At 39.6% G+C, this 127,289-nt stretch overlaps 3 protein-coding genes, 1 long non-coding RNA gene and 1 other non-coding gene across 15 annotated transcripts; 1 reads left to right on the top strand and 4 right to left on the bottom strand.

The window, feature by feature from the left end:
* Positions 1–6,883: 6,883 nt before the first annotated feature.
* On the bottom strand, positions 6,884–43,876 carry GOLPH3 (golgi phosphoprotein 3). 4 transcript variants are annotated; one of them, XM_085528262.1, is made up of 5 exons: positions 43,410–43,876; positions 23,968–24,099; positions 13,536–13,650; positions 11,486–11,535; positions 6,884–10,702 (listed from the first exon to the last, which is right to left on the bottom strand). In XM_085528262.1, exons 1-4 carry the CDS (start codon positions 43,620–43,622, stop codon positions 11,501–11,503), a joined length of 495 nt encoding a protein of 164 aa, XP_085384388.1. In that variant the 5' UTR covers positions 43,623–43,876; the 3' UTR covers positions 6,884–10,702; positions 11,486–11,500. The 4 variants fall into 4 exon arrangements, 3 of the variants coding, with proteins under 3 accessions (XP_085384388.1, XP_015703832.1, XP_085384389.1); XR_014939160.1 differs by having other exon boundaries at positions 10,623–10,702; positions 11,486–11,594; XM_085528263.1 differs by having other exon boundaries at positions 10,623–10,702; positions 11,486–11,530.
* LOC146754153 (uncharacterized) lies at positions 16,166–25,820 on the top strand. The gene is made up of 2 exons (XR_014939161.1): positions 16,166–21,312; positions 21,355–25,820. It is a non-coding gene; the product is annotated as an uncharacterized LOC146754153 (long non-coding RNA).
* Positions 43,877–52,269: 8,393 nt separating the features above from the next.
* Positions 52,270–81,021, bottom strand: MTMR12 (myotubularin related protein 12). Of its 3 annotated transcripts, none has more exons than XM_015848319.3 (16): positions 80,925–81,021; positions 75,000–75,054; positions 73,916–74,055; positions 72,339–72,411; positions 70,995–71,125; positions 70,257–70,350; positions 68,289–68,412; positions 67,130–67,205; positions 65,654–65,760; positions 63,811–63,935; positions 61,072–61,150; positions 59,374–59,444; positions 58,020–58,192; positions 57,171–57,338; positions 56,353–56,514; positions 52,270–55,333 (listed from the first exon to the last, which is right to left on the bottom strand). In XM_015848319.3, the coding sequence occupies exons 1-16, from the start codon at positions 80,982–80,984 to the stop codon at positions 54,758–54,760; spliced, it is 2,214 nt and encodes a 737-aa protein (XP_015703805.1). In that variant the 5' UTR covers positions 80,985–81,021; the 3' UTR covers positions 52,270–54,757. The 3 variants fall into 3 exon arrangements, with proteins under 3 accessions (XP_015703805.1, XP_085384386.1, XP_085384387.1); XM_085528260.1 differs by having other exon boundaries at positions 70,257–70,274; XM_085528261.1 differs by lacking the exons at positions 70,257–70,350; positions 72,339–72,411; positions 73,916–74,055; positions 75,000–75,054; positions 80,925–81,021 and having other exon boundaries at positions 70,995–71,130.
* Positions 81,022–86,207: 5,186 nt separating this feature from the next.
* Positions 86,208–121,113, bottom strand: ZFR (zinc finger RNA binding protein). Of its 6 annotated transcripts, none has more exons than XM_015848314.2 (20): positions 120,970–121,113; positions 120,636–120,720; positions 111,708–111,990; positions 110,577–110,721; positions 109,728–109,946; positions 107,966–108,213; positions 106,837–107,028; positions 104,374–104,674; positions 103,259–103,452; positions 102,656–102,775; positions 101,543–101,688; positions 101,020–101,182; positions 99,900–100,105; positions 99,501–99,651; positions 97,994–98,135; positions 93,063–93,160; positions 92,144–92,239; positions 89,136–89,247; positions 88,930–89,027; positions 86,208–88,591 (listed from the first exon to the last, which is right to left on the bottom strand). In XM_015848314.2, the coding sequence occupies exons 1-20, from the start codon at positions 121,004–121,006 to the stop codon at positions 88,412–88,414; spliced, it is 3,216 nt and encodes a 1,071-aa protein (XP_015703800.1). In that variant the 5' UTR covers positions 121,007–121,113; the 3' UTR covers positions 86,208–88,411. The 6 variants fall into 6 exon arrangements, 4 of the variants coding, with proteins under 4 accessions (XP_015703800.1, XP_015703801.1, XP_015703802.1 ...); XM_015848315.2 differs by having other exon boundaries at positions 104,386–104,674; XR_014939158.1 differs by lacking the exon at positions 93,063–93,160.
* On the bottom strand, positions 114,374–114,511 carry LOC116652569 (small nucleolar RNA SNORA66). Its single transcript, XR_004305729.2, has one exon. It is a non-coding gene; the product is annotated as a small nucleolar RNA SNORA66 (small nucleolar RNA).
* Positions 121,114–127,289: the final 6,176 nt, after the last annotated feature.

The raw sequence follows: 127,289 nt of genomic DNA, 5'->3' as shown, positions 1-127,289 counted from the left end.
CCTGGTGCAGGAGGCTGAGTGCATCTGGCAGATAAACCCCCTGTGTGAGGCAGCCTGCCCTGGGGCACGGCCCTGGGAGCAGCTCCATCCATGCTCAGCCCACAGCCTCTTAGCAGTTGGACTCAGCCACCAAAACATCCAAAACCTCCTCTAGGAACCCTGTAGGGCCACAGTAATTACAGACACACTGCAGCGCTGGTGGGGTTGTGCTGTAATTACCATGAACTAAGATAAAACCCACCAGCAGGCTCCCAAGCTACTGAGACCATGGCTCCGCTCTGCTCAGCATCACTTTACACAGCTGTATCCCTCTATAGCCAGTGTCAGCACCGTGTAGGGTTTATCCCACCTTACTTGCTCTCTAGTTCTTCTCTTACTTCTCTTCTATCTTTTTCCCTTTTCCTTTTATAACTGCGGGCTCCTGTATGAGACATTTTTTGTTGAGATTTTCCCCTCTAAAGCCTTCACTAGATACCACTTCCAGGGTTCACACTTACAGATTTCATTATTTCCCAGTAAAATTGCACACACCCCTCTCCCTTGAGCATAAAGGGAAGGTGATTTACCTGCTAATGTCAGCCTGATAATTCTGTGCTTAGGCTTGAGGCATCCTCTGCGGCCGTTTCTCCACTAAGTGCTCGCTCTCTTGAATTTTTCATGCCTAAGACATCTATGACTAAGGCACCCAGAAAGATTATTCTTTTTTAAATACAGGTTAGTTACTCTTTTATTTGATTTGTGTGGGTGTTATTTCACTCAGCGCTTCGGCGTCTTGTGACCCACTTACAGGCTGAAACAGGCTCCCATGAACTTTCATGTCTTTATATTCATGTTGCTCTGAACTTACAGAAAAACCTCCAAGGCAACCCTATCCGTGAGCTTTAGATCCGAAATGGCTCTTCTCAGCAAATGACTGCAAATATACTACAGCAGCTCAATCCACCATTCGTGTGAGCCATGAGGGCCAAGTTGGATCTCAGCAGTGTTTATGGTGCAAGAGGGATGGGAAGCACCAGGGGCTGTCTTAAGCATTTTTAGCTTCATGAAATCTCACATCCTACATCCAAAGGGGTGATGGAAGCAGCACGGAACCTATCTGGGATTCTCCCACTCTCCAAAGCCCAAGTGCTCCTTGCCCACCCCAAAATCTTGCCCCAGGCAGGAGAGAGCAATGGGTGACCACCTCACACTAATACACCTTTGGAAGAAGTTCAGAAGAAAAGTACTTCTACCCCAAAACAAATGTCATTGTGTGGAGCTCTGCTGGAGCCTGGCAGTTTTATTTTCCTGGTATAATCATGTCAGTGTGACTTGTCTACTCTTCTGTACTGATATGCCCTTAAGGAATTGAAGCTGTTCAGTCTGGTTTTGAAAACATTGTGAAGTGACTTAATTACAATATAAATGCATCTTCATAGGGAAAATAGCACAATGTAACAGCTGGGAGTTACACTTGGAAGACCAGCCTTAGAAATGTAGGACAATTGCACGATATCAGCACTGATTTAACCCTGTACAAACAAAACTACCCAAGCATGAAACAGGAGATATGCAAGGCTCCCAGTCTCTTGGTATGCTCACATCGAGGCAGGACGTCTCAGCAGAACACCTGATTTAAACAAAACACAGGACACAGAGGGGGAAACATATACAGGATTTGCTTAGGAGACTGGATGAGACTCGGTTCCCCTCATCTTTCAAGATGCCTTTCATTAGCAGCCACTACACAAGCAGCTGTGACCTCAGGAAGGAACCCAACTATTTCAGATAGCAATGCAAGGGAAGCTGTGGCTAAGCAGAAATATCCCAGTAACTCTCCACAAATAGGACATGGACTTGTGTGTTCTACTGTGCATTTCAGTGCTGAGTGCTGCAGTGTGACAGGCCACAGAATAAGCTAACGAGTCACTTATTGAGAGAAAACACAGGAAGGAGACCAAAATTTGCCTCTTCCATCCTAGAAGTAATGAGCGCCAAAAGGTGTATTGGAAGCAGAACTTAAAAAGTCCAGGTCACGTATTAGAACAGTGAGCAATCTAAATATGAGGACCTTACTGAAACATGCACTAGGTCAGCAGTGAAATAAAAGATAGCTGATTATAAATGACCTCATGTCCAGATAGAAAAAGCCATTAAAAGAATCACTGTCATTGCCTCACATTAGCTGTGACTCAATGCAGACAGAAAGCAAGAATGAAAGTGCCTGTTAGTTCCTAAAAAAACCTAGAACACCTACATGCTTTTTAATTACAGAGCTACGTGTGCATTTAATTAAATTAAAAAACAATTACCACAATTTACAGTATGAATCAACACTTCAGCCAACTGTGATTACAGCCGAGTTTGCTTTTTGACCCCTTTTTTGTTGATACTCCTGGCTGTTAACTGGTCCTAGCTGATGTTTCTCATTATAGCAGAACTCCAAAGGGGAGCAATTTCATGGGTGCTCTGGCTGTTTATTTCTGGAGTGACACGAGCCTTTTCCTCAGGGAGGTTGGATGGAGGTGGCAATTTGATTTTCGGCTCTAGTAAAGTTGATCTGAAAATGATGAGATGCCAAGAGCCAGCAGTGAAAACCACAGTGTGAATGAGAGCCTTGTGATACGTGGACTGGTACATGAAGAGAGACCCCCACATGAGATCGTGCTGCAGCACTAAGTTCTATGATGTCCATTCATAAGTATGGATGGGTATTTAATAGGGAAGGCAAGTTCTTCGCTGGTGTGGATGCATGATTCTGTATTTGAAGGAAGTGACAGATGCATATATCTGCTGAAAATATCCTAGAAATTCACACGTTTGCAAAACAGTTTCTCACTTTCTTTTGTTTAGCAGCAGTATCTACAATAGGAATCCTTTCCACACAGGAGACAAATGCCTAAAGTAAATAACTACATAAATGACACCCATGGACTTGAATGGCTTTTCATGTCTTGGCTTAAGCTATTCCAGCAGCCATGGCTGGAGGTGCAGAACCTTTCTCCCCAACAGACACCTAGGGAAGTTCAGCAAGGATAAGTGGAGCCCTGTATGGGCAGTGGAAAAAAACTATCACAGCTGTCTGTTGGCCATGTTTTAAGATTCTCCTTGTCCCTCTAAATGGAAGCTCTTCCATTTGATGTGTTGACAGCTCTTCCCTAACTTGACATCATCCACAAGTCTTCCAGAGCTGCATGTTGCCTCTTCATGAGGCAAATGAAGCTATAGAGAAATACTAGCCCCAGTCTACTACAGGAGCCTGGTGGCCAAGCCAATTCTCACCTCACCTCACAGTCTGGCCTTCCAGCTCGTGCTTTCATAGAGTCCTTATGAGTGTGCTGTGGAGGTGGTGCTGAAAGCCTCACTGAATCCAGGTGGTCTTATATTCACTGCCCTCTCAGCCAGATATTTCATCACAGGAGGTAACTGAGGTGGTCAGGCACAATTTGCACTTAGTAAATCTTTGACCAGCCCCAGGCACCTTCGACTCTGTTGCACATTTGAAATAGGACTCAGGAGGACATACTTCCTGTGCTTGCCCAGCACTGGAGACAAGGCTGACTGTGCTACGTTCCCTGTCCCACAGACAGGCATAATATTTATCTTTTCTCTGACCCGAGGTCCTCCTTGAGCCGCTGTGATTTCTCCTGGCTGGAGGTCAGCATCACTCGCAGCCCCCTGGGTTAAACCCATAGTTTTACCTCAAGGATCTCCACGCTTCCAAGTTGTGTTTTCCTCTTGCTGCTCCCTCCACCCCAAACTGTCAGGACTTTAATTTAAGATCTTCTGTCAATTTACATCAGCATTTTCCATATTTGATATTTATTGTCTCCCTCATTTTGTTGATGGACCCATGGCATTCACCCATGCAACTTGCATACAGACCTGCAGGCTGAGGTTGCATGTTCATGGGAGAGGAGACGAGCCTGGAGGAGAGCAGCCTGAGGGGCAGCCTGGGCAGTTGGCTGCTCATCTGAGACCGGCCAGCATTGCCCCAGGGAGCCCAGAGAGAGGTGGAAGAGCTGGGAGTTGTCTGACTGTACAGCCAAGGGGCTGAGCAGCCTTGAATCCCACCATTACCATAACCCCTGGGGGTGAGTGCTTGGGTTTCTCAACTCTTTTCAATGCAGCTGATAAAAATTGCCCACAAGACATGCTAAGAGCAGGATAGTCACCAGCCTGCTCATTCCTTTAGTTACCATCTGAGTGATTGCTTCTGAAGATACAGTTCAATTAAAGACTGAGCAATGGGTGCTTCTTTCCATCACTGTGAAGGACAAACAAAAATACACCATGCATTTCTGCAGCTTGCAGCTTACTTCAGCCTTACACTGATAGTCAGACATACGTGAACCTGGCAGCGTATTCTGTATGAAAGAAGGGGAAAAAAAGAGGTTGCTTTAGCAACATCAAAAGAAGACTGCCTTCTCTCACAAACAAATGTAAGAAGTTAGCTTAAATGCCTATCTGTAAACGCTGTGTACAAATTCCCCTGCAGATCAGCCCACAGAAAGGGGATCCGGTATCCCCTTGGCAGTGTGTGTCAGGTTTGGATATACTAAAACAAGCATAAATCTTCATCTAGATCACTCTTAGTACTGGTGCCTAACATCAGGCAACGTATCTGCAGCAAGCAATTTATTAGTGCAGCAATTTCAGCTCCATTTCCTGCTTGCAACACATCCAACAGTCAGCCCTCAGCTGTTATTCCCAATGTGTTTATAATTCCATTTTATCCCAGCCTGTTTTATTTGTATGTATTCCAGCTCATGGAAGGTCACACGCACTCCCCATGTCAAGCACAACCGCTCGCTCCCCAGACGCAGTGCTTTCCTGGATGACTGGAACTTCTGTGAGCAGCCTCTGTTCCTCTCCCACGCAGCCAGGAGCACACCCCAGACATCTGCAGGGTGCTGACCAGCGGTGCTTCACCCAGATCCCTTTATGCACAGCTTTCAGCTTCCACCGCTGTGCTCACAGAAATGCTTCAGCCCTAAACCTCTCCCTGGTGCACACAGGACAGGATCCCAGTAAGCTCCAGTGGAAGGTGCCTGGGTCTGTCTTGGCTCACAGTTCACCTGGCCCAGCAGCAGCACTGCACCACCAGAGGCAGCAGTGCTTCTTCACCAATGGCCCACGGCCAAATCCACTTTCACAAGGGTGTGGGCAAAGAGCAGTAAGGCATGCATCCATAGGAGATCTTTTCGAAACGCCACTAAGAACATTGCATAAACTGCCTCAGGAACTTTGGGCCTTTGCAGGAAGGGGAAGACCTTTTTGACCCATTTTTTGTTCAGGGTACCCCTGTGACTTCTCCATCAAGGTGACTTCCCTGTGGTTGAGGTAGGTTAGTGTGAGCTGCTGCCTGGTTAAAGGACCTGGGTGGCTAAATTCCTTCCCCAAGTCCTCTGAACACAGAGCTTTTAATGGTGAGTAGGCGTTGTTCTGCTTAGCATTGCAAAATGTACCACATGGCTTAGGCAAACCTTTCAGAAGTGACTGAGGTCCGCAGGAAATTAAGGAGTTAGAACAGATTCTTAAAAGCTGGTTCTAACATGATTCCATTTGAAAAGGCAGAGAACAAAGAAGGACCCATACAGACACTCTGATAGTGGCAAAGCAAGGTTACAAACCCTCTGCCATCTGAATTCACAATAAGCCACTGAAGGCTTCTCCTGGCATCCATCGAGGGAAAAAGGAAAAAAGGGAAATGTACAATAGGAAGGAATCTCATCTGCATCCTCACTACAAGATAGATTTAATAAGGAGACGGCATGTCCTCAGAACACTGACTCAGAAACAAGATCTGCTTACATGACAGAAGTGGCAAAAGTCACATTAGTCACCTGCAAGCCCTCCCTCTGCTGCATGGACAGTAGCTTGCTGTTGAAGTGAGCAAAGAGCAGCATCAAGGTAAATTAAATCATTTTTTTTTGTTCATCCTATGAAATCATTCCTTATGAGCTATACCAGAAAGCATCAGTTCAGCCATGGAGCCAGCTAGCTCAGACAAAGCTATTTGTTGGAGGGAGGCTGCTCAAACCATCAGCCAGGAGGTAAAAGCAATTCTGAGGACAAGGTGATGGAAAGCTGAGCTCAAGGTGGCTCTCAATCCAAAAGCAATAATAAAAGGTTAAAATGAAAAGGCAAGACTGACAACATGAGGCTGGAAGTCAGTACAGATTGTTTGTGAGCACAAAAGAGGAAGTCACCAGGATACAGAGAAAAGGAACAGAAGACCAGGTGCCAAAGTCAAAAGAGAAACAGCAAACTGCCTGAAAGTTCAGGTAGGTTGTGGGGAGGAAAAAAGGAAAAGAAAAGCTACGATGCAACAGCTTTTCTTTCCCTGCTTTCCCCACTGTTGTTTAAACCAGCTTTTAACACAAGCTTCTCCTCCTTCCGAGTCAGAAGGCATTTCTTCAGCTCCTTACAGGCTTCGTGTTGCTGCTCTCTAGAAAGGAGAAAACAAGAACTGATGGGAGGAAACTCCAGATGTTGTCCAGAGCACAGGCAGCAGTTCTGCCCTTGCTTCCTCCCCACCCAAAGACCCTGCCTTTCTACACAAGGCCTCCTGAAACCTCACTTCAATATTTAACACTTAGAAAGTGCTTGGCTGCAGATCTTGAGTAAAAACACCACTGAGCACATTAAGCATTGATACAGCACAAATAAGCTGTTCGCAAGAAACGCGTCCTTCTCTATAGGACAGACACAACAGGCCCTGATACTTTCAGTGCTGAAAGCTCAGTTTACATGGAATTGATGCTTTAATGGAAGCCTGAAAAGTTCTATTTCCCAAACTGTTTTAGACCAAAACCTTAACACTTGTGAACTACCCAACAAACGAGTAAAAAATCCTTTGGGTACGACGTGCATGTGATACACATTAACCATTTGCAGCTGATAACTTGAAAGGGTGCTTTATTTTGATTGAGTACAGATTCAGTTCACAGAGAACACATCAGTTAATACATATCTTCACTTTGGAGGAGAAATGGGCATGAACACAAGCACTCAGTCACCAGTGTTTGATAGCCAAATTATGCGACTTGTACCTTGAAAGCATCATGCATGAAAGTTTTCACTAAAGCCCCATAGAGGAGCACTGTTGTCATCTCTAGAAACATAGAGGAGGTAAATCTCATACATCACTTGTGAATTTACCCTTCCTTTTGACGTTAATGTGGAAGTGCGTTCTAAAAGAACGAGTCCCTGAATAACATCTTTCCCCTTGAGGTTCAGGTTCTTCAGCCTACAGCTCGCAGCCTTCACACCAAGCGGCCTGTGAGAGCTGGAACCCAAGCAGCCAAAACTCCCTTTAAAACCACCTTTGTGGTAGGAAGAGGGGTACCTGGATCTCAACAGAACAAAGCAGACTCCTTTTTGTTAGAACCTGATGCAGTAATGAAGGCAAGGCTGTTTGCTAAATCAGCCCCTATTAACCTGCTGTCGCTGTTAGCCTCAAGGTTTGGAGGCACTTGGACTTGAAGACTCCAAAGCTCTTCTATCTCCCCCACATACCCAGCTTCATACCAAGCAATCTAGTGGAAGATGCTGTCACTCTTCACAAACCACTCAGCACTGACACCAAGTCCCCTTATCACACAGGTTCTACCTTGAAGGAAAAGCGAGGTGCTAAGCACTGTCGGGAGTTCACATCTGTGTGTGTGTGTGGGGACAGTTAAAGAGGAGTGACATATTTAGACACGTTGGCTGAAAGGCAGACAAAAGCCCTGAATGGGGGGGAACCTAACGTGAAACACGGCAGGAACGTAACAAGTACAGAACGAAGATGAATTGATGAGAGGGAACGATGGAAGATGTTGCCAGGCCAAAACATTTTGCTCCAACTTTTCAAAGCTGCTTTAGAAGCTTTATGCACTCAACCTGTTTCTGAGTGCTTGACTGCTCCTCTGACTTCTCCAACTAATATATATAGTTCTCTATATGAACTAATATACAAATATATCCTCTCAAAGAGCTCTGATATACAAGAAGACATCACCAGTGACGCAATGAACGCAGTGGAACAGCAAACACTACCGAGCACAGAATGTGTCCTGTAAGCTGTCAAATATAAGAGCAAAACAGTAATCTTCATTTTTCCTCCACTTACAACAATCAAGGCTGGAAAATGTTTAAAATAATTGCCTAAGCTGCAAGTTCATGCCCAAGCTCCTCAAAGTTTTAAACAGCATTTTGCAACTGAGAAAACACTGTTTATCTTTTTATTTGTAAACCAGAGTTTGAAATACTTTATAATATAATTTCATCTTTTCTTTCTTTCTTTCTTTTTGTTTTCCGCAAAGAAACAGCGTTTAAGTACTGAATGAACAGAGTGGTGTTAAAAGTTGAGGACCGTGTCTTCAAAATCTTTACTAAGAGATGCAGTAACGACGAATTCAGTTTCTGTTTTAAACTAAGCTACGTGAGCATCTGAATGATTTGAAATGAAGTGCAAAATCGTAAGTCCAGTCACAGATGAGGCTGCAGAGCCTGTTGTGCCATGACAGAAGAGGCCGACCTGGGCAGGCACAGCTGCACACTCACCAACTACCCCTGCCTGCCTTGGTCATGAATGCTGCAGCTCTGAGCAACACCACTCATCAGGTCAGTTTGATCTACGCAATATAAACTCACCCTTTCTAATAAGAAGGATATGAACTAAAGCTTTCAGTTAAGCAATAAAACCTTTCTAATTAGCAACAGAAAATAAAAATGACATGCTTGCTCTGTTTCAGGCACTTTCAAGATCATAGTTTATTTACTGTAGGTAAAAAGCTAGTATACAGATTAAGAGATCCCTTAAATTTCAACTCTACAGTTATACACCATCTAGTATTCTTGCTCTGAATATTAACCAATAACGTTTCTAGACACCTGTTAGCCCCGCTATAAATCTGCATTATGAGGAAAAAAATATATAAATCAATGCTTATTTGTTCAATGCATAATATTTACATTGTAAAACCACTGGGAGATGTAACATGGAGTGGTAAAGAGGCAATAAACTTGAAAAAGCCTAAGTTGTATATATTTGTTGTCGTTGTTTTTCCCCCCACAATAGTGTGCTAATCAGCATAATCGTATATGAAAATTAAAATGAGTGTCCCATTACAGAAATCTTAATCATCCGAACTGCAGCCATTACTTGCAAACCACTTACATGCAACACCTGCTAGGGCTGACTTCATTTTCAAATGTAAAACAGGTGATGACATTGAGACAAACATTAACTTGCGTACAAACAGAATTAATAACTGCACTCGAGAACTGTGCTGGTCACAAGCCTCTTCCACACAGGAGGGGAAAGAAAAACAAACACCTATCCATGACAGAAAGTGGTCTCTTTCTGTACACTAGTAATCAAAGGCAATGTACAGACTGAGAGTATCTGGATGGCAAACTCTGTAGACACCAGAAACAAAACGCTTTCACATACATGCTCTTTATAAGAGGCCTTTCTTTCCAACAGATGGCAACGATTGACAGCAAGTAAGGGGCACCAGGCATACAACTAAACGGGTCTTGCAAAATACTAAGATGGGGCAGTTGTTAATATACAACTTGAACTATATATACAAGATAATGGAATGTATTCCATCCTAAAACTGGCTTATGAAACAACTGGACCTTTCTACACTAGCCTTGTGACTCGCCTATCATCCTAATGAAAGTATAAGTACACAAGAGACTTACATGAAAAGTAAAACTTATCGGGTATCCCCACAAAAACTACTGACGAAGCTGCTTAATGCAATTTCTGCTTTTAAAGTAATTTTGTTAGACATAACTGAAATAAAGGTCTGTGTGTAAAATGCCCTGACAGACACTTCAACATAGAGCTTTGGTGATTTAAAAAGGCCCTTTTTGATCTGTTATGAGTTGTACAGTAGAAGTACTGATGCATGCACACATCTGTGTCATCTGAGACTAGTGATCCAATTGCATGCACATTTCCTCGAGGTGCTTTCCACGTTAAACCACTTCAGTAACAATAAAATGAAAAATAGAGTAACCAAAGTACTTCAGATAACTCCTACTTAACAGGAAATGGAATGCCAATATGGCAGTAAAACGTTTTTCTGTTGTTGTTTTAAACAGGAAGGTCTCTTGTACCAGCAGAATCCTGTATACAGATGCACAGAGAAGGAAGGAATACACCACTTATAATCCCCATTAAACAAGAGCTGATTCATCATGTGAGAAGGTACAAATTACAGAAAATATGAATAGTCAATAGAAGAGAAACAACTGGTTTACATGAAAGAAAAGAGAACACTTCAGTCTGATTGCAGTTATTTTGTGAAAGCTGCTACAACAGCCCACAGAACCTCATTTGTGTTGGCTTTCATACATTCAACCTCAGGGTCTAAATCCAGAAGCTGCCGCACTCTCTTTGTGGCTAAATCATACTGCTCATCCAAAAGAGGGGCAAAAGCGTTCTCCAGAACATCTGAAGCATGGGCTAAATAAACCAGTGCCAGCAAACGCTTGTCCATGCGGTGCGGGTCATTCACCCATTTGTCAAGAACTGCCTCCTGAACCTTCTTGATGAGGCGCTGTTTGATGTTGTTGTTGGTGAGAGGGTGGGTAGTCATGTCAAAAAGAAGGAAGTTCTGTTTCTCTGTTGTCAGTACACCTTTTTCCACTAGATTTTTAGCTAACCGTTCGCGGACATTTCGTAACTGGTAGTGCAACTTTAACGGGTTCCATGTTTCACCTAAAAAAACAAACAAAAAAGCTAGTCAGGCAAAAACTAAGCTGAACTACACAGTGATTTTTTTCCCCTGTGGTGCAGAGTGAGCTGTCAAATTCATATAGCTGACTACTACCGTAAGATAGTGTGGGCATGTCAGCATTTCTCTGATCTCTGACCTATCCAGACACATGAATAAGGACAGAAACCATGAGAACAAATTTGAAGAGTTTCAGGGTATGTTTAAAGTTGGGATTAAATGCTAGCTAAGTCATGCCTTGACTGAGAATACGATAAATAAGCACTCTTGTACTGATGGAGAACAGTCACAAAGAGTTTTAATAGTAATAACAAAAACATTTATTATATAGAATTTAAAAAGCACTTCCTCCATCCTTGTCCATTTAGAACAGAGTAGGTGAGTTGGAAGGAACCTTCCAAGTTTGTCTAGACCAGCTGCCTGACTTCTTCAGGGCAAACCAAAAGTTAAAACATATTTGTCTGCTTCCAGTATTTATCAATTCAGAGACTGGAAGAACTGTCACCACCATTCTTTCTGCCATAAAGTTAAGTTTATGTATAACTACCCTACATAACTGTTTATTCTGTATCCTCGAGTTTATGCTCTTTCCCCCATTTCCGCTCCTCTCAAGGGCACTTCAGAGCACATGTATGCACTTAAGAGAAGGGAATTTTTAAAGCACAAAGTATGCCAACAGCTACATATGCAGCTGAAGTTGTTAAGCACTGAGAAATCCATCTTTGTTTAAAAGTTTACTTTGCCTAAAATTTTTAGGTATAGCTTACCTTGGTGTTTCAGCATTAAGATCTCCTCCTGATATTAAAAAGCCACTGCACTTTTACAGGTGAGGAAAGATAAACAGCATTGAACATTTCTCATGTAGAAACAGTTTTTCTGTAAACAATATAACAACTTCTACAGCAGTGTGTTTCTATTTTTCTGTTACTTTTCAGTAATAATAAATAAAAACACAGAAGAATTTAAGTCTTTCCCACTTAGTTCAAGGTGACAAGCTTTATGCAAGTAACAGCCAAGTCAAGTAAACAAATGGGGTGACACCAACTGCATCGTAAAAGTCCTGTAGGTCCCACTCTTTACTGCCATGGGATTTTACAGCTTGACCATGAATGAAACTATCACACACCATCACCCCCCAAATGGCAGTGTCCTTTCAGCTCTTCACAGAGCAAACAATTCTTCTTAGATGCTTCTAAATCTGGTATGTGGATGCGCCTGTGATAATAAAAACTAGCACTGTGGTGACACCTTGTGACCAATCTCTACCACTACACATTTATTCCAATACAGATGGATGGATGTTTTTAATACAGGGAGACTTGGCTTTTTGACCCAACATTCTGTATTCCCTGTACTTGCCTCTCTTTGAGGTTATCTTATAAGCAACACCGGCCTAGCAAATGTAGCTTCAAACATCCATATAAAGATTTCCACAATGGTTTTGAACTCATACACATTGGAACAGAAGGAGTATTCTTGCACTTCTGATAACGACAGCTGGAACAACTGTTTTCCCAGGATCAGGTCCCAGATTAAAGAGCTCATTTAAAACATTCGCAGTTCTCAACCATGAGAAATGCAAACTACCCTAGCACCATAGAAGAACCAGTAATTAAATACTTGTACAAGCAAAAAGGATTGATCTAAGTCTCAGCCACTGCACTAATGGTAATAATTTTTCTTAGAGCCAAAGTTTATCAGGCTCATGCCCCAAGGAAAACCTACATTATATTTCAGTTATTGCATAAACTTCTTTGAATCAGTACAAACTTGATGTTGTTAAAGCGAAATGTCTGTATTTATGAAGAGGAAAAGAACTGCCTTTACAAGCTGCAGAAGTGAAGGAGGGCTGGGCAAGAACAGACTAAATCGTGAGGATGTGCTGCAGCCCTGCCCCCTACTGACAAGAACTCTTTCATTCTCTCTACCTACTGACCAACACTCACAGAACGAGAAAGAAGGAATGGAAAGGACAAAGTATGAACTGTGCAGGAGAACATGAGAGAGCAAGGAAGGCTTATTGAGGTAGTACAGGAAAAACAGAAATACAAAGAAGCAGAGAACTGGACAAAAAAGCCAGTACATGCTATTAAATGTGGCTGTTGATCAGCTTAAATTATACAGCCCACGACTACAGCTGTTGGAGAGTTATATTAAGAGTTTTAACTGCAATTGTAAAAATGAAATCAAACTGATGTCTTTCCTTTTTTTTTTTTTTTTTTTTCCCCAAAAAATGTTTAGCTTCATATGAAGATCTGCACACAAACCACACAGATCAACTAAAAGTGATATGCAGTATTTGAAAATATTTGTTACATTTCCCCAGGTATTAAAAAAAAAGAACTCGTCTTTATTATTTCCTTATGACTGATGGCTGAATCTTCACTCTCAACTGTGACAACCATAAGGGTAGCCTCTTAACTTACCCAAAGTTCTGAGTGCTGAATCCATATGGCTAAACTCCAGGCTCCCACTGGCTCTCATTTCCAGTTATAAAGAAAGACAGTAAAGACAGTCACAGCTCCAGGGCACAGTCCTGACTCACTTCAGATTACCAGAAGACACATTTTACCGCAGGGCTGAGACGTTCTCTGACACTTCCACCCAGATCCTTTCCGTACCAACTTAAGTTGAAAGCAACAGTTACTTACACTTGATTAAAGGCTACATACAATCAGAAACAACTCTGGAAGGCAGACTAATTAAATTTTTGCATAATTTCTTCTCCAAAATCTAACAGTATAATCTCCAGTGACTCCAAGCATCCTGCTTCATTGAGGGGAGAAAAAAAGCAAATACTTTATGTCCAAGGCTTACCACTAAGCAGTTCAATCCAATTTTGTACTGTTTCAGGAGGCTGGGTCTCTTTTATGTGCTTCAGAGCTTCATCAAGCAGAACATCCCCTGTAGGAGCATCAGACTTGCAAATCACCTAAGACAGAATAAAACACAATATTTTCACTTAATTCAGACACCACAAACATCCAAAAACAAAAAAACTCTGAAAATCCACTAGTAATGAGAACAAAGGGAAAAAAAAAAGCGACAAATCTTTTTGTTAAGAATATGCAGGTTTTTAAAATATCTCATTAATAAAAAACTATTCAACATTTTAATTACAAAAACATCTGTGTTAAGTCAGTTATCCAGTATCAAAAGTTAATTAACTAAAACTACAGCTATAAAGCGTGAGTTAACACTAACTTTTATTTACTTAAGGAAGATAAACTACTAAGGTAGTCCTTCCCTTCCTCCTCGAAACGAAGGACACTACAGTTTTAAACTGTTCTCTGCTGGCAATGTTTCAAACCAACTGACTCAAAACACTGCAGTTAAGCACCTGGGCAATATGAAATTGAGAAATCAATTACAAAAATTTAAAAGGCAGGTTTTCTTCTCCCAAAGATCAATGGGAAACTATGAGCTCAATTCAACGTCTGTAATTTTTACAGCTCTGCAGAACAGAATGATGAGAAATGTTACTTTCCATTTGCTAATGGTTAAGCAAACTATACGCATATAAAAACTGATGTCACTCAATTCTAAAATGATTTAATTGAATTATTTCCCCCAGAGAGCACTGGCAAAAAAAAATCACAGTAACATAACTGAGCACAAGAATTTGAATAACTGCTTATTTAAAAGTACATGCCTATAAACCATGTGCAAATACCACCTTTTCTGGCTAAAAAGACAACAGCATGAAACTAAAAAGATACAGATTTAAGTAGTTCAATTCAATGCATTTAATAAGGAAGACATTCCTCTTTCCCACAATGCTATTTCTTTAGGAAAAGATGAATTGCCAGATACAAAGCTGCGTATGCAAACTATTAAACCTGGCAATTGTCTCACAAGCTGGCACTTTATATGCAGGTAAAGAAATAACAGGAAACAAAGAAAAACTCAGCCACATCAAAACAATTCCACATCTACAGGAGAAGCAGCAGGTAAGAGATCTTACTTTCAAGCAAAGTCAAAAGGTGCCGGCTGTCAGACAGTAAAAGCTTAAAGTATTCCAATGAAATACAGCCCAAGTTTAGCTCTGTCACTCAACCCACATTATAAACAACAAAGGAATTAAGATGTGTTTTCATAGAGTCTATAGATGAGCAGAACAGAAGTGAGTTGCAACAGTGAGAAAGCTTTGTAATGACAAGATTATCCTTAACCAGAGATGTGTCCAAAGACAACAAAGTGAAATTAGAAAGAAATGCAAAGTATTTTAGCCAGGATGAGAAACAGGGAGCACATATAGAAGATCCAATACACCACTATGTAATTTAGAATGGAAAAAAACCCCAAACCCTCCATCAACAGGCAGCAAGTCAACGGAAACAACAAAAAAGCAGCCTTTTAGCAAAGTGAAAATTTCATTCTAGGCCGTGTTAACAGAAAAAATGTAGGAAAGATCTCTAAACAGCTATCAGATCATTGCTGGAATGTCATTTCCATTTTAGATGGCGTGCATAAAGCAATCAATTTGAAATTTGAATAAAATTAACAAGACTGGAAGAGTGGCAGACTACAAAGAATAAGATTCACTTAGATACAAAAACAAAGCATGCAAAATATTTTTGCAAAGTAGGCATCAATCAGGAGTTCAGGGTTTAATTTTAGTCCAGACAACCCCTATTTGAAACAGAACACAACACGTGTGTCTTTCTGATTTACAAGCCTGAAGCACAGCTTAGCTCAAAAACCTCATCAACCACATACCAAGTTATTACATCTCTTCCAGTTTCATACCATGTTTTTCTTAACTTCTCTTAGTTTCTGTTCCTTAAATACACCAGGGCAAGTTTCAAGTGTTTTTAGTTGCTACGTTGTGTTCAATTAATAGCAACCTTCTACACCTTTCTTTAAAGATCAGGAAAAAAAGAAAAAAAAAGAAAAGAAAAAAGAAAAAACAACCACGAGCTATTTACCTTATTGAAAAGTTATCATTTTGGCAGCAGATAGTTTATTTGAAGTCTCCCATCTGATTAATTTCGCAGCAACTTCAGTTACAGCCGGCAGCTCCAGCCTCCTGCAGAGAGCAGCCTACTGCTACTAACCATCCTGCTTAACTGGTGAGGTGTGAAGTTACTGACCTGCTTTAGAGGAAACTAATTCCAAACACAACATCCTCACCACCGCCACACGGACACTCACTAAAGATCTCTTAAGAAGTTTAGGAAACAGCTTCCCTTGATTATGTAGAGTTAAGATACCTTTTATTACCACTGCAAGGAGGTTCAAGAAGGTAGTCAGCATATGATCTGTGATGACAGAATGAGCCTCAACATAAAGGCACTTAGAGGAAAGCTACAAGGAGTCTTCTCTTCCAAACTGAACCACCACTAAACACATTATTCCAATTACCCTTCCCCTCAAAAAAAAAAAATAATAATAATAATAAATAAAAACAAAAAATTATTTTGCTTTACAATTCCATGGTATTTTTTCTTCCTTTCTCTCCCTCTCAGCACATGGACACATGCAATAAGGGGAGCTCAGACATCTTTTTCCTCTCTTCACAGATCTGCCTTTCTTGGACAAGGATTTATTGACTAAAATCTCTTAGTTAATTCTTTCCAGAGTCACTGAAGCACAATAAGAGTGGAAACTGAGTTGGGCATGTTGTGAATTGAACCATCATAGAAGACAAAGTATCCACACAAGGGAACATTTTTTCCTCTTTTTAATAGATGAACTAAGGTTAAGAAGCTACAAACCTGATTAGAGATTATGATCCTCAGCCTCATTGCAGAAATCTTTCTTTACTCCAATTCTCCAGGAATTTATCACATACTAGATTTACCTCATAACCAGCCACTAAGAATATTTCAATCATATAAAGTATTTAATTTGCATTTTCCACATCATTCTGCAATTAAGCAGCACTGAAGATTAAGCACCTCATGCACTCATTTTTTGAGTGAACTCTTCATTACTTAGTTTTAATAATAATAAAAAAATCACTCATGCATGAACTGCTCAGAATTGTCAGTTATAAAACAGAGGTAAATCCAAGGAATTGCTGAGATTTATTTAAACAATAAAAAAAGCTGTAATTACTAGTTTTGCTTTCTGAGACAGTAAAAGGCAGCACAGAATTCCATTTTCCACCTTCAACAACCACTAGTCTCAGAAACTATTTTATTTACATACAAACCTCAACTTTCATTTCTTTGCTTCCAGTAGCGGCACCAGCAAATACAACTCTGAAACAATGCAGTGATTTTACACTCTCCAGACAACACAAAGACCAGTCATACTGCTATTGGAAGACTCTCTAAAGTTCATCACCAATCTGCCTGTTTTCTTAGTTTCATCTGTATCTGACATTTAAGCACAGTTAAATGCCTGCACTACTGCCCAAAAAACTTGTCCCACCGTTCCTCTTCTTCTCAGCTTATTGCTTCTGTCCCATGTCCCACATCAGACAACAAGATCAAGACAATGATTCGAGTAAAGATTTAACTGAGCAGAGAAGTGAATGAGTTTTAAGTCGTAGTGATTACCTGATATAGCTCCACAAACACTATTAACAGCTGAAGGGAAACTCGAAAAAAAAACCGAACAAGTAATAGAAAGTTAAACTTTCCCCTTCAGAACATGGCTGTAATGATAATATGGGTTTGTGTTACAAATCAGAGCACCTAGTTTTCAAAAAAGCAATACAGTATTAAACACTGCTAGACTTGAAATAAGAGTGGAAGCAATACAAGAATTATTTCCATACTGAGAGGTGAAGTAGAAGAAGCATCAGATTATGAATCAGTACTTGCATGAAGTTCCTTAGACAGAAATCAACTGCATTTGAATTTTATATTAGATCATTTCCAAAGAACTCTCCTGCCTGCAAAACAAGCTCTAGATTTTCTTTCAACAACAAAAAGAATGAAGCATTAAAATGCTACATAGCTTAAAAAAAGAAAAAAATAAATAAAAAATAAAAAATCAAAGTCAAAAACCAGACAGACCAACCCCCAAAATCTGATTTTTAACAAAAGGAGGAATACATGAATTTGGTTCATATGCTGCAGTAAGGGCATGGCACAGGTTATTTTTCCTATTTTCCTAAAAAGCACAGTTAAAACTTCTGTTAGACAGACCTGACAAAGTCTGCATAGAAAGAAAATAACTGCTAAAGAACATTCCTGAATGCCTAAGGAGCCAAAAGCTTTGTGGGGGAAAAAAAAAAGATTGTGCAAACTAATCAGTGCTGAATATGTTTACATAAAGCTAAAAGTAGGAGCTGTTTGCCTCGACAGAGGTTCAATTCTTCAGAAAAGAAGGAAGCTGGGAGATGTTTGAGGAACTTGGGAGCTCTCCTTTAAAAAAAAAAAAAACATTAAAAAAAATTAATGAAGCATAATATTGATAAGGAAATAGCCCACAAAAGAGCATTTATTTGTGGTGAACAGAAATATTTGACCACGCATTCAGTAAAGCTATTTAACAAATATCCACTGAAGCTGATGAAGTAAAAATTCTTCAAAGAATTTTTATGCATTTGAAAAGGAAAAATCCAGCAGCAAAAGGAATAAATTAAAGCCTCTAATCCTCAGCTTAATTCAGTAAGGAACCTTAAAAACTCATCTTAAACATCAGTGAGAATAAAGGGGTAATCTGTTATATTGTTAAAATGTAAGCTTTGTAATACTTCAGAAAGATCATAGCTACAAAAGTGTGTCCCATCCCTGGTTTCCGTCCTCCTGAGAGGGAGGTGGCTGGAAGTGTTAATTTCCCGTTAATGGAAGTGTTTAAAGTGACTGGTCAAGGGGAGTGAGGGGGAGGACAAAAGCCCCAGCTGATTTTCTTTCTTTTCGTGACAGGAACTGTTTGTCATCGTTGTTATCTTTGCAATTGTTCAGTGTTTCTGTTACAACAATATTGTTTGTGGAATTCCATTTATAATATAAGTGCTATTGTTGCTGGGGACATTGGTTATAGCTCTTATCCAGGGAATTCCTACACCATGGGCAAGTAGGCAGACTCCATTACCCAGCAACGGATAATTTATAAGTGGCTGCTATATAGTGTGAATGTTAAATGCTGGATCCAAGCTGTGAGTGGTATTATTGTGTGATCTGAAAGCAACTGGATGCTTGTTACACCGTGAAAGTAATTGCAACCCTGTATTTGTTGTTAGATGCTTAACCTGTAACGCTATCCAGGAATTACAGTGAACATAGGAGACCGGCATATTTCTGTTGGGGTTGTGAGCTGGGGTTTAAAGAGCAACACGTATCAGGTCTAGCTGATATACTAGCTATAAGGCGTGGACTCTGGGGAACAACAAAGAATTAATAAGATTTTATATGGGGGGAACACAGAGAAAGGAGGTTCCCATCTGAATCCCACTTGTATGCACCTTGGCTCATTGGCGAGATATTGCCTGGGAGCACCCTGAGCAAGAAAACTTTAATCAAGTTTTGTAATCAGTGGTGGTTGTTAGACAAGTTGGAAAGCAATGAATAATGGCCTGTAAATGGCACTTTGAATTACAACACCCTTTTACAGTTAACGTCGGTTTTGAGGAGGGAGGGCAAAGGGGAGGAAGCCACCAACGCTTATTCGTTCTTTACTCTCCATAATGACCCTGAATAGCAGTGGGATTGTGGCATGGTGCCACCCAAGGACGCGATGGTTTTAGCATTAGAAAGGGAGAAAAAGGGGTGGGGGAAATCCCATAAGTAACTTCCCTCTCTTCTATTTCTAAAGCAGCAAGTGACCTCCCCAGAGAAGGAGGGTGGCCGAGCTGCTGATCCCGTGCAAGGTCCTAGAGGGAGTAGTACGCACTCTCGATGACTGAGGGAATGGGAACAACATAAACGGGACCTGGCAAGTTTTCCTTTCCTCCTAGGGAAGTCTTCTTAGGTCAAGGTAACGCCGGCTGGTTTTACTAGTAGAAATGCTAGAGTCTCAGGAAGGAAATGAATCCCTTAATTGAGGATTCTGTAAGAGTAGCAGAACAATTAGATCAATTTCTAGGGCCTAATTTCTATGTTCATCATGGATATGTTGTTTACTGGAGAAGAAAGAGGTGTGATTAGGTGGGCAACTGTGCAAGCGTGGAAAAGGAATACAGAGGGAAGCCTGAGCTCTGGAGGGAGGCAGAGAGAGGAAGGATCCAGGGGACAGACTGTACTGATTATTGTCCCTGTCTTTATGGTTGTTGAATGTTTATGTTGTGAAAGTGCTACCTAAGAGGCTGCTATGGGACAAGAGGTGTCTAAAGAGATACTGAGGAGACCCCCTGGGTTGTATTTTGGCTCACTGGAGAAACTGCTGGTGAGCCAGAGGGAATACTGAATAATAAACCAGGAACATAAATGGAGTAATGGGATTTATAATTATATTTATAATTTATAAAGAGTCCCCTAATCAAGAGACCAAGTACTGGGTGTTTGTGGAAGGTGAAGTATTGTTTGATTTGTGGATTTTGAAGTTCGGAAAGTGACAAGAGTTTGGGAAAGACACAGGCTGAGGAAGGCAAAGTTGAGCAAGGTGTAACAGGCAAGTCGTTACAGAGAAGAGAGGTGAGGGATCTGGAAAAATTGATTGAGAAACAGAAATAGGAAGTAAGGAAACTGGGAACAATAGCAGCTGTCACTGTTGCTGCACCAGAACGGGACCTGAGGACCCAGAGATTCCCTCAGGGAAGAGGTTAAGGGGCAGCCTGGAAGGGCTCAGGGAGAGTTCCACCCCCATTGGGTGGGAAGCAGGGTGAAGAGGCTTACATTCTGATACAGGCATCTCTTATTCAGCAATACATCAAGAATTGTTACCTGTAGATTATTTCTGTAATTGTTGTAGAAGCTACCGGCAAAAGAAGCTTACTTTTTGGGGACCAAATAAATACAGGCTTGGAGGGCATGCAAGAATACATGAATTATTCTACACACCAGGCACTCCAAAACCATTACCTGGGCATGATGTATTAGAACAGCTGAATGTAGAGATTAAATTTAGTAAAGAAAACTGGAGTGTCAAGCAAGACCAACTGACTGAGAATTTTACATCCAGCTTTAACACAAACTGGTAAAAGCAATGTTGTACCCCCAGAAATCTTAAATCAGGTATACTCAGGAGCACGGGCATCAGGAAGAGCCAAAAATGCAGCCTAATAGAAGTTAAAGATGGGAGCCAGCCCAGTCAGGGTACGGCAACATCCTTTGAGGATGCAAGACTGTAGGAGGATAAAAGAAATAACAAATAACCTTATGGATTTTGGATTACTAACTGGATAGGGATCTGAATATAACACCCCAATTTTGCCAATGAAAACTGGATGGCAAAAACTACAGTTTGGTACAAGATTTGAGGGCAGTGAATAGAATTGCTGACAACCCATGGTGGCAAATCCACACATTTTAGTAGGTGTGGTTTGTCATTCTGGATTTGAAGGATGCTTTTTTCTGCCTGGTTTTGCTAAGGAAAGTCTAAAATTATTTGCCTTTGAATAGAAAAACACCAATACAGGGAGATAAAAATAAATAAATCAGTTAACCTGGACAGTGTTACCCAGGGTTGTGAGAACAGCCCTATGATTTCTGGGAACTGGTCAGCTCATGAGCCTGAGACTTGGTTCCTCCATCCCAAGGTGGAACTTTACTGCAGTACATGGATGCCACAGCAACTAAAGAGGACTGTGCAATGGACAGTGTGTTTGCTGAATGTCTTGGTTTCAGTGGTTATGAAGTTTCTCAACAGAAAGCTCAACTGATCAAAGGGAAGGAAGGAAGCAATTTGGCAAAAGCCCAGGACAGCAATGCAGAGCTACCTCCAAACCAGCAGTGTGTGACTGCATGGAGACTGTGCCAGTCAGCCAGACCTACAGGAAGAACCACGGGATGATGCAGAGGATTCCTGGATTCATCGACAGAAGCAGTTTTGTGAGACAAGGCTACCATAAGGCAGGATTATGCAGTAACTGCTACTGACAAGGTAACTGAGGGAAAACCACTACCCGTGAGGACTTCCACTCAGAAGGCTGAAATGACTGCCTTGACAAGAACCTTAAATATATGGACAGATGCTTTTGGGGTGGTACCCACTAATGGTACTATCTGGAAAGAGCAAGGATTGCTTACACACAAGGAAAACAAATTCAGCATGATGTAAATCCACCAAAGAGTGTGGATGCTCTACACTGTAAAGGACATCAGAAGAGTGACACTGTAGAGGAAACCAGAAATACGATGGTGGATCAGGTGGCAAAACAGGCAGCTAAAGGAGAAGAAACTGGTGAACTGACTTTAATTCCAGATGATATATTTAAAATATCAGAACCGGAGTCAGAACCTATAAGGTATTCTAAAGATGATAGGAATCTAATTAATGATTTAGAGAAGAGAGCAAGCTGACAGATGGGTGCATACCCAGATGGACACATTGTTGTGCCCGTTAGTAATTTATGGAAATTGGTTCTAAGGGATGAAGTAATTATATGATCCTAGTACCACGAACAGAGTACAAGAGGGGCCGTACTGGGAAAGGGAACCTTCCAGGGCAACAATGGCAAACTGATTTTTATGGTATTGCCAGGAAAAAGGAGGATTTTGTTATGTGCCAGTTGGTTCAGAGTAGCCAGAGGCTTTCTGTTGCGGAACCAACAAAGCTATTGTTACAGAAAATAATTCCAAGAATTGGCATTCCAGCAACTACTTCCTCTGATCGAGGGCCTCACTTTGTAGCTAAGGTAGTGGCACAAGTAAGCTAGTTGTTAGGGACTGACTGGCAATTACATACTCTCCATCAGCCACAGTCAAATGGTCAAGTAGAGAAAATAAACCATCTGAAAATTATTAAGTTAGGGCAGGAGTCTGTGGTGACTTGGCCCCCAGCATCACCAATGGCATTAAGAACCAAACCTTGAGTGAAGGAAGGACTAAGCCCATTCAAAATGCCATATAGTAGGCTGTATATGATTCAGAATTGTACCTCAAATCACGTAGGTGAAGAGACCTTGACAGGACACATAATAGGCCTGCAACAGCAGTTAAAAGAAACAGAAAAACCTGCTTTGGGCATAACAGCAAGAAGACTGGATGGATCTCTTCCTAATGTTAAATCTGGAGATTATGTATATGTCAAATCCCACTCAGATTCACTGCTCATGTGCAAATGGGAAGGACCATTTTTGGTAATATTAACATCATAAACAGCAATCTAGGTGAAAGAAAAGGTGTTGTGGATTCACCATCCTGAAGTCAAGAAGACAGCAAAACCACTGTGGACTGTTGAAGAACCCCTTAAGCTTAAGAAGGCAACACATATATTTACTTTTCCTGGGGACATCTGTATGCTATGTTGTTTTATGTGGATGTGTAAACAAACAGGTGATAGCTAATAACAGAATAATTTAGCAAAAGAATTTGCTAGGACATAGAAAAGGGGGGAAACGAATAAAAGGCTCATCTGTTATATTGTTAAAATTATAACAGATAAAAGTATAACAATGGAAATGATAGGGGGTCATTAGTTAGGGGTGGAGTCTGGGGCATAGAATGGGTGTGGAATATTGTAATGAATTTCTAGAATTAATTGCAATAACTACTCCTTGTACCATGAATATGCATGTATTCCCTCTAGAAATAGGGATGTTTACCTGCTTTCAGCGTGCAGGCTAGGAAGGAGTTACACCCCCTGCACCCAGCCAGACAAATAAAATCTATCTGCTCTACAACTACTGCGTGGTTACAGAGTTTGTTCCACAAGTCAAGTGACTAAAACCATTTTAACTAGACACATCTGTGTGTTGCCAGGGGCCCAAAGCACAGGAATGTCTCCTTCTACAGTGCAGGGATGGCAGCACTGTGGGCGCCTTGAGAATTGCAGGATGCATCCAGCACACTGACAGTCAGCTGTCCCTATCAGCTCCAGCCCACATCTAGCCCACGTTGCAAGAGCCAGTTCCTTCAGCAGATTACAGCTGGTGTTTGGTGGCTCCTAGTAGCAACTGCTGCCACAGCACCATGGCCACCACCACTGCCAACTGATTATGAAAGGTTCCCAAGTACAACAGGAACAGGTCAACAAGAACAAACAGGAGCTGTGAACAAACACAGAAGATTTTCCAGGGTACTTTAGCTCACTGTTTAAACTCCATGGATGCAGATTAAGCCACCACTCAATCTCTAACCACATTTAAAAAAAAAAAAAAAAAAGTGTTTTGTTACAACCATTTGTAATTTACAGCTACTGCACTGTCTGAAACGCAACACAAAAGTGAAAATGACCACATAACTCCACTTACTTTTCTTGTCAGCAGACTTTTACGCCTCATTCCACAAGCCTCTAGCTGAAGACGACCACGCAATGCAAGTTCAATTAACATGCAGCCACGCAATCCAGAGGAGATGCAATCATTCCAGAAGGATGTGTAACCCTGTGAAGAATGAAAGACAGTCAGATACTTCCACATGCACCTGAACACAAATAAAAAGAAGTATGCTGTGTTCTCTAAGCAGTTATCTTGCCTTCATACAGTTTAATGACAGAAAACCGTCATTTCTGTACTGTAAATGTTAAAGAGAAACAGATGAATTTTCTTACTTTTGAGGCTCTGTCAGTTCTTTGAAGAACTAGGAAACTTCAGGAAAGTGACGGAAAACAAAACAGCAAGATAGGCCAGAGAGCTCAAGCACATCAAAATAAACAATATATTTCTAAGACATCAACCACTTGGCATTACTAGAATCTCACAGGCTTATTTGAGTTCCATGATAAACAGAAACATGCCATAAACAATACGACACTGAAATAATGATTATATGGAGAAAAAAAAATAAAAAATCAACATTAAGTAAGATAGAAAACATCTTGTAAATGGAAAGATCAAACAAATGCTGCAATCAGCACAAACTGAAGACCAGATTTCCCAGTCTGAACATAGTACCAGTGACCCAAGGCAATGCTACATGCTTGGGGCAAAGTGGCTGGAAGACTGAGCAGAGGGAAAGAACCTGGGAGTGTTGGTCAGTGCTCGGTTGAACGAGCCAGCAGTGTGCCCAGGTGGCCATGAAAGCAAATGGCACCCTGGCTTGTATCAAAAATAGTGCAGACAGCAGGAACAGGAGGTGTTCGTCCCCCTGTACTCAGCTCTTGTCAGGCTGCACTTCAAGTACTGTGTTCAGTTCTGGGATGTGCACTGCAAGAAAGTCATTGATGACCTGGTGTGTGTCCAGAGAAGGGCAACAAAGCTGTAAGGGGTCTAGAGAACAGGGCTTATGGGGAATGGCTGAGGGAGCTGGGGTTGTTCAGCCTGGAGAAGAGGAGATTCAGGGGAGACCTCATTGCTCTCTTCAACTCAATGAAAGGAAGATCTGGCAAGGAGGAGGTTGGCCTCTTCTCCCATGTAACTAGTGACAGGACAAGGAGGAATGGCCTTAAGCTGCTCCAGGGGAGGTTCAACTTGTTAGGAAGAACTGTGAAAGAGTGAGTGGTCAGGCACTGGAATGGGCTGCCCAGGCAGGTAGTAAAGTCACCATCCCTGGAAACATTCAAGAAATGTGTAGATACTGTACTGACGAATGTGGATTAGTGGAAAATATTAAATACTGTGATTGGTGGGCAGTTGGACTGGGTGATCTTGAAGGTCTTTTCTAACGTTGGTGATTCTACAATAGTAAACCAAACCAAAACATTTTCCAACAAATTTTTTAACAGTAACTATTTTTTCACCTAAACCCCCTGAAAACATTAATATTTCTGAAACATGAGGCATACTTCTCCACAAACCACATTTATTTTATGAACCACATCACACGTTTCATGCTTCATCTATATTTCTGCATTGATAGCTGTCTGCAGAACAGAACACCTCACCCTGTAAATTTCCTTAACAGTTAGAAACGCTATTTATTGACTTTTGTACTCTCCTGTTCATGTATAGTGACAAAGACTTATAAAAAGGATTCCATTTTAATTACTAAATACTCAGCACTGTTCTTTAAGTTCTGTAATGTTAAGACAAAACAAAATCATTTCAAGAAATGATTTTCCTTCTGACAAATGACTGCAGAAACAATGGTATGACCCAGAAAGGCCTTCCAAAAATCCTGCAGCAATGCATCCTGTCCATGAAAACAGTCACTTTGGGATACAGGAAACAACAGAAAAAAAGGAGAGCGCTCATAAAATTTACCCTACCCAGCAACTAAGACCAGCCCAAATCATGAGCAACACAACCTTACAGTATTTGCAAATGACATCTGTCAGTGCACAGAGACACCAGACAGACATACCAGAGGTCCACGAAAGCAAACACAAATTAGGCCTAGCTAATGTGTTTTCATTTTGCATTTAGATGCTTTGAACAGCTGTAATATATAAACAAACAATAGTTGTAAAAATTCCACAGAATTTTTACGAAGTTGTTAATGAAATATCAGATGTTTACTTAAAAGGCCTTAATGTTGCAAAGGCATTCTGGAAGTTATCTAGCCAGTCTTTCTATCCAAAACTGATTTTTGTGAGAATCAGCTATTACCAAATGTCAGCCACTCCATAAATTTTTTGGTTGGCATCAGACCACTTCCTTCTCAAAAGAAAAACAAGCATGTAAGATAAGGTGCAGTACTTGCTTTATGAAATAAAACGATGACTCCTACGTCCTATTTCAAATCAATTATGCCCTTTAAGTAAAAAATAATTTCTGAAATCAGACAAGATATATATAAACCAAAAATCAAACAAACAGCTATGGGCTGATACATGAATATTTCTTTCTACTATGAAGTATTATACTATACTATACTAAAGAGTTTAAATTCTCGAAATTACTTCCTTGTTTTGTTAAGAGAAGACAGATTTATTTTTAAAGTATTTGTCAAGGAGGTGACAGTAATTACTCAGCATTAAACCCTTTGTTTCATCAATTATCCAACATGTACAACCACAGACTGCGTGATGTAGATAAATGAATAATCCTAGGATAATTCAGGTCAGAAGGGACTTCATGAAATCTCTATTCCAACTTTCAGCTCAAAGCAGGTTCAGTTACAAAGTCAGTCCAAATTATGCAGGGCTTTATCCAAGCAGGTCTTGAAAACCTGGGAGGATGGAGACTGCAAAACCATCTGATGATTTAATGAAGCAATTCCGAAAGGTAGTTCAAAGGGATCATGATCTTCAAAAAAGGAACTGCTTTGTCTAGTGAGTTCAATGACATTAAAGTCATGAGAAGGTCCATTGCCTCAACTTTTTTTCAGGCTCGAAGTTTGCAGGGTATCCACAAGATAAGGAACGTCTCATTAGACAGAGACTATATTAGCACAGTAAGGAACAAGGTATTTTATAACAGCCAGTGACATCCTAAACATTTTACAATCCACTAAATTGGTCTTTCTAGATAGTTCAATCAGACTGATTGACCAACCTTGTTCAGAACTTACTGCAATAATGTCAGTCAATTGAGGGAACCTTCTAAGAAGGTGAAGTTAGCACACAGCAGTCTAACTAAATCATCCTTAAATTAACTTGAGCTTTCTGGTGAAACAAAGCAGAAGCAGACATTTATCTTCCACTCTGAAAAGAGTTCCCTGACACCCACCTCAAATGATGCATGTAGTCAAAGAAACGGAAAAGAAAAACAATAATGTTGAGCACTATGGTACTACCTATTAAAGAGGTCATAAGTGAACAGCAAAGAAAAGAGGAATGAAAAGGGTGGAGAGAATATACAGAGAGGAAGCTTTGTAGAACAGTGTACTGTTTGCACAGGAAGCAACTACTCCTTCTGCCAGACAAGAACTAGAGGGTGGCAACTGAAACTATCTTTTTTTAACCTGTCAAAGACAAATTCCTTGTCTACGTAAGTACTAGACTGTTTTTATAGGAAGGTGAAAGTTTTCTTCAAATAACTTCTAAATGGATTCTGCAAGCAGTACACAATCTGGGAAATTACCACAGGAGTACAAAGTGTGCACTGAAAGTCCTTCTGTGCACGTCAGTTCCTGAACGCTGCCCGGACACTGCTGGTTATAGAGCAATGAAGACAATAAGGGTTCAGTTTGACATTTTATCCCTGTTTTTATGTTATGTTCCAAACGCCCAGCAGTCCCAAAATGCTTTCAGAACAAAGGTCACTATTGACAGGCACAGGACATTTCACTATTTGATGTTCCTGAACAGCACCAATATTCCCAGCAACACAAAGCCAAATATTTTTCACTTTTCCTACAAGCCTTTACTGATTTTATAAACATTCAAAGCTGGCAGACAATGGTGGTGGGGAAGACTTAGAAGGCAGTGAGTTGTAATTGTTTTTATCTGACAGCAATCACATCAGAATAGCACAAAGCTATGAATAGCTCACAAGACAGTTTTAAATCTACACCGATTCAATGATCCTTAGACTGTTTACAACTGTCATGTTTATTTACAGAAACACAGCAGAAAAGTTCTTTTGAGCTGACCTAGAAATTGCAATATAAAAAATAGTTTTGCTAGACAAGCATAAAGGGAAATAAATAATGTTTATAGTAGAATCTTGCAACTGTATTAACTTTGAAAGCTCAAACTTTCCACTAAATTACAGAAAAGCACAGAGCTAAGACTAACACCCTCTTTCTATTTAAAAAATAGGTTATCCAAAATTCACACTCATTAAAACATTTCTCTCCCATCACATGGTGAAGCACATACTCGCTTTGTTCTCTTGCCCATTTCCCAGCTCTTTACTTCTGTCCAGTAAACCACTGATCACCACAGCTGCTACTTACTGAACACCATCCATATCCTGACCACAGTTCTAACACCACTGTGTTACCTACCCTACTGCCTTATCCACCATTCCCTGCCTTTACTTTGCCTCTTCAGCTGTATGTCTACACCATTCACCCACAACACACTTCTCTTACAGCAGCTTGCTTCCCTGCTACATGCTTATGTGATATTAAGATATTAAACTCTCACACACACCTGCATTTATCAGAGACCGAGTTCCTATGATCCTCATGGATTTCACTGTTCAGGCATATGGTGCGTACCAGATAGCAGACAACATATTTACACCATCTATGGAGAGCAGCCATCTTATTTTTGTTTCCAGTTGAAGAGGGGGAAAAGCCACATGATTGTACTGGCACACATTCAAGCTACCCTTACCAATACATTGGGCTGAGCAATGCTGACCTAAGCAAAACTCCTGCAGCTTCCTCCTATGTGCGGTGGGAATCCAAAAGCTGTGGTCTGTATATAAAAAAGCAAAAAACACAAACATATACAGGAAGCCATGTCCTACAAATGCTGGCATGCAGAATGTAACAGGAGTCTGGGTTGATGCACATACCCCACAGAAAGGAAATGACCCCAACTGGAGAGGTCCTACCAGTGTACCCTGACACTTTCACTTGTTTCCCAACTTCTTTACCCTGCTTAATTCCAATATCTTTGACTATCAAACTTCACAAGACTATATTTAAAGAGGAGTAGGGCCCTGGGACATGCGCAGAAAGATCTGAAGATTGCTAGAAATTATGAGAAATCCTGCGCAAATAAACAAATGCCTTTCAGGAGCTCCAACATCGCCCTGGTTATGAAAAGCCTTGTAGCATCTGATTACACTGTAAAAAAAAAACAGAGCAAGAAAAGTAAACTTAGAATACACATACTGCACCAACAGCACCAAAGGATTCTATGTATACAATCTCTTTTAAATATTTTATTGAATCACTCAATACAACTAAGCACAATTACAGAAAGAGAGCTATTGCAAAGTATTAGAATACATTCCTAAGGATTTTCAATTTCTAAGGTATTCAGTATAGACTTGTTCACACTTAAAATCCATAAGTCTTATGCAAATTATGGAATCTGATTATTAAGAAAAACTTCAACCAACTGATAACACTTTCTCCATCTGAGACCCCCAAAGCTACTGCAGTAATGACCACTACAGTTGTACACAATCAGAATGAGGAAACATGACCAGAATAACCAGTGGTGTATGGCAACTATTACTGTCAAATGTGATTTATACACAATTGATGTTACTTTAAAAACCTGAACATAAATTCAAAAATATTTCACTTTAGTATTGAACAGCCAGTGAACAGTCATTCACCCACCTATCTCATTGCTCTATTCAGTTCCAAGAAACTGTGAGTCCTGTTCTGTTACAAAAGAAGTCCAGTATTCTCTGTCTCAAGCACAAATTAAAGTCAGCTAATAGCATGGCAAAGAAATACAACAGAATTGCAGATGCTATTTTATATTTATAGACATCACCTGAAAATACTGACCAAGAAAGTTTCTAACAGATAAGTTTAAAAATACATTTTATTACAAATGAGGACAAAGGACTTGAGTGGGGCCATGTAATATTCTACTTCAGAACATTCTGTTTTACCCTTAAGAGTTACTAAAAGCTTCTTCCCATTATAGAAAAAGACATCCTCTTTCCAATTCTTCAAATATCTCGTAATAGAAAACCAGAAGTTCTATTATACTCTGCAAAAACCAGAAACTGGCAGAGAACTCTGAAAAACATCACAGATTCATAAGAAAAGAGGATTAGTAGCTGCAGAGCTCCAAACCTGAGACTTTGAAGATACACGTGGTAACACAAAGCATGCTTAATGTAGTTGGTTAAGGCTATCTGTTTATAGAACCTTCTTCAGCACATGTTAGATTGTGACTTTCAGTGCATCTCCTTATCTAATGCAGCAAGTCTCAAGCTATTACAGATCACTCTAGAGACCACAGAACCATAGCAAATGAATGGAAGTTTTCTAAGTCTTAATTAAAAAACATCACAAAGCCACGCAGTAGTCCATGAAGGTTACTGAGAGTTAATATGACCCACTTGCTAAAAAAACAGAATTCATTTATTTAGAGAACAGGCTCATCAGGCTCAGCTTCAACTCTGCAGACTCAATAATATTCAGTATTAGAGGTCAGTGCTTGGCTGAAGGCTCAGCTCAGACTCAATTTACATGTATGAAAAGCCACAACAGCAAAGCTTCTGAGGGGAGTTAACTCTTTGCAAGGGTAGATAATGGCAGAATAAGGGGAAATGGCTTTAAGGTGAAGGAGGGAAGATTTCGGATGGATGTCACAGGGAAGTTCTTTACTATGAGAGTGGTGAGGTGTTGGAACAGGCTGCCCAAAGAGGTTGTGGATGCCCTGTCCCTGGAGGTGTTCAAGGCCAGGTTGGATGGGGCCCTGGGCAGCCTGGTCTAGTATTAAATGGAGAAGTTGCTGGCTCTGCATGCAGCAGGGAGGTTGGAATGATCAATAACATACCTTGCAATCCAAGCCATTCTATGACAGCACGTGAAGTAATGCTGCCCAATCTAAATTTCTCTCCATAAAGGCCTTTTCATTTCATATGCAGATCTCAGAGTACCTCTCACACCCTCACCCAACACCCTCTGTTAAAAAGAGGAACAGAAGATCCACTGTAACAAAACTGAAACAATTAAAGGGGAGCATTCTGAACAAAAAACATCAGTGGAGCTACCTAAAAATCATACATGCCTGTACTCAGGAAATTCCAAATTCTTCTCTTACAAAATACACAAACAGAAAGATTTCAAAAATTTAGTAAGGAAAGCAATCTTTGAAACTTATTACTTCTGCATGACTGGCATTCAAATGCTGTGTCAAAGGTAGCCATATAAAGCCTCTAAAGTACAAAACTACTATGTTTATATAAGATACCTAATTCTCCCAAGCAGTAGTTTCTTCGTTGCCTTCTGTTCTTCCTGATACGTGGCAGACCATGTTAAGTTCTCAGAAGTCATAGATGATAAACATACAGAAAAAAAAAACAGGCCTGGCAGCATTGTGGGGCATTACTGAGATCAATTAAACTAGGCCTCCTCAATCAGTTTCCTAAATTAACACACCAGTATAATAAAGACACAATGCTGGAAACGTCATGGTGAGCCACAGTTCTGGAAACACAAGAAATGCAAAGTGTCTCGTTTCTCCTTTGGAGATGAGGAAAAGGAAAAAGCGTTGCCAACAGATGCATAACCTGAGATGGACTAGATAAATCAAGTGTGGGTCGTGGAAGTACTCAGTCAGTTTGGGTTATTTGTAGGCCTAGGCAAAACAGTATGATATAATTTATAAGCTGCACTGCACAATTATGAAGGTCTACTAATGGCATTTACACAGCATGATGCATAATGAAGCAGGAAAACTCAAATGATCACTTTGAATAGCCATCCCAGTAATGAGAGAAAGACTCACATTTTTAATGTACTTAGAAGTACTTAACATGGTAACAAGAAACACCAGGGAGGGGGAAAAAAAAGAAAAAAAGAAAATCAGGGAAAGAAACAGAGGTCAAAATGATACCCTGGTGCATTATTACCTTGCCAGCCTAAGAACTGCTTTTGAATCACTACTTTCCATACATCATTTCAATTGCTCTTCCTCTCATTGCAGTTCTAGTGACTGGTAAAATCACTGCATTTCAAACCCTACCTTGCACAAAATTCCTTAAACTTGAGGAGGTAAGTCCTCCTCTGTGTTTTCATTTCCAGCCACCTGAGAGCCACACCAAAAAAGGCAGCTCAAAAGAGCCCAAACTTCTGCTGAGAAACAGTATCTGCTTTTGCACTTGGTGACAACTCACTGTTACTCTCACCCTTGAGTCCACAGCAGTATTTGCATAGAGAGCTGTATGAGAAAGCAGTCTCTCTGAAAGCCAATGGTAGTTCCTTCATCTGATTCACTGAGCAGCTGAAATGATTTCAATGGCAGCAAATAAGCAGGAAAAAAAGGAAAAAAAGAAAGAAAAAGGAAGATGGTTGGGACAGACAGCAAGAGGCAGGAGCACCCCCTTCAGTAACAACCCCACATTTGTCTTTTGGATAAAGAGCGTATTAAACACTACATTCAGCACTTAACATGAGCTCCCTGCTTTAGATGACCCTAATCATCATAAGTTTGAAGTTATAAAGTTATATTATTTAAATCTGACAGAACAGCAACAGCATCGTTTTATGATTCTCTGAAGCAATACCAAGCTCTTTCAAAGGTGTCTGCTAACCTATTATTAGCTAACACAAAGCACAGATAAAACATAATAATCCCAAATCATTATCCACTACACGCTGAAACCTACTGCAAAAGACAGGCAGAGATGATTTCTCTTGAAGTATAGGCTTGATGTTATGATGTACTTCACAATGGAGTTGACCACAGCAGTGAGAGAACTCTCACTTTTACAGTCAAGGAGTTCCTGACTGAAGCAACATCTTATGTTTGGATCTGCAGAATGAGAGCTGGGGAGGACAGAGGGCAATGAGTAACTGCATACACTGTCCAGGCACATTGCAATGGGTTAAAACTGTGTTTTTCTGCCACTGTTTCCACATCAAGAATGGTTGATGCCCTTCCTTTGCACCCTCTGCAAACACAATTCTAAAGCTGCTACAACAGATTTTATTTTCTGCTTCTGAACTATGATGTTTAATGGAGTACACTTGTTTTATTGTTTTGTTTTTAATGAAAAGTACCAGCAAATTAAGGAGCATGGGGCTATCGTAACTCTCACAAAGAAGAAAACCACCTTAATATACTGTTTATTTTACATAGGCCTCTGCATTTATTACTAACACTTTGAACGTTTAAAAGCAAGAATCACCTAAAAAACTGCAACATCTCCTTAATGCTGTTCTCATATTCAAAGAGGTAAAATACAAACTATAAGCAGTACGTATATAAAAAGGATAAAGCAGGCATCTGGTTTATTATAAACTGTGTTTTAACATAAAATTTCACTCCTTTACGTAGACCAAAAATGTTTGTTTTATGAATTCCTAATGCATCTACCATCACTACTCCTTATCAGACACACTACATCTCCTTGGGTATTCCCGTCACATCTTGCAACTAAATGGAGATCCCGGCCTAGAAGGGTAGAAGAGGACAATGAACAGAATGGAAACCTTGAATTCAGAACCTTTACATAACATTGCCGAAGGTAAAATTGATGCTTAGGAAATATTACCTGGTATTGTTGCAGGTAAGCAAACCTGTTCTCAGTGACAGTGCAACTTCACAAAATCTCATACAGACAAAAAGTCAATAACCGGGTTGCTGTAATACAGAGTTCTTAGATAAGGAAACTCCTTGAAAGACAGTGATTCATTATACAAAGAGGAACAAACACAGTTGCTGGATCTTGGGTGCAAGTCAAGATCGATGCAATGTATGCTTAACTCAGTGCTGAGCGTACTCATCAAGGTATTAGTCCAACAAAACAGCACCTGACTTTTCCAAGCAATCCTAAAAACTTGAACAACATTCTTTTTTTGAGCAGGAAGTGCTTATATTAGAATAAAACTCTTCTGAAAAAAAATTACCTATGTTTATTCTTGCAGAGAATTGTTGCAAGAAGCTTCTCAACATAAAAACAAGCAAACAAATTTGGTAAAAAAAAAAAAGAACACAAAGCACAAAAAAACCCAGAATTTTCCACATTCTCGGTGACACAAATAGGAAAAGCTGGTCACTCCTTGAAGAAATAATTGCATGGCCATTAGACAATTTGAATCCATCGTGTCAACACTTTCAAAACCACAGTCTGCATAACAAGGCTAAGTAGCATAACTTTAGGTAACACACAGCACCGCACTAGTAGGAATTGTTGGCAAACTGACATCTATGTTTAGAAACAAGAAAAGCAGCTGCAAAAGTTATAAAAACTACCAAAAGCACTGCAAAAATGCTACTTAAGTGTCTGACCTGTACAAATACCAAAATAACTGTTTGCTTTGTTGGCTGCTACAGAGGTTTCTTTTTTCCCCCCCCCCCAAAATTATTTATTGCGTAAAACTATACACTCAACAAATCCGCTAATTCCATTTTAATGTCTAAACAATTATTTCAAATACTACTTCTGTATATTTACTACAGATCATTACAAAAAAGCAATGGAATTTTTTGCAACCAGGAAAACTGGAAATTCAGCTTTATCAGTTCATAAGCTTCAAAGTGCTGACAGCTCACTGCAAGTAAAGGAGGAATGACAGGAATTCTATGCTCCTCTCCTGCACAGCCAGCATGCGTTTCTCCTCAACTAGGTCTTTACATGGACCTGTGTAAGGCCCTCAGTCAGCTCTTTAAGTAACTTTAGAGAGACTGTAAACATGCAAAGCACCTTAATTCCAAAGAGAACCAAAAGTCTTTTTACCAGCATATCTGATCACATTCATAAGGAGCTGGGGGAAAACGTGAACAACAGAAAATGATGACGAATCCTCTCTTACTTTCCAAAAATGTTCAAAGTTTGCATACCATTCCCTACATATAAAAGTTATAGATTTTTTATTTTTATATTTTTTTACCACTAAGAAAATCTCACTTTCCATAATTCTACAGTGTGCATGATGCCAAATGGGTTAAAACACAACACCAAGTTCATTTTCTGTGGCAGTATTCTCTGCCAAGACCCAAATCAATTTCTTTTGTCAGGGAACTGCACGGTCTCAGCCCAACCTATTCATGCTTGGCAGAAAACAAAACATTGAGGGTTAGAGTCTTGCTTAAAGAATTCTTCAATAATCATTTCCTTCCACTCACAGTTTATCCTTCTCTTCCCTGTATTATGGACCTGGAAGACAAGCAAATAACAAAAAACCTGTTCTGGAGAAGACACTCAAAGTTGTTTCATCACATTTAGATTATAAGACAAGAAGTTTAGCTGAAATGCAAAAAAAAATGATTTTTAGTTTTGGCAACAGTAACATCTGGCAGATCTCAATCTTAACTTCTTTCCTAACTAACTTGTTTTAAAGAAACACACAACCCAGTTTCAGCTAATGTGAATGCATTCAGAAGGACAATTTTGAGTTCTCTGTAAATCTGGTGAAGAAAACAGGGAGTCTCATTTTGCAAGTAGCTCTTAAATGGGTACAAAATAATTTCAGATTCAGCAAAAGAAACAGTTCTATGTAATTGGAAAAAATGAGAATGCTACAGAGACACTCATCATTCTTCAGTCATACCTCAGAAACAGTACCAAGGAAAAAAAAGAAATTTGAGAATATAGAAGACAAACTCCTCTACAAGAATATTCTGTATTTTCTGATGTGTCAGTGGAAAAACATTTCAGCTCTATATCTGGATATTTAATTTGTAATTATAAAAAGTGATTACTCTTTACTGTCCCTAAGAAACTGTACCAACCCACAACTAACCAACTCTTCATGGTTATTTTTATAATTCAGGCAAGACATTGCCTTCTCAGCACTGCAGAGGTTTAAGACAGAAAAGCAAACTTAAGTGAAGAACTGTACACTACCCAAGTACAATGATTTGAAGAACTTAGTGCCAGATTGCAGTCTATTTCCCAGTTTCAATGACATTTAAATCATTAGCCATTTTACTGGAATAAAAATTGTTGTCTAGTTATGAACACAAGGTGAGGTTGTAAACACAGTCTCAGAAGTGCTCTGACAGCCAAGCACTAGAAATACTTCAGGAAAGCAAGCAGGCATATTCTGGAAGGTGCAATTTTGTTGACAAGAAACTTGTCAGGTATTTGACTAACTCAAGACAGCACAACAAGAATAACAAATAGCAATTGCGGTTGACTACTGAAAGCATTAAAGCTAAATACTACCACCCAGCTTTGTAAGCATATGCACAGACATATATCTCTTCACCAAAAGGAAGATCTAAAAGACACAGCTTTACTGAAGAGGAAGCAACTTAAACATGCACTATGCTGAACCCTTAACAAAGCAACACTCAGAAGTCTGACTGCTCCTTTAGGAACGAAAAGACACAGAATCCTCTCTTTTGGCATGGCTAGGTGCACACATGCAGACAGCTACTTCAATTAATGTGCAGTTCATGCAATGCTGCCTTCCATCAGAGTCCAACTTCTATTCTCCATATGCTGTGCAAAATTTGCAGTAAGTATGTTCCATAACCTGCAACTTAATTTCTACACTACCAGCTACTGTTACTGAGCATAAAATCCAGCCCCACTTTGAAAGAAATGTTTGACTGGTGCTCGAATCCTCCAGATCAGTTATTTCACTCAAAAGGTAACTTCACCCTGCGGTAAGCAAACATGGCAGGAAAAGAAACAAAGAGATCACATCCTGCCCAGATGCAAATTTAACAAGCAGAATCTCTCAGCACAGCACTTGCACACAGTGAGGGCCTCTGGTGCTGGGCTGACCCTAGCAGGCAGCTGAGCCCCACAGCAGATTGCTCTCAGCAGGATAGGGGGAGAGAACAAAAAAACAAACAAACAACCAAAACCCACACTCCAGTCAAACACCTGTGGGTTGAAATATGAAAGCAGTTTAATAAGAATAAAGGAAAATAACTCACCACCTCCCACATATAAGACTGAGAACCACACAGTCCATGACCAACAACCCCCATCCCCTCCTTTTTTTGCTGAGCATGAGGCCATATGGCACACAATACCCGCGGGACAGCTATCCTGGCAGCCCCCACAGCTGCGGGTGATGCCTCCCTGCTGCACCCAAGGCGCAAACACAGAAGGCCTTAATGCTGCCAGGCAGCCTTCAGCAACAGCTCTAACAGGATCCTTTATCAGTGCTGCTTAGGTCACGAATGGAGGACTGCATACCAAACCAGCTGCTGCAGAGAAAATTAACGCCACCTACCAGACATGGCAGGCTCTACTCACAGAACGAGAAAAGCTGAAATCCTGTAAGTCCTTCTAATGCAGAGAAAGTGGGTCTAATGCTGGCTAAGTAATAGGTGGACGCTAAACTAATTTGGACTGACTAGGTAACACCACAACTACAACTCTCTCCTCTTGACTTACCAATATACCGGTATCAGCCCCTAAATACAACATCTACCTTTGTCTCCTGCTTTTTTCCCCACACAGTTGTGATAATTCATGTACAAAGTAAAGCAGTAGGTTAGCACAAACAGAGGAGCAGCAGAGTAATTCACTTTGAAGGAGGTGAACCATCCCTATTCATCAGTCACTGCAAAGATAATGAATTTCCAGAGCAATGTCTTAGATGTTTAAAAAAAGTGTACAAAATGAAACTGTCTGAACTTCCCTAAATCCTTTCAGCCCTTTGTTTTCAGAACAGCCTTTGTTTCACTTACCCAGGAGCAAAAAAATTTCAAGAAACAGACAATCTCCTAAGAATGCCACATCACAAAATGCTCACTGTGAGATAAGAAAAAAGCCACCCGCTGCACCGCTCTTGCACTAAAAGGAACAAGTTATTCCATTTAGTGTTTGAGATGTACAACTGCAAAGTCTTGTACACAGTCTGCAGATGCTGCTAAAGAAGAAACTGTATTTAAATAAGCTACATAAGCAAAGCAGTTGTAGTTGGTGCTTCAGACAGCGCTGGCACTCCTCCTGGCATATACCTCAATCCAACCAGAAAGTGCTGTACCTGCCTCCTCCACTAAGACACGCGAAAAATGTGCTGAAACTTAATAGGTAAGGAATGGTTCTCTCCTAGTTGAGAGTGTCAGATGGGGAAGAAACAAACCTCTACAGAAGTAAAAATTGGGAGGACTGTTTGCAAAGCAGAAAATCTGTGGTACAACCCTTGTCTGTATACAACAGACTGCAAGTCTGTAAGGTAAGGACTGGTTATAACCACATGATGCTATCCAAAAAACCATAAGAGGAGATTGTTAGAAATTGTACAGCAATAAGCAGCTTACACATGAGAAGAAAACTAGCAGCAGATACGCAAAAAACCCAAGAGTCTTCTAACTTCCTGGTGTGATGAACAGCAGCCTGCAACACCCACAAACAGCAATAGGTCCTGTAAATGTTTAATGCCTTTCCAATCACAACGATGTAGCTCACAAGGCATACCATTTATCAACTTAATGGTTCACCACAAACAAAATGAAACAAAAGGGCAGAAATACTGTAATTCAAAGTGAGTTAAGAGGTGGAGCTGACCTATGGGTCTGCACTAAGAGTCTTCGTCATACCAGCACACAACCTATGTGCTCCCACACACCCAGGTTTACAGGCAGTATCATTTAGAGGAACAGAACAGCTTTGTTCTATTTCATGCATACTTCTGACATAAAAATTATACATGTTAAATCTTTCTGCAGTAATATTTCATCAATACTTCATTCTGAAACTAAAGAAAACATTACTGAAATTGACATTTAACAAGCAGGTTAGCTACGGAAAAACAAGTAATCAGTAGCAGTACACAGTAAGACAACTGTTATTTTTACCTTTTTTTACTAAATGCTCAGTGCAAATGTGTCCACACAAAGGAAACTGACCCACGCTGTTACTGTGGCCTACCTTCCCCTTCCCCAGCTAGGGCAAAACAAGTGAACAGGTGCTGCAGTCACTTGCTCTGCGATGAATATTCATAGCTAACATACTGCCTACAATTCTTAAGCTGCATATTTAGCCTTGCAAAGAAGGCCCATTACACGCAGCTTAATTGAGATAAATACATCAGCACCTCAACTGCTCCACCATCATAATAAATAAATAAATAAAATAAAAGCTGGATATGACTACTTTTTTAAAATACAAAATATTGTTTTCCTGTTCCACAATTACTTACTCCACGATTAACCAGCAGTTCTTTCTCAGGTACACATCAAGAAAAAAAAAACTGCCAGAAAAACAGCTTGCTGCAAGAGAGGAAGAAGAGTTACAGCTTTGCTTTTTAAGAGCACTAAAAAATCGTGATGTATCATTAGAAAGGCTCTGGATAAGTTTTTGCCTGGTTTTCTTACACTAGACAGCTTGAGATGAAAGGAAGAATCACACTACACTTGAAGTTAGTTATACAGATCACAGTTTAGCTATGCTAGAGGAGCAGGGTTAACACACTGGCTGCATCCAAACTATGAAAAATAAACACCTTTTCAACACAAAAACTACTTATGGATATAACGCTGCTTCCAGATCAGCACGTTCTCCAAAGACTCAAGGCAGGGTTTACTGACAAGCACAGTAAAGGGGCACTTCGCTGTGTCTCAGAATCTGTATACTCCTCATCTTGTACCTCTCATCTTCTGCCAGCTCAGACCTTGTGTAGGGAGGTAAAAAAGAAGGGCAGAAAGAAAGGGAACTGTAGAATAACTACAATAACTGTAGAATAACATCAGAGGCATTCTGACAAAAAAGCTACACTGTAACTCTACCATAACACTGAAACTTCATCCATAAATGGAACTTCTGAAGGCCAGCATGAATGAAGATCCCAAAGAATTTCTGCAGATAATTAAGTGCATGAATATTGCTTCACTCTCACAAACAACATTTCAGACTTCACCAAAGGAACAAAAGAATAGAACCAGAAATATTCCCTGCTGGAGCAGGCAGTAGTACGACTTATTTCAGCATACTTCACACGAGCTTTCTTCCAACGTGCAATTAAAAAATTACAGATTGAATAAGAGTTTTACTTTATCACCATTATTATTTGAACTACAGACCTCTATAGCTGCTTTCATTCATTTAGCTGTGACATAGGATACACAGGAACTGCTGTAAACACTGCTGAATTTCAACAGATTCCCAACCACTGCCAAGAGAGAACTCCAACAAGGAAAAAAAAAACAACTCAAAATCTAAATGTAGAAAAACATAAAATGGAGGGATGGCTTCAAAGCACTTTATAGCCATCCAGCATCCTATGGGATAGAGCTGGACAGTATCTGGAAGAGCCACTGGCCTACACCAGCCCTTTAGCTGTCATTCACAAACAAGCCCTTAGTGTTTGTCACTCCATTCTTTTGGCAGTGATGACTTCAGATGCTTCAGAAATTCCCTTTCATCACAGCTTTGACCTATCACACCACATTACTGTTTTTAACTTAATACAGCAAAGTATTTTATTTTAGTATTTTTTATTCCTATAGCAACAGGCTACTGCTGCTCTGCTCTAGATGGATGAACACAACTCCCTTTCCCAGCCTCTTTTCCAAAGGGATTCTGAATACTTCTTGAAGGATGCTCCCTCTGGAACTGCAGTAATGCATTCTGTTCCACTGCATCATCTGTTCCTCCAAGGACACCACATTTGACACCTTATGCAAGCATGTGTGTACATCAGCATATACCCCTTGCTACCTTTCTTAGCCTTGGAATACAGAAATAGTTATGCATACTTAGAAGATACAAACAGAAAAGGAGCCATCAGTGAAAAATAGATCAGCCCATGTACATAAATTACATTTTAATAATATCAAATTTACAAAGAACGTAGAAAAAGTACGAAAAAAGACCATGCCCAAGGAGCCTGTGCAAAGGCTGTTAAATGTGTTCCAGCATTAAGAATGGGAATGAAGCGTTCTGCATGTGTTAGGGCAGCAGGACGTGCACAGTGCTCAACCAACACTGCAGGACAACAAGGCAACAACTCAGACTCTGCTGTGGTTGTTCCAGGCCGTGAAAGTGGGATTCTCACAACACACCTATAGGCATCTCCTAGGAACACTGAACGCAGCTATCCATCACTGTCTGAATCCTCCTGTAAAACTCCCTGAAGAGCAAAGGCTCTTCTACCTACACAAAGAAATCATAAACAGTGTCTACTGGCACGTGAGGCATTTCTGATAAAATTCACATATTATGCTATTTTCACTACTATTTAACATTGAAAAAGAACTCACCCCCCAAGGCTGTTGAAGCCATTATCGCTGCAGTTAGCAGTGACTTCTGTCAATTAACTGTTCTTAGGGAAATGCACTCTCACACAAGCACGGACTTGTAGCTTTTATTCTATTCCAAAAGCATGAAGTAATTCAGCATTCAGTTAAACAAGGACATTGTCAACTGTAGATTTACTGGCTTGCAGTTGTTGAGATTAAAGCTCACATACCTGCTTATGCCCGTCCCTTATACTTTGTGCAGTTTCACAGTTGTTCTTTATAGACCTTTGATTACTTTTCTCTACTTGCTGTCATGAGAAAGCCTCAAACAAATGTCACTGGGGACCAATTCTATTGGAAGTAAAAACTTCATAAAAAGCATTCCCAGCTGCATAAAGTAAATTTGCTTTGCTCACTAAAACAACAGAAAGCAAACCCCCAAACCTTCAAAGATGTATCTACAGTTTAAATTTAAAAAGCCCTAAAGATAAAGAGCTTTACTTTGCATTAAAGACAAAGGCATAAGGAGACACAGAAGTAAAACACAGGCTCAAGTGACTCATACCTAACAGCCTCAGAAACTGTGTGCTAATTGGTGCATATAAGCCCCCCACCCTACAAACGACGTTATCATTCTCATCATTCTTCTTGTCTGACGTTTAGACTGCAAAACCTCAAAGGAGTCACAAATACCCACACCACTGTAATCACTTCCCTATTTCATACAAAGGGACACGGCATTATCTGTAGCAAGCACCATTGATACTCATGGTAAAAGTCAGATGATTTAACAGTGCAAAGCTGTGTTTTTTGGGCCTGGTATGAATTACTAACTTTAAATATACATGCTGTATATTCTAAGCAGACAGAATACTCCCTAGTTTGAAATCTTTACTGCCCAGTGCCCACGGATTAAGGAGATTTACCACACATCTGAGGAAAAACAGGGCTGGAAATTCACCCAGTCTAACCCATCTTCCTCAGAGCAAGACCTCCTACCCTGACTTGTCTCGGCAAGCCTAACTATTCCCTGCAACTATTCAGGTGAGTTAGAAGAGCAACACACATAGGCACGTCTTCAGGATCAGCAGGCAGAAGCACACATCACTGTGAGTATCTGCTGACTTTACTGGGATGCCATGGCAAGGTCCGTCTGGGAAAAATGGGATTAGAAGAACGTGGCCTGAAGCACATAGACTGAGAGAGAAATAAAACAAGTTATTGCAACAGATATATGTATATGTAGACATAACCCCAACAACAATGTTAACATTATTTACGAAAACTACTTTCTAATCTACATATCATCAACCAATAGTTATTCTGGATGCAATGCAATGTCAGGGAACACACCGTTTGGCAGTTTCCTCTTGTTATTTTCTGTTTGTGAACAGTCAGGATACTTGCACCCAAATCAGTCTTTAGTTTACTTGCAACAACAACAAAGAATTAAGCTGGTCACTTAATTAAGTTCACACGACAGCTAGTAACTAAAATAAAAGCATATTGAGATTCACCACACAGCACATCAAACTGTTTTCCCTGATAGGGCTTTATGCAGCATGCACGTCTTTTGTATTGATTATCCTTTCAAAATGTTAAGTCAATACAAAACTGACCACCACATCTATAGAAATACATTTTGTTGTTCACAGCACCACGACAAACAAGCGTGTTATAAAGTCAGTGAAAACACTGAGTTACATAATAACGCTATTTCCTCATTTTGACCCACTTAGGATTCAAGGCCTGTTTTTATCACGTCTATCTCCATGAACTTTAAGGCCTTTTTTCTCAAGCATTAATCTGAGAAGTGTTTCCAGAAAGGGCTGATGTACATCCTATAAAGCCCTGTGGGTACAAGCAGCACAGAGACAAGCCTCCCACGTACCATCGGTGGGTGAGCCACCACAAAGCTCCCCAAGGCTCAAGCCAGCCGTGTTCCCACCTCCAGGACTCCCGAACCAAGGCTCCTCACCTCGTCTCCAGAGGCTGTTGGGCTCCACCTCCACCTCATCCCACCCAACACACGGCAGAAATGAATGTATAGCACAGTAATTCCCCTGATTCTCCCCTTGTACCCCCACACACACTCCCGATAATCGCCGCCCCCTCCCCCCGCCCGGTCGTCACCTCGCGGTCCTTGAGGCCCAGCAGCAGCACCTCCTCCATCAGGGTAAGCCGTGTTTCCTTGGAGTCCCCCTTCTCGTCGTCTCCCGGTTCTTCTCGTCTGCCTTCATCCTCCGGGCCTCCCCCTGCCCCCCTTTCCTTATCGGCGGCGGCGCTGCGGGACGCCTCGGTGCGGCGCTGCACCAGGCCCGAGCTGCGCTGAGTGAGGGACGTCATGGCTGCGGGAGGGCACAGGCCGGGCAGGGGGTTGAGCAGCAGCAAAGGGGGTTCGACGGCAATTAGGGAGCTCGGGGATGAAGGTGCGGGAGCCGCTCCCACTCGGCCCTACCCGCACCGCAACTGCGGCCGGCCGGGGGCGGTCATGGGGAGCGGGGCTGGGCTGCGGGAGGCGGAGGAAGCGGGGGACGAGCTGGCTGCAGGAGGAGGATTCGGGTGCAATATGGCGGAGCGGGCTGATGTCAGCGGAGGATGTGGCAGCGGAGAGAGGAAGGGGGGGAGAGCCGGAAAAGGCCGCGGGCGGGAGGAGCCCAGAGGGGAGGGAGGGGGAAGGACGGGATGGAGGCGGGAGGGGACGGACACCACAGCCACAGCGACAGGCGGGGACAGCGAAGGGACGGAGCCACGATCCGCTCCGCCCCGCAATGAGGGAGCGAGACAACAGGCCGCAGCGGGGCGGCCTCGGTGTGAGGAGGCGATGTGGAGGCAGGAGGATCCCACAGCGCTGATTTCATGGCCTTAATGATTCGGGGCCATAACAGCGATATTGCTCGTGTCCAACAGGCGTTTCCATAAGTAAAATATACCTGCCTTTCCTACCTGTGCCATTGCAGCTGATGTCAGATGGAGATGCTGCTGGAATTCATGAAAGGATGTGCTGTGACACACACACACAAAAGTTGGTGCTAACCTGTATAATGCCAGGAATTATATTATCAATATTATAAATTATTTATAATAAAATATTATAAATTATCAATTCCAGGATGAGGTTGCCTCACAGATAGGCACTGTACCACGACTGAAGGAGCTCTTACAACATGGAAAACAGTGGCCAGGAACAAAGGGATGCATGGATTTCCTAAGACCTGACAGTCCTTAAAACCATACTGATTACAGACATGTGCTTAAGTAAAATCTGCGGTAAGCATTAATAATAAAAAGCAGTTCAAAGGAAAAAAATACCTTGAGGTTTGTTCTATCCAATATTAGTGGTGGTCTCTGACAACAAGAGTTTGGCCTGCAGTAGGAACAAAGGCACAGAAAGACAAGAGAAGGAGCAATGATTTTGACTTGCCATTGGGCCAGAGAGGTGATCAGAATAACATGAGGTGTTTTGGGTGGGAAGAAACAAGAGTTGGTGGCCAAATGACTGTAAAAACCATATTTAGAGCACAGTGGCTGCATGCTGTTCTCGAGTGTTTTCTCTCTTGCAGTTTCAGCTGTACCTGTTATACTGCTGTCCTGGTACCAAATAAAACCATCAGCAGCCATTGCAGACCAACTGGCATTTTTTTGTTGGTTTTATCAATGAACTTCCCAACACTAACAGCATAGCAGCAAAATTTTGCTAAGTAAAAAGCTCCAACTGTTACAGTTCTTTTTGTTGATAGAACAAGCCCATGCTTTGACAGCAATCAGCACTCAGTAGTCAGATATCATTTAACCTATCTCTTCACAAAGATGGAACTTGACAATATATCTTTTCCAATAAGCCTCTCCTTAATTCTCCTTGTCAGATTTAAGAATGATATTGTCCCAAAATATGAAGGATAATTCCATATCTGACATAGATTGGATCGGGTTATGATGAGTGCACAGTTTACATCCAGTGGTGTAGTGCCAGGCATTAATACCTGGCTCATATAAAATATGATGTAGCCACAAAGTCAGTAAAATGATTTCTCTTAGCTCCACAGGGCTTTGAATTAATAATTTAGTACTGCCTTCCATATTTCTACAAATGAATCCAATAGGCCTTTTTCTTGCAGGATGACTGACAGACGTTTTAGGCAGGTGCAGAAAGGCATTCGCTTTTCAGAGATCTCCTTCGTTTCATGTATTTCCAGGTCCTCTCATTTCCCCCTCACCTGTGGAGCTCAGACGATTGCTTGTTGCTGAAATCTTTGTATTTTAGTGGCATCTTCTCCCTTTGTGTGAGCAGTATTGCTCAGTAGGAAGAGTCCGTACTGGTTATTTTAGTTCTGCAATCGTAGTACTGAAATGATAAAGACAAAGTATCGGTTAAAGTGCAGTTTGTGGGGAAGCTGCGCTTTCATTTCTACACAGTGATTCAATCCAACCATTATCACTAGGAATAATGTGTAGCTGCCTTAACTTGGCAAGTTCAATGAGGAAAATGGGGTGGAAATCCTGTGAAACCAACACCAAAACGGCCACTGGGATTCTGGCAAAACTTAAAGCACTTAATCCAATGGCTTTTATATGAAATCAGTTTTTAAAAACCTTTATTTCCCTTCCCATGTAACAAATCAGTATCTGCCTGTTCTCTGTAAAGCATGTAAATACTCATCAACTCATTGAAAAATACATAAAGCCAGATGGTGCGCAGAAGATGTTTCCATGGAGTCGTAATTTGTAAGCCTCTGTGCAGAGGGGTGAAGGAGAGGAATGGAGTTACGTTGTTCCTGAGGGCTCAGCCAAGCGCATCACAAGGTCTGTTCTACACCCGCCTGGTACAAGATGGTTTCACTCCCAACAGCAGCCAGGCTGTGATCGCAGCCCACAGAGCGTTTGGAAGTGATAGTACTTCCAGTAATACCATCCACCCAAAGCATGCTATAGGCGTTCATTGATGGAACACACAGATATCTCTGGGTTACGTTTCTCCCTGACTCATTCAGGACTCAAAGCAGCATGGAAGCACATCTAATTAGCTGGGTTTGTTACACTGGAAGCTGGCTCTGAAAACACAGACAAAGCCTCATGCTACTCAAGTGTTACAGAGTGCTGTACTGTACCTTACCTTCTTGCTGTGGGTGTGCTTGATCTCCACTGGGGGAGGAGCGCAGCAGCACAGCCCAATACCAGGCACTGACAGCTTTTACCATTTTGACCTGAATTTCAAGTGCCTCCATTGACAGCGAAGGAGAAGGCTGAGAAAATCACCCACAAATGTTTTCCCACAGGGTTAACGTCAGCCAAATGTGGATTGATTTTCTGTGGGTAAAACACACACACTATGTCTGTGCAACACCAGCTATCTTCAGTGTCATAAAATAGCATCATCGCTGGATCATTGCAATGGCTTTTAAAACGAGCTTCTCACCAGCTAACACTTTACCATCAATGCGAACACTTATTAATGTATTTGATGCTAAAGAGCTGCTGTCCGAACAAATCTCTTCGTAGGGGATTTGCAAGAAGTTTTTGAATGACATCAAAATCTACAGACCACATCTTTAGCTTAAACTAAATCATTCAGACTGGTGGGACAGAGACAACTGTACTGTGCCGCTCCCTGCACAATATTGATCGAAGAGCATTTGAGTGCAAAACACGACACAGTCTCTTATGCTAGCTTTATTTAAGCTAGGCCATGGGAGAGCATGCTGCTGTCCAGTCTAATAAATGGGTTTCTATAACTCCTGACTGCGTTGTTATGGGCTCGTTAATGACCAGCAGATGCATCAGAACTTCTGCTGTGCACTTGTGCAGCACTGGGCACAAGGCAACCTGCACGAGGCTAAATAAGATGATGTATAATATTCAAGTATGAGTCATGAGAGAGTGTGATTACAATGTCTCCCTTTTTTTTTCAATACTAGTATTTCTAGCAGTCACCATGGATTCAAACAGAGCAGAAACTTGACTAAGTAATCAGGAGCCCAGATGGCAAAGCAATTATGTTACAGTCAGCCTTGTAATTCCTGCTCACGCTTCTGCCTTCTAGTGGATTTTTATATTTTCTTGTAATTGAGAACTAGATTGGGAAAGAAGAGAGAGGATTTGGGGCTTCATTCTTGAAGACAAACAGAGCTGAAACAGCACCAGAAATAACTGATATAGCTGGAAAGATGGGAGTGGCATTTGTTTTATTCCTAAGGATCCTATATCCAGTTTTTAGGGACACCTAGAAGATGTGTGTAAAACACGCTTCACTCACTTGTTTAGTGAATGCTCCCCCTTGAGTCTGTTGGCTGCTGAGCCTCAGACTGGCTCTAATGCTCCCAGGGGTCACCAAAGACAGGATCAGACAGACAGTCGAGAGTCCAGTGACTTCCATGGGGAGGAGAGAGAAGAAGAAATTAGCATCTGAATTATTGCTCTTCACAATTTTTAGTTAGAAACATGGGTTCAGTGGAGAAACCCAGCCAATGACTGGAAAAATGAAATACATCCAGCAGTGTGAGGTAGTGGCCAGGGTCCTCTTGACAGCACCAGTGCATCTGCGTGGCTGTACAGGGAATGAGACACGCTGCACAGCACATCGGTGCTTTCACCTGCACGGAGATTTAGCTGGGATCACACCTGGTTTGTAAGTCATCTTCGAAAGATAAATTTCTTTTTGCTCTTGCTGAGAGATGACGTATGAGCTTTCCATATTTAACACAGAATATGTCGAACTGATGAGTCAGCCATCCTGATCAAGGTGTCCTACTTTGCCAAGTGAGATCTTTTCTTACTAAGTGTTTTCACTGATGCTTTCTTAGGCAGCTGCTTAATTCTCTGCGCCAAAGGATAAAGCAATGATTTAACAGCTATTTACTACACACTGAGCCCTTCAGAGAGAAATTAAAACAACCTTTAAAAATCCCCCAAGACCAAAATTACTCTCGCTGTTCACATTTTACCACACACAGCAGCACATGCAACCCTTGTGTTCCTGCAGAACAAACACACAAGAAGAAAACACTCAGGCCTTTGCTGAATGCACTTGTGGCTGCCGTCCAGTGAGGAGATGGCTCATACCCCAAAGAGCAGAAAGCATTCCCAGTCCTGGAAGCATGGTCCCACTCTGAAGACCGGCTCTAAAAGAGAACTTTAGGAGGTTCCCACTGTTTTGTCTCAAATGGACTCTGTTTTCCTAACTGCAAACTCAACGTGGATCTGGGGAACTGAGCTGGCATTTCATCATTGGTCATAAATGCCCTGCGGCCAAAATAAAAGCACAGCTTGAATCTGCACGACCCCAGAACATGATGTGCCCTCAGATATGGACATCATCTTTGAACATACAGCAGTACATGAAAGTCTAGGATTAATATGAAGTGCTAAAGCATTCCTAGCATCCTGTTCTCCAACAGGAGCTATATCTGAAGTGTGATATGAACACACTGCTCTTGGGTACGTGATTGCAGTTGAGCCACACACCTCAGCAAATGCCTTTTACAAAGGTGTTCTCAGAGCTCTTCTCCCTTCTCTGGAGTGCTGACAGTAGCAGGGACTTAGTTTTGACGCTGACATCAATAAACAGGGCATGGAAATGAGGGAGGACCACAACTGTTGGAGTGAGAAGATTCTGTTGCACACAAATGGTGTGTTCAGATTTGAGAACACATAGATAAGAACTTCAAAGAGGGCTGTTCTTTACTGTGTCTCTTCAGCACATCTGACACAAAAATTGAAAAGCTATATCAAAATTCCTGATTATGCTCCCTCCAATGACTTTCCTTTTGCAGGAAGAGATCTTTCTTGGTCTGGGCAGCTGTCCAGCTCAGAGCCCTGCAGGTTACTCCAGTTAGGAATAAAGCACCTTTCATACCATGTGGTTTATTTGCAAAAACACACAGCCCTGCTTCTTCAAGCACGGCTTAAATCAAACATCTGGAGGCAGCTTCTTTAAACACGGCTCCTTCAGCCAGAAGCCTGACCTCAAAGCCCTTCTGTGAGGCTTCTCCCTCCTGTTCTGCAGGCAGTGATGCATCTCGTGCTCTTCGTCGCTATCACACACACCTCAGAGTCTGACCTGACACACCAAAGCTGCCCATGTGCACTTAATTGCCCACCTCAACACAGATGTGATCTCATAGTTCAGCACCGAGGATTTGGTGATGACCGGGTGGAGATGACTTGCTTATCAATGCACAGCAAACCTCCCTACAGCTGACACAAGCAGATATCCAGGAGAGACAAGAAATCAGCATCAGTGTGTGACTGAGAATGAGAGGTAACAGACTCAACCTGCACCTGGGCAGCCTGAGCTGGTGGGGGCAACCAGCCCATGTCAGGAGGATGGAAATTAGTGATTTTTGAGGCCCCTTCCAACCAAAACCACACTTTGATTCTATGAATATAAACCTTCAAAGTAAATTTCTTGGTGGCAAGAGCAGCTGTACACGTTATTCTGACAAATGTAAAGGCATCAATCAGCACACGTTTCAGCTGGAGAATCATTTGCTTTGTGAGGGAAGTCCTGGCTGTCTTCAAAAGGGGAAGGACGTCTGCCAGTCTGGACAGAATAATAATGTTAGCAGCCAGCACCAAGAGGGGCACTAATGCTTTAATGAGGTACAAAGACTATGAAGAATCATTTATATTCAATCGTTTCCTGTTGCCCGAGTCCAGGCCCCTGGTAATTATATTTCAGCTCTTTCTAGCATCCTCCGTTACCTGCAGAGGCTTTGTGTATTCATGGAGCTTCCACTTAATACCAATACATTAAATAATGATTTTACTATTAATGCACTTCATTTCAGTAAGTAGCCCTTTTTATCATCATCTCTACCAGACAGCTATTCAGCTCCCATCTGAATCATAAGAATGGGCCACTACCTTTGGAACAGCACTGTGTGGATGAATAGCCTTGGAAAATTAGGGCCTTAGTCAGAAGGGAGAGACTTCCATGCTGCTCCTGGGATGGACAATGGGCTGCATGTGGACAAAGCACATCAAACACATTAAAACTAACAAGAGATGAGATGTGAGTGCGTAAAACATGCTGGGGGGAATAAAGAGTAACCCCTTAGTTATGTGTAACAGACGCTTAAGTGAGAAAAGCAGAAATGTATCAGGAATCCAAAGTCACCTTTGGAGAGATGATTGTTTTCACATTCCAAGTCAAAACATGAATTTTGCTTTTCAGCGGTCACAATCGCTGCTAAATCACAGCCCAGGCAGAATGAACGATGGTATTTAAATTGTGCCCCAGTCCAAACCAAAGCACAGCCTGAGGAACGTGCCCAGTGATGCCCAGTGACTGTCGATCAGGCTGGCTTATTCTGCCTATCGTAGCTTCTTCCTGTAACAACCAGCTCACATCCAATGCTCTCAGTTATGCTCTGGTCATCCTGGAAGGCTTTTTTCGGGCAATCTCAAACCAAAGCTTCTTTTGTTTGGTTGGTGGTTTATTTTGCCTGTTTTTGGTAATGGTTTTGCATGTCGTGTGTTTTCTTCTCAGAAGTGTTAACCAGCTGGGATTAGCCCTGCACATCCTTTATATCCTTTCACATAAATGCACGTTAGGTCTGGCTCCCAAAATTTCTCTTTTTCAACAACACAGCAGCTTCGGAGCTGTCTTTGCTGTGGTTGTGATTCCACCTTCCTCTCCTGCTCTAATTGGCAGTTGCCTATTGAGAAAGTCATCCTCAAGCAACCTGCTGCAGATGTTTCCCTTGCACAACCACGGGGTGATTTGCATCAACAGGCTGATGTAATAGAAAACTAATCCACAACAGCAAAATCAGTATTTCCATACAATCACCTGGCGGTCAAACTAACAGCTGGGCAGCAGAAGCTCATTGCTGGGACAGTGTTCAGCACGAGTCCTCCAGCAGCAGCCTGCAGATGCCCCACATCAGATGCAACCTAAACCCAATCAGGACCCCTGTAGGCAGGCAGCAGCCCAGCAAAGTACTGACTTCATCACTCTTAACAGGAATAGATCTCAGAAGCTCCTAGATACTAAGAAGCAGGCTGCAGACCACCTGGCCTGGCCAAGGCACCACGAGCCCATTTGTTTTGTCCCCCAGGAACAGTTGCTAAACTTGGCTTTTCAGCAGGTTATTAGCAATGATAGACTTCAAATGGCCCCATCCAAGGATCTTACACCTCACACCCTTCCAGCCACTGAACTCACCCTGGAAGAGCCCAAGCAGCTTTCAATATGAAATGCTTTTTAAGATTCAAAATATTTCATTACTCCACCTCCACTGTGTCATAGAAAAAGAAACAGACCTCAGGTAATTTATAAACCAAGTTTCATGCAAAACACGAATACCAGGCAGTAAGCACCGTACACGGGGTTTCCAGCTCAAGAACTGATGAAAGGGAATCTCTGTGTGACAAATAACCCATTGGTAAGACACTCAGCACACAGGGTGTCATACCACCTCCTTAGAGTTTTGCTCATACGCTCTGAACGTGAACGGGAAAAGGTTTAATGGCAGGGAGAGATCAGGAGGACGAGCCGGCTGTAAGCAGCTTTATAAAGCACTCACATCCCAGCACAGCACACGGCAATAGCTGAGCACATTCACTGCAGTGTATGCTGTCTCAAGGCCAAGTGGCCAAAGTACACACAGGGGTGTGAGATGTGGGTGAGGCTCTGGCACACCTTGTGTTACAGCGCAACCCAGCACCCCACTGCAGTTCCTGTTCCAACAGCAAATCCTTCTTCAACCTCACAGCAATTTCATACGCTCCCTTCAGGAAATGACTTCTGAGCCATTTGTGCTCGTGTTAGATTTTGGGGCAGGAACGAGTAATTTGTCATCTCTGGAAAAAAACAAACTGCATGTTTTTCATTTGTAGCTTACCGTGACCAGCAGCCAACCTGGGCTCAGAACACGCTCAGTTTGAGGAATAGTCTGCCACTGTAATTTCAGGAGGATGCTGTGCTAACACGGTAAGAAGGCGGCTGCCTCTCCGGATGGGGAAAGCACTGAATGAAACACAAGCACACCACTGTGAATGAAAAGTTTTAATAGATCCCCAAAACAGTTAAGATTGCAATATTTTAAAAGATCCCCAAAAAATGCCGTTTGGCAGACATGTTCCACATCAGCTCAGCAGCTCCCCATAGCCATCCTATGGCACTGCACCCAGTTGTGATCTGTCCTGAACTGATACACTCATCCTATATCACAGACAGGTCAAAACTGTACAGCGTCCTCTCCGTCAGCCTGCAAACACCCTGTGTACAACTCAGAAACAACTCAGTCACTGCGGATTGTCGAGTCCACTACAATTTAAAGTGTCATTTCGCAAAACAGAGATTAAACATACGTTGTCATTTCAAGGTAAATATGACACAGTATATTTTACTGACACTCTCTACACTGCCCACCAAAGAGGAAAAAAGAGTTCATTTATTTTTTAAAGCCAACTATAGAATTTCTAGTTTGCTTTCAGTGTAAAAACTCAGAGGTATAAACAGAAGTCGAGTGAAAATATTAAGTACATTTCCAATCCTGCAGTGCAGAAAATCAATAACAATGGTATCAACTCTACATCAGAAGTGTCCATATATTCAATTCCACATATATGTTTCTCATCTATATAAACTTTTGATAACTTATGTACAAATCAGATGTCCAACATCTGCTCTTTAATATAAATACGTAACCTTCAGGACTGAAACATAGCAATAGTTTGATCAAAAGTACATAAAAATTCATGTAATGGTTTCTTTTTCCAATGACAGTGTTTAAAAAACCCCTGAACCCAAATGACCTTAGAATGATGGATATTTTTCCTCTACAAAAACGCATTGCTCAAACACGCAAAAAAATCATTGGATAAATGGACTACTTGAGCTACTATAAGGTCTGGATGACATGTGCTGGACAGCCCATTCCAGTAAATGCTAGCTGTATGAACAACGAGATATGTATCAAAGCAGAAAGGATATGTAAGTACTAGCATATTTTTAAACACACTGCTACAAACTTGGGCTAAGATTAAGGCAATCAGGAGTTGAGAAGCTTCAGTTTGGCATAGAATTGCAGCAAGATCTCTCCCTTCCCCCACTTACACATTTCTTCTAACGTCACTGTATTTAAAGAGCTGCAGATGATCTTTTGTCACACGTATGAAGTGCAATTCACTGCGAAGTGACTGATCTGTAACTTAGTTTAAAAACCCTGATTACACTGAGCTGATTAAATTTTAAAGTGTTAGTTTCTCTGTTTAGATTTTCCAGCATGGATTTATAAATCATAGAAGAATACAGAGAACATTCAACTTCCACCATCTCAAATTAACCAATGCTATGATTTGCATCCATTCTTGGGGTACTCTACCATTTAAGGGTTCAAAATAGACTTGACAGTCAAATAACACTCAACTCTACAAAGGACAGTTATCTGCAGCAAAAATACTTTTTATATAAACATACACACAGTAGATCAAAAAGTCAACAGGCATTTCTTTATGGCTTTTCTCACTGAGGTACTGTTAGAACATCCAGAAACAGGATGCAAATGTTTGTAGGGTATGAAAGCCACATTCATAAGCTGTACCACTAACTCATGTCAAGTGGCAACAAGCTGCAAATTCAAGACTGTCTTCCCTTCCGTGTGGAGGTCTCAGTGCAAGCTTCAGAAAGCCTCAAAGGCAAACGGCATATGCAGGGAAATTAGAGTAAAAATCTCCTCATCTACATGAGAGGAAAAGAATATCCATAACAAACTAGAATCTCTGTCAGGCCATTTCCTACAATCAACAGCAAACATTTGGGACTTAATTTTCCAAGGCAGCAAAGGGAGTATGACAGCAGACACAACAGGTCCTGAAATGTTTAGTTTAGCTTAAAGATCAGGTGCAAGAGCTATGTGCAAGCAGAGTCTCAGAAAAGCCAAGCTGCTATTATACCACTACACAAGGTCAAGTTCTGCAAGCCAATGATGTACACCACTAGAAAGGATGAGGCTGACAAGCACATGACTTCATTTGATGCCACATCAGACAGAAATCCCCAGGTTTTGTCCTCAGTTGTAAAAACTTATGCTTGAAAGCACATTTAGTTTCACCTTCCCCTCTTCGTTTCACATGGTAAACAACTGCAGATGTATTAATAGGTCCTATTCATTTTTAGCACAAAAGGAAGAAGGTTTGATGTTCAGCAAGTCTGCAGATTCCTCATAACTGTTGCTGCACACATTTAAGTATTCTACCTTTGAATCAGAAAATGTTTTCACATAAAGCAGCCTCATGGCTGCATTTCATGGCAGCCTAGATGTGTATTTTTTAAAAACCTATTCTATAGATGCGTTTCTGCAATAAATACTGATAGAGTAAAATCAAAGTTCAAAATATACTCAGCCAAGTTTCCTATACCCTACAAACCCACTCAGCAGGCTGTAGGTACTCGAGTTCTTTAGATTAGGATACAGCAAAACATCTTAAACTCAGAGCTTAACCACATAGAATACGTACATAAATTTATACACACTTTATAACATATCACTACTTAGATCAACAAATTCATCATCTCTCTTGACCAAGTCATCCTCATCTTCCAAGTCTTTCCAGGTGCTCGTGGGTAAAGCGGGTTTGACAGACTGTCTCTGAAGTAAAGCAAAAGGAAACAAAGATGACAAACGAGCAGAATTCCTCAGCACTGGAACAGCGTGTATGTCTCCAGAAACAGCCTGACTATGTTCTTCATCCATTTTCACTTGCAAGTTTTGCACTTCCTCCATCAAGTCCAAAATCTTGGCGGCTGTGGCGATTGTACCACCGCCATGAAGCTGAGCTTCAGGAATCCATCGTAAATAGCGCTGAGCCCAGACTTTGATTTCAGGTCCATCGATGCGAGGCAACAGAAGACCATGATAATCAACAGGCTTACTATGCCAGCTATCATAAAACTCCCTGAAGCTGTTCGGAGGTTCATCTGAAGAATTAATGAACTTGCCAATTCTTTTACCCAGAATGTTTTTAATTAGATGATCTGTTTCCTCCCTGAAAAATCCCCTCTTTGGCGAAGATTTTGTTTGTGTCAGTGGCAAAGAAAGCTGCCGTTGATGCTTTAAGGGGAAAAAGAAAATAAAAATATACAGAGATAAATATTGATGACACTTTAAGAATCTTCAGTAAGAAAAACATTGAACCGTATTCAGAAATACAGTTATACCTCACTAAATACCTAAAAGCAATGAAGTGACTTAAACACAGCCTGGCCTTTGCTATAGTGTCTGACACTCTTGATGGCTAACATATCAAATAACTCACACAGTATTCTGTATTTGCATCTACTTCGCCTGCAACTATAGTAGCAAAGTAACACTGAACAAAGCATTCCTTGAAACATGAAAATGCCCTTCATACAAGTACCACAGATTTCCAAGTTTAAGATGGCCATACAAATCAAAGCGCATTTGACTTAGAAGTTTTTAATTCTACATTTCCTCATTACTTGCCACTTTATAGAAGCAAATTACACTGTGTGTCATAACAGTGTCACACCTGAGAATGCTTTAGTACAAAACAGACTTTAGACAACAGGGAAAGTTCAGAACAGCTACCCCAAATAAGTTCCTTTTTTTGAATTTATGTTATTTGCCAGTAATGAGGTGATCCACTCAATACTCTGAACCCTTGACGTTGTTTGATTCTGGGTTTGTTTTGTTTCTTAATGCATACACAGACTCCCATTACACTCAAGGCAAAAATCAGGGAGGCAATTACAAGCTTGCTATGCAATTCGATTAAGTACTTTTGGAACAAAACAATAAAATAACTTAAAATCATTACAACTCACCTGAACGTTAAGTTCCAGGAAGAAGTTAGTAGCTGTATGCAAGTGCAGTAGTAAGAAAAGCTGTGCTGTACACAGAAACCATGGAAGACTGATTGAAAAGCTGAGAGAGATGCAAGCAGCACTCAAGACCTAGATGAGTCTGAGCTGTACACGTTTTGTCAATTGATAGTTGACAGTAATACCGCTACTGTAAGCATGTTAGAAGTATAACCGAGTTGTGCTACTTTTTCTTATTTTTGAGCTATAGAAATAACAGGTTAAGCAAAAAATACATATATATCTTACTTTGAATCGTGCTGTTTTCCGTTGGCTTTTTTCTGGTTTTGGTTTCTCTGCATAAAGAGGGTTGTTCAGAAAAGCCTGGGCCTTGAGATCAAACTGCACAGACCAGTCCCACACAGTAAGGAATCTGAAAGGACTGCTTTGTGTCTTCTGGCTTTCACCAGTCTGCCAAAACAAACAGGTCACAACTAAGACAGTTAGAAAGGATTACTGACCAAGTCAAGGTGAACTTAAGAAACATTCTGAAAGCTGGGTGGGAAATGGATAATTGAATTCCAACACAGAGGGCATGTCAGGATTATGGAATAAACCTCTCTATTTCACTGCAGTCATGCAGTGATGCCAATTTAAATGTTATGCTCAGCACTTCGTATGCTAAACAGTTATCTTTAATTTCTTAGGCTCCTTACCGCCTACTTCCACCTGCTTAAGCTAAGGAAAAGCATTAATCAAATATAAATCAACAGCCAAAAACCACTGATTTTAGAACAAAGAGTATGTGACAGAAGAATTTTGTAGGTAACTTCTGCAGGACAGCCTGGGTTAAGCAGCTCAGTTTTCACTGGTAAGTAATGAACGTGGAACTACTGCCCCACACCAGAAGTAACAGATTTGAGTTATTTTCATCTTGTCATCATACACCCAGAGGTACTGGACATGACTCTCTAGATCCAAAGTTGCACTGATTCACCTCCAAAGCACCATTCTTCAATTAAATAGGAAAAACACGCTACTAGTGATTTTATTCTTTTTCTGAGTATTCCTTGCCTCTTGGTCAAACTTGGTACCCAACAGACTGCATTCACAAAACAAACCCTTACCATAGTAGTGTCTTTTTGATGTTGTGAGTTGAAGAAGAAAGTGCTGAATATAGGCACATAGAGGCTGTCTGACAAGACAGTTAAGTAAGTTTCTGTGAACTCAAATGCTGCAGGATACTGTTGTACCAGCTGCCAGACACAGTTCAGCAAGAGCAGAAACACAGGAGCCTGAAAGAAAACATCTCATCAATTTCACACACAAAAAAAAGTACATTCTATCATGCAGACCATTTATTTTACAGTATTTAGCATCTACAAACTCAAATCAAAGAACACAACCTGGGGAATTATGGAATTGCTGTATACAGCTTGGGCTGAACTCTGCAGTATCATCTGAGTGACCCCAAGCCAGCTGTTAACAGAAGAGAGCAACACTTTCTAAGCTGAATTTTACACATTAGCTCACTATACAAGGCTGCAAAGGAGCCACTTTCTAAGTTGCAAAACTAGCTCATAACAACTGTTAATTAGAATTGAACAGTTTGCATCAATGATTTCAATTCCTTACAGCAATCTGATTCATGCCCAAAATACAAACATGGAGCTGTGACAAAAAACGCATAATTCACGTTAAGTTGTTTCTATGGATGTTAACTATTTCACAGTTTAAAAGGACACAAGATGCAAGTCTTTTTTGAAAGGCTCACAGACTGAATTGAAATTTCATGTCTATTCTTTAGTTGTAAAGGCATTGATGAACTCTATATAGCAGAAACACTAATACTATATCAAATATTCACCCATGAAGCAGAAAAAAAAACAAAGGAGCTTCTGGATGGACAGCTAAGCCCCTCTTTAAACTAGATAAAATTTTAGATAACAGGTAAGGAAAATTAAAGAAAAATATACCTCTTCTTTGTCACTTTTATGTAAATGGTTACAACGATCCAAGAAGCCATGTCCTCCAATTACCCACTCCTTCTGAATAAGGCTCTGAAATCCCAGCTTTGTTCTGCTGTATGAATCCATCATCACTTGAACCAGACTGGAGATTACACAGCACATATCAGTGGCACTCTCTTCTACAGAAGAGAAAAAAAAGCTGCATTGTCTAAACCATTCCTTAAACTTTGGGTAACAAAGCAAAGAATTACTAACTGCATGTTACAAATCAAAACTGTATTTTAAAACACAGAAGCACACAATTCCTCACAAGTTATATCAGAGAAACATTAAATCTGTATTTCTAATACTGTTTTTTAAAATTATTATTTTTTTTTTCTGAAAACAAAGGTTTTTGGACATATATGCTAGACAAAATACAAAGCAAACTTTCAATACTCTGATTTTGATCCCTATGCCTTTCAGTCTCCTACAGGGCACATACTGCCCCCTCCTGCCTTAAGTTATTATACCAGCTACTCAATCCTCTCCCTATTGTTCTGCATGCACCTTTGCACAAGGTGTGGCTGTGATTTTAAGTATTCCTAAATGCACACAAGAGATGTAAGGAGTGTACAACAGTGCTGAAATTGCTCCCTTGTGCAATATCCATCCTTTGTCATTCACGTGCCTTTGAGAAACGTCTTCCAGAGCTAGGTTTCTCAAATGGTAACATGGTCAAAAAATCCCTCAAGTGTTGATAGAAAAATAGGGTGTTGGTTAACATTAAGTTTGGTTTTCTATGCGATTACTTTCATCAGTCTGGGCAGACACACTGCTTAAGATGTATACAGTAAGCATACACTTTTTAGTAAAGTGATTATATATGTTAGTGTGCATCTAGAGCAAAAATAACACTTTAAAAAGCTCTTATTCTCTATGCTCTGTGTGAAGCTCATCCTCTCTCTTCAGCCTCAAAACAGAGCAAAAGACCTTAAAAATAAGTTAGGAAATGAGAATGAATAAGAGACAGTACAATTTGCATAAAAGTTTATAAGCAGCTTTCTCCTTCATAATGTATTCCTCTTAGCTCTGAGCCATGCTTACTGAATGTTTCCTTATGTTTTTTTCCTGTTTGTTTGTCCTGTTGGTTGTCTTGTTTTTAAGCTACAGGAAGTATTTCCAAGAACATGTGATCTTAGCACACTTAAAGTAGCAGACACTTATCAATTGTACCAGTTTCTACCATATTTTTTATGAACCGAGAGCTTAAGCTACATTTTTAAAACTTCAAAAGAAAAATCAGAATTATTTCTACAAATAGGGTAATATATTGAAATTTGAAATAATATAAAATAGGATAATCTCATTAATTTCTTACCAATAAGGAGAACATTTGTATGCTGCCTTTCCAGACACTCAACAACTTCTATAGCTTTCTTCAAGACTCGCCTATTGTGGTACAGGAAGAGATTAGTTTAACCATTAAGATGTTAGCCAGTTAGCTATTAAAATGTTTTTTATTAAGAAAAAAAGATGCTCCCTAAAAAGGAGTTAAAATGCACTACTGAAACTTGCTGATTCTTTTAATATAAAACTTCACTCATCTTCTACAGATGAAGAAGCACTTCATTTCAACATCAAGCTTCCAGGAGGTATCCTTATTTAGCAATCAATCACACATTTCCAGTTGTTAGCTCTGTACATTCATCATACAGTACCTGATTCTGAATCAGTACAAATCATTACAAAGACGAAGCGTTACTATTGCTGAGATTCAGATCTTTTTCTTAGTACATAGCCTCACTTATTTTCCAACCTGCTACATGGTGTATTTCTCCCACAATCTGTTTTTGAGCAACAGAGGGGAAGACCAGCAATCAGATGTTGTAAGCATGCAGACAATGCTTATTCAGAGATTATCATTACACAGGGATGACTGAGTGGAGTTAAAGACCATGTAAAAACAGACTTACACTGCTGGTTTCTAGCCCTAACCCTTGATGAAGTTGGCACTTAGTGAAAATGTTTGCATGCAAATGATGATTCTTACAGCTGATCAGGCCACTGACAGATGTGAACGGTTTAGTCTCCAATTGTAAAGCTGTTGGATTCTTTAGTGTGGTTGAGAGGGCATTCCTACTGACTCCAAGAGCCAAGAATATACTGATTCAGAAAGTAACTGCATACAAGTATGGAATGACCAGTCTCAAAGCAACCTAAGGATAGGAGTTTGGGCTGGTATGTACTTTAGTTAATCATAATAAATGAGTTATGTCAATGGACTTCCCAACATATGACCTTCACAAGAACCTCTCATTCAATCAACATCAGTATTTGTTGACTATTACTCCACACAGAATGAACTTAAGCTGACTGCAAAAAACTGAAGAAGTACTTCATAGTAACAAGCTGATCACAGAATAAGCCAACAGATAATTCAGACAGCACAAAGTAACACTGAAAACAAAGAAAAGAACCTCAACATTCCACTACAACAAGCCTTATGCCAGCCAACACCATTCCAAGACTTACTCACTGTGGATTGCTGAGAGAAGAAAAAGAACTTGAGGAACAATCAGGAGAGGAAGGGGACAAAACTGAGAACAACTGTCATTTTATTAATCTGTGGTGGGCTAACATCTTGAATACTGCAGTTCATCCCATCCTAAAGGATATTATAGAAGTAGAGAGTACAAAGAATGGCAAGGCTAGTCAGACATGGAACAGGTTTCATGCAAGAAAGAAAGAAAGAATACTTCAGTTTGGAAAGAAGCTGACTAAGTACAGGAAGGAAATTCACAGACCCATAGTTTTAAGAGATTTCCTAACAGAACTGTAATTAGAATGATCTGTTGCTTCTCCCAATCTTTTAAAAGTGGGGTGGTTAACACAATTCTGCAATGTAGAAATGGTGAACTATGTTGTAGAAGTAAGATAAATAGGACCATAATATTGCCTTAGTTTCTTGAAATACAAGGATGTCCTTCACCTTTCCAGTAGGAAAGAAAATTCTTGAAAACTCTCAAGAAATTCAACTAGCAACAATCTGAAAACAAGAGTTATAGGTATAGCAAACCTGATGATCTCTAGCCAGTTTGTGCTCTCCAACAACGAAAACCACTTCACATCAGTTGCCCAGAAGTCCGTACTGTTATCTGAACAAAACAAAAAAAGCAGTTTACTCACATGTACCACCAAGTGATGGCCATCCATTATATTAGCTCTCAATTACAAAGTGTAGCATGCATTCCAAGCTGCAGAGTTTTTGCCAGTGCATAAAAGATTCAGCGATAGATTTGGCAGTGCGTCCAGTTGTTGATAATCACTTTGTGGTTTTATGACTTTTGTAACTGATATTCTATATCATAACATCATGTAGTACACTGGGAGTTTAATAGTTAGGCCACCAAGTCTGTGGATTGTCAGTAGTTCTGGGTATACCTTTCTTAGAGGAGAAAAAATAGAAATCCCATAAGACTTAACTATTCCATTTCCATTTTCCATTCAGAGGGAAAGATGAAACTGCTCTCAAGTCATGAGACTGCCCTTTCTGTTACTGCTCATCTCTGCACTGTGTGCTCCCTGACCACCTCGCCTTCAGCATTACAGTAGGGCCTTTGGTTTTGGACACTCTCTAATCTCACTTTATTTATTAACTTCGATTCCAATTGTATTGTGTCACCTTGCATCCTGCTATCACATTTAGCAAATTAGTCTTCTCCCTTAGCTCACTGCCACTGTTTTGTTTTTAGGCTCACCTCCCAATCTTTCCTCTATCCCCTCTCCTAAGGCATGGGTTTGTGGGTCCCTCCACCCCATCAGTTATGGAACCAGGCCAGAGCTTTGACACTGCATAGCACTGGAGAACATCCAAAGAAAACAGCAAAGTTAATTGCTTTGTACCAGAACAAAGAAAAGCCAATGTTATTTGGCTTGCTCAAGAGTAGTAATGCCACAGAAATGAACAGTCTTGGGAACTGACAGACTGTACTAACGCTTCAGAACATACATTATCAGATCAGAAGTTTGATGCCAAGTACATGAAAATTTGAGTACGAGTTTGCAAAGCTGTGGCAGGAGAATACTCATATCCTGTGACTCTGGAAACTAAGCGTTTATGTTCAATTTGCACAGCACTTCATCTCTTCTGAACTTGAGAGTTGAAGATTCTGATGTTGAATAGGAACCTACTGAAGGCAAATGCAAGAAGCTAAAAAGGACAGTGGTGCATCACCTCCGAAGAAGACATCTGTTAGTGCAAAGTCCTCAACACTGGGCAGGAGAGATTATTTTACATGCACTGCCAGGAGACAGTGCTACTGAGGCAGTAGCTACCAGGCAGCATTACTTTGAGGTGAGAGCCCAGATGGAAGCAGAGCATATTTTATAAGGCAAACTTAAAGGCACCATTATATACTTCCAGAATCAGGTTCACTCAACCATTATCACCAACCATCACAGTCTGGTGTAGTGGTCTTACAGTTAAGTACTTGTATGCTAGTGCAGGACGCATGGAGAACACTCCAGAAGATTGAAAATGGGATCAGAAGATCAACTAGCAGCCTAAACAGTGTTGCCCAATGATATTTATTAAATTGTGGAATGATTCTTTTTCTGTGCAGCTGTTACACGTAGAAGCTTGTGGGCTCAATTGAAAAGTGATTAATTCAGATTTGAAAACTAGACAGATAGACCAGAAGCTGCAGCTAAATACTGCTTAAAATTGCACTTATGTATTGTTATAGAATTGAATATTAATTTTATGCATTTTTTTTTCTTTGAAGAATATAACAAACTAACACTTTTCTCTCAGCTCTCCCAGAAAGAACTGGCTACACTGTTTATTACTACTGAGCTTCCCATTCAAATCTGAGATAACAAACATTATTTCAAAAGAACACTGTTTTATTTAAAAGATGATAGGCTAGCTATGAAGTTTGTAAGAGCAATCTGTGCTATTTTCTTGATTAAAAAAAAAAAGAAACAACCTTCTAATTTCCATAAGTAATTAATTTAAGTATCACATATTTAGAGTATGAGTTCAGCTCTTGTTTATCGCAAATCACAAAAAACATAAGAATGCAGAGACACTTAAAAGCATTGCTCTGGCCTCCATGCAGACTCAGTATGATATGTCAACTGTTTAGCTAGAACGTCTTTCAGGTAAGAGTTTCAGATAAAAAAAATCTAGTACTTTCAAAGCATACAGCACAGTACTGCTCTCAGAAGTAATGTACTTCGGGGTTGCTCTTGGTTTTCTAGTTTTGTGGCTTGATGCTGCTTGGATTCTGATAATTCTGATAGTAATTCACATTAATCGAAGTATTCATCAGACAAGAATGAGAGCTCGCTCTGGTCTGCAGGTAACAAGGCTGCAGTGCTGTCAAGTCTGAGATCAAGAATGCAAAAACTTTAAACACAGAGAAGGGGAGCTATTGCTTTGTTTGGCTTCTTTCAAGTCCACATTTTTCTGATTAAAAGATATATAGTATTTCCTGATATGTGTCTTAATCGTAAGCTGGTCTTTTTCTCGTAGGAGTATAAGACAGTAGTATCTAAACTGAAATTATAACCCATTGCTTTTAGCTCTTTAGTAGGAAGGATTTGCTGCAATTTTGACAGCATGTTCCAGAAAGAAGAAATCTCCACTCTGAATTCTGGTGAGTTATCTCATATCCTGCCTTTCTCTTCAATATCAAAAACAGCATCAGAAAATAAGGTACAAAGAGAAGGAATACCCTTATTAGACACAGAACAACACTATCATTCTTTTACAGATTTCAGAGACTGAGGATTACTCTTAAGTTCAACTTACCTATCAAAAACAGCTGCTTAAACCTTGTGTACGCAGTCTGGATTTCTTGCAGAGATGGAAGGCTGCTTGACAAGTCATCTGTCTTCAGGAGTTCATAGGGAGGTTTTCTAATTGTCCTATAGATTCTGTATCAAATCACCAAGAGATTAAAGTTTTCTGCTTCACCAGTCAAATAATGCACCAACTAAATACAAAGTTAATATGCATAAGCTTGGGAAATCACAGTAAGACTAAGAGACACAGATCCCCAAAAGCTAATGGACTCCATGAAATTCTACGTACTGGTTGAAAGCTTGCCTACAAGCTTACTAAAAGTTTTGCTGCTCTTACCTCTCACACTAAGCATCAACTTTGTAAATAGCTATTGTTACATTGACTTTTTGTTGTAAGGTTCTGGCAAAAGCTACTGCAGCTTGTAATTCAAAAGTTGCAGGCACTTTGTCAGCATGGGACAGTACTTTGTTTCCTAGTTGTTGTAAAACAGAAGTCTGCTTTAAGTAAGAATTACAGCACTACACTTCGGAAACGCAGGTCATCAGATCTACTACAGAATGCATCAGACCAGAAGAGCATCAAGCAAAAGCAATTACTTATCAATTATGACACTTCTTCCAAACTGAAATAAACAATTTGCGGCAGGATATTTGGCTCTAAAACCCTTTTTTAACTGTTGCTCTTAATTGTATGCATCTTCTGTGTGACTTAGTTAAGATTCCCATGGCACGTTAATGCATCCCTGTGGACATCCTTTGTATGTATTTTGAAATATTAGTTGTAAACTATCAGTACTCCATTCCATAGCAAAAATACATTCACACCAATACTGCCCACATATTCAGAAGTCCACAGATAAGGATCAGGATATCAGCTGATACTTTTCTACTGCTTACTGTTAGTTTTACTTCTGCATTATGAAGCAGCATTAAGAAGAGCCACAAGACATGAACTTCCACATTCCAGAAGGAAATGGTTGAGAATCTGTAGGAAGGGTCAAAAGCTTCTCCCACAGAAATAGAATTAAGAACCTCTTGTTTTTGAAAATAAAGAGTCAAATTAAGTTATGATCTGTTCTCTGATTAACAGGCTCTCATCTATGGCAAACAAGTTGCTAGTGGTGCAGCAGTACAGACAGTATATACTGACTTGACTTCACCTCTTAGGTGCAAATTATTAGGTAGTTCTGTCCAGGATGCCAAACAGGTTTAAAAAAAAAAAAAAGCTAGGTGTAGGGAAACAACAAGTCATCAACAGGCATCTATGTTCTTCTCTTTATCTTAGTTTTCACATCTTTCAAACTGCTGAGCTCGATCAACTCACTAATTCAGCTTAAAAAAAAAAAGCCTCACTGACACATCTGTAGTGAACTACCAAAAACCAGCTGAGAAGAAAGCTGATTTTACAAAGATTTGCCTCAACTAAAAAGAATTCATGTTTAGAGATGAAGAGTTCAGACTCATTCACTTGCAAGCAGCTGAGCCCATCAATTAATGATAGTGATCATTGATGATGAATGACCACTGCAGTTACAAACTACAGAGTTGGCACTGCTTTATGACAGAATCACAGAAGGGAACACCGGAGATTATTGAGTCCAACCTTACTTAAGTTTGTACAGAGATTAGTCTGGTATACATATGTATTTCTGAAAGTAAGTCTTCAATGACGCTACAGTCCTGCACAACTGACCAGGGATACTATTACACCAAGGGCTTAAACTTCACTACAGTAAACTACTTTTAGCTCTAGCCTGATGCGTGCAAGCTTAAAGATATAGCATATATGGAAAAAGAGAAGCAAGGTCCATACCAAGCAAAGTGTTGTGGACAGAATAGCTATTACTGACCCATCCAAGAAGGCTTTTTGCGTTTGCGAAGTGCTGTCATCCTGTTCTTTGGGAAATGCAGACATTTTGAGAAGAGCAGCACCATTATGGCAAGACCAACACCAAATCTGCAGAAAGACATTTACCGTGATAAAAGCTGATAAACACTTTCATACGAAGTAGTTGACTGAGTCATTACAAGGAATTCCCTTACACTGTGCTTTGTTGAATGTTTTATGTATACAGTGATTCAGTAATAGCAAACTTCACTATTTGCATCCCAACTACATGGCTGAGTATGCTATTTACATTGTTAAGATTTGCTAAAGATGGCTCTTGTAAATAACAGTCATCATTTTCTCTACAGAAGTAACAGTATTTTTCTAGTAGTTAAGCCACAAAATAACTCACAATAGATACACCCTCATATGTTTCAACATGAACTATATGTGAAGAGTCACTGAGTCTGTGAAACATTAAACATGAGCTCCACAGCTACATAGGTCGCTCGAAAAGTAATGCCTATTTATTTCCACAGAAATTGCAACAGTTACAAAGAGCACAATAACACTAATAGAACAAATTTTCAGGTACAAACACTATTTTTCTATGTAGACACCACCATTTAATTTACCTGTCTTCATTCAACCAGACAATATAAAAAAGAAGCTTCTTTATATTGTCTGGTTGAACGAAGACAGGTAAATTAAATTCTTTTGAATTTCACTATTGGAAATTAAAGATTAGACATGACAGTATGGAACTATCTTCATGAACTGGTTAAGAGTATGAAGTATACATCTTTTTAACTGGCAAATTTGATAGACACTCAGCAACTCAGGTTAAATGCCCTAAGTGAGGTTGCTCTGCTTCTTGCTTGTATTCCATCTTACCAGTTCTTCAAGAGTGGTGCAAAGTCAGGAAACCAAATCCAGCTACAGGTAGTAGAATATATTTAATTTCATTTCCTGCTGAGACTGGTAGAATTACTTGATTCCTCTTTTCCCCTACTGGCTTTCTATAAATGCTGTACTGTTACAGACATACTATTTACAGTACTTAAGCTGGCTATCTGGTGCTGTTCTACAGCATCTGCACATGCAGGTCCTCACCTCAATATCAATGCAATACAGAATACACTTCCAGACCCACATCCAGCTCCAGCTAGATAACAGCGCTCATTCTCATCAAACACAGGCTGATGGAAACTCAAAGGAGTAGTATGTGGAGAGTATAGGATGTTAGATATTTAATATAAGTAAACAGGTCTGTGAATCAGTAGATTACATACTTCGCTTTACTCCATTCAAGGGAATAAAGAACGCTTTGTGCACTTCAATTTCCAAAACCTATTTCCTTTACTATAGGCTATGTAATCTAAATGTGAACCATTAGAAATGTGTTTTGAAGCGGAATGCAGTAACATCTAGGGCACTATTTTAATTTTATCATCTCAATACAATTATTGAGCTCAGCCACACATGCATATATACTTACAGGAATGCCTCTGCCTTCATACTTCAAAATACTCTCTTCAGAAACACATATGGGAACAACAAAATACAAAGGCAACCTGAGATAACAAAAAAAGTTTCATGCACTTGGGAACAGTAAAAAGAACAATCTCCAAGCTCCTTTAATGATGGCAGGTGCTTTAGCCCACATGCTAATTATGTATTCACTCTTAGAGCTACAAAAATCTTTACAACTAGCTAATTTTGTCCTCAAGATTTTCAGGTAGTTAACATTTTCTTCCAATCCTAAGCTGTTCATTTTCATTGCAACACTACTTTGACTTTCTAAGGCTGCAATTAAGTCCCAAATCCAATTGTAATTAAGACAGTCTTTGCTCTCACACTACTAGTGGTTTAAACCACACTTATAATATAACTATTCAATTTCTGCATCTTGTAAGCCATGCGAGTCACAATTCAAGGATGCCATTTAATATATCATGAGTTTCCCGTATCAGATACCACTTAGGTTTAAGGCCCACACAAACCATGATAAGTATTTAATGTTGAGTCTCAACACAGATCCAGAATGAGTAATTAAGATTTAACTCTACTTTGAAAACTGGATGATCTTTCCAAGGTCTGTGGAACCTTCCAGTACTTGACTGTTGAACAGCAGTACACAATGTACTCTACAGATCTCAAACAGATACTCCTTAGTTCAACTGGAAGGTGTATACATCTCTAACCTTCCACTACTGGAGAGACAATTTCCACCAGCACATTTGCTGATATACGTTAAACCAGTTACTTCTTTTTTTCTCCCAAATTAAAAAAGAAAAAGTCTTAACTGCGTGCAATTTGAACTTTTAACAAGGTAAGTATCATCCAGGCTGGTTAAATGTGACAAAGCACAGATACTAGACGCACAAATTTCAGTTCCACTTTAACGTGGTATTCTTCCTCCTTGGAGATAATCAGAACTATTCTGATTAAGCTTGACCTAAATTTGAAGTTAATTTTGCTTGAGCAAGTATTGCATAAAACAACCTCCCAAATCAAAGCATACTATCACATTAAAAGTAAAACAGATGCTAAAAATCAGGCATAATGCCACCTAATGATGGCAACCATTATGGTTTTTTTGGCAGGAATTAATGAGATGTATATCTGAATTTCGTTATTACACACAACAAGCTTACTTTTCAGAGACTTTGTAGCCTTCATTGGTAGATACTGCTTTGTATTGCACATTCCCCTTTGTTCGCTCCAACTCATCGCGCCAGTCTTCAAGAGTATCAAACATTACAGTTTGGTTTCTTCCATCTATCAGACAAGTTATGTTAATTCAGATTTTGCATTTCATTTAATGCCCATTCTTTCATCACAAACAGGAGTTTTACACTGAATACAGAATCCAAGGAATTTAGTAAGAATGGAAAATTGATTACAGTAGTTGGCCACAATCATTTCAACTAAGATTTTCCCCAAATTTCCACTTAGACATCTCAGCAACAGTTACAAGAGCAGACTGATTTGTCCACAACTCCAATTCAACAGACACATAATTTAGGGAGTATTGTCAGTTGTTCTGTATGCTGGTCATAATTAAACATCCTGCAAAACTGAAATGATAAGCAGTGCTAGAACTTCCATGGAAGATACAACTGCAATGCCTAATAAAGACTAGTTTCTTCCACATTTACTTAGTTTCTACCTGAAAAATGCCCTCCTTTTCTGATGTTTGTAGTTGAAACTGAATGGTAGTTACAGCTAAATTACCTAAGCTGGCAATGTGCCCTTGCAGCAAAGAAAGCCAATGTACTTTTTATCTGTATTAGGAAAACCACTTCCCACAGATCTAATGAGCTGATTATTCCTCTCAGCTCAGAACTGGTGAGGCCATTGCTGGAACAACGTCACCAGTACTAGGGCCCCCAGTACAGGACAGGTGCAGCACAAATCCAGTGAAGATACACTCAGGGCTTGTTGAAACGAGAGGTAAGAGCCTAAATAATGGCATTATTCAGCTTGGAGAATAGAATAACCCACGGGCTTTCAACACACAAACTCCTGATGGGGTAGATGTGGGAAGAAGGGAATAAAGAATTTGTAGCTGGACTCTCATATATTATCTCAGTGAGATGATATATGGCAGCATGCACATGTTGAAATGCAGAAAATTCCATTTAAACATAAGAACAACAACGAGGGCAGTCAAATAATGAAATAGGTTGCCCCAGAATTGTGGATTCTGTCCTTAAACTCAAAACTCAACTGGATGCAACTCTGTGGAACTTGCTGTAGTTGAGACTACTCTGAGTGGGGCAGGGCAGAGTGGAGGAGATGGAAAGGCACATGGCTGGTTGATGTCCAAAGGTTTCACCTGACCCAATGATTTTTTAATTGCACGAAATACTTTGATAGGTGTCCATTTAACATCTTGGGTACAAGGAAAACTTTCTTCTGGAAAAAAAACTTGTATTTTTGGTGCATCAAGAACCACACTAGCTTGAAACAACAGTACAGCTTCAATTGAAGACAAAGCCACTGAATACTAGAAAGTGCACTCTCATCTTTTTATCTTAAGTTTTGAATATTACTATATCATTCAGCCAAGTTAGATTAAATGGAAAGTTATGTAAAAAAATCAGCAAAAAGGAAGTCAAATAATTACTGGAACCGCACTATATTAACGTATGGGATTTCTCTGTAGTTGCCTGGGAAAAGTAGATTGCTTGCAAATAAGAGAGAAAAGGGAAATCCTCTGTCATTGGCCATTGAAACTGTAATAATTTAGAAGTTAAGAGCAGGAAGTCTGGTTTGCTGCAATGCTACACAAAACAGTAATAAAATAAGCAAAATGTCTTCCAGATGAGAGCAGCCTGGGGAGATGCTTACAAAAAGTATTTACAAATACCGATAACAGTTTTCAGTACAAAAATTCTTGCAAAAATTCTGTACAACTTCACTGACATTCACAAGGATCAACTGTAGATGTAGAGATTTTTAGGACAAAATACAACAATGCATGACAAACAAATCTTCAGAGGCAGACTGCTAATCAGCTAGTCATAAACTAAGTACAGACTCAGCTACTAAGCATCCCGGATTGCTTTAGGAACTAACAGCATGCAACAGATACAATCTAAAAATGCAAGAACATTTACCTGTGTTGTTTGGGGCAGCTGATGCATAAGAAAACAAAAACAAGCGTTTAAGCAGCTTAGGAGTCTGGCTATGATGAATTATGCCACTGACAATCTAGGAAAGGACCAAAAATTAACACCCAGGCTAATTAAACAGTCAGTGTAAACAACATCACTTTTCAATCCCCTCTCCCAGCTTTAAAACAAAACTCCTCTATGGGTTTTATCTACAGCAACTGAAGAGTAACTTATGGAAGGCCTTTTCCCTTGTGCTCAAGGCAATGTACTTACTTGACTCCATAAGAAGCATTCTATGTGTTCAACTTATAGACTGACTCATTTAAATAAAGCTAGTAAGAGTTCCAGTTTTGCATCAAAAGAACTCAAATTACCAGGAAACTAAATGCTTTTCTATTAGCAAGACTGAGATGCACAATGTTGTAAAACAGCATCACATAAGCACAGAACAGCTTCACAAGTTCACTGGATCTGAAGCTAATTATACATATTACTCCCAAGCTCCACCTTTCCTCATGTGCAACCACATTTTGTCTTTCTAAATGCTGTATGTAAAAATGTTTAATGAATAAGGCTGGCTTAAAGAAATCTCTCTCTCTCAATTGGAAATACTTAAAAAACACTTCAATTTAAATGGATCTCTTAGAATTAAGTTCACCCTTCCCTCATCCCCAACAAAGAAATTAATACCCAAAACCAGGCTTAAAAACAACAAAACACAAATGAATTTCATATACTTACTCTTTTTACTTCCTCTTCTTTTGTATATCTGAGGCAGAAGTTAAATACTCTAAGGTCCTTGCAGTAGATAATTAGCTTCTCTGGGTATTTTCTCAGTTGTCCAGTTAGAAGTTTCTTTTTCTCGTCATAAACTGCAAAATCAACAGCATTAAAATATATATATATATATATCAAAAAGAACAGTACTATCAATTGATAAAATTAACCCCATTTGCCCATTCAAAATTTGAGAAACTAATACAATCCCATGTTTAAGCAACCTGAAACAAGAATGCTACAACAATACTGCAAGCTGTGGGTTGATGCACTTATCAACTTTAACATAAACCCACTCATGTTATTTGCTACAAGGTAGGAACTGGTCTTACAGCCAAACCATCTGCTCAGTTTACTTTTGTTCATTATGACAGAATAATAAGTTCAGTTTTGAAACACGTGAAGAACAATTTGGTAGTTTTGCCTGAGAGTCAGACAACTGTGTCCACTGACCTTTACAAATTATTTATTTTAAACCATTACAAATCCCTCGAGACAGGCCTTTGTTCACTTCCTTTTGAGAATATGTCTTTTTGCATCTTCAAGTATTATCAGCTAGGCCACTGGAAACAAAACCAAACTATCTCATAACAATGTTCCAATATTCTCCCTCACCTACTCCTTCACCAGTTCACACCACCATTCACAAATACTCTGAGCACTAATCCAAAGTCAGGCTGCTCAATAAAGTCTTTCTTACTGTTTACGAACTATTAATCCCATGCCTGCTTTTTTTTTTTTCTTTTTTTAAAGCAACATAGGCATACATATATGCTCTGCCGCAAAACACCATTTTGTTTGGCTTCTAAAGAAAAAGCTTGCTTCCTACCACCTTTGGTTTTTTGAAGAAATCACTAGTCTCATCAAACAAAGTTCCCTTAGACACAAACAGAAGGTATTCAGGAATTACTCATTTGCACTACTCTACAATGCAATTGCTTAAATGCAGTTTCTTACTTCATATTTATGGGAAATAGTTGACACATATTAGGATAAGATATCTGTACAATCTTAATCAGAGACTTTGTACAGTACATTTTTTTTTCCCCACCATGAATAAATGCATTTTGAAGAAATTGATCAATCTACATTTTGTTTAGGGCAGACAAGCGTGAGGGATGAAACTGGATTCTTGCAGACCTTTTATCCGTCATTTCATCATTAAAATAACCACAGTTGCCCTCCCCAGGTTACCCAGCCTGGTCTTGAAAGCAGGAACTCTATTCATTTTCCAAAAAGGATATGTACAGAACAAGAATTAGAAGGCATTTAGAAGTATGACACGCATTAAACCAAGAGCTGACCTACCTCCATAGATCTGATCTACACATTGCAGGGTTATGTCATTTTCTCCTATGATCTTATTCTTAAATTGTGTTTCCTAGAACACAGGAAAAAAAAAATCAGAAATCTTTCGCTACAAGGAACAAGACTCTCACAAGTCTGTACTTGGTACATACTGCAATACCAGTTTTACTCTTATTTTTGTAAGCTGTGTAAGACAAAACGTGAAAACAGCTCTTAAATCATAGACATAGGTTGCACAGGCATGATATATCAACTTAAGATTGAGTTCAGAGTTTTTACTGCATCTACAACCATTCTTACTTTTCAAGTAACTTTCAAGCATGCATTTCTACTGAAGGTCATATTTTAAACTACAGTCAGTTCAGTAAACAGGAAATACAGTAACTTCATGTCATCCAAGCCCTTTTATGAAAAGTTTCCTTGCTGTGGAAAACTGGCAGGAAACAGAAAGTGTCTTAAAAGAATGCATACCCCAAGTGTTCTCAAGACACTTATTCCAACATAAGAATTGCATTTATCATTAGGCAAAATAAGGTCACACAAGCCAATTCTATCAGGTTCCCTTTACCTTCAATGAATTCAGAGGATTAAAAAAGGAGTTGAGAGATGCCACAATTAAACACGTATTCTAAATACTAATGCCACTATATGAGCAAATAACATATAGTTGTGAACAAAGTCAGCCTCATTCAAACTATTTCTAGGCCTGCGCTACTCTGAAATAGGTGACTAACAGTGAACTTACACTGAGAAATGCTTGCTGACTCAGCTTGCTATAAGCCCCGTATTTAACAAGCTGAAGACAGAACAGAACAGAAATTAGCAAGGTCACTACCATGTTTAGAATACATCTCATGGGATCTGTGGGAAGGGCTGTGCAGCTTGGCTTCCTTTCAGAAGGTTTGAAAAACCCCGTATTTTGCTGTAGAAGCCTTAGTTTTCAATATTAAATTCCCTGAAACTTTGTCCCCCAAATATCTGACTGTAATCAACGCATCTCACTCACTTTCAAGTTTATCTTGCACTCCTAAGAGCCATATACTAGTTCTTCCTATACTTGCAACACCTAAATGGACCAGGTTCACGTGCTCCAGCACACCTGGAAAAGTGTGGTATTAACACTACTCTTTGAGGATTGAATTTGAATACCAAAGAAAAGAAAACTCAATAACTTATTTCTAAGAACTGGGAACATTTTAGGTTTTAAAACATTGGTCAGCTTGAAATCTTCGGAGTTAACACTTATCCCTAGAAGAACACAGAGCTTTTCTTTAACTTAAGAACTCAAGCTTAAACATAATTACTGATTCAAAAGGTAAATAGAAACTTATAAGCTACATCTAGTTATAAATATCCATCTTCAGACTTCAAATATTTTCACTGAAATAGTCTGAGCTTGTGGCAGGACATGTACGGATCAAACAGATGCAGACTGATTAACACAAGTCTAGTACCATTAAAACTTTCTATAAATATACGATCATTCTTATATAAAGGAAAGGTAAATTTTTTTTAGTCAAAGACACTGTACTTCTTTAGAGTCTGTTTGGTCATAATAATAAGATTTGTCTTCCTACATTTTCATCTGAAGTAGAATCATCATCGAGGAAAGCAATCTTGAAGTTTGTGCAGATGAGTTTTCCATAAGTGCCACGATTTGACCCATCTTCCTGTATGTACTTATATACTGTACTTGCCTCACAAAGCAGCTGTTCACCTGTATAAAACAAACATTAACTTGTAACACGACTGATGTGTACAATTATTTCAATACATCTTAAAAATCAGCATTTACTTCCTTTACAGCTTCTTGTAACTGTATGCCTGAAGATATTTAAGTACTTACAGAAAGAATAAGAGGCAGCTCTTGAAATCAGTACCCGGAGAGCCTCTCAGATTACTAACACCACTAAAGATGAACTAAACACTGTTCAGCTGAACACAACAATGTTATTTTGTAATCAGAACCATGGCCCAGTAACTGGAGAATGACTGAATATTAAAGACCCACCACGCATACGTATATTTGAAAAACAAAACCCAAACCCCCATAGAGAGCAGTTAATACAGTCAATGAACAAACTGAAAACTGTTCCGGCTTTCCACACCACTAAACTGTTAATAATGCTGAAACATCTGAGTTAATTATTACAAGGTCCTCACAGTTAGTTTTCCATAGCCTTAACTGGAGATCTTTATTTTACACATCCCAAACCATTTTAAAGTTCTCAAACAAGTTACATAAATGTTTAGTGAAATTTTAATCTCCAGAGCAGCAAGATGCTCAACTAAAAGTTTATTATAAAAACAGGTTTTACCAAGTACAGACACTCAGACTACTAGTTCAGAGTCTTCAGTCTGAAGGCAAAACAAAGAAATCTAAACAACCTTAAAGAAGCAGAACAAACTGGAAACTTGGACCATTTTCCACATGCATCTTAGCTTAAGACACTGTTCTCTACAAAATACACATCAACTTTTTATAACTTCTCCATTATCCATGCAGACAGATACTTAAAATATTCAGCCTGCATGGAGGTGATCCACAAACAAGTATTTTACCATCCTTGACATGGGCGTAACTTGGGTGTTTATAGTACACAAATAAGACTATGCATAATATACATAATTCTCTTATTGTTTAATTCCAAGCACAGTTACCTGGTAGTAAATGAGGATTTACTTCCTTTTCAGTGGGTTCCTTTATATGTATTTCCTAGAGAGAAGAACAGTAATTACTTCTTTGCAGAAATCACATCCTTAATACACACTGTACATGACTGCACACACATTATAGCTAATGGGAAAATTAAAGTTAGGGAGAGTACTTCCTCTCCTAACGTAAAGTTAGCAGTAAACTCCTTCCGCTTAAGGCCAGATAGATCAGTTAGTTTCACACTGCTGAAAACCTGAAAAGGGAAATTCATTGCTTTCATAAGGAACAGACAAAAAATAAGCACTACTAATAGCATTCACGGGTTTATTTCAGTAAAAATAAATGGGTAAGTGTAAACCTAGTGTTACAGTACCTCCCAGAGCTCACTGGAAGCTCTTCCCCGTAACTCATATTTGTTTATAATGCACACTTAGTAGTTTTTAGTTCCTCATCCTTTGTTGCCTGTTCCCACTTTTCTTACATGTACTTTTGCAATTAATTTACATAAATCACTTCAACAGCACTAAGATTATAGTGAAAGAGACTTCAGAATCTCAGAGCAAGGAAGGAACACAAATCAGAAGATGTCTGGACTCAACCCGCACAAAACAAACCTCATCAACCCTCAGTATCACTTATTCTAGCCTTGAGGTGCTGACGGTTGGGCTAAAAACCTCCAGCTGAAGGAGTATTAAACAGGAGATCACACTACACCCTTCCTGCTTGGCCGGATCAGACTTCCTCCTGCAGTCAGAGTCACTTTGCATGCTCTCAAGTTTTTGTGGAAAACTATTAGTTAACTGGAAACCACCCCCAGGGCCACAGCAGTAAGTGAACTAATTTTAGCTTCTGACAGCATCCAAAGTCAGATTTTTCAAATCTAGACGAGCAATCAAAAGGAGACATAAGCAACAGGAAAAAAACAAAAGGCTCTGAGAGCATAAAAATAATCCCCGTTTACCATTCATAAAAACACGAGCTCTCAAAGCTCAGAAGAGTTTTACAGCTGCATCGTAAAACTAAACATACCAGGAAACTGTGAGGAGAGGAGCAGACTTTCAAGGCGGGCTGAGAGAGGTAAAGGTTCTAAAACAGCAGTGGTGTTATGAAGGAAAGTCTGTAACTACAGCTGGCGCAGAGAACAGAACATGGTTTGCTGCCTTGGAATTACAAGACTGGCTCTTTGCACGAGTAAATGTAATAAAAGTTGGTATTTGTTGGTTAAACAAGGTACCATACGAATACAGCCCAGGCCAAACACTGCTGCATTCAGAGAAGAAACGTGGCTTCCTAATGTTGGGTCCTTGCTATTGGCAGCTCTGCACTGAACACTGTTTTCCAGCACCTTTACAATCATGCCTCCTATATCACTGCGTGCCCCCAGGTGCAGCACTGTTCACTTACAAGCCATGCACCAACAATCACTGCTATAGAACAGTAAAGAAGCACATTGACTTGGCATTCTCCTATTAGCCTTGAGGAGATAACAAAGAATGTAATAACTACTGCGCATATACATAAATTGCTAAAGATTCACACTAAATCTATCTTTTTTTTTTTTTTTTCAGTATTGCCAGAAAATGACAAAAAAAAACAAAACAAGACAACAAAGCAACAACCCAGGAATTCCTTTGAGTTAACATCTACCTGTTAAAGTGCAACAAAGCTTTTTATAACAGGTTCAAAATGAACTGTCCCCATGACACGAGTGGTTAAAGGGTAAACTAGTTGACTTCTGAAGGCAGCAGGAATTTTTACACAGACAGCACCACAGCAAATCAAAGACTTGAGTCAAACATATACTAGAGATCAGCTGTTAAAACTGCAACTCCACCACTGGTTAACAGGTATCAAAATGATGTACTAACTACAAGTAGAGTTTCCACATAACAGCTTACAACTGCGACCCCACAAACAAGGGATCTATTTGAGAGTCAACACTTACATTCCCTAACAAAAGCACAAGTCCTGCAAAGATGGTTTTCACTCATATGCACTTGAGATGGATAGAATGCAAGCAATGAACACCACCACCAAAGAACCCATTCTGCTGCACTTATTTCCCAAGGAAGGACACTAATTGAATTCTATTAATGTCAGTTCATACATGTTCATTCTAAGAGATAAGGCAAAGATCTGAGTTAGCTGTTAACTAACCACAAGTCAATAACAGCTGTACTGAACTCAGTTTAGCTATTCCTTCTTTATCAGCTTGAAGCTTCTAGCGGGTTCTAGTTTGGGACAATAAGATCCCAGGACTTCAATGCCTATAGCCATTACAAGACACACACCTTAACACCTGTTTAATCACAGCTATGCAGTTTATGATCTTTTATACCCAGGTCTGCGTGACTGCATAGCGAGGTAATTCACAGTTCATAAGACCAGATAAGAAGACTCTGCATGTGCTTGGTTTTATTGTGACCGCCTAGCGATAACAGAACCAGCTCATGAACAGGACAGATGAGCACAGAACCAAAAGGAAGGGAAGAAGAAGTAGGTTTATTCCTTTCAACAGGTTATAAAACCTGCTCAGACCACAGAAAGCTTCACCATTTCACCACCTGTTGAAGCTAAGCATGCAAGCACCTTATGCATATGACCACTGAAAGCTAACCACGTCTGTGCTGATGCTTCTTCTCCTGCGGCGTCCTCATTGCCCTCATTCTGAGCACCTGAAGCAGCATCTTCTCACTCAAGGTACAAGACAGAAAATCCTACTAGCAATGATATATCAGAGACATCTAGAGGACACCATGCAGTCTGGATTGCCTTTGAAAGGAGGGAAACAAAGACCAACACTTTACTGAACATCATACAGACTTCCCCCACCTGTGTGTGCATCCCACACTCCACATGCCTTCTTCCAGGTTATCTGAGTAAACAGTGAGAGGCAACACACCCACATTTTATGTTGTTTTAATTGGTAGCTTCAGAGTACATAAAATCACGCCAAAACTGCAGGCTGACATGGCACATCACATAACAATTTGTTATTCTGTATCATCCAAGCCAACCTCAGCTGACAGCACCGCGACCACCCTGAAGCCACCATGCTCCTCGTGGATCCTTGGCTTCAATAGCAAGGTGTTGCCTAATGTTGTTCAGTGGCTTTCTCAAACAGCCTGCAGAAAATGCTCCATGTCATACTGAAGGGTGCTGTGAACTTCCTTTTTTTTTAAAATTAATTTAGCTGTACTTCACTCTTCTCTTAAAGACTATTTTCTGATCAAACAAGCCTAATCCCATCCTGTATTCCAAACAAAACAGAAAAGATACTCACCACATGTTAATTAAAACAACAGTACTGAAAATAATCTCTAAATGCCTGTTTTCCTTCCTTTCACAGCTCCATTATCCCAGAACCCATTAGATCACTGCACATGTTTTCCACATTTGTTTCATCCTTCATCCTTTCCTCTTTCCTCCCATTGTTCTGTCCATCTCCTCTGACTTCAGCGCCCGGTTTCCCCCACGTCAGCTTGCAGCCCAGCTGCCCACTTGGGGGACTTTGAATCCTTACACCACCCATCACTCCCACCACTCTAATCAGTACAGAACACACAGCGAGATATCAACATCTACCAGGAACAAGCATTTGTAATAGTTACGGGCTGCTTGACTTCCACAGGGCATAACACTCTGCATCTAGTGAACGACCAGCAGTCACCCTCTCTTTCTGATCTTGTTTTGACTCTGTGCTCCTGCAGAGCTCTGATGGGGCAAAGGAACAACCAGGCACCAATACTGCTGCTCTGAAACTGCATGGAACAGAATGACGTTATTTCCCATTGATATTTACGTATGTTAGAAAAAGAAGATAGCAGGGGTTAATACAAGAACTAACCTCTAAGAACTATCATGAAAATTTTAACTTCAAAGCACATACACCAAAATAAAGAGTAAGATTCTGATCAGGTTTGTCACCACAATTTTTATTCAAACTGAGGCTTTATGGAAAACATTGTTTGGCATGTTAATATTGTGTTAAGTTTTAAAGTTAGGGAACATGAAGTAATTCACTGCTTCTGTTTTCTGTGTCCCTACAGACAAATATTCCTAGCCTCTGACCAGGCATGTCAAAACATTGACTTTTACACCCTGGTGTTCACCCCATTTCCTGCAGGGTAGCCAAGTCTGTCCTGAGGGGAAGTGTGTCATTAATATCAACATCCTATGGGCTCGCTCTTAACAGACCACTGATTGATCTGTGGCTCCATACAGCACAGCATAACGAGGTTATATTTAGCCACATGTCAGAAACTCCACTTTTCCAGACATTCTGTGTAATGCAACAGAAGCCACTTCCATTCCTTAACAAACAGCATCTTCTGTTCACACCTTACTCCTACCATGCCATAGAGCATTACCGTGCATAGAATGCTCACATGAGGTGGACACTATGATTGTCACCTACATGCTTTCCCAGGCAACTGCCAACAAAAGCAACAGCCCACCCTAGTATAACAATCACGTTACCTTGATGAAATGCGTGTTTCCAGCTCACCAAATTACGTTCCACAGTTGAGGGACTGGAATATTCCCACTGTTTTACCAGCATAGCCCCATTCTCAAAACTCAGCTTACATGTAAGTTAACGCGTACAGAAAATCTGTGTCCTGAAGGCTGTCATTTCCACATGCACAGAGTCCAGTTCCTTGACAGATACTCACTTCTGCTTATTTTCAGTCTATCTAACACAGTTTTCTAGATCCCCAGACAATCTCACAGGTTTCATTAGATATCTAGGGTTATACTTTTAATACTACTAAAAACCATCCGACTCTTTCAGCTTCCTGCGCAGTCACGTCATGGGGCAATTACAGGTTGTCAGTAAGACAGCAACACTTGACAAAGCAAAGAGTTAAACTTGCTTTACTTGCTTCCACCTTCTGACCTCTCTTTCACGGAGCTTTTGAAGCCGCAGAAAGCCGGCAGCTTTGTGGCAGAAATCAGCCTCTACGTATTTCAAAGCTTTGGCTGTAAGGGCCCCGTGAAATCTAAGTACATCAGGAAGAATGTTAAAAGCAGCACGAACAAATGAAAAACAAATGGCTGAGCTGTGGTACGTTGGGATATTTAATTAAGAACTTCATCTTTCAATACCAAGAGCTCTCGTTATCCTTCCTGCAGCCATGAAGAGCTGTGGTGTTACACAGCAGTAGTTCTAACCAGGTTAACTACACTTCATTGTTTGGTGGCTTGCTGTGCTGCATGTGTATGTGATTTACACCTTCTCCCCCCTGCAAAGTGTAATCACCCAGCTTATATATATAAAAAGTATAACCCAGCATGCAGGTTTAAAGGGTGAACTACCTTTCTGAGAGCCCAACATGTGAAGCTCCTACCTCGATGCCAAGAGCTTTATTTGTAGAATGGAAACACTTTCCTAAGGTGAAAGACTGACTTCATGTGGATGTATCTGCAGACCCTTAAAGTCTCGGTACCTGCTGTTCGTATCCTTTCATTGCGGAGCATAAGGAAGCTTTTGAAGCGCCAAAACTACACGTCACCAGGGCTGAAAAACCTACAAAAACAGAGCTGCTGCCACAAATAAGGAAACAGGCTTTGAACAGCACAGTTGACTTAAAGAGGCCACAGTAACTCCGTGCTGGTATTTCAGACACAGCGACAAGCCAAACAGCGCGTTCTCCAAGGTCCTATCAGCAATACGCTCAGTACTAATTAACAAGATAACATATTTTCCCACAGAAGCCATCACGAGGACAGAAGATAAAGCATTATTTTCACACAGATGACGGGGAATCACGAAGGAAACACAACAAACACAAAGGACTCGTTGAACCTTCCCGGAACTCAGTGGGTCGGTAACACGATCGATCTGAAGGGCACGGAACCAGCACCGTGCACCTCCGCCACCCCACCAGCCCTTCCTTCCCCCCGGCCTCGCCCACCCCCCGGCCCCGCACCTCCGGGCTGATGTAGGAGACGAAGGATGGTTTGGCCGCCTTGGCCCCGCTGCCCAACATGGCCCCGGCCGCCTCCCTCGCCGTCCGCCCGTCACACAGCGGCACCAACGCCGCTCCTCACACAGGCCGCGGCATCCAGACCGCCCCGCCTCCCCTCCGTGCTCATTGGGCAGAGCGGCTGTCCGTCATGAGAGCGCCCCTTTCTATTGGCTGGCGGCCGCGGGGCGGGATGCTGAGGGAGCGCTGTGTCAGTGCCTCGCTGTGAGGGGGCAGTGAGCGCCGCTCGTTAATCCACACAGCAACAGCAGCGCTTATAACGCACACATGGGGTGTGTTTGTGAGGTTTTAATGTCCTTATAGTCCCAACCCCTGCCATGGGATATGGGGGGTTATATGGGATATGGGGTGTTATACGGGATATTGGTGTTGTATGGGGTGTTATATGTGATATTGGTGTTATATGGGGTGTTATATGGGATATGGGGGGTGTTATATGGGATATGGGGGGTGTTATATAGGATATGGGAGGTGTTATATGGGATATGGGAGGATACAGGGCTGGATTTGGATTCCCGCATCATCGGTCAGGGACTGCGTGTTTTTAGAATGGAAGAAACGAAGTATAAACGTCATATTCTAGCACTGTTATGGTGGATGAAGAACAATCAGCATTCACAGCCTCTACTTTATCATGGGCTTAAAATAAAAGCCTACTCCTGATATTCTGCATTCCTTCTACAAATGTAACCATGGCATTTACCCCTATAACTGCCTGCAGGAGGGCAATGCACAGACCAGCTCTGCCCTTCTTGTGAACAGAGACTGCTTTGTTTCATAAACTTACATGCCGTGAATTTGAGTAATTCCTTTGGCCAAATTCTCAGCTGTGCCCAGTGCTCAGTGGAGCAGCTGATGGAGGCTCAGGCAGCAACTGGCAGTTCCTTCAGCCCTAGTGATGTAAGCAGTGGCAGGTTTGTGCCCATACTCTAATTACTGAATGCCTTTGTTTTACAAACTTTCCAGAGCTAGTGAGGCTTTTAAGCCCTGGTGAAGCAGTAACCCACATATTGAAAAGCAGTAGAGATGCCATGAGGGCATCCCACCAACCGCCTGCCAAAACATGACTGCAAGACTTTATTAGTGACAACACAAAGAAGAGCAAGATGGAGGCATTAGCTGCTGCGAACACACACAGGAGATGGGCATTTAGTTCAGCAACAGAGATGTACTTGGGAATTATGTATATTAAAGGTGAGAATGGAAAACAGAGTATTGCAAGGAAAGATGTGAAAATTGAGGGAAGAAGGCACATAACAACTAATAGCAAAACCACCAAACTTCCTTTCATTGCTTGAAGTGGAAGAAGAAGGAATAACTCATCTCTCTAGTCACCCGAGGAAGCACAGAAATAAAAAAGAACACAGCAGCTAGGGAAGTTCCCCATCTTTTTTTAGCCCTTTTGAAAGCAGACAATTATTTATGCATGGGTGCACAGTGTTCTTTGTTGTGTGTTATACCTCTTTTGTGTTATTCTCCAAAGGCTCTGAATCCAAATTACCTCAGGCTGGGGACTTCTCCTCACTCATTCCCAAAGGATGAGCCAAAGCCTGTCCACATCAGCACTTAGGCCCGTGCCAGAGCTGAGTGTGAGGCAGAGTAACATCAGGGCTTGCCTCCCAGCCTCAGTTCTTCTCAACCTGCAGTCAAATGCTGAGCATCATGAGCTCTCAGAAAACTAAGAAGAATAAATGTACATATTGCTTGAACTGATTCTTCTGCCTTGGAAAGAATCTCAGGTAAGGACACATTCAGCTTCCAGTTTGGATGCCTATCCCTGTGCTAGATGGTGGAGAAAGCTGCTAAGGAGTCCTTGCTAGAATTACCAGGCAGCCCAGATTCCTTCTCCAATGTGGACCAGAAGTCCCCGGGGAAGATTTCTAGCTCTCCATCACCAGCTGAGAATGCAGTCCATCTAGGTAATTGCTGTTTCTTGTTGGACTCTTCCTGCTGGCTGAGTGGTCCTGCTCTGGGAGAAGCCAGACAGAACCACCCAGCATCTGAGTCAGATTGGGCAGGGCAGGCAGTGTGCCACTGGGGCAACCTGCCTCAGCTCTCAGCAGCAGCCTCTTCTCTTTGTAACGCATGAACAGACACAGCTTTTGCTAGCAATACCACACATCATCTGTTTTCTCCTTTAGCAGTGAAAATAGTATCTAGCACATGCCTTAAGTAAAATGTTTGTTTCAATTTGTGTACCAGGCCCTTGTCATACTCTCTGCTAATGAATAATGCACCCGTGGCTCACAGTAATCACCTACCTTAGGTACTGACAGAAGCCACCCAGTTCAGCGCTTCTTTTGTCATCCTCCGTTCCCATTCAGTTGCTGTACATGAAAATTCTGGCCTAGATAGCTTAACAGGCATTAATTTGGCTGTTATGAAAAGCTATGTGGTCTTCAGTAGAGGCTAATGGTAAAACACAAATGGGACTCTAGAGACTGGCTCCAGCTCCCTATTTTTGTCCCTGAATCAAAAAAGACTTTAGTCTGAGCAAGGCAAACTATCATTTCAATAAGGCAAATGGATATTTAGAGGCGCAAGTCTTGTAAAAGCAGCAGATCTTGAACAAATCTGCTGAAACCATGTATCTTGCATTAGCAATTGTCTGCCATTTGCTAAAACAATATTCACTAGAATTGCTGTGGTTTTCTAAGCACGTGGAAAAAGTTTTTTCAACCACACTTTCTAGACTTTAAACACATTCATGGTGATTTGTGCAATGGGTTTAATTCACCTGAATGTCAGATGTGTGTTTGGGAATCAGCTTGTCTGTCCTGGGAACTCCAGCACTCACCTGTGCTGCCAGAAATACAGAACATTGTTTTCCAGGGAAATTAGTTATTTTAAATCTTATTTTCCTTCCTGAAGCATGTGTGACATCTGTGGAGGAACCATCCCTCAAGGAGAATGTATAAGGAGAACAGCAGAGGATGGGATGTTATTCCAAGCCCTTGGCATTCATGTTGCTTTTCTTTCACTTTGCTTCGTTGCTCCTTGGGAAACGATTTTGCTTTGGCATGTCCTGTAATACAAGCTCTGAATTGGTCATGCATCTTGTACAGCGGCATGCCTTTGAGTACGCTGGAGAACATGCTGGGGACATTAGTCAAAGCATCCAGAATCCCTGCTTATGAATTACCACTGCCATGCGAGGAACGCTTATCCTGAATCCATTACCCTGAAATCACCCCTGACAGCATGAGATGCAGACAGAACAGCTGCAAGACATTTCTTAAGGAACGGAAGCAAGAATGCCAAAATAGGCTGTCCCTTCATACAGGAATTACATCTGAAATGTCTCTCCTCTCGTTCCCAATGATTTGCAAGACAGATTCCTCTGACACATATTTTCTCAAGTCCTCCTTTATAATCTCCTTCTTCAGCTGCATTCCTCAGTACAAATCTTCACCTGAGAAAACTTCAGCTCTTCTCTGCAGCCCACATCGCTTCTGAATGTACTGAATCTCTTCTACCTCTCTTCTAAGAGTTCCAGTACTTGAAGGCAGCGTACAAACAGGAGGAAGAATGGGTTGATAATAATAGGACAAGGGATAATGGCTTTAAACTGAGACAGGGGAGGTTTAGGTGAGATATGAGGGGGAATTTTTTCACACAGAGGGTGGTGATGTACTGCAACAGGTTGCCCAAGGAGGCTGTGGTTGCCCTGCAGGCATTCAAGGCCAGGCTGGATGTGGCTCTGGGCAGCCTGGTCTGGTGGTTGGTGACCCTGCATGTAGCAGGGGGCTGAAACTAGATGATGTTAGAGGTCCTTGTCAATCCAGGCCATTCTATGATTCTCTGATTATCATGTTGGCTTCTAACCACTGCTTTCAAGTTATGCACCTGCGCTGATTTTATACTGGGTTTTGCTGTAATGGCAACTCTTCTGCATCAGAAGATTTGTATTTATTTATTCCTGAGTGTGCCTTTGGCAATAAACAGCTGGAACACCACAGTTTTTGCTTTGTGCTCATCACTGTGATGTATTACCTCAGCCTTTCCGAACAGCAGCAGCTGCTGCTGATGGAGCGCTCTCTGCTGTTCAGAGCACACGGACACCTTTCAAATACCATCCCAGCTAATATGGCTGATTTCCTGCATAAAACCACACCTTTTTCTTTTTGCCTGTGCAGTACTTTGATTTCCAATTATTTTGCATGTTGCACACAGAGTCACTATTCATTCAAACGTAACAGCAAGGCACAAATGCCAGATGCACAGCTTTACTTGGCAAGTAAGACAGACACACTAAAGGTCAGTTCCTTCTCTCTGTCTTCCCCATCCCCTCCAGCACACACACAGTATCTCTTAACACTTCCTCATTAGCACCTCAGCTTGACTAGCCTAACCCCTGTCAGACTTGACCTCCTAAACCAGCTGGCGCTTCTGTTTTCTTCTATTTCAGTGGAGCGCTGCAATTGCTCCTTGGATGGCAAATCACACACTGCACCAGCTCTTCTCTGCATAAAACAGCTCTTTTCTTATTGCTCCTGAGCTATTTGTTTTTCCCACATGGCTCTTTTACTATGGAACATATCCTAAGTAGTAGTAAACCACTTCCAAGTAGTGAAAAAAGTCTCAAGATAGAAGCAAGTGAACACATCATGTTAATAGTTCTATAGAATTAGCAGTTCATACAGAATTTCACAATACAGCAAGAAATTGACGGACAGGATCCAACAGATTTCATTTCTAGCAATGCCTCAACAAACCAACCATTTGAAACCATGCTGCTCAGTAGGATCCTACCATGGATGTGCTTATATGTGGATAGGACACTGCTGAAAACTAGGCAGACAAGTCAAAGTTTGAATGTTTCAAAACAGGAGCTTTCATTCTCACAAATTATTCCTCAAAGGTAGACACTGATGGGGGGACATTTCCTGCTGTGTTCATTTCTGTTCACTGTATTATCATGGCATAGAGCATTTTGAGATTTCACGCAGCACTGATGAATAAAAAAAAAGGCAAATTCTGCTTACTTGTAAGCAGCTAGGACTATCAAAACACTTAAAAGTAATTACTTGTTTGTGAAATGATTACATGGTCTTCCCAAGCACACAGTTTAATATTTGAACTATCTCTGTAGTTTTTAAACCTTGCTTTTCCATCCTTCATAGCTTTGCCAGAGTCAGGAGTTAACTAGGTTAAAACAAGCCTATTAAAATGGGCAGGAAAAAAGGCAACGAAGTGTAATTGACTCTTCACCACACAAGGTAAAAATCGTAGTCACAGCTTCATATTTAATGTGGAATCGCTTTAAGTACACAATATTTCAAAAGATTAAGAAACTAGTTAAAAAAGGAAAGCCAGCAGAACAAAAACACAGGAAATCCAAAATACATCTTTGACCTTACAAAGCCTGAAGTTTAGGGTCACATGTCTGAGGAGACAAGTTTTTAGCTTTATGTGGAAATAAACTTTGGTATTTAGTTGAACTTGCCACATGAATAGCACCTGTAGCTTTCAAAATTAACAGTAATGGCTACCTAGATGCCATAGCAGCAAGATATCCCCCTTCAAAAAACAAAAAAAGGACCAAGAACAAGCACATGCTTGGAAGCTACACCTCAAAGCTGGACTATAGAAACAAGCCTAATCTTTTCTTAAAGCAATCTTAAAGCACATGCTAATTATTGTTTTCCTGATACTGAGATTATTTAAAAGATGTTTCCTACCATGAGAAAGCTTTCCTTGTTTACTAACCACTCACACACAGTCCTCTTAAACTTATACTCTGATGTTTTAAGAACACTGCATTTCATTTTTTCTTCAAGAGTCTGTCTACTTCCTATGATCTCTTACTCCTATTCCTCAGATTCATCCTGTCAGCAGTGACTGCTGTGAAAAAGAAGTACTGTCCTACTCCAAGATTTATTTACTTAAAAAGGTCAAAGATAAATTCAACCACAAGCTGCAACAGAAGGCTTTCTTAATGAACATCATCAGAAATGACGAGTTATCTTTGTGACACCTGATACTCTCATCAGCCACTGATAAAGCAGTTACCAGCATGTTAGTCCGAGGAAATCTGTGTTTCATGGGTTTGCAAAACAACTGTAATAAACATTGAACAGAGTAAGTGAAACTTCAGTTTCCAGTGTGTAATTAATTTTAGTCATTTAATAAATCTTAGCTTTTATTTGCGTATTTCCACTGTAGTGCTGTGACAACAAATCACACCTGTGTATCAGAGCATACGTCAATGGTATGATGTGACTTACACCACTGCTATATTTTAGCCTTTTAAAAGAGACATAAGCATACACTATGGTCACACCAAATAATTTTCTGGGTATTTTCTTTGATAACGTCCACTTATCAATACTTCACTTTTAAAGTTTGAATTATGGGGGGGAAAAAAAAAGCCACAGAAGTTTTATACAGAAATAGCTTATAAGGAATAACCTCACAGGCACCAATATGACAAACATTTATTTTTTAAGGACTGAGAGGCATTAATACCATGTTGCCAAAAGTTGATGGAAAAGAATGATTAACTTTGTCCAAATGGGAAATGCCTGCTTCTGCTTATATGTTCGGAAAAGAAAGTCAGAAAGTTATTTTTTGGCCTTGCTATGTCACAAAGTCAATCATACAAAGAACTACGCATTTAACCTAAAATAATAGTCTTTAAAGCCCTTCTATTAAAAACAAACATCATGCAAAACTTTAATCAGTTATGCGGCTGCTTTAAAACTGTTGCAAGATCATACTGTATATATTAGCTTTTATACTGCTAATGCACAACTAACAGCAAATTTGCTTAGATTAACACAAATTTGTCTTAATTACAATGTTATATCACACTAAGACAAATGCCACAAGATTGGCAAAAAACAATTAACTCAAACGGCAGGCTAATTGCGTTGGAACCCCTTCACATTTAGAAAAAAAACCATAATCCTGCAGTCTCACTTTACAAAAAAAATTTGTAAAATATTAATTGGGAGGGGAACAGTTTATCCTATTGAACACAAAGTAACTTACACAACTAGTGTCAAGAGCAAACAAAAAACCTTCTAAATAAAATGTCAAAATACACATCGCAACAAAAGCACAAATGCTGTGTTAAATACAGTCAAGACAACGCACTTGTTCATTAAAAAAAAAAAGACAAAAAAAATAACGAGTTACTGAAGTTAGCAATACTTCTAAAGAAAACGCTATGAGGGAAAAAAGAACCCAGAACTATTCTTTTTCCTACGATAGTTTCCATTTGTAGTCTTTCCATTCATAATTTGTCTGATACAGCACATCCATCACAATGTTCAGAATCTCACAGCAGAGCTAGATGACCCTCATCCAAATCTAATTTCTGCATTGGTTTTGGATGTTTTAAACAGACATTATTATGCATGGAGTAAAAACAAGGCAACAAATGGATAGTTTATCACCTTCAATCTCATCAAAAAAGACGAAGCTTTTTAAAAGTTATCATAATCCTTTTTGTCTTTTTTTCCTTCTGCTTCAAATCCATCAACCCCATCACTGTCCCTTCTCCTTTTACGATTGTTATGGATGTTGAAGCGTTGATTCATCTGTGGTAACGGATCCATTCCTAAAACTTTGTGAATCTGACGGAATGCAAGGAGTCTCAGTGCAAACTACAAAAAGGGGAGAAAGAAGATATTTCAGTCAGAAACCAACATCGATTTTAAATACTTTGTCAAGCAATGGAGAAGCGCTGTAAGATACTTTCACTCTCAGCTTCTGCTATCCATGTTCTTCCTTCCCACAAAGGTAACATAATATGTGCATGTCACATTTGCTGCATCGTGCAGCAGCTAAAACACATTATGTTCAAGCTGGGAATGTGAACTTCGTACAGCAAATGTTACATGCACATATGACTGTGCTGACTTTATTTCTGGAAAGAAGGTGGACAGTGACAGCTATCAATGTCATCCAAATTTATTTACTTTCAAAACATACTTTGCCTTACCTGTGCACTTGAAGTAATATCCTCCCGTTGCTGATCTGTCATTACAGCAAGTGTATCAAAAGGATCTTTTTCACAAGGGTCCAGAAGGCCAGGACCACCTAGAATGGTTAGGCTAATTAGCAGCACGTCTTTATTTTGACTGAGATTAGAAATTTATTTTTTTAGAAATTCTATACTTCATCTTAAGATGATCAAATTCAACTTGCCTTTAAGAATGATCCCTGAAGATATACACTCAAAAACTCTTCTAAGTGCATCCCCAGGGCTTTGTGGTCCAGTAGCACTGCTGATTGCTTTTTCCACAAGCAACTCCATAGCCTGTAATAATAATAAAACCCAGTCAATTTAGAAGACTGCCTGAAACAGAAGAATGATGCTACTGTTGTCCAGTTCAGAGCTTCTGATATAGGAATTTTGAAGAACATTGTACAGCACAGAAACATTTCAGTTAAACAAACAAAAAAAACCACTTGATTTTATAAAGGCAAATAAAAAGGAAGCTGGATATCAGTCTTGATATCTCTCTGACAGGCAGCCCAAAAGCTTTTTATAAGTTTATACAGTGCTATCCCACTCATTAAGTTAGCCAACCTGTCCAACGTCTTCTTGAATATGCATGAAAAAACATGAGCTGAGTCTGGCAGATGTATGAACAAACAATGCACAGTATGTATACTTAACAAGATCAACAGAATATGTCAACATTTTTTGCTATAAGAGCGCAAACCCAAACAATCAAAAACATTGTCTTCTGAAGTTTAATCTAAATGGTTACTCAGTCCTTAGTTCAACAAAACTGAAGTTTACTGCAGATGTTTTTCCTGGATGTAAGCTCATAATAACTCAGATGTTCAACAAGTGTGACAAAAAACCAAAACAACACATTTAATGATTAACAGGCTTTCAAAAATTAACAAATCTGAAATGGTTTAAATGACAAGCAGCATCTTAAATTCTATTTTTTTCCATCTGAGACTATTTTTTAATTTTATTTTTATTTTCTTGCTTTTCTTTGATTCTATTTAAAAAGAAACAGAACAAAACTGTAAGGAACAGCTTTCCTGAGTTTTTTCAGCATTAAATGGATGTTTCATTTCCTCTTCATACTATTTCCTCTTTTTTTTCCCCCCCTTCTTAGTTTACCGTTTTTCAAATGTTACCTTTTACTTTTCAGGAATAAATTCATGCAAGTTACATTAGGCAACGTTAACTACAGTTCTTCATTAAGGATGCTCATTCCTTTCTATTTTTGGCTTGATCTAATGGTTGGACTAGATGATCTTCTAGGTCTTTTCCAACTTTGATAATTCTGTGATTCTATGATCACATTACCATGGTCCCACCATATTTCTCTGGACCAAGCCTCTCACTTCTATCAACAGTAAAAGTTGCTCTCAAGCATGAAGCAAAACACAGCAGTAAAGAAAGAAAAGGAATAACGTTTTTCCACTTATTCAATTCCAGTTCTTCCAGATTCAAAACAGGACAATGTAAATTACAATTACAATATACATTGTCTGTGCACATTAGAGGCTAGATTACACAACTAGAAAATTAACCATGAATAATCTGGAATGACTTGTAGGAAATTGACAAAAATCTTCAAGTTTAGTCTATATTTTTAGGTATGTAAGGAGGCTATTAATAATTTACGTGTTCAACCTTCTGAAGATTTTCTATTATTAAAAATAGTTGGGCTGTTTTAGAAAAGCCCCATCACTTGTTACAGGCTACTAGCATACATGTCAGGTGAAGTTCTGTATCCAGATCCATAAAACTCCAGCTGTGACTTGCAGAAATTACATAAGTTTAAAAATCACCATTTGTTACTCTGTTGTTGCTTTTGTCAGTATGACTTTGAGAATAGTCCAGAAGAATAGCTGACTACACAGATCTCAGTGTTGGTCCATGTCACTCACCAACACAGCCTGTTCTGTCATTCTATGCCAGAAGCAAATCAGGGAGCCTTCTTGCAGAGAACACAGCTATGCCTGATACAAATTTCTCTTCCCTTCCGGATGTGCATCAGAACAATGGGGCAAAGAGGGAACAACATCCCTTGTTCTCCACACATATGCCTTCTGTGTGTTGTGGTACTTACAAGGATGCTTTTTTACAAGTATGCTGGGGTTATTTTTAGGCAGTTCAGTATTGTGCTGATAATAAAGAGGTCAGTTAAATACTTTTCTAGCTTCTTTTAAGCTATATTTGTACGGCCTAACTTTCAGAAATGTAGCACAGTAACCAGGAGGATATTTTCATATTACTATCAAAACTTAAACATAACCTTTTTTATATTCCTCCAGAAGCAACCAATATTATCAGAAGAATTTTAATAGAATTATCTCCAAGCGTAACACAGCTTAAAACATTGTTCATTAAAATAGTAACAACCATTTAAACTGCCTTGGCAATGTTAGCTCTCTTTCTACCAAAAGTGAAGAGTTTACAGTGGGAAGCAACACACTGCAACAGAATCTGGTCTGTGACACAAACCAGTGGGTTTACCTGCATAACACACATATGTTTGAGAGTTTATATTTCAGGCTAATTTGTTCTGATCAACACATTGTAAAACAGAATGCATTCCTGGAGAGCATCTCTTAAAATAGTCAATGCAAAAGGAATTCTCCAAGAATATCCAGCTGGAGAAGCTATGAGAAGTAAATGAGTTCAGCCTAGAAACCTGTGAGTGACACTGACCAAGATGCGAATTTTGATACATCCACTGATTAGTACTGACATATTTCACCTTGCAGAAGGGTTGTATTAACAACCGCAGGAATTACTGTGATTTCTTCATTTGTTCTTTTAAAGTAACCTTGCCGTTATCAGTGCTACCTAGGCACATATAACAGTTAAATCTCATTTAATTAAGTTCAGACAATTTCTAACAAACCACCAGTAGGTGGCCAGAAAAGACAGATTTCTTTATACACAGTTAAAACAAACAAGAAACACCTAATATCTAGAAGACGGATTCTACCAATAAAAAACTCATATGAACAAGAAATTCCTTAGGAAAAAAGTATTCCATCTCCAAATGACTATATCTCAGAAAATTAAGTTTCTAGAGGGACTACATACATTCCCTCTAAGTACACGAACAACAAAAAACACTACTGCTTGAAAAAGTCTACATTTAATGTCAGTAACCTCCTCCAGCACCTGTATGCACACTTCAAAAAGACTCATTCAAAAGAACATTACTCACCCAGCTTGGAAAATCAGACCAAGTTGGAACACGCTGACAGAGGTCACGAAGAATACGAATGATAATCACACAGGACTGCAGACCATTAGCTCTAGCCTTGAGAGCAATACAAAATCAAATTAATCAATCCCAGCACCAACAGCAAATATGACTTGTTGAAAGCCTAAAACACCACTGTTCAATGGAAGCTCAGATCCAAGACTGAAACAAATCATATTACAAGTTTACTCCATGAGCTGCCATTTACAGCAGTATTTTATACAGGGTTAGTAATTTAAGGTGGTAGAAGTCAAAGTGCCCAGGTTATACAAGAATAACATTTCTTGATCCCCTGTACACTTTGACCCGTGTTCACTTGTAACAATAAATACAGTATCTTTCTATATTAGAAATAAAAAGGATAAAGTAAAGGTCTAAGAAGTAGGTATAGAGACTGAAAGGTCAAGGGAATCTGTTTGGTTTCTTTATCGTGCCTTTGCCAGAACGCAAAGTCACTAAACCAAACAGTTGCTTCTCACCTTTCATTCCCTACACTCAATGCACTTAAAGAAATAGGAAAAAAAAGTCTTAAATCTAAACACAAAGCTTTAAACACATATTCCATTATTTAAAGCAAAGTTACTCTGCAGCCTTATGGAATATATAACAAATATACAATATATGATCACCCCAAGCGAGTCAAACTTTCAACATCGCCTTCTCAAAGACCAGAAAAAAAAAATCATGTCAAATGAGCCATAACTGCATAAAGCAGTTCCTCCATACTCAACCTTCTACATTTAAATTTAGTGACCAGAAAAATATCAAGTATTATTAGCATGAACAACGCTGAGTGTTTTCAGACAATTAAACACTTATAATGCAACTGAACTTAATCTCTCATAAGGCTACAAGAAGAAAGTAAAATGATGTTCCGAACCTGGAACCACTTAGCGTGGCGTAGAGCAGCCAGAGCGTCAAGGCATTTTTGCCTGTCCAAGACGTCCGGTGGGTCTTTCACCATACCCGAGGTTACATCTAAAATGGATTGAATTGGCAAAATGCAGTGAGGAATGGGTGTTTGACCAGGTGAGCAAGACACTTCCTTAAAGTAGCTTCAATGTCACACATGCCATTTGAAGTTTAAACCCTTGAATGAGTGTAAATGTTCCATGAAAGGTATTCAATTAAGATTAGGGCATCAACCCAACATGAAGATCAAGAGTGAATATACTGTATGTTTTTGGTTACTTCCAAATGCATTGCACATTATGCAATGCCTAGTGCTTCTTTGTTTAAGCTAACACTAGAAAAATACATATCCCCTAAAATTAACTACTGAAGGAGGGATGGTTGGACACAGTGCACCAGCACAGAGAACACAAGACAGAAGGAACACAAAAATCCACTTTAACTAAGTAAAAACATTCAGACTTAAGTTTCTTGTATATTTTAACTGTAATCTGTTTTTTGGGACTTAGACCTCAAAAGTATTCAAAAAATCTCAGAAAAACCTAGATGTTTTATAATGATATTATTGTTATTATTCCTCATGAGAACATAATGATTCTGCTTTAAAAGCTGACTAAAAGAACTGGAAATGCTCTTCAACATTTCCACTGCTTTCCTCTCTTATTCAGACAAATTAGTATCTCAATCCATGACATATATGCTCCAAAATGCCCTTGTATGCAAAGAAAGGGGACTCCTCAAGACTTAGCAAAAAAAAGCAAAGCAAGGAATAGTTTAAAAAACAAAGCAGAATGTCTGAAAGATAAAGACAATACAGAAGATCCCATCTGTTAAATACTAAGAAAATTAAGTGAGAAGCTGACTGAGCTGACTGCTTTTTTATCTAAACGGAAGAGACCACAATGCCATTTTGGAAGTGGTTTAATTAATGAAACGGGAACTACTGAATAATGTGAAATTGTATCTTCAGATTACTTACAGTTGTCAGGCTATGCTGTAGTCATCAGCTCTAAAAATTAGTTTATTATTTATAAAATTGGCTACAGTGACTAGCAATATTGGTAGCATAATTAGTAATGTAACATAGGAAGAAACAAAACAACCTCTCTCAACAGCATGCATTTCACAGGAAGTGACTATATGAAACAATACAGTTTATGGCAGTGAGACATAAATTTACCCAAGTCACTTGTAGCGATGCTGCAGAAAGACAGCTCTGAAGCTGCCACTTATTTTACTAGAACAGCAGAATAAATAACTGGATACTTCCCTGATGACAAGAAGCTGTAAACAAGCACAGCACTACAGATTTCCAATATTATAGTTAAATTTAAGCTGAATTACTGCATTTAGATTTAGGCATTTTCATATGATAGCCTTATTTCTCGGAGCAGAATTAAACAGAAAAGTATTTCAAAGTAAGAACCGGGTTGAGAAGAATATTGTTATCTTCTCACAAAAATACTCAAACTTAGGGACCATGTGTTAAAGTGGAAAGAAGGAACTAAAAAAAGCATTTACAGAGTAAATGAACACATTTAAAGTGGTATTTAAAACAAAACAAAAAAATAACCAAACACAAACAAAACAAAGAGAAACCGAACCCCAAACCTAAGCAAGAGAGGTGCCAGGTAAGATAACTGATGAAACGAGCACAACGTGGATAATAGAGACAAGAGGTACACTAAGAGAAAACCTACAGAAGAAAAGAGTGGCAAAGTAAAGCTAAGAAATTTCAAGCAGAAGCATGGTTTTGGTGGGCCTCGTTATTCATTATTTCCGTTCTTCTAAAACTAATACGCAGTGAGGTGACACTGCAAATTTCCGGCACAACTCACTGCATTATTTTCAACTCTATTTACTTCTAGCTCTCAAAATCTCCCAAGTTGGAAAACAGTTTTATAAAAAATTATCACACTACTAAGTGCGCAGAAGAGAATCCTCTCAATGCTAGGAATGTAGATCTAAAATGTGCTACCAATATAAAAAGAACATACGGATACCCTTGAAACTTAAAGACTGTGAAAGTCAGAAGTTGCCAAGGCACCTCTCACACTGAGCAAATACTGACTGAAAAAAAAAGGAAACTCTTGTAATATTTAATCTGTGGATTTTTGCATCTGTTTCACATTATAGGATTAACCCCTTAATGACTATTTAACTAAATTCAGACCCCCAACCTACCACCCTATTACACTAAGGCGCAGAGTTGAGTTAATTTACAAAACTCAATCATGAATTCTCACCCTAGGTGACGTATTTATAACTAGTCTAAGTATAAGGGGTTAATCTTCAGTTAGACATGCCGTGTCCACACTACTTCTTCATTAAAAGTTAACAGGTATATCAATTTCGTGGCATTATTATGCGAAATACATATTACCCAGTCAACTGTTTCAAAACTAGTGTGAACACTGCTTAATTCTAGGAGAGAGACAAGGACGAAAAGAAAAACAAAACAAACAAAAAATAAACACAAAGTAACAGTAGATGCTAGGACGATGCATCCAAACCCCCTTTCTTTGTAAAGCATGGCAGGTGTGACAGTGAGCTTTTGAAAACCTTGGTCAAAAATCCTTCCGATGTCTTGGCAGCAACCCCTGACAGGAATCAAGTCTCTCTGCTAGAAGGCTTTGGACCGGGGCTGTTAGCTAAGGATAAAGAAACCACGCGCACACACGTATGCTTCATAGGTATGGACACTTTGCTTGCTGAAGGAAAGATTCCACAGCAGGGGTTAGAACACTTCAATTATATCAGATTTGGGAAACTGTCAAACGCAGAACACTGTAAAGTACAGTAGCTATGCGGTTAACAATTTTCTTTCACACCGTATTGTTTTATTATGTAATAGGATTATTACACATCAAACATAATTCTTCTTCATGTGCAAGTCTCAGTCTCATCTTTACTCAAACTGGTTCTTCCGGTAAAGCCTTCCTTATCACCTGAACTAGCTCCCCAAGCGAGCTAAAAAAAAGAAAACTCGTAATCGTTGTTAAGACACAGAGCATGAGAAGCTGCAGTAAGAAAAAGAACACAAAACACGCACTGTTATAACTCTGCAGCAAGTAAGCAGCAGTCTTCATAATAAGGCCTTCTTTGCTGCAACAATTTGCAATTCAGTCTTCTGTTTTCTCTTGTTTCAAGAGTGAACTTTACTGAACATCTATTTCATACTGCTCAGTGTCTTGGAGAGAAATCTAGCTTGATTTTGCTTGCCCAGAGGCAGTACTGCATTCAGCAGTGAATAAACTCACAGTGATCATTTTAAGTCAAGAGTGGGTCAGACAAAAAAACAAATTTGTTTCCTTTTGGAGGCATAAGTTGAGGAATTAATTGTAAGCATCTTACTTTTACTTTTAGTTTGTATATTGTTATTTTAGACCACAAGCAGTTTAATTGCAATTGAGTACTGTGGCAAAATCAATACTGCATTTTTTGCGTAGTACATTAACATGGAGTTTAAGGTTAAATTCTTTTAACTATTATCTGACTTAATAATCAAAGCCATTAAGTGAAAGCACTCCTTATAAACTTAAGCAATATGCAAAGTCAGATTGAACACAGACCAACCGAGAGTCATGTTGCACTTAAGATTGCCAAATCCCGAGTAGTATTGACTGGTTTTGACAGTCTACATATAAAGCATTTATAGGTAGGTATGACAGGTGCAGCTTAGAAATCATGTACAGAGCATTCTTAACTACTCTCCAGAAGTCATCCAAACTACAGGAGACATCTGGAATTTTCTCTTATTACACAGGATGACTTTGTTAACTCAGTTTGCTTATGACACACTAGTCACAGCTACAGAACTTAACTAATGCAGGATAAGAACCTCAAATATTTTAGAGGACATATAATAATGTGATAAAAGAACAACTGTAGCTTATATAAACACGTATATGCACAGGCACATTTATACATAAACATGGACAATTTTTTTCAACCTGTATAAGAAGCATTAAAATAACCTCAGACTTCCTATCTGAAGGTTCACTGTCCAGAACCCTGTTTGCCATGATGCCTTTCAACAACGAAAGTACAGGATTAAAAGGAAACAAACTTTAATTTTATCTGACCCGTAGACAAAAAGAACCAATGTACTGCAGACATTAATCATGCTTGTTGGCTTAAAAGCTTTTGGAGCTTTGAAAGTGTTACAGAATAGACCCTAAAGCAACACTGCTGGCACCAGAGAAACTGTGGACTTCAGAAACGTAAATTGATTTAAGAACACCACCACCTTCTTCAGCTCAATGACAAGCTGTTTCTTACTGTACTAGTCTGGGTTTGCCAGTTGGATATAAGACTTATTATAATACCAGAAGCCTAAAATGTACTCAAAAAGCACTACAGACCATAAAAACAACCTCAGAGAGCTGGAAAAAATTGCACTGTCTTTTAAAGTCAGAAGGGATATTACCATCAAAGTATTACACAAGTGCATTTTAAGTGCCAATGCTAATTGGAATGTGTAAGTGATGGTAATACTGATCCAGTTTAAATCCAAACCCACATGATTTAGTTTTCTGAAATGATACAATCTTTCTCTTAAGGCAAGACTGCTCTAGAATGCAGTTCATAGCCACTTGTTATAGAATGCTTTGTTTTTCACTTAATCAAAATGAAGAAAGGAAAAAAATTGTCAAGTTTGTACCTTTTCCAGAAAGCTGAGGTTGGACATAAAGTTAGAATTTAAAAAAATTAAATAAATGCATCAGTAAGTATTTATTTTAACCAACTGTTGTCTACCAAGACTGGTTGTTGAAAAACAAGGTTTCAATCAGTGTTGTGCCAGCATGTTACCTTCCAGGACCTTAATGCCATCTTAAGCAGAATAGATAAACATATCAAAATACATAGGAGAGGTAATATCTTTAACAACTTCCCAACCTCCTTCCCTCATGTTCTCCTCCCGAATGACTGGAGATGTCAGTGTGATAGTAACTTGCATTTTGGGTTCCACACATGAATTTAAAATTATTGCTGCTTCTGGGACTGCACACTTGATATCGTATTTCTCAGGACTTATTACCTAAATATTGGGAAACAGAGATTTCTATTAGCAGATGACCAAGGCAAGTATGGAGGAGAAACTGGACTTCAATATATGTCTTTTTAACAGAAAGACAGAAACACAGTAATAATTATACAATGCAGATACACATATTTTCAAACGAGTCACAGTATATCCAACTAAAAATAAATTTATAAACATAGATATCTATATAGATATGGACTTACACTGTTGCCAAATCATTAATGAAAATACACAGCAGTCAACAAACACACAAAAGAAAAGGCACTACTCATAAAGGGAATTCACAGGCAAAGTACGCTACATAGCATGAATCTTAAAAGCATTTAAAAGGAATTCTCACAGCCACTTGAAATGTGAACTGGGTATGTCTCCCGTTTGAACACAGCAGCCACAAAGCTACAGCGGCTCCTCTCCTTCCAGCTCTCACTTTTACAGGCTGAGTACTGCTAGGGAGATTCTTTACTTAGCTGTCATTGCATCCTCAGATAGAAACAAAGGGCCAGACAGACACCCAGGGTAAATGTTACAGGAACAAAATGGTTATTCTAAATTGCTTCTTGCTAGTATATTTAATAGTTCTACTTCAAGAAGCAACAGGCATATCAGTCACAGCATTCCACAACCTTGAGGTGACTTCTTCACATAGACAGACCAAGATGTACAAATTTTTATTCTTCTTGTTTTGCTACTTTGAATAGGACCCAATATTATTTCCTAATTAATCTGATCCTGATGACACTTTTACTACGCTACTGATTGTGCCATCCAATTCACTGCATTGTACTGACACAGAGATGCTATGGCAGACTTGGTTTCAGTAGGGATCAGTGGAGCTAAAGAGTTCATTTCTTACAGAAATATTGCAAATATTTTATACGAATTCCACTGAACCGTCCAAAACTGAATGTTTGATTTTGAGATTTTTTTGTAACTAAAAAGTTACAAGACTTCTTTTCTTAACTTACTTGTGGAACCTCAAAGCATACACACTGAAGAGACAGGCATTAATTCAGAATTTGACCTTCACATAGCAAGCTTCCTATAATACTGCAGTAACAGGAATTCTTTCCCTGCTTCTTTTTAACTGACAACTAAATACAATCTATTAAATGACAACTGATACTACATCACTAGCATTAACATCTAGAAACTTGTAAATTCACTATATGCAAAAAGTAAAACATACAGTTTGGTCATTGAATTCATATTGAAGCACAGAAAATCAAAAGAAACTATGAGCTATGAAATGCAGCAAACAGCTTGAAGAATATGACTTATTCCATGAACAGATATATGGTTTGTTTCTTAGTGGTATTATCACATAAAAATCAAATTAAAAAAAATCTCAGTTCTACTTACTGCAAGTTGTTTGGGAAGACTTTCAGCAATACGACAGAGTAATGTCTTTGAAGGCTTCTCAGCACATAACAAAACAAGATTGACGTTTCTGTCTCCACGGAGCAGCAAGCCTTTAGCCAAAACACCTACCCGCAAAACTCCTTTCAAAGCTCTGTGAAGTAAATTATAGTTAAAAGCTGCATTCAAAGTAGAATTAAGGCTTTAAAATTAATCCTGAAGATAGAAAAATGAAATAAAACAGGAATGTCCCTTATACATTTGAAGACATGGCCATTATCAAAATTTGCTACATCAAAACCTTACAAGAACAGGATCCCTGGAACCACTGAGAACAGTCTGTGGAAAAATATAAAATGACTTCTAGAAACAAAAGATGAATTTCTCAAAAAATAAAAATACCTGTCTTTACTGCCATCCTTTTTGTCCTCTCCCTCTTTGCTCTTATTTTTCTCATTGTCAGTCATGTTGTCAGAAACAAGTTTCAAAGCACGCTCAGTAATAGAAACGATTTTTTGGACTGCCTGAAGTTCCTCCTCCGTTGGATATATTGCTGCGTGCTTGGTCATCACATAGCGGTCATCTGAGGAGTCAGGGCGACGCAGAGGCTAAACAGATGGGAAAGTGTATTTCAGAAATATTTCAAAGTTCACAGAATATTCAAACCTCAAATCATTAAATGTAATAAAACACAAACTATGTCCTTAACAACTAACACACCTCACAAACAAGCTGTGGTCTTGCTGAGCATGAACTCACTCCATAACTTTCAGATGACTGATAAAGCACTAACATGACAAATCTCAAGATAAACTAATATAGTGGGTTTACTAATCTCAAGGCAGAGAAGGACCCACCACTAAAGGAGCTCAAAAATAGGAGGAAGACCAACTTATTACATGGTCTGATAGTGATAGGACAAGAGGGAATGACTTTAAACTAAAGAGGGGATGTTTAGATTACATATTAGGAGGAATTTTTTCTACACAAGAGTGGTGAGGCACTGGCACAGGCATTCAAGGCCAGGTTGGATGGAGATCTGGGCAGCTTGATCTGGTGGGTGGGAACCCTGCCCACAGAATTTGTGTTGGAACTGGATGGGCTTTAACATCCATTCCAATCCAAACCACTCTATGATTCTACGAGGATTCTAACCATCCACTGGAACTGATGCTCCAGCCACTTCTTACACATCTATCCACATTCATAAAATGTTTTGGGTTGGAAATGATGTTTAGAGATGAAGAAAATTATGTTATGTTAATGCATTTAAATAGAAAGTAATACTCAAATCCGTAACAACACGTGTTTCGTAAGAATCAATATTTGTCTTTGAGATAAACCTTCTTCTTATAAGGACTTATGTTGGAAGACAGATTAACATAGAAGGTTTTGTTCACTATCCAAATACTTTAGTAGGAAATACTGGAGACAATGCAGCACCGCGTAACTTACAGTCTTTAACTGTGCCTCTTGGTACGTAAGGTTTCATTTTTTTCCCCTCTTAAGTTAAGAAACTCACAGCTGGCCCTTGGGGCTGAGGAGGCATTCCTGGTCTAACTCCCAGCAGGCCAAGAGGTCCTGGAGGACCATGAGGATATCCTCCATCTGGTATTCTACGACGGTCATCCCAATGATGCTGCTCTTCCTCCATTCTCCTCCAGTACATGTCCTCTTCATATCGCCTGAAGTGCATCAAACAAAGCATTCTCTTTACATAACCATAAGCACTTCCAAAAACTGTAATGAATTCCTGGATGTCCTCTCTAACTCATTTCTAGTAGTCATCTGCAAATAGCAGGAAGCTCCAGAAGGTAAATAAAAATGAATGGCTTTTTCTAAGTCAGACTCTTTATAGCAAAGTAATTCTAGTATGTCTACATTTCTCAGAAGGACTAAACACTAACAAACAAAAAACCCCAGAGGGTCAGCAACTATTTAATTCAAAACAAGACAGAACAGAGCTCCCATAACATCCAAAAGCACCAGCTCCAGAGGCACCAACTAGTTTTAGATTAATTTCACTGCAGCTTTGTCTCATTTACCTCATTTCCATCCTCCAGCGTTCTTCCTCTTCTCGCCTTCTCCAGTATTCTTCTTTCTGCATCTGTTTCCTCATCTTTTCTTCCTGAATTTTTCTTGCTCGAATGCTGGGCTTCACTTCTACTTGCAGATCTGGGTTTACTTTTTTCTAGTTTAAAAAAAAAAAGAAAAAAGAAAAAAGAAAAAAAGGAAACGTTGGTTTTCCTCTCATCATCTCATTGTTAAAACTTTTTGTGGAATGTTTAACACACATTACTTGTGTACAATAACATCAGGAGGAATAAAACAGTTTTATTACATTGAGTAGTTAAAAAAAAAAAAAGATGTTTCCACTACTCTGAAGAACTAATGTATTATGAACAGCATGAATTCTTTATTTGCTTGCCTCACAAACCAAGCAACTGAAGATGAAAATGCTTCATGTAATACCTAATAATTTGCTGTTCATTCTGTAGCTGGATGACTACTCCATAGCCAGAAAAAAAACACACTTCCTCCCTACTACTGTGTGCTTCATAATACCCTGTTCCTGAAAGAACATATACACCAATTACTGAAAACATTTTTCTAGTAATTCTTTTGTCCTTTCCAAGATTACTCAGGCCCATTAAATCTCCAATAGCCACAGCAGATTCTTCTTACGTAATTTTATAATGACCAAAATGCATACTGTACGTCAGTCTCTCCCAAATCGTGACTGAAAAAAAAGAACTATGTTTGTTTCTCATGTCTCTGCAAAAGGCTTATGTTGTCTACCCTAACAAAACTATTCAGCAATGCTCTTTTACAGTGTTTGAAATTAATGGTAAGCAACATAGAAGAACCTTCATGTTGTTTGCATATGTTGTACCATATTTTGACGTTGCAAAAGTTCCCAAATACAGTATTCAAAATGTTAAAAAATAAAAATAAAAAATAAAAATGCATTTTCAGTCTGCTTTAACTTATTTAAAATCTATAAGGAAAAATCAACTAGAAGGTGAATGCATTTCTCTACCTTTTCATGTGCTGTTTACTCAGAACGCTTGATTTGGTAATCCTAAGTTTAAGACCATGCAATTAGTCAGCAGACATCTGGTACATTTTTAGATAGAAGCATAATCATTTCTACTAACCTTATACTGGAGTCTGTGCCTCCTTCCTTTTAAGTGCATCTCCTTGGCATTAGGGTCATTAAAACTGCATTCACAAAGTTTGCAGTGAAAGCGGATCACCTTTCCTTCATCGTTTCTTACCTGGGAAATAAAATTTTAACATGTTTTTGGGGATTTTGATTTTTAAACCCCAAACTGATGCAAAAATGAATTTCATTCAGTGATATTGGACACTGTCCGATTTCAACACACATTAAAATCTTTGTTTAAACACTAAATGAAAAAAGATGAATTAGATCTTTCAGTTCTGCCAGAGACAGTGTTGTGCTTGGTTATGAAAAGTGTTCTTCCATTCAAAAGAATAGGCAGATTCAAACCTGAACATGGACATACTGAGTTGAAGTCAGTAATTGCAAATCTGCAAAATATAACATCAGATTCTGATCCTATACACTTCACCCCACCAACATTGAATAGTGTCACACTAAACTCAAAACAAAAACACAACATACAAAAATGTAAGCACATAAACAAGCCTTTTCAAGTTCAATGCTTGGTATCACTCTGAACAATTTTTTTTTACCAAAATAGCTAAAAAACCGTCACAAATTGTCATATTAATACCTCCTCCACATAGTCATGTCCCACTGGCTGGACATCACTTTGCAAGGCAGCAAGAGTTGTAGGAGTCACTGGTTCAGCTGCTGTGTCTGGTTTCACTTCCTGTGTTTGTACCGTGGCAGTAGGAGTTGTTTTAACACTTTCAGCTGATTTCATTTCTTCCAGTTTACTTCCTGTTGTCTGAAGCTTATTGCCACCTAGAAATCAAAACATTTCAATTTTTAGCTTTCATCAAACAAGAGTATGATTACATGTGATATGCAGACTGGAGACTTTATTTGCAAGAATCAATGTCCTGGGCAAAGCATCAGAAGTCTTAAAACTAATTAAAATATTAATATGCTTAAATTACAATTAAAGAGGGTTCTGTTATGAATAAATATATTTTAAAATATCTAAGTTACTTGAACACTTAATATTACGTTTTATTTTAGCATGAAAAACTTTTCTGTATAAGTGCAGCTTATGTAACAGAAGTTACATAAGAAACTGCAATTTTCATCATTTTCATGCTTTCTCAAAAGTGACAGGAATTAAAGAAGAGCTTAGCAAAGATACCATAATGGTATCATTTCATCATCAGATATTTTTGGAAATCAATGAAAAAAGTAATTAAAACCATATGTTTGTGTAAGTAAAGGTACTATGCTCTCACTGTTGCAACTGCATAGAGTCTTTCTTTCAAGAGCAGGATAAGCTTATTTTGGAACAACTGCTTCTCATTTCTGAATGTCTGTCATGCTCATTACAAAAGTTTCCGAGCTACATTTCCACTACTACAAGGATGTTCCAGTTGCCCAGTTACCAACTACCAATGTGCTTTAATAGCCCAGGCTATAAAATGAAATTAGGACCAGATGGACTATAAACTGTTGTACTCCAGAAGCTACTACACTCTTACGAAGTACAAAGAAGCTTCCAGGAAAGACAGAGACAACAGGACAGAAAATATCATGAACTGTGAAGCAAAACTTTTCTATACATTTTTATTTTCACCTATCAGTAATTCTCTTGAATACAACAGAGTTATTCATGCATAGTTAACTAAATACATTTGTATTTGCTAAAGTAAGATCTTAAAATTATGGAATAGGTTAGGTTTCAAAATAAAGACTGACTTCTGTACTTGCCAACAAAGTTTATTTTCGGTGTAGATATTTTCTTTACTGCTATATTAGCAGCAGTTGAAGATGTTTTGTTGTTGGACGCTGTGTTAAGTGGTGTGTTTGCCGTGGGAGTAAGAATTTTCACCGCAGAGGATGCAACAGAGGAGTTCACAGTACTGCTGCTCGTTGCTATGCTTGAAGCAGAGGCAGCTGGTTTGGAAGCAGATGTGGATGTTGAGGAAGTAGCCTGGGTAACCACGTTTGGTTCAGTCGAAGGAATGGGTTTGCCAAGTTTTGTGTGCAATTTTACTACCTGTAAGAATAAAAATAAATTCATATCACCTACCTGGAAAAACTAGAAAAAACAAACATAAAGCTTATGGAAGCTGTAATAAAAACATAAACGTAACACCAAAGAAAAGAAATAAATCAGTAACTAGAAAGTTAGCTACTGCTTCTTAACAAAAAGTGATCTTGGTACAAAAAGAATGGAGATGTAAGAGCTTTTCTCATCTGAAACAAGGTAATACTTAACCATCATTTCAGATCGCTTATTTTCATCACAAATCTATATACTTACTTCAAAAGCTACGTGTATGAGAACAGAAAGCCAATAAACTGAGAAGACAGTAAAACAGCAGGAAGTATTTTGCTCAAACTGTTTCTGTGTCACAGCTTTGCTGCCTGGTTGCTTTTTTTCCTCTTCAAAACATGTGGTAAATTAAGCTTTTTTTGGTTCCAAATATTATCTATAAATAAAAGTTATTTAATTCAAATTCAGGAGCATTGCCCCTTTTGCTCACTATCTTTTAAGAATATTGATAGAACTGCCAAATTACCTAGCAAATTTGAAGAGATTCATTAGGGAAAGGTTGTTTCTTTTTAATTTCTGGTTTTTGTTGCTGTTGATTTTAATACAGATCTGCAGAGACAATTAAGGAGGACATGTGAGGAGTATTTCAGTGCTCCCTAAAGTTCATGGAAAGCAAAGGGGCAGGTGATCACCACCTGAGAAACGAATGTAGGGGGTTCCTAAGAACCAAATTCACAGAATGAAAGCTAAAGACTAAGGAAGATTTGAAAACAGCAAGAAAAGTCTGCTTTTATCTACACCTGTATACGATGATAATATGTATACAATAGCATACACACACTTTTCCTCTTTGTTCTTATTTTTTTTTAAGTAAATCCTATTCCCCATCAGAACATATCAGAACATAGTCAGGTAATAATGGAAGTTAAAGCAGCTCTTTATTAAAGAATGACTTTCTGTAGTAGAACAGACAAGATTCTTCACAGTGTACAAAATTAATAGATTTAGATTTCAGATGAAATCCTAAATAAGTAGTGGCTAGTGACTACCTGCAGGGAAGAGAAAGCTACATCCAAATGTATGGGGACAATAAGTACCGCATTTCACGTACTTCTGCGACTATTGAGCACAACCCAAAAACTTAGCATCTCAATGCATTTATAAAAAAAACACTAGACAAATCAATTTAAATTGTACTAACAACTAGACTAACAAAAATTATTTAGAAAACTTTTAAATCATAGAAACACAGAAGCATAAAATAGCTTAGGTTGCAATGGGCCTTAAAGCTTCCACCCCTTTGCTACAGCAGAGTTATCACCCACAAGATCAGGCAGCCCAGGGACCCACACAACCTTTCCATGGACATTTCCAGGGATGGGGCACTCACAGCTTCTCAGGGCAGCCTGACCAAGTGCCTCATCATTCTCTGAATACAAAGTTTCTTGCCAAGCTTTAATCTAAATCTCCTCTCATTCACTTTTAAACCATTCCTCCTCATCCCTCTATCATCAAATTGTGTAAAAAGTAGGTCTCCCTCCTGTTTATAAACTGACTCCCTTCTCTGGGAGGAACAAACCCAACTCAGTCAGCCTTTCCTTGTAGGAGAAATGCTTCAGCACTCTGCGAACCTCGGTGGCCTCCTCTGGACCCACTCCAACATTCCATCCACTACTGCATGGCCAAATTCAAACACGGGTCACAAGGGTTCACAGCGCAGTACTCCAGAATTCCTACCTTAGTGAACACTTACTAATTTTTTTTCCAAATGCTCATTATAAAGTCTATTACAGGGCACTGTTCTTGCTCTCATATTTTTCTTTACAAGAAATACCAAGGAACAATGAGCAAGACAGCTACATAAAAAAAAGTCTTGGAAAGTGTTAGGAAGGACATGCCCTTGCTCTGTCTCATCCCTACCTTAGTCAAAATCTTCATCCTATGATTTTCAAACATTCCAAAACATCCTTTTCCCACTGAAGCAGGGGTGATATTTTTTCCCCACTTCTCCCAACAATGCCTTTCTGATAGTGAGGTCAAAGGCAGGTTTGAAACAAAATGCAAAACAAAATATTTTTAAACAGAATTATTCCTGCTAATTTCCTCCCCCCTGAGATGAGGGGTAAAATATAAAAACGACAAGAACAAGAGAAAGTTCTTACTTTCTGATGCTTGGCTCCACGGATATGGGCAGCATATGCATCTGCTCCTGTACAAGACACATCACAAAGCTCACAGCGCAACTGATTCTGAGTTCCTCGAGCAGAAGTGCTACTGCTATTGGTGTTCTGGGATGCTTTTAATGCCGCTTCTTTCTTCTTGTGTTTCTGACCTTCTAAGTGTTCTTTGTAAGTCTGTTTAAACAAATAATACAGACACAGTGAGCTGACTTTATATTGTTTGTCCCTCATTTGTGTAAACACATATGGTATGGAACATAGCATAAAATACATGCTTTATGTAAGAAACAGTTGGCATGCTGAGCATTTATTTCATACAACAAGCTCTTAGGCATAAGCAACCACTTGTAAGACTAAGACATTTTCTTCTCTTCCAATACAAGTCCACTTTTACATGTAATACTATCCGAGCATTCTTCTCCTCAATTCCTCAGTGTTCAAAATATACTGCGACTGAAAACTTGATACAATCACAGAAGTTTATGTCGGCTGCAGTTTCCTGCATTGCACAGAGTAATTCTAAGTTTCAAATTTTTCATCAACTTGTATGAAGACAGTGTATTCTAAGAACTAAAAAATCAGATTCAAATAAAGGTAGCACAGAAAGCTGAGCTGAAAATGAAATGCAGAAGTTGAGATGTGCTCCTGTACTGACACTGGCAACCTAGGCAATAATAGGAGATTCACTTAAATATCTGTATAGCCTATCACATGCAAACACAGCATTATTTGTTATCTACTTCTTACATACTTGCATTCGCTGTGAAACTAAACTGGGATGATGGAATACAACAAAGAATACATTTTCAGATTTATCATTCACAACATTTATATGATTCAGGAGTTCTGACGAAAGTATTTTCTAAGAAATTTACTATGCTAAAAAAGCAAATTAAATTCAAAGGTCAGAATACTTCTCAGTCTGACACATAGCTGCCACTTCTCTGTACAAGCTAACAGAATGCACCTTTCTGATTTCTCATGGTAATTCTGTAACATTTTGATTATTTATTACTTATTATATTTAACAAATATTCTTGAAAGAGTTATTCTTTTTAGCTGCAGAAATTTTGACAAAAACGTATAGCAGAGTATTACATAATACAGGTACCTGTGGTCCAGCACAGCTGATCTTACAAACATCACAGTAGTGGATCTGGGGTGGTTTGGGGGGTTGTTTTGGTTTCAGTTGCTTATTTTGGAATGGTGCCTTTTTAGTAAAGGTGGTCCCTGTCCAAGCGGCTGTTGCTGCAGCAGCAGCAGCTGCTGCCGCTGCCTGTTTCTGTTGCTGCTGCTGCTGCTGATAATAGGATGATGCAGCTGAATACACTGCAGCCTCATAGCCAGAGTAAGAGGTACCTCAAAGATCAAAATAAAATAAAAATTACATCACTGAACATAATGTATCTATTACACAACACACAAATTACAAGCATGCACTGTAATAAAAACTGAGGAAGCAGGGTAGAATATAAACAATGTACTGAGATCTTGTTAAGCAGTCAAGGTTTTTCTTAATGTCTCTCAATACACAAATACATAACATACAACCTTTTCAGAAACATAATTGACTTTTGGCACATCTATGCAACACACAGTTATGTTGCTGGGTATAACTAGCATCCCTAAAGACTATGTGAAAATTCCTGGTATATCCTGTAGGTCTCATTATGATGTAACAAGAATAAAATATTTCTCAAAGGACAATGAAGTAAACAGTCTTCCTGAACCAGATTTACAGTTCAAGGTTCAAGATGAAAAGGAAGGCAGAGATTATGTAGAGGAAAAAGGAAAAAAAATGGATACAAAAAATATAACACCTTCCGTTATCATGTTCTACTTCAGTGATTTAAATTGTTTTAGTACAAAGTTGCTGGCCTGCTAAGACTTCTGCAGCACACACCTTGACTGCTACCACTGAAGTTGAGTAAGTCAAGGAAAGTGGGCTTTTATATCTTTGAGACAGTTTTCCCATAAACTTTCTACATCTACTGGTGCAGTGGAATTTCAATGTCACAGCCTGCACCAATGGGTGTGCTACATGAGTGCACAGGTGCCTGGAGTGAGGCTGGGGTCTGAAGCCACCCCTTCTGTCTCCACAACACTTCCTACGCAATCTGAGTCTGTGCAGGTCCCCCTTTGCTCTGCTCTCCTCCCTGGTGGTGCAATGGTATGAATGGAGGAGGGCCATATTCCTCAGCTCATCCCTTTCTCCAGACTTTTACTGATGGGTGAGTTAATTTCTTTTTGATATCCTTTTTGATATTTTGACAATTTTCCTATAGTGCCTATTTCTCAAATAAAGGCTCTGTCATTGCCTTCATTAGTTCTACAACTGGTTCAACTATTTTAATCCTCTGATCAGATTCTGCTTTGAGAAAATCCCTTTAAAATCCCGATTATAAATGGGAAAGAAACAAAATAAAAATGTTCAAACTAGCTATAATATGACAGATTGCCAATTACTGAAAGAAAGATAATTGGTATTTTTCCCTGGTTTTGTTTGTTTGCTTTTCCTCCAAAGCACCAATCAGCCTTCTGCTTTGGTTCATAACAACCCAGACTGGTAAGATTTATAACGGATCATTCCTCCCTGCCACTACAACTGTCACTCCCTGCCACTAAATCTTATGGCAAGTCTCAACACACTGTCAGTATCCTGTATATTTTTACATGAAACAAAGTAGGTATATTTAAGCATCCAATCTCTTTTAAAGATAGATCATTAGCAAAATATTTTTATTTAAGTAGTTGATACTTCTCAACAGACTGATGTAACTAAACAAAAAAGGCTAAAATTCTGAGCATTTAAATCCTGTCGCCTTCTGTAACGACTGCAAAGATCTCAGTAGCATAATAAGTAAAATTCTTACCAGAGTAAGTAACCGCTGTTGTACTGTATGTTGCACTTTGAGTATAGGATGGAACAACAGTAGCTGCAGCTGCTACTGGCTGCACAGTAGAGGATACTGGATATATAGAAAACGTAGTTGTCGCTGGACTTGGGGTTGCAGGTTTTATAGCTGTTACTTGTCGTGTTTGCTGGGCTTGAGTGTATTGAGTTGCTCCTTGGCTATATCCTGCCTTCGGAGCTAATTAGGATAGAAAATAAGCGTACAAACATAGACAGGCTTTAGTTGAATGAAGTGTCAACCATATTATGTAATAATAAATGATATTTAATGATATTCTAGGAAAAAAAATCTAACAAGCGGAGGTAGCTTTTTTGGATCCTTTTGCTATTTTTAAAATTTATTTATTATTGAAGTCTAGTTATACACTGTATAATCGTATAACTCACCACTGCATGATGATACCTCAAGGTTCTATTAGCAAGAATCAGTTCCCATCTTTTTATTTGTTTGTTTTAAAACGCAGCAGCCAAACTAACCTTCTCATTCAACAGTTTTACTGGAGTATGCAAAACTGAAGTACATCTAAATTTTCACATCACTTCTCACTAATGTAAAAAACTAATTATGTTTTGTATCAGTCACGATACTAAACTTTAAAGAACTACACATAAATAACTAAAGAATTACAAATACGTCAAACCAAATTATCACCTGAACCTACCCTTGACATGTTGACCTAGATCAGCAAACTTCCAAGACAAATAAGCAAAAAGTTTGCCTACAATTATGTTCTGGGTTTTCATATTTTAAGGTATTATAGCAATACCTACATTGTATAATGACAGGAGTTTGGAGCATGCAACCCACCTGTCTGGTAATATGACTCTGCCACTGAAGGTTGAGGCTGGGCAGCTGCAGCCACAGCTGCAGCAGTTGCTGTTGGCTGTTGATAATATTGCTTGCTGTCATAAGCTACAGCCGGGGCAGTAGATCGAACGTAAGAATAGGAATCCTAAACATTTAAAAAGGAAAAAACAGTGAACTTATGCTTAGAATATGCATCTGGAGAAATAAAGGTTGTTGGCAGAGGAAAAAATCCAGTAACATTTCCTTCTAATTTACACTGAGAACATTTTTTTTGGAAAAAATATTCACGGGGCATTGTATATCGATAAACACATTAAATAAACGGTTTGTTTACAAGTACCTTGCCAGATTAAATAAAAAAATCAACCAAATACTTTTAAATTACTCTCCTTCACAAATTATTTTTGTAACTAAAAAAGCAACCACTATCAGTTGCTTTTCATAGTGACTGCAACATGATCCTCTAATACACATAGGAAAAAAAAAGCACATCTTGACAAAATATGAAGTCACAAGTTAACAAATATCACAGAACAACAGATTTGCTGAGGCTAGAAAAGACCTTAAAGATCATCAAGTCCAACCACAATCTAACCATACTGCCCTCATTCTAACAGCCCTCTGCTAGATCACTGTCCCCGAGAACCACATCCAAAGGGTTTTAAACACATCCAGGGATGGTGACTCAACCATCTTCCCAGGGAGCCTATTCCAGTGCTTAACAACCCTTTCTGTTAAGAAGTGTTTCCTGATATCCAACCTAAACTTACCCTGGTGAACTTGAGGGCATTTCCTCTCATCCTGTCACCTGTCACCAGCGCGAAGAGACCAGCCCTGTTCTTGCTGAAATCACCTCTATTGTAAGAGAGCAATAAGGTCTCACCTCAGCATCCTTTTCCCCAGACTAAACAGCCCCAGCTCCCTCAGCCTCACCTCATAGGCCCTTCACTTGTTGCCCTTCTTTGGACCGACTCCAGCACCTCCATGTCCTTTCTATACTGAGGTACCCAAAACTGAACACAGTGCTTGAGGTGGGGCCTAACCATCATCCTACAGTGGCCTTAAAAACTCCAACACAGATGGATCACAGTAATTCAGCAGTAATTTTTTTTTTTTGTCTGTTTAACACACCTGGTAATTCTGCGTAGTGACAGGAGGTGGTGGTGGCGGAGCTTCTTGTTGCCTCTGTGTATAGCCATAATCTGTAGCTGTGTGCGCTGTAGGATAGCCTCCGTATGCCGCAGCTGTTGCAGCAGCTGCAACTGCTACTGGAGCAGGCCTGGCTACTGCAACCGTAGCTGCTGCTGGAGCATAGGCTGCAGTAACTGTGTGAGCAGCAACTGGTGCCTGGTGGACAGTGTAGCTAGCCACTGTAGTTGGATGGGAATATGCTACACCCGAAGCTGGCTGCTGGCTATATGGGAAAAAGACAGTAAGTAAATAATCAGATTAATTCAACATACTAAGCTAATGCTTAGACATTTCAAAAACCTGGATTTGATTAATACTTGTCTGTTCTAGAACTCACCTAAGAACAGCTATCTACTTATAAATACATTTAAATGGCTTCTATTACCTCTCTTCCTCCTCTGTGAAAAAATTCTGTATCATTTTGAACTTTCCATGAATACAGAAAATTGAGTGGCTGATAACTTTATCTTAGAGAGGTTTTTTTGCAGGTTGGTTTTGTGGTTATTTTTACCTGTTGCAGTAGAACTCTTCATTCAAAGAAGTCTTTCATTCAAAACAATATGTAAGTCTTAAACAACTATCTTTCCACGTCCGACAAAATTTTAAGTGCTTCATTAGTTCTTCAATAAAACTACCTCCTGAATGAAGATAAATGCTACTTTTCTGTGACAGCTCATTATTGAACTGCGCTTCCATGACGTTTTCCATTAAATTGCATTGAAGTTATAAGCTTTATTGACTTCCATGAACTCTTGAAGTTAAGACAGGGACACTTAAAAACACATCTCTAGTACCATTTTGCCACAAAAATTTAGAATTATACAATACTGGCCCCGCCTGTATAGCAGTCCACAGCCTCATAACATGAATGGTATGAATCATCAACAAAGGACAGTCAGATCAAGCAAGAAGCCACCAGAGCTGTGGCAACCTTCCAAGCACATGCTGAGCCTAATCTGCCTCTCTAAAATTTGCAGGCAGGACATTAATATGTGCCTATTTACAAAGAATGAGTAAGTACAACCTGTCCAAACAGAAAGTCTTGCCCTCTGAAGTTCAATTATTTGAAGAAAAAATGATATTACTGTCCTATTTCAATCTGTATCCATGCAATACAACTAAATCCTAGAATAGTTATTTTGATTTTTAAACAAATACAGCAAACTGGGCAAAATAACACTGGAACAATTACATGAAATGGAGATTCGGTGATTACTCTGATTTTCACTCTCACATTTCCTGCACTGTTGTTCAACCATATTTAAGAATCACTGTAAGATTTCAGATCTCCACAGCACTATTAAAAGATAATGAAAACCCCATTTCATGTCTATCAAGAGACAGTACCTCCTACTTTAAAGAAAACAGAAATATGCTATCTCACTTAGAACGTGCTCAGAAAATGGGAACTGCAGTGCAGTTCCACTCAAAACCAAAAGGAACAAAATGCCACAGCATCTATTCCAGAAGCCCACAGTATTCTTCCTAACATAACTACCAGAAATAAAGCACCTTTTTGCTGTAAATATAGATTTTGCTATAGACATTTCCTTAACTCCCTTGAATTTAGTAATTAAAAAGAAGTAAAACTGTAATCTAATTACAGCAGAGCAAATTAACATATTAAGAAGCCATTCTTATGGCAGAAACACACAGAAAAAAATTTATTACTATTGGACTTCCCTATCTGGACTCTACCTTCTTTCCACTGCCAGCCCCTGATATTTCATTGCTTGACTCACTTGCCCACTTTGGTGTAGCTCCTAACACAGCTTGCAGCAATTCCTCCTGCTTGACATACACAGGTAGTGTCTTTGTTTCATCAATTCAGGTTAAAAAAAATCAGACTCCACCAGAAACCTCAGGAAGACTATTTTATGATGGCAAAAGTGAATGATAATCTATAACATTAGGTAGCATTATCTATTTAATTAACAGCCAAGAAACGCTAAGCGTTCATGTGCTAAGGTAATTACAATTCACAGTGTCATGTGAATCTAATAAAAACATACAGCATTGAGAGCGCAGACATTCTTTAACTTGTACAGCACCTGAACTCTTCATCAATCCAACGCTGTCAACAAGGAAAAGTCTTGCTTCATCCTATCTTCAATCCCTACCCTGCCATTCTATTCCATCCCTTGTGTTAGTTCTGCCACTTGTCAAGCCACTGATTTATTGCATTCATCTTGCAGAATGCTACCAGATTATTTTTTTTCTGGACTCATTTTTTAACACGGAAGAACTGTCAGAAAAATTGGAGCTTAGAGAACAGTATGCCTGCCAGAACACATGAGGTATATACATGGATGCAAGGAAAAAAATGGGAAAAAGGGAAAGAAGAGAAGTCTCTCCCAAAACTATTAAGTACTTAAGATTCATGCTCAGTTTACTATTACAAAATACATTAAGGTGTTTACAACACACTGTTATGTAACATTATCAGACAGTTTATAAAAAAAAATGCTTATTTTCCTCAGAAAGTATATTATTAAAGCTTCCCTGAGTTTCCAGTACCCAACATGGTGAAGGGATTGTGATTGCTCTAAACAGAAGCATTAACATTCTGCCCAGTTCCACCTCTTTGTTATTGTTGTAACAAGTTTCCTTATCATGGTATAGAATTAACAGCCCCAATAATTTGATTTCTAAGGCTAATAACAGTTCTATTACCATGTTTACTTTAGCAAACCTGTTCCCCTCGCTCCTGCAACATCATGCAGAGCTAGTGATCGAGTTTGCAAGACTGGAAGAAAAAAACACTCTTTCTTTAAAAGAACCACTCATTGCAGTACATGGCATCATCTTTTCCAAATTCATGACGTTTCTTTTTCACTTGGAGTTCTCACTAAGAATCTTCTAACATTAAGATGATCAGACACTTCTACATAATTAATTTCTGCCAAATGATTTTTGTGCTGTTTGACCTTCAACTCAGCAGAGGTTTTTATCCCTGCTCAGTGACAAATGTGTCGTTGCACTTGCTGAGAGCAACCCACTTCCTCACAGACTTTTCTGCCAGATCCCATACTCCAAGAATGGAGATTGCAAGGCTACTCTAAGCAATCTGTTACATAGTCTGAGCACCTTCAGTGTGAAGACCATTGTCCTTAGTTTATAAATTTTCAGTTTAAACAGCAGAAGAGTTCAACACCTACTTAAAGTAAACCCACCTTGTGACCACTCAATCCAAAGTAATTTCATACAGCTCTTACAATTTTATAATTTACTATCAGAACAAAATCAGAATAAACACCACTCTGTGACTTAAGTTACTAGGGAAGGACTTGGCAGCTTCAAACTGTACTCTTGCTGTATTAACCTAATAACTCCTCAAAGAAAGATTTCCATTTGGAAGCTATACATTTGGATCACACTAACTTATTTTATGATCACAATACCAACAGAGCTATTCCACCAAGCTCACTTCAGTTTCTCTTTTCCAAGAACACACAGTCTTTAGTTCAGATTTCTATTCCACTGTATTTTCACTATCCCAGTCATGTCCAGTTCATAGTTTAAATGTTGCACTGATGTATTCTACCCAATGTTCTGTATACATTTCAGTCAATTAAAGTTCATTTTCAGCATCTTAACTAATTTACTCTTTCTGTACCTGCCCCAAACTGCCACCACACATATTTCTATTTCCTTATTGGGGAAGCTATTCCAGTTTTATTCAGAATATGGGTGTCAACTCTGTGCATTTTGACTGAAAATATGGAAGTAATGTATTTGCGCCAACTAAAAATGAAATTGCAAATATTAAAAAAAAAAAAAAGCTTTTTTTTTTCTTGAAATCTTGGAACCTATTCTCAAACTCATTTATCAAACAGAAAGTGTGTATACTTTTTAGTGCTGACAGAAGCATGTTTAGCCAATGTACCAAAATGCATAAAACTAGCACCCACATGTGCATACCAGTTGGTTGGAACACGTGCTGTGGGCATGAGATGGAGTCAGCATTGCACTCTCCACTCCACAGTTCTGTTGCCACCTACTCAGTTCACATTGAAATTGTGTGCAACCAATTCATGAAAAATATTGCTAAAAAAATCACAGTAATGGTAGAAGTTTACAGTTTTGCGGGGCCATGCCACTGGTTGTTGGGAGGTGCAGACAGCCCATGGATTGGACATGCTGAGTTTAGAGCACCAAACACCGAATACTCTTCTTACAGAAAGGACATCCCTCCATTTTCAGTTTTAGCCTTCTAAAGAGCAGCATGCCGATACAGATTTAAGGCCAGGGCTAAAACCAATTTTGTCTCTACTCAAATTATAAGCTTTCTCAGAAATGTCAATTTTTAAACTATATTTCTAGGAAACTTATTTTTTCATATAAAGAATACATTTTTCAGGATAGCTCCATGTAACAGTTACACTACTCATAAATTTTAATCTAGAAATATATTGAAACAAAACAGTTAAGCCTTCTTTCTTGAATTCTAGCTTCCATGAATGTTTGAGAATTAGGGAACTCACTTATTGAGACCCAACTGCATTTTTTCTCAAGGTTCGACTGACTACTGCATTACTAGCAGAACAGCAAAGCTCTGTCTAAAAATACAGTTCTGCTTTTTTTTTTTTTTTCAGAGACTGTTAAGATTGAAATAAATATGACCTAAATCTACAAAAACTGAAATATGCATTACAACCTACTGCTTCTTCACAGAAACAGATAAGGAGAGACTACTAAGTAACTGGTCAGATGAAGCTGCAGATCTGTGAATGAAATTTGGGCTGAAATAATAATAACACTTGTAATAGTAGTAAGATTCTTTTCTCCTGAACGCACTTAATAATAAACATCATAATATGGTGAAATAAAATGTACCAGTATTTTGCATTTTGTGAGGTTCTACCACTGAATATAAGCATACAAGTTTGATGAAGTCTGAATAAAATTATTTAGAACCTTAATAAAAAATATTACTTCCTATTATAATAATTCCGTGAACAGAATATTGATTGTAACACAATTCACTATGAACCCAAAGGGAGGCCTTTAGCGATGCACATACACAGTGCTCTTGAATCCCATTGAATTTTCGCAGCTCTTGGTAGTGCATTCTACAGTCTAATTACACCTTGTCTGAAAAGTACAGTTCCTTAAAGCAACTGTTATTTTCCCTCCCTCTTCCTTGTTTCTAAAATCATTCTTGTATTATTCCACCACATTCCAAAAGTAACGGCTGCTACTAGTAGCTAAATAATAGACTATCAATAACTCATCTCAAAGACACTCATTTTTTCATCACGCTTCCCGTTTAATTAATCTTCACATTTATTCTTGCTACTTGTTTTAAAACCAATCAAATCTGGCAGCTCTCCTCACATCACACCATAACTGCTGTGTCTAAACCAGTGATGCAATACATGCTCTGTGTCTACCACCCTGTTCTCCATTGCACACAATGTACTGCTCATTGCCTACAGAGTCTTCCTTCCATTATCGAAACATTGTGGCTATTCGAGAGCCTTCTTAAAGCCATATTCACCATGATAGTACAAAACAGAAAGAACGAGATAAAACATCTGCCTGAAAAACTAGTAATGACTAACATCTTCCCTGTCATTTAAAAAAAAAAGCTAAAACAGGCAAGTAGTGCTTTAGGGGAAAGAAACTTCAACAGCATGGAAAACTGTATTCCATTCTTCAGACATCCTTTATTTCCTGACTTCAGCCACCGCTTTGTTCTTTTTAAGTACCAACAATGTAACCACACTATTCTTGTATTTAACCAGCAGACAAAATTTCACTTATCATGTAACATTCCAGAGTTAAGCCTAAACCATCAAACCATTCTGAGGCTACAACTAAAAAGGACTTAACCATACCAATAACAGAAAGCTTTCCCCAAGAGTTTGGTTCTTACACACACGATCCTGATGCAAATTTAAACAAGTTGGCAGACTTCCCTTTCAGAAACAACAAAGGCTCCTCTGATTACAGAGGCACCTTGCCCACCCCCATCTACCAGCACCTCAGACTCCCTGTCACTACCATTATATGGCCTGCACTACCAAACCCAGAGCTTCTTTAGTGCCTTCCTGTTGTTGGCATATCTCATCTGAGAGCAGCATGTCACGGGTCTGCATAAGCACCAGTACCTTATTAGAGGTTTATCATGCATATTTCATAAGCTAAAACAGCATCTTTAGAATGGCACTTAAGACTGGCATAGACTGAGCAAAAGAGTAACAGTAACCATGCAGGTTGATCATACCAAGAAGTCACTTTTACTTTAAAAAAATAAATAAATAAATAAAAAACATATTCTTTTTAAGATGTGACACAACTCAAAGCAGAGTCACAGAAAGCAGAGTTGGGAGTTTTTACTCTGTGATGTACGTATATTCATCATGAGACAAAATTACATAAATTGTTCCAAACGGAATACTTCCTATTTATTTCTTCAGAAACTGTAGCAGATACAAGTAGCACAGCATTGCAATCCTGGCATTATGGCTAACAATACTGAATTGATAACACTTGCGGGCAACTTAATGTAAATAAATCACTCCTAATTACCCAAGGATTTCCTACCCTAGGACCTGTCTCTTTAGTGCAGGGACATCACTAAATGAAACTTGAGGAGTTACTTTTCTTAACAGAAACCAAAAATGTGAACACAAAACTCATTAGATAGGGCCACTGCAGTTGCAAGGAAAGAAAAGCCCACTTCTCTACCTAAATTCTCAATGCCCTGATCTTCCCATCAATATCCCATCAATCAGCCAACTTCAAAATGAAAGCACAACAACACACTGAATATTTCTTACGTGTGGAATGCAAGTCAGTATTAAGACCTTCATCTCAAACTGAATAGACTCAGTGGCTCAAATGAACTACAGCGTGCACGTATTCACACAAAAGAGGTCTGGTGTAGCCAAATTACACATTTATTTCAAACCTGTAAATAAATGGAATACTGCTGTTGAAATAAGTAGCAGATGAATTTTGCACTGCACACAGGTTTGTAACTTTAGAGCCTAATACAGCAGAAAGTATAAACTGTAATACTCAGATTAATTTCCGGGATCAGTATTTGCATACTTTAATTATTCTCTCATTAAGTCATGATATTATTACTGGCTAGTTCACACAATTCTGAATGAAGCGAGCAGCAGGAAATTTTATGCAGTTACAATATTGAAAGGAACAGGAATGCTTCTAATCCATTATTTATACGTTTAAAGAGCAGTTAGCTCTTTTGCTGCCTTTGATTAAATATAAAGTGAGGTAAGATTTCAAGCATTCTTTATGAAAACCAGGGTTTGTGACAACAAAAGACATCTTAGAGAGCTTGCTGCAGTATTAAGTCTTCCAATTACCTTTCCCTACCACCACCATCTTCCGCTGCAATATACTAGAAAGGAATCTACATTTTGTAGCACTCAGTAAACCAGCTATTAATGATCTGCTTTGTGATAATTAATTCCCCTTGCAGATCTTTTAAGCACCTCCTGTGTTTTCTGCTCAAAATATTAAATCCTTATGAAGGGACTGCCTTAACACTGACCGCTGTCTCCCTTAACTTTCAAGATGGTATGGATCTCAGAGTTCATTGTTCACTTACAGACCATTTGTTTTCTTATCCAAAAAGATCCTCTATGCTATTTAAAAACCCCTTCACATTTCATGTGGACTTAGTTTCAAGTTTCACTATAACTGTCAAGTAGCACATAAACACATTGCAAGCACCCCATCTTAGAAGAACAAGAAGATACGCTGAATTTAATCCCCTTCCTTTAAATATTCAACATTGGAAGTAAATAAAAATGAAAGTATGCTATGTCTGCTTCCAGGAAAGAATAGCTGTATGTCCTTAAGAGTCACTGCAAGACCTCCATAAAACTCTACTCTCCTGAAAGCACATCAGCTTCCTACCAGCAACACGTACTTGCATTTGCTTCTAGTAACTTCTCATGCATTTGCTTAATTCTTATGTTTTTTGAAAGGTTTTTTTTTTATTATTTTAATTTTTTATTTCCCTTCATCAACCAAGACTTAAGAGTCAAGGCAGATTTATGAAACAGCTAACATGGATTTAAACACAGGCTTTAGGTTGCTACTTCAATACAAGTCAAAAACATAAATGCTTCCGCTTATATCCGCTTTTCCTTCCCCCCTCAAATCAAATAAGCTGATATCAGAAATAGAGATGATAGATGCTACCGATTACTACTTTGTTTTTTACACTCTGATACGTAATCTCTGATGAACAAAAATACCGATGTTTATGGGAGTGCCTCTGAACAAGAGGTACAGTTTCAAGTCCCTGAGCTCCACTGTAAAACCTCTCCTGGTCTTAGATAAGGCCAAGAAAGGTAATCTTTTTGAAAGATGATAAGGTGAAGGAACAGATGAAGGTACCTTCTCTGTTTTTTTAGACAGAACGTTCTTTATAACAGAATACTATAGGAAAATGAGACCCCCCCCCCCCCCCTCCGTATTTTCTGTCGTTCCAGCTACTCCCTCATCCACCCACTCTCCCACAGGTTGGGCTGGCGTAATTTTAACCTACATTAACGAGGACTGCACCCTCCCACGCTGACAGAGCTGGTGGGGAAAGACCTGGGGCTCGAGCCCTACCCTCCATGGGGCTGAAGGAAGAGAAGGGCCCGGGCTGCAGGCGCAACACGCCGGTGCCGGCTTAAAGTGGCCATTTTAATTGAAGGCCCCGGGACGTGATGCTGCTCCCCCCGCCCTCGGGGCCCAGCCCGAGGACACGGGAGTGTCCACACTCGGGTCCCGGGGAGGGGTGGGGGCAGGTGAGGAGCCGGCACGCAGCCCCAGGGGGCGGGGAGGTCCAGAACTCGGGCTGCGGGCCCGGGCGGAGCGGGGCGGGGTCGCGGCGGTTACCTATATTGAGCAGCAGCACCGCTATGGGTGAATCCAAAGTAGTTGCCGGTGGCCATTTTGGCATCTTCTCCCAGCCGGCTGGGCACTGCGGCGGCGGTAACGAAGAGGAGGCGGCGGTCGGGGCCATGACAGGAGGCCCGGCAGGAGGAGGGAGGGAGGGAGGCGGGGGTTGGAAAGAAGGGGACGCGGACACACAGACAGGGGACACACAGACAGCGCCAGGTCAGACGGGCGCCTCCAGACCGCCATCCCCCACAGCTCCCAGCCCTCCTCCCCCCACAACAACCCACCGCCCCACAGCCGCCCCCTGCCCGCCCGGAGCGCAGTTACTCACCATAGGTGAACGAAACTACCGGGCATATGGGAATCATGAGTCCGAGCTGGCGGCAGCGACGGCGGCGGCTGAACTCTCAACTCTCACCCCCCCCCTCCCACCACCTCCTCCTCCTCCTCCTCCTCCTCACCGCCGCGCTCTCTCCCTTCCCCCCCCTCCCACCCACCTACGGCGACAACGGCGGAGTGCGGCCGAGCCGGCGCCGTGCGCACGCGCGAGATGTGCGCGATGCCGCTGGGAGTTGTAGTCCGCACCGCGCTCACGCCTCCTCCCTCTGCCAGGCCGCAGAGCGCTAGAGCCGCCGCCATGATGCGGTGCGTGTGCGCACGCGCGGGATGTGCAATGCCTCCTGGGAGCCGTAGTCCTCCATCTTGAGGCCGAGGCCTCCACCGCCGCGTTCCTGCCTTCATTATTCGCCCTTTGTGCTTATAAACACTGCGGCCTCACACACGTAATTACAGTTAGAAAAATAAAACCTAATCCTGAACATAAGCACAAGTGTACGTCAGGAGAGGTCTCTATACAGCTGTTCATAGAAGACCTTACAGGACCTGAATTCTAGAATTAGATTCTGAACAGGCTTAGGACTCAGAACTGAGATATATCTACATTTATTGTATTAAAAAAATGTTCATAATTGGGCCACCATTTTGTGTTACTTAGACAAAAAGAAAATAACAATTGTCTTGTTCCACTGCTTTTCAAGTTTTGTCAGCTACAAACCTTTCAGAAAAAAACTCAGTATACAAGACACAATTAATTAAAACTATAAATGTTTATATGCACACTTAGACATTTGCATGCCATTTAAAATTGTATCCTTCCTTCCTTCCTTCCTTCCTTCCTTCCTTCCTTCCTTCCTTCCTTCCTTCCTTCCTTCCTTCCTTCCTTCCTTCCTTCCTTCCTTCCTTCCTTCCTTCCTTCCTTCCTTCCTTCCTTCCTTCCTTCCTTCCTTCCTTCCTTCCTTCCTTCCTTCCTTCCTTCCTTCCTTCCTTCCTTCCTTCCTTCCTTCCTTCCTTCCTTCCTTCCTTCCTTCCTTCCTTCCTTCCTTCCCTCCTTCCTTCCCTCCTTCCTTCCCTCCTTCCCTCCTTCCCTCCTTCCCTCCTTCCCTCCTTCCCTCCTTCCTTCCTTCCTTCCTTCCTTCCTTCCTTCCTTCCTTCCTTCCTTCCTTCCTTCCTTCCTTCCTTCCTTCCTTCCTTCCTTCCTTCCTTCCTTCCTTCCTTCCTTCCTTCCTTCCTTCCTTCCTTCCTTCCTTCCTTCCTTCCTTCCTTCCTTCCTTCCTTCCTTCCTTCCTTCCCTCCTTCCCTCCTTCCCTCCTTCCCTCCTTCCCTCCTTCCCTCCTTCCCTCCTTCCCTCCTTCCCTCCTTCCCTCCTTCCCTCCTTCCTTCCTTCCTTCCTTCCTTCCTTCCTTCCTTCCTTCCTTCCTTCCTTCCTTCCTTCCTTCCTTCCTTCCTTCCTTCCTTCCTTCCTTCCTTCCTTCCTTCCTTCCTTCCTTCCTTCCTTCCTTCCTTCCTTCCTTCCTTCCTTCCTTCCTTCCTTCCTTCCTTCCTTCCTTCCTTCCTTCCTTCCTTCCTTCCTTCCCTCCTTCCTTCCTTCCTTCCCTCCTTCCTTCCCTCCTTCCTTCCTTCCTCCCTCCCTCCCTCCCTCCCTCCTCTGATGAAATTAATTTGGAATATTTAATCTCTTACAAACATTCAGTTTCAAGAGCTGAGGAGCAGCACAGTGTATTTATCCATAATGCAGATTTCTATTTTAGGTTTCATAGCTTCTTTTGTCTAAGTTATTTGTAAGACTCTAGTTCAAATATTCCATCTTTTTTTCTTAAGCCATCTGTATGTTGTGCATCAAATTTCATTTGGCAGCTGGATTCAGTTGCAGTTTCACTAGAAGTGTCAGATTTCCAGACCAATTTTACTCATTGAATCTTTAGTGCATATATCACTTTTGAAAGATTATAATATAATGTAACACTTCATGAGAAGTGATACTTGGAGCAACAGAAAAAAAAACATTCAAGATTTTCTGTATTCTTGAAAACACACACACACACACACAAAAAAACACTGTTATTGTGGAAGTTTTTCTCTAAGCAGTTTCCTAATAAGAACCTGATGCTTCTTGGTGACTTTGTGAGCCATTACATAACATCTATTTATGTTACTACTGGCTCACAGGATCAGATTCATAGCCTGCACTTAAAAAACCTCAGTGAGTTATAAAACAAGATTGCATCTGTCTGTGATGTATATCACATTTGCAGCAAGATGAAACAGTAATACATTTAGAATGCCTCCTTTAGGGCATTCTGAACCCTACCTATTTCTGCATTCTCAGCTGGAAGAAAAATAAATGGAGTGATAAAACGCAAATCATGTGGCAGAAGAAGAAAGGGTAATAAGCTCTAGTAAAACATTATATATAATATATATGTAATATATATGTATATATATTGAACAACCAGTGTCATGAATCCTGCTTTAAGATGCTTCCACCACCGGACTGAAAGAAAAAGCTCTATATCTTCTGTATCTTCTCTTAAACAAAATAAAAGAAAACAGAGGATATATGTTTGGTGGTGGTTGTGGTGGTAGTAGATTGAGGTAAGATTTCTCAGTGGCAGCCTTCCAGTTCATTCAAAACCGAGACCTTTAGCTGGTAGTGTGACCGCCAGAGGGCGGGGCAGATGTAACAGAGGATAAAAGCTTTTCTGTACAACGTATGAGGAACATGACAACAAAAGCTGCACTTTCATTTCTTGAAAAGATTATCTGGTATCTAGAGATCGCGTTGTAAAAGCCCAAAATCTAAGGAGTTTTTGGTATTGGCATAAGGAGTCCCATTCTCACCCGGGAATTATTTAGGATTGCTACACAGAGGTAAGACATTTCATCATCTCAACGAGTTACTTTTAAAATGAAAATATGCTTTTTAAGCGGTGCAGACAAATAGCAAATGTTTGCTATTTGTTAAATTTTGTTTAACCAATTTTGTTAAACGATTAAAGTAAAATAAAAAAAAATCTATTAATGACAGGGTTTAGAAGCTGAACAGTGGCAAGATTAACATACATGGCAGTAAAATAGATTTCTTAAATAATGCATGAAAGTCAGTGGTGTTTATAATACCAATTTCCAGTAGAAAGTAAGTTTTAACAGTGAGTCATAATACAAAGTCGTTCAAATGTTAATGCACACTGAGCCTACATAGGAAATGAGCTATTTACAGTACAGGTGCAAAAATAACAAATTGCCTAATAAATCCCTTCACTTTCTCTTTCCTGACATTTAAAAAAACATGTCTGTGCTTTAAACTAACCATCCCCATCCATTTTTTTTTTCCACCTATTTTTTATACTATTTAGTACTTAATACTAAATGAGCTGTATGTCATTCTGCCTCCCCAAAACTCGTTTCTTACCAACTCTATTATTTGTAACTAGTGGAGTGAACAATCACAGTTAATTGATATGAGATCAGAAGTATAACCTTCTATTTTTCAGCATTCTTTTTTCAAATCTGCATTCTAAAAATCCTATCTGAAGAAAAAGCTAATGCTTACAACATTCTTTTCAGCCAAAGAAATGTGTGATATGAAATGAAGCAATCGGACAGTCACTAGAAGAATTTAAGCCCTTTTAAGGCAGCTACCAAATAAAAGTGTCTGATGAAGGAACAAAGAGATTTAAAAAAAAATAATAGATAAATGCACTGAAAGGGAGCTATACCCATTGGGTGGATAGATGACTCACTTTGAAGGTAATAGGAGGAATTTACCTTGTAAAACTTAGGATTTTTCACCTATGAAATATAGAAAGGGTAATTTACTAAAAAGTGCAAATGGCCACTGAACTTAACACCAGGGTAATTCTCAAACAAACTTGTAATTACAGAAGAGCATAACATGAAATCTCTAGTTACAGCAAACACTCCATCCCCATCACTAAGCTATTGTTTGAGAATTCAGCTATAGAAATAAATTTGGTCCTAACTTCAGAGGAAACGAAAGATGTGGGAGATGTTAACTCATTCAGATCCAGGTGAAAAAAAATCTCTTCCTGTTAAGTCATTTTGATTTATGTCAGTGCTGAGGGAGTTGATTAAAAATGCATAAGAAATTGTTAATTTGAATGTGATGCTCCTAAAACCTCTGCATTCTTTGTGTACCAGGTGCTGATTGTGTATAAGAACACAATGCAGATAGGAATTACAAAGACCTGAACTGCTATTTCTACTCTAATATGAAAGTTGGTACAGGCCTTGAGACTATGTCATAGTCAGAGAATACTTTTTTTTTACATAAATATTACAAATACAGAGTCCATCTCATGTTGAATTTCTTTACTGTTACTATTAACTATTAAATGATCATCTGTTCATCTTCCAAGATTAAATGGCTTGACAGTTTAGATATTTGCACTGTTTACATGCATATGAAATAAATGTGCTTCACTTGTGTTTGAACACACATTTTATATACCAAAGGTCTGCATGGAGAACTGCATATTTCTTCTTTTTATTTTGCATGATATACAATAGCATTATGAAACAGAGAATTTACAAGAATTAGTTACAAGAGCATACCTCTAATTTTTGCTATTAACTTCCAGCTTTTCTGTTAATAAAGTCAAAAGCCTTATTGAGAGCCTATTTATGCTAATTCAGAGTGAAAACTATGCATGCCCCATGAGCCTCTTTCAGCAGCCTCATCCCCCAACCTACTTTTTCTTGAGTATTTAGAAGAATTGTTTAGGACTTTGGACATTATCCTCAGTTGGAACATCCTATAGACCCTGTCTGATGAACAGAAGTCTTTGGAATTTATAGAACCCAACACTTTTGATTTAAGATTTTATTAAGAGGTAACTGCTCTTGAAACCACAGAGGATGCTCACCTACATACAACCTCTGAACCCACATTGGCTTTACCTGGGAAATACATTCGTGCTCCAACAGCACACATCATGCGTATCTATAGCTCACAGGATGTGTGTGGCCCAGGACAGACAGTAATGCATCCCAGAGCTTTCAACATAAAACTTTTAACATTATTGTGAGATTTTTAGCAACATTTTCCAAGAATCAGTTGTTCTTAGCTCGAGCAGGGGCTGCGTTAGTGACAACAGAGCATTGCAGAGAGAAGTGTGCAGTGCTCCACAACTCAGGCCTGCCACGAACACTCAGCGGAATCAAGATCCATGAGTTGCATGTGTCATGTGTGACATCCGGCGATGATCTACATGAGACTGATGAAACAGAGTGGACGTGCACCTCACGACTACATGCCTCCAGTAATATATCAAGTGGGCTACTGCAGGCCTACCAGGTACTAAAAGCAAACCAGGCTGTCATGGGATTATCTCTAGATATAAGTCCATGATAGGAGGGCACAGGCCCCTCCCTTCTTCTCTGCACCCCTCAGAATTTAGATCTGGGTACCCATAGGACAAAATGTAATTGGAAGGTGCAGGTAGGGCCTAAATGTTGTGACCTACTTGCACCTTGGGCTTTCTAGCCCCTCTGGTAATAGCTACATGGCCTACTGATACTGTGGTCAACACTCCAGTCTTCATTGCTAAATGGATCCCCATCATGTCCCTATGGCAGATCTCAACACCCCCGTTGGTGCCAGATATAGTTATGCAGCTGCAGACATCTGGCCAGAAGGTATGGTACAGGAGGCTGGGGCATGCTCCAGTACAAGCTGAAGTGTTGACCCAAGATAGAAATACAGCCTGTATCTTGCCCTGGAGGGCAGGCCTTCCTGGTACCTTTGAATCATTTGCATTACTCCCTGTGAGTCATTGAGCCTCTGGGACCACCAGAAGAAACAAAATGTCCTCAAGGCGTTCCAGTGCTGCCACCAGATCATGTGCAACACTCGGTGATGATCTGCATGGGACTGATGAAATGTAGGGTGGACATGCAGCTCACAACTACATGCCTCCAGTAACATCATCAAGCACTGGCCCATGGAAGAACATGAACTTTCACCATTCACCACTTGTCTTAAATTGTGTCAACATATATCAGGACAGGACATTGTATAAGTGTCACAATGTGTCGGATTTCTGTACTAGCAAAGACTCACCCTTTAGGTAACTCAATCATTGGTTCACACCATGAAAGGGTGGAGTGTATGGGAACTGTTGAATCAGAGCCTGAACCTCTGATTGATCACCTGAGGTGAGCATTGAGTCAGCTGCGGGAGCACAGGTGAAGGCAATTCATCTGTGTGTCCGGAAGAGGTGGAGCCTGGATACAGCCCTCCTAGACCCCATCTAAGGGCTGACTGCAACCAAGAAAGGATCTCTCCTCATGGAG

This window comes from Coturnix japonica, chromosome Z (genome assembly GCF_054131305.1).
Source record: "Coturnix japonica strain WE chromosome Z, WE-NBRP24, whole genome shotgun sequence".
NCBI classification, from domain to species: Eukaryota; Metazoa; Chordata; class Aves; order Galliformes; family Phasianidae; genus Coturnix; species Coturnix japonica.
This window is presented reverse-complemented; position numbering and strand designations above follow the sequence as displayed.

What these genes read in the sequence shown, in the direction of transcription:
- GOLPH3 (XM_015848346.3), bottom strand. Translation starts at nt 43,622, where the DNA reads ATGACGTCCCTCACTCAGCGCAGCTCGGGCCTGGTGCAGCGCCGCACC. An exon ending in AAAGTCTGCTGACAAGAAAA is followed by an intron (nt 13,651 to 23,967) that starts GTAAGTGGAGTT and finishes ATTCTGTCTTAG; the next exon opens with GTGATTTGCAAGTCTGATGC. An exon ending in TTGGATTGAACTGCTTAGTG is followed by an intron (nt 10,703 to 13,535) that starts GTAAGCCTTGGA and finishes TTGTTTTTTTAG; the next exon opens with GTGAAACATGGAACCCGTTA.
- MTMR12 (XM_015848319.3), bottom strand. Translation starts at nt 80,984, where the DNA reads ATGTTGGGCAGCGGGGCCAAGGCGGCCAAACCATCCTTCGTCTCCTAC. An exon ending in AGCTGCCCCAAACAACACAG is followed by an intron (nt 68,413 to 70,256) that starts GTAAATGTTCTT and finishes CTTGTCTGATAG; the next exon opens with ATGGAAGAAACCAAACTGTA. An exon ending in GGCTACAAAGTCTCTGAAAA is followed by an intron (nt 67,206 to 68,288) that starts GTAAGCTTGTTG and finishes TTGTTATCTCAG; the next exon opens with GTTGCCTTTGTATTTTGTTG.
- ZFR (XM_015848314.2), bottom strand. Translation starts at nt 121,006, where the DNA reads ATGATTCCCATATGCCCGGTAGTTTCGTTCACCTATG. An exon ending in GACATGACTATGTGGAGGAG is followed by an intron (nt 102,776 to 103,258) that starts GTATTAATATGA and finishes TTTATTTCCCAG; the next exon opens with GTAAGAAACGATGAAGGAAA. An exon ending in GGTCTGATTTTCCAAGCTGG is followed by an intron (nt 89,248 to 92,143) that starts GTGAGTAATGTT and finishes TTATTATTACAG; the next exon opens with GCTATGGAGTTGCTTGTGGA.